The following is a 144,179-nucleotide window of genomic DNA, read 5'->3' on the forward strand; positions in this document are numbered from 1 at the left end:
TATGTTACCTTTGGATCAACCTGCATAAACAACATACATGTGAGATTAAGTGAAATTCTACATACTTTGGGATTTTTGATATTAACCAGAAAATACTGACCTGGTTTATCCTGCAAATAATTTCAAAGCTCTTTTAGTGAGGAAGAGGGTAGTTGTCTATAATATGATGCTAACTTTTGGATGCTATTGGTAAAATTTAGACCAAGACTAAGCACTGAAACATCTAACTTCTGTAGCCTAACTTCTGATTTAAAAATCATGAGGAAAATGATGCTTAAATGAGCATGGATTCAAGGACAAAAGGAATGTTGGAAGACAATCTGTTCAGAATTTGGTAAACATATATGTTTATATGTACTGTCTCTAAAACAGACTGAAATAATTTGTAAATTCTCAATAATTCATTGCAAATGGGTTTCTATGTAAATTGTTACTTAAATTGAGCAAACTCAAAGTGGCCACATGATGGTGCCAAGTCACAGCTGTAAAAAATTGGTACCATGTATAAACAACAGAAATGGGTGCAGGAATTAATCTGTCCAGTCCATTACCTGTTACCCCTTCTTCAAAAGTAGCAGCTGCAGTTCAGAAAGCCCAAAGAACTGTTGGAGAGATGCATATTTCAGTGACTATTTTTGCTATCTTAGTTTCCTGGCCAGCCATAGATTGTTTTTATAATATGCATAAACACAAGTGATTCTCCTTGTGTTGATTGTTGGGTTTGTATGATAATAATATACACTAAAGTTGAATTAGAATAGCTTTAGGAAACCAGATGAAGAAGAAATGGCAGTAAAGTAGCAGAGCGTCACTGCTGAGACTCCTATTAAAAAAACTCCCAAAAAACCCTCTCTCACTCAGTCCCTCTCAAAGTGTACTTCCTGCCACTCCCTCCCTTCAAACTAAGCTTTGACAGTGTAGTAGTCTTCTGAAATAAATCTCTTCCTTATTATCATTTCATCACTTTCAGGACTTATCCATCCTGCATTTTGTTATTGCACCTACTTCTGTATGTGGAAAATGTAAAGAAGGGGTTGGATTTTTTCTACCACTGCTCTACACAGTGGTGGTGAGGGGGTTTTTTCCATTATACAAAAAGGAATTAGTGTCAGCCTTCACACAGATGTACCCGTTGCCACTTGTGAGATGCTGTTGACAGGTACCCTTGAAGTCAAGATCCAAATATTTTTGACCAGTTATACTTTTATTCCCTGGAGAGCTGAATGTGAATCAGTGCCTGCACTGGGCCTGGCTTTCTTGCCTAAAAGATGAGTTTTCGCTCTTGAACTGCAAAAACACCTAATAAAATAAATCTTATCTTGTGCTGACAGTTGCTGTTACGAGAATGTGAGGAAAAAAAGTGTGAAAGTTGCTGCTGTCTTGCATGTCCCATCACCGGGTAAGTGCAGGCCACGACGCTTCACGTGATCGTAGCAGTTGGACGTTTTTGAGTATACATCTGACCAGAAAAGTGAGAAGTACTGGTAGACTGCAATAGAAGGAAAGCAGTCTGTGCATAAGGACTTACAAAATTGTTCCAAACAAAATAGGTAATTTTCCATCAGCTACTTCTATTGACTGCTGAGGTCTATACTGGTAACAAAAGGTACTGGATTTTACCCATGTTTCATAAGAAAACCACAACATTATTAATTAAAAGTGAGACCCTGTATGTGAAAGAAAAAAAAGTTCACTGTTAATTCCAAAGTATTTTCATATCCATATCACTTTTACCAGCTGTGATGTACCTGCAGATGCACACACATTCTATTGAATGATCTTTATGTAAGATGGAAACTGTCATTCCAAAACATTTAAAAAAACCCCAACAAATATTTTTTTCCCTCACCTGTGGGCAGTTTTGGAATATGTATTCTTAAGAGTATAAACTCTTAAGTTTACTTTGGAAGCCTTTTCTATTTAGAACAAAATAATATTGTTTTAATTGGATTTTGTCATCTCGCAAATGGGAAAATGAAATTTTCAGTAGGTAAATAATAAGTTCACTGAGGAACAGAATTCTTATGTTGGAAGGACAATTATATTACAACTGTTTAGAAATTCTTTTATTAACCTGTCATCCTGTATTTGCAGTAGAGCTTAGGAGAACAGGAATAACATGACTCTTCTTTTATACAAGAACATTTCTTTTTAATTGCACTGAAGGTGACCATCCCACCAAATGCAGCCTTAATTAATCATAGCTGTCATTTAACAAAGATATGTTGAAGGATACAGGAGCATTGTAGCTACAGTAGCAATGAAGGAATAATCTACTGTCTGGATTACTTTTAGAAAAACACACTTAAATCATAAAAATGGTTATTCTTTTTAAAGGCAGATTTTTTTTTCTGGGTCTATCTAGATCTGTTCTAGGTGTAGAAACTGGTTAGACTAAAGGAAGTACAGTGTCACTGAATTACACAGACTGTTGGAACAAGCCTATGTAAAATTCAGTTAGGAATTAACTAGAATTTGGCTATGAGTGGCATGCCTGGTGGCATTCAAACCAAGAAAAGTTGGGAAAGTACTGGAACATGAAAATGGCTAATGAGCCATACTTTCATTGCTAGATTAATTTCCAGTCAAGCTTAGCAGGATTCTGTTTATAGACAAATGCTTGTTTATCCACGTGTTTCTCAGCTACTGCGACTGTGAGAAGGAACACAGCATTTACAGCTCCACTTTAAAAATCTGCTAACTTCTCTTCTGCTAGCAGTTCCTGAAGGTTTCAGAAAGAATAGCAATAGAAAATATTTTCTGCTAATTCCTGATGTAATCTGCCTCTTGTATTATTCATACTGCTATAGGAAAACCTATGTCTTGCTGTTCACAGAATCATGGAATGGTGGGTGTTGGAAGGGACCTCTAGAGATCATCCAGCTCATCACCTTGCTAAAGTGCTAAGTTCCCCTTGATAAGAGTGCACAGGAACACATCCAGATGGGTTTGGAAACCTCTAGAGAAGGAGACTCCACACTTTCTCTAGGCAGCCTGTGCCAGGGCGCTCTCATGTTTTCTCATGAGTTTCTCATGTTCAAGTGGAACCTCCTGTGTTCTAGGAGACCATCCTGCCTCCTTACTGAGGTGCCAGCTCTGCACTCAGGAGACCTCTCTTCTGGATGCCACAGTGGTTTATGCTAAATCCTGAAAATTCTCACATATCTGTGCTGTTAGGCATGAAAAAGTCTAGTTGCCTACGAGATCTGGATTCAGTTTCCATCCCTCATAATTTCCTATGTTATGGGAGCACTGGTTGTCCCTAGGTAGGGATAGGAGATGATCTCCACTGCTGCTTGTGCCTGACTGATTGCTGTGACCTTGGTGCACCTCAGCATTTGTAGCAAGATGATGCCACCTCACAGTGTCCTGCTTTCCATCAAATCTGCTTTTGGGACAAGAAGGGAGCATATGAAATTCAGGTTTGATTGTGCCTTCTTGTCCTCTGTGACGATGCTAAGATGTTGTGTACATATTTTTTATTTGCAGCCAGAAACACATTTTCTTCACAAAATACGGTTTGTCGGTCACAGTGGTTTCGTGCAATGGGGTCCTGGGTGAAACTGACCATAGACTGGCACGAGAACTTCAGATCAGATTTACAGAGATAGAGTGATTTTGTAGCACTGGTGGGCTTGATTTTGAGCACAAAGAAGTCTGTGCTTTTTTCTTATTGGTTATTGACATAGTGTCAGATGCAGACTTAAATAAAAGCACTAACACTTACGCATAGTTAGGAAAATCTGTATTTTTCATGGATGTAGCTTAAGCTTTTTGACACTGTGCCATCAGACTGATGAAATGTCAGCTCCAAATAATTTATACCCATTTATAAATTAAAGCTGCTTAGGTGCTCTGTTTGCAGTTCTACACCCAATTGAAAACAGCAATGATACCCTAGTAAAAGCAGAACTAAACTAATATTGTAATAGCCTATACTACCCATTGACATTTATAAGGTGATTATTTTTCACCTTTAGGTGAACCCGTGCTTCTATTGGATTCATTAAATTTTGTAATATATTTGTTGCCCTTTTCTCCCAGATGTCAAGTGGTTTTTGCTTTTAGGAGTCTGAAATATAACAGCTTCACTGGAAACTAATCCCATGCACAGGTCAGACAATCTGTTGCTGCAGAATAGGTTTAATACAATAAATAAAAAGTAGCTAGAATACATTATTAGTATTTTTAGTCAAGCTTGAGGTGATTATAGTGTTTTTTAAGAGGTCTGTCCTCTGAGACATAAGTTCTGCTTCACCAGCTGATAATTTCACTGCTATTTCTCTTTTATGTTATCTGTCTTGTGACCAGGCAAAACCATCCAGCTTGTCTAGACCACAGTTGTTGCACATCAAGGGATTTCATAACTTGCCTCTAACTCAAGCTGTAATGTTTTGTATCTCTATTATAGAAAGAAAAGACATAACACAGCAGCTGGTTAGACACTTATTTTAAAAGCAACATTTTTTAATCCATTTCATTCTTCTTGGAGATGAACGAACAGAGAGCTTTGTAAAATACCTGTGGTGTTTGGAGACACAGAGAAACTCTTCCAGAGACTTAAGAGAATAAATGGTCCATAATCAGATATTTGCTATCGTATTTAAATAGCAGAGTCAGTGAAGCCTTATAGTGAGTTACCTAAAGATTTGAGTTCCCGTGACTGCAATTGATACTGCAGATTTCAAATGCCATATTTTAAGGGCAAATAATTAAGAGAAAAAAATTAATCAACTTTTCTCATCTAGAAAACTCTTTGACAACCAGTTGAGAGTCAAGTTCTATTGCACTGTTGAAATAAATAACCAAGAAAACAGTCTTTGTCTCACAGAGCTTATAGGAGGAAAAGATTTAGTTTTTTGATTGTTACATTTATTTGTAATGGTAACATGATACTTTTAATGCCCATGCAGTTGAGCCAAAGGGCAGACTGATTAATACCAGAATAGGATAAAGAAAAAAAATGAACCTGAAACTGCCCTTCTAACCTTAATTTAGAAAATTAATCATTACTCAGGTTACTTTAGATACCCAGCTATTTTTCATGTTATAAAAGAGTGTCAAAGGGCTTCATTTAAAGATTTAGTTCATCCAAAATGATGAAATTCGCATTGAGTAGAATGAAATTCCTTCACTGGTGATGTTGAGGTTGGAATGCAGGACCTAGGTTACAGGAAGACAGTGCATTATTGTATATTCCCAAAGTTTCTTTAGGCTTTTAATTTACTTGTTCAATACTTTGCGTTTTGGCAGTTCAGCAAGGTCAACTCAATAAGCAAATACATTGTTAATTGCTGTATTGCTGCATGGGATCCTTGCTGTACAAGTATAACTGAAAACTACCTATCCACAGTCTTCAAAGAGATTAAGAATAGCTTGCATTTGTTTAAGCTCCAATTTGCATTCTCTTCATATTTTACATAGACAGGGATTTCACAACACACCACATTTCATATCCTTGCATCCATCTCTTTAAAAGCAAAAAACTCATCACTTTTTTAGTGTCTTTGCCAATCCCTGAAGTTTAAGACCTTTCTACAATATCTACCCTACATGAAAATAGCCATATTCAGACAACAGGCCGATCTTATCCCATCCACATGGACCAACAGCAAACACTGAAGAAAGAAATAGAGAATAATACAGGAAGCATGCAATGATACTTTTCTTCCAAGTATGGTATGTCTTCCAAGCTGCTGGCAATCTGTGGCACAGGAATTTTCTGACTCAGACAGTAGCAGATCAGAGTGTTTCAAAGAAAGAGGCATTTTTTCCCATTAATTCATCCAATAGCTTTTAAAAACTATTTTTATTTTGGCTTCCAAAAATTTTGTGCAAATATTTACACTGTGCAAATAAATACTTCTGTTTTAAGCCTGCTGACTGATGAGTTCATTAACTATGTCCTAGATCTTGTATTATCTGAAAAGGGAAATTTTAGCTGGGAAATAAGTAGGGAAATTATTACTTCCCATACTATCTCTGTAATGACTCCTCATAACGAAACTCTAAATGTTCATCATTCATCTCTGTGTTGAGGTGAGTTGCATTTAGAGCACAATTTAGGCTCAAATGTTGTCATCTACAAAGGTGTTTTTTGTAATAATCACAGCTGTGAACACTGGTAAATTGCATCAGATCCTGCTACAAGGACACTGACTTAGATAAGGAAAGTAGATGTGTGTTGAAATTAGCCTCTAGTAGAGCCTGAGAGATTCAGCCCTTGTAGATGTAGCCTGTTTGTCTCCAGTAAAGATAAGCAATAGAAAATGTCATTAGTCTTAAAGTGACAGCTTTTTAAAATACAGAATCCATACTTTGGTATAGAATAAGGCTTGCAGTGTGATTGGTCAACGAGTCTGATCCCCCCAGAGAAATGAGGAAGATAACTTTCATTTAGAGGTTGAAGATTTCCAAAGCAGAGCAGAATGGAAAGAGTGTTACAGCTAAGGCAAGTGACCACTGGTGTGAGTGGAGAGGTTACCATACTGAGACAAAGAACCTGGCAAAGAACAAATGCCCTGGGATCCAGTGGAAACTTGGGGTTTGAGAACTCATAAGTTAAAGGATCAAAATCTGCAGACACTTCAGTGGCAGGAAAGCTCCAGGTTCTTGTGGCTCCTAACATTCCTCTGGCATAGCTGAACATGTTTCCAATAAGCCTCATCTATTAAAAGACGGACTGTCTTTATCTTAGGTGCTGACTACTTGACTGACTGTTGGACAGATGTTGATAACAATAACTGTGTGCATCCTTTCAATGTTTTGGTTTTCAGTGTCTCTAGAGAGAAGTTCCATTTCAAAGTGCAAAAATTAGTACTTGAGGGGAATGAATCACAGAATCTTAAGGGACCTTGAAAGATCATCCAGTCCAACCCCCCTGCCAGAGCAGGGCCACCTAGAGTTGGTCACACAGGAACTCATCCAGGTGGGTTTTGAATGTCTCCAGAGAAGGAGACTCCACAACCCATCTGGGCAGCCTGTTCCAGTGCTCCCTAAACCTCACAGTGAAAAAAATATTTGTATTTCTTTGGAACCTCTTATATCCCAGCTTATACCCACTGTTCCTCATCCTATCATTGGACATTATTGAGAACAGCCTGACTTTATCCTCCTTACACCTACCCTTTATGTATTTGTAAGCATTAATGAGATCACCCCTCAGTCTCCTCCTAGTTAAGGAGCCCCAGCTCCCTCAACCTTTCATCATAAGGGAGATGCTCCACTACTTTAATCACCTCTGTGGCCCTGCACTGAACTCTCTCAAGCAGAGTGATGCAGTGGAAATCTGATTATTTAGAAATAAGCAGATTGACTTTATAGAAGACAAGAATTTCCTCTTAACCATGCCTCACTAGGCATCTTTTAAATGTAGGAAATTGTAGGAAAAACCCACAAGTTGTTGAACAGTACTGATCAACATTGATCATTGAAGTTAAAGGTCATGGAGAACAGTGACATCGGTGAATTCCTAAGAAAGCAAAGCATAGTTTTCTTGTTTGTAAAACACATTGTTTCAAATACACTAGTATATTAACATGAGGAATATGGGAAATATTCCCATAAATAATCAATGCTAATTAAATCATATGCATATATGTATACATATTTTTCTGTATCTAAATCTTAGATATCTGCTATCTGGATTTAGGTATTTTAGACATCTAATTTAGATTACAAAGCTGCTTAGATTTAGATGAAAGAGCTGCTTTGTAACCATAGGTACTGCCTACTGTGTGGCCATTACCTCCTCTTGCAGTCAAGCTTGACCTTACCCAAGGGACTTCAATCCTGATTGGGGACAGACTACTGATGTCTCTGCCAGCCAAGAGATGTCACTTATGCACACAACAAAACAAGCCAGATTTAGGATGCAGCCATCTCTTAGGTTCCTGCAATGTCCCAAGATAATGCACTTTAGGGTGATGCATTTCAAAGAGGGAGAAAAATTTGCATCCATGACATTTCTTGAAGCTTTTTGTGGCCCAGTATGATTGACACCATTCAAATGAAATGAAGAGAGATTGAGGCAATATTAGTCACTGTAAATCTCATAAATAATTTCATCTATGTCAATGTAGATCTGAAATCTACTGTCCTCAACTCATCATCAGTCTGACAGACTAGAGGTTTCATTGTAACAGAGTAATTTACCTTCAGGTCTCAAATGACAGAGGCAAGGCACCGGTTCCACAATAAAAATTTTGTCACAGAAGGCTGCTGAAACTGAGGTTTCTGAAACATTGTGTTAGTAATTTCTCTGCAACACATTTCTTAGAGATAAAATATGTAATGTTGCAGTGCAGAGCAGTTGGCATTTCCTCAGAAAGGGCTATGCAACTGTTCACTGCTCTGCCTTTCAGCCAGCTTGTGCTGAAGCTGATACCATCCTCATGGACAGGCACTATAGGTATACATAGCAAATGGGCCATGGGACATCTAAAGGGCTGACAACTGTCATAAGGAAGATCTGCAATGTCAGGTTTATGCAGCTCTGGCTGTTGATACAAGTGTCATTTGCAATATTTCTATAACTTGCATAATTCAGCAGCTGAGTGAGACTCAGATCTCCTGCGGGAATCTGAATGTCTGATCTCCAAGAATCATCATGAAAAGTTTCTAGTCAAAGTGGCATGATTTGAGTGAATGGTGAGGCAAGATTAGAAGGTACATATGTTTCATAAATGTTTTCATTGGTGTGAATGTGGATTTGGAATCTTTATTTTCCTCACTCCCATCATTAGTCTGACAGACTGCATTAAAACACATGGATTCTGAAGGGCATGACAGTGAAGTGGTGCTGCTGTGTCCCAGAAGCAGAATAAAAAATGGGCACAGTTTTGGGTGTGTTTGCATCAGAATCACCGTGGAAAGCAATCAGTGACTTGTGGACTGCATCTTAGGAATGCCGAGACTCCATCCTGACATTTGGCAAAGCTCTCCGAACGTGCTACCTGAAATATAGCTGCTTTTGTGACAGGACTCTCAGGATGCCCAGTTGGCTGCTGGGGCCACAGATATCTGTGACATAATTGCAGTGGCTGCTGGGAAAGCAGATCAAGACCTCAATGGTATGACGGGGATTTACTTTCAGGTTGTATCCTGTCTGTTCTAATAGCTGGGACATTTACAGTTACTGCATTAGAAAAAACAACTGCATCAAACTAGAAGTACCCACAGTTCTCAGACTTAAAGTGAGATTGTTTTCATATTTTGTTTATTAGTGGCTCTTTGTATCTAGAAATCTGATTGCTCAATGATAAATCATCACTGTTTTGCCCTTGCCTGGTGTGTCTGAATCATGACTCTAAAGGAGAAGCTCACAAATCACAAAAGCCACTATCCCACTGTGTAACACTCCCCAAGGGATCTACAAGCCCCAGCAAGAATCTAGAAGCCTTAAGGGCTAAGAAAGTGTGAGAGGGAGTCTCCTTATGGATATACAGCAGGGGTACCACTCTCCTGAACTCTGCATAAGCCTTGAGCAGTTACCATGTGCCTTAAGAACCCCAGGTTTTTATCCTTTGATTTTAAGGCAGGTGCAGTACTTCAATTGGGATCCACAGAAAAGGCTCACTGCTCCTTGAACACAAGCTCTCCAGTACTTTCCTACAACCTCCTCCCTTTCTGTTAAGGTACGTGCAAACTATCAAAGCAACTTTTGAGTACAAAAGTCCATGTTTGGTAAGTTATTTTTCATTCACGTATCTATTGAAATTAACCCAGAATCTAATCTACTACACCAGCAATGTAAGACGTGATGAGAGTAGTGATTAAGCATAGATTTCCTCCTCAGCTTTTATCTCAGAGCCTTGTATTAAATTCTGCTGTAGGGTATATTATAATACCATTATTTCTTTGTGATTATTCAAAATTCCATGGTATCTGTAACTTCTTTTGAGACAATGGATCCCTGTCATGTCTCAAAATTAAGGCCCTTCTAAGAGCTAACCTCTCCCTCATATCGAACCCAAGGGTGTTGGCTTTCTAGCAGAAAAGCATTCATGTCTTTCTTTTGAAGTATTTCCATATTTTGGTTAACAGATGTTTTCACTGATTATTTTGTCACTGTCACATTCATTGCATTCAGGACACGGTAATACCAAGAAACCAAGTAAGTGGGTAAATTCCATCAGGAAGTTTGACACTGGACTTAGAGAATACTATGGCTCATAAAGCTCTGCTACTCTAAAAGCTTTATCAGTTGCTGAAATAACTTCAAAGTAATTTTCTGTTCCAAATTAGAGTGTATCTTTGCAGCAAGATCAAGCAATTTAATTTACAACCATAGTTATTATTTGTGGGTTATCATTCATGTATTATGAGCAGTTTGCTGCAAACTACATTTGTAGTTGATAGGTGCATTAACATACATAATTTAAATCAATACATTTTAAAAACTTGAACATCTGTAATTGCCTACTTAACAATCACTGTGACGCCTCTAAAATGAAGTCAAAAGCACAGCGATTGTCCCACAGGCTGTTTGTATTACATTTATTTGCAATAGCAATAACATCACATTTTGTTTAAAAATGCTTGAAACATAGAATGAAATCATCAACAGAAGGAAGGAAAGAAAGGAGAAATGTTTTATGCAGGTTGCTTAAGGGTAAGGGAGATAGATCCAAATGAAAAAAGTTGCCTAGAGAGTTTTGGAATTTAGTGAAATGTGTCTTTACATACGCACAGACCTCACAGACTGTAGTGGTGGATCATGCATAAAATCATCATGGACTTACTAGCATTTGTTTTCCATTTGCCTGTAAAGTTTTAATCATCATCTGAATTAAAGTCCTTATATGTTTTCAACCCCTAACTGCAGTGACTGCCCAGCAATCTTACAAGGAGCTGCTGGAATGTCTCTTACTGTATTTAATGCCTAAACTCCATGGAAACAGCTGCCTTAAATAAACTTTCTATAGAACAATGCAGTCATCCTGATGATTGAATCCATTTTCCATGATCGCCATCCGGTTGTGAGCCTGTGAAAGTTACTGTGTTAGAGCAACACTGCTGTGCTGCTGCAATGACATACACCAGAGGCCTAAGTTCTGCACCTATGGAAAATATGTACAAGATACTTACAAATAAGTTTAAAAAAGTATAAAGTTCTACCAGTCTCTCATCCTCTAGTTCTATCTGAATGCCGGGGACAAAACAAGGAGCAAGGCACTGATTGATCAGGACCTAGCTAGCAACAGGACAAGGGGTAATGGGATGAAGCTGGAACACAAAAAGTTCCACTTAAACATAAAAAACCTATTTCACTGTTCAGGTGAGGGAGCCCTGGCACAGGCTGCCCAGAGGGGTTGTGGAATCTCCTTCCTTGGAGGTCTTCAAGACCCGCCTGGACATGTTCCTATGCGACCTGATCTAGGTGAACCTGCTTCTGCAGGGGGATTGGACTAGGTGATCTCTGAAGGTCCCTTCCAACCCTACCATTCTGTGATTCTGTGATTTTGTGACCTATTATTGTTAGTGACCTTCAAAGGACACAAGCTCTGAGAGGAGCTGGATTCTGGCAGGATTCTGCTTTTCTAATTCCTCAACATATCGTCATGGGCTGGTATCTATTATTCTCTGGACAACAGTTGTCTGTTGAAATTCATAGTTTTGCCTCATTTTTTGGCTTCCTCCCACCTTTCACTCCCTCAGCCACTTCCTCACACCAGCATGTGTCTCACTATCCTGTCTATCAGGCTGGCCCCAAACCTGGCAGTTGTCTTTCCACGCGTCCTCTAAAAATCTTCATAACTATTCTCTCTAAATGGTGCCAACAACCCTCTAAGACATGGTCTGTCCTCTGCTTCCATACAGCAACAGTGACAATAATCTATACTATTGTTGTTTTGGCTCTTGATTATTTCAGTGCCCATTACTTTGACCTCGATAGAAATAAATGGATGAATAAATTGTCTGAAAAGAGACAGAAACCTTCCTGAGAATCTGGATGTTGCCACATTTGTGATGTAAATACTTTTTGATAATATGAAAAGGGAGACACTAGTAAGAGCTGCAAAACACTCTGTAATACAACACCCTTTAATCCAGTAAGAGGGTGGTGGATGCTCACATCTGGTGAAGAAAAAACCCCATTTTTACTTTGAAAGAGAGTCTGTTCCTTAAAAAGTGCAACCTCTGGCAGAGTCAGTGCATTATATCAAAGGACGAGAAGGGGGCAGGGGCTGGGTTATAATGTTGCATTAGATAGTGTGGTATCTGAGCAGGATGTAAATGGGATGGGTAAAGCGGTGCAGAATGTGCTGATTTGGGCTGGGATAGAGTTCATTTTCTTCATAGTAGCTGGTATGGGACTATGGTTTGGATTTTAGACATAAACAATGTTGATACCACAGGGATGTTTCAGTTATTGCTGAGCAGTGCTTATACTGAGTTACAGCCTTTTCTGCTCCTCCTCTCACCAGTCAGTGGGCTGGGGAGCACAGCAAACTGAGAAGAGACACAACTGGGACAACTGACCCCAACTGACCCAAGGGATATCCCACACTATATAGATCACACTCAGAATGTAAAGCTAGGGGAAGAAGGAGGTGATGTTTGGAGTTTGTTTTCCCAAGTATGCATTGTACATAATGGAGCCCTGCTATGCTGGAGATGTCTGAGGCAGGTTTTGCTTTGCTTGCATGCGTGGCTTTTGCTTTACCTGTTGTCATCTCAACTCATGAGTTTTCTCACTTTTCCAATGGTCTCCCTGTCCCAGCTTAGGGGGAGTGATTGAATGGCTGTGTGGGGCTAAGTTGCCAGCTGGGGTTAAACCCCAACAAATGTGCTGGCACAAGAAGGAAGCAGGCAGATTGAAGCAGAAACTGGAAGCTTTTTAGCTGTGCAAAGCACACAAGATGTTTCATTTCTCTGAATTTTAACAGATGTGCTTTGCAATGAATTAGGAACCAGAGTCAAAGCCAGTCCTACAAAATGTTAGGTGAAAAAAGAGTCCCACATTAATCCTGCCTGGGATATAGTCTCTGCTGACCTTTTAAGACTCTTAAGTACCTTTTTGCTTTGTCCTGAAATTACAGGTATCTAACTTTTAGTCACAAACTCAGAAACACCCAGCACTGGAGCAAGAGCTATGTCCCACCTCAGATCTGTGATGATTTAGCTGCACTTCATGCTTGCAATGATGAGGCTTTGGAACACTGAATAAAGCTTGAAAATTACTTTTATTTGAAGTTCACAGAATACTTCTGTTCATTTTCTCCTAAATAATGCCTAATAGCACTGAGTGAACTGCTGCTTTACTGCAGGAAAGCTCCTGCTGTGATACTTCAAGTCCAAATAGCACTAGTAAGTATGCAAAAGACTGTCAGTTGCCAGCTCTGTTTTACAGCCGCAGAAGCTACATACATTATGGATATCACAGAGATATCATCAGGATTAAAGGCTAGTTCTAGAAAAGAGTGCAGGTAAAACAGTCCTAACAGCTGTGAATTTGCCTGTGTTTACATAATTTCCACTTTTAAAAATGCTAATAAAAGATCAAAAGCATTGGGATAACTTTAAAAAGGTAATAAAGTGCCACAATCCAATGGTTTGTCAGATCTTACTTGCAGATCTTACTGACCTTTTTCCACTCAATATGTATAGAAATACCCACTGGAGTTACATTACCTGGTTGAGCATCCTTGGATACCCATTAATTCTGTCTGCACATCTGTGCTGCTGGAAAGGATGGGAGGCTTTTCAGGGCAGTGCTCTTTCTGAGGAGGGGATGATATGTTCCATATTAAATAGAATTCAATTCCCTTGCTATCCTTTCTTCTGTATCCCTGGAGGATTTTGAGGAATGAGAGACAGTCACAGGCTGTAATGGTTTTGTGTGGAGCCATTTCTGGTAAAGGGGAAGGGGCTGTAAAGGTGGCTCCTGTAAGAAGTTGATCAAAACTCTCCCCAGCTCTGAGCGAGACCTATTTCTGGGGCTGAGCCGATTAGGCATCTCCGTGATTGCTTTTTAAGAAGAAGAAGACAGATGAAGAGAATTCTTCCTCTTCCTTCTTGCTTTCTTCCTTCTTTTCCAGCTGGTGGTGGTGCAAGGAGTAGGGAGAGAAGCAACTATGTGGACCTCAAAATCAGTGAGGGAAGAGAGGAGGAGGTGTGCTGGAGCAGAGACTCCCCTGCATTCTACAGAGAGGACTGGTGAAGCTGAGATTTGTTTGCACTTTGTAAAAGACCCTGTGCCAGGGACAGTGACTATGCCCAGAGAAGGCCATGTCCCATGAGAGAGACCTCATATGGGAGCAGGGGAAGAATGCCAGGAGTCATCCTCATCTGAAGAGACAGAAGCGGCAAAGCCCATCTGTGAGAGACTGACACATCCCCCACTCCCTGCCCCCCTGAGCCGTTGAGAGGGAAGGAGGTAGAGATATCGGGAGCAGTGAGCTGGGCCCGGGAAGAAAGGAGGGATGGGGGAGGGAGATCTTAAAGTGCTGGTTGCAATTTTCTCATCATCCTACTCTCTTTTTCCTTTTTGTTCTGTTCTATTTCTTGTAGGTAGCAGAATAAACTTTCCTACTTTCCTCTCTAAGTCGAGTACTGGAGTCTGTTTTGCCCAGAACCATAATTGGCAGCGAGCCCTCCCTGCCCTTGTCTTAATCCACAACAACCTTGCTTTTCACTCCCATTTCACTGGGGCCTAAGCCATCCTAAAGAGGGTGGGAGTGGATGAGGGGCATCGAGTGAGAGACTGTTTTGGTGCTTTGTTGCTGGTTGGGCAAAACCATGACACAGGCATTTTCATTTAATTTTCCTTGAGTGGGTTTACTTGGGCAATCACTTCAGCTTTCTGTCTGTGAGAGAGGGGAAAAGCTGTAATTGAAGAGAAAATGCATAGTCTTTACATGATGCTAAGAGAGGTCAAATAAAGCTGATATGTGCTGATGGACTTAAATATTCCAGTAAAAACAAAAGGAGGAAGTTCAATGAGGAGGAACGTGAAACTTCAGAGGAAAACCTGAGTCCTAAAGAACTTAAAATAAAAAGTGCCCCATGAGTATGTGCTTGGATACGATTCATGTCTTTTGATATAAAGTGTAAAGAAAATCTACTCAACCATTCTTCATAACAAAGAGTTTGTACTTGCATGTCCCAGCTCTTAAGGTTCCTGGAACAATGAACTGTAGGTATGAAGTGCAGAGAAAGCCGGGGTTTTGGGAAAAGCCCATGCAGTGGTGTGTGTATCCTTGTGGGTGGAGGGCAGTTACTCAGGCTCAGCTATTGCAAACGTGTGAGAGATGGAGTCTATACCCAGTAAGTGCCTGGAAAAGGAAGAAGGGACAAAGAGAGACAGCTCAGAGGGAGCTGAAGAGCAGTGCTTCCCTGCACACACGTGGCAGTGTCAGGAGGGAGAGTTCGGCAAAGAAAGGGATATCATTTATTCAATGCATTAGGCTTGGCTTATCTTGGTACTCCTATGACCTGCTTTTATCTTCAAAACTGCTAAATAATGATTTATCCCTCATTTGCTCTGTCAGCAAACCTATCCTAAGCTTCTTGGGCCAGCAACAGTTCAATCCTCAAAGAACACACAGGGAAAGAGCCACGTGCAGGAAAACTCCCCTTGGATGGATGTCTGCTTCCTCCCAGCCTCTGTGGCTTGAGCAGTTGCAGGTGGAGAGAGGCTATTTCAAGGTCTGCTACAACAGTGCCTGTATTTCATATATGTGGCTTGTTTCATTTTTATTCTCAGACAGGCAGATCTTTGTACTTCATTTTTTCTGATGACAGCTGCTCTTTGATTGCACTTTCCTACCTAATAAACTGTGATTGAGAACTTTTCATCTCCAAAAATTGTGCCAGTGGCATGAATAACCGTAATAATGGAGAGCAATTAGTTGTGCAGGCTGAGGATTGACCTGCTGGAGAGCAGCTTTGTAGAGAGGGAACTGACAGTACTAGTTGATAGCAAACTAACCACGAGCCATCAGTGTGCCCATGTGGCCAAGGCGGCCAATGGCATCCTGGGATGCATCAAGAAGAGTGTGGCCAGCAGGTCGAGGGAGGTTCTGCTCCCCCTCTACTTTTCCCTGGTGAGACCTCATCTGGAGTCCTGTGTCCAGTTCTGGGCTCCTCAACTACAGAGAAACAGGGAACTTCTAGAGAGAGTCCAGGGCCACCAAGATGATCAGGGGACTGGAGTATTTCTCCTGTGAGGAAAGGCTGTGGGACCCAGGGCTGTTAGCCTAGAAAAGAGAAGACTGAGGGAGGACCTTATCAACACTTATAAGTGCCTAAAGGGTGGATGTCAAGACGATGAGGTGACACTTTTTTCTGTACTGATCAGTAACAAGACAAGGGGTAATGGACATAAGCTGGAACATAAAAAGTTCCACTTAAACACAAGGAAAAACCTCTTTACTGCTCAGGTGAGGGAGCCCTGGCACAGGTTGCCCAGGGAGGGTGTGGAGTCTCCTTCTCCGGAGGCTTTCAAATCTGCCTGCACATATTCCTGTGTGACCTGATCAAGGGGAACGTGCTTTAGCAGGGGGCTTGCACTGGATGATGACTAGAGGTTCTTTCCAACCCCTACTATTCTATGATTCTGTGGTTCAATGAAACCAACACACCAAAATGACTGAAGTAATTAAGGGCCATTGTGATTCCTGCTGGCAGAGGAGCCCTGCTCTGGGAGCAGATGGGTGCCAGCTCCTGCTGTGCTTCTTGCAGTAACTTTGGTTGGATTATTGCCATCTCTGTTTCAGCAAGTGTTGAGTGCCACTCTGAAGCAGTGGCTGACAACAGAGCCTGCATAACAAGTTTATAATTCAATATTTAGGACAACTAGGTTTCATCTAATGACCTTGGGACTGAAAAAAAATTGTGACAAATTGTAGAGGGGCAGGGAAAGCACTTTCTTTCAGTATGGGTAAGCACAAAATGTGGGCAAGTGAAAGCAGGCAGGAATTTCAAAAGCTTTGCAGTGAGTTTTGTGCCATTTTAAAAGTGTCTCCAATGCTTAGATACCATGAGAGGTGTGTAGACCTGTCAAAGTACCAATAGTCATCTATTTTCTACTGGACTTGTAAAACTCACTCCCTCTGGTTTCTCTTCTTGTGTCACTCTCAAAGCTTTAATGAAACTTACTTTTGGACCTAACATGCTGCTGTTTCATGTCTTGGCTGCACCTATCTCATGGTTATAGGTGTCTGGCATTTGAAACAAGGAGTTTACAACTGTAGGCTTGCTAAAAGAAGGAATTACAGTGATCGTGGTGTCCGCTGTTATCAGCTCAACACCAGTGACTGCAGTCACTTGGCCTAAAGCTTGGTGAGGGGATACCACATAACTCTCCCCCTCCTGCAAACCCAAGCAGTGCTAAAATATTTAAAATCAGTATTGACTCATGGTATCACTTAGAAGGACTGACTTTGGAGATCTCTCCCTTACCCACATCATCACTGTACCAGCCCTTTGTACTTGTATATCAAGGTGTGTGTACAGGACTTTCCTCTGACCATCATAACCAGAGGGGAGAGATTGTATGCCAAGGTGAACCCAAACCAAGAGATTAATGCCTGTTATATGGTCTGTGTCTGAAGATAGTACTATAAGGGGAAAAAAAGCATCCACAGGTGGTAATAAATAAATGGTAATATTCTAAAACATACGTTACTGATATTTTCATAAGTAAAAAATTACTGTTCACTTTTAATATCCACTTTTGGAGGATGGTGATACCACAGGAGAAATAAAAACCAAGGAAGCTCAACATGAGCTATTAAGGATGAAATCATCATAGAGACAGGGAAGTTAAGCTCCATTTGCTTTGGCTGTCAATTCTGTGTACAGTTTGCACACAACACATAGATGCATATACACAACGACGTTCACTGTCCACATGCCAAGCACAAATGCCATTTCAGGTGTGAGCTTTTTTGTTTATGTGGTTGGCAACAATTACTGATTGTTCGGATTGGAAAAACAGTTAACTCCTGAATGACTGCACAGCACCATTAGATTGTTACAAGCAATGCCTGACTAGGATTGGTCTGTGCAGCCCTTCAATCACTTTTAAGAAGTGAAATGCATTAGGGTGCACAAAAATTGGTCTTCCTCAGAGATCTCAGAGGCAAGTTGGCTCTCTTTGACACTAATTCAGGTAAAGATTTAACAAACCTTTGGTAAACTTAAACTTTGTCTGCTAAGAGTGGATTTAAGCATTCACTTGGAAGCACATACACGCAGTGCATGGCTGAGTCATTGCTTTTTCTCCCCAGTTTAAGAACCAAACCTTTTTCAAGTGGCTTTGGTCCCTTTCTTTGCTGAAGAGAGTATAGCTGCTTTTCTACATTAGTGACCAGTCACATCCATCTTGCATGTAAAGTAGAAATCTCTACAAGGTCCAGCCTCCAGTTCCAGCTGCCTTTTCCTTCCTCGAGGTATCTGACCTGTGTCAGAGAGGAGCCTGAGTGTGAACCAGCATATACTTTACAGGGACAGTAAGGAGACCAAAATCTGGATGCAAAACTGGTTGTGTTGCAGCATGGCAGAATCAGATCAGTTAACTACATGTAACTTTGACCATGCTAGTCATCTGATAAGCTTCCTCTCATTGTGTTATTGTTGGTAGCCATGAGGGCGGTTTGTATGGACTGTTCCAAGGAGAAAGAATCCTGCTCATCTCTCAGAGGTGGGTCACACTCAGGGTTAAAACCATACAAAAATATAGCCTAAGCATATACATCTTTTCAAATAAGTATGAGAAGTCATAAATGCTGAACATATGGACAGTGCTTGTATCATAGAATCATAGAATGGTAGGGGTTGGAAGGGAGCTTTAGAGACCACCCAGTCCAATCCCCTTGCTAAAGCAGGTCCACTTAGATCAGGTCACACAGGAAAACATCCAGATGGGTTTTGAAGACCTCCACAGAAGGAGACTCCACACCCTCCCTGGGCAGCCTAGGTCAGTGCTCTGTCCCCCTCACAGTATTCACATTACGTCCCCAGTTGCAAGCAGAAAAGCAAATTTCAGCTTCTGTAATTGGTTTTTTACTGATTTCTGGACTGTCCCAAAGGTGTAGAGATGAGTCAGGCGGTTTAAGCTATTTCATTTCACTTTGCAGTTAAGTTAAGCAAAAAGCAAGTGCTCAGCAGCTCTGTGGAGCTGGCGCAGTATCAAACAGTAGTAGCTCAGTTTCTCATGATTACAGGACTCCCCAGAGGAAAATGCAGTCAGGGCAAGCAGAGAAATATGAAACAGTTGGATATGCAAATTCAGTAGCCTTTCCTCTTACTGATTAAATTCCTTTTCTCATTGGTACAGCAAAGGCATGTGAAGGCTAGCTTAAATTTTGTTGTGTCATATTCTGTCTTTTTTGGGCTCTTCAGTTTTTGGTTAAGAACAAGGTGACCTCATAACTCATATGTGTCCTGCAAGTTATTTCTTTATAACTTCTTTAGCATTCTTACATAATTCCAAAGGACAGTAACCACTTTTAAAATAAAAAGTCCTTTATATACTCTTCTGTTGTGTCTGGCTGTTTTCATAATACCTTTATCAAGGTTTCTTGCATCTATTGCTGTTAACCAGCATCAGCAGCAATACTTCCCTATTAACTTGGCTCTGTTTCTACACCTCCTACTTTGTCCTGCCATTGACATATCTACTGGAGTCCTGGATGGTTATTTTTATCCATTAAACTTCTGTTTACATTTTTCTCTTAACATTTTTTCTTGATTTCATATATTTCTTTTTAGTGATTTCCATCATTGAGACACTATTTTGCCAAGCTGACCTTTGAAGAATTATTGTATTTAATTATAAAAATAGCAGCTCATGCCTCATAAACCATGTCTGTACCTTAAAGTTAGAATGATTAAGGTTTACATCACTGCATGCAGGCATATCAATTTAGGCCAGAAGTCAAGAGCTCAAACAACATTATGGTTACAATGGGTATAAACCATAGAGGTCTTAAATGTGAAAATGAGTCAGCAAAATATTCCTGAGAATGTTGGAAGCAAGATACAATGTTTTTCTGCCTTCTGAGCACCTCACAGCATCTTCAGGAGTCTCAAAGTAAGGACTAATCTTTACAAATATTCCCTTTTATATACCATGCTGGGGAGGACTGTAGAAGAAAAGCTGTAGGTACTTACTGGATCTGTCAGCAATTACTGACTGGCTAAATGCAGCTGAAGGGAATATATGTTTTCTGATGCCAGATCCTTACAAATGTTTAAGAAAGTCAGAAAGTCAGTGAGGTGAATGTCATGGTATTTCTCTAGTCTCAAAAGCTATTTGATTAAGCTGAACACTTGGGAAATCATACTTGATTCCAAGCTCTGGGAGATCTGGACTTGATAGGAAAGGAAAATGCTAGTTGAAATCCTGAAAAAGACTGCCAGGTAAAGAATTCAAGGCCAGCAGTATACCTCATGTCAGGCTGCAGGTTTTGCATTGAGGATGAATCAAACAAATTTATATCTGATAAAGAAAACTACCTTTGTCTCACACATGAATAATCAATTCAGATGGATAAGGAGGGTAGATGTGTGATGGTGGTAGCTGTGCTGCATTGTAGTACTGTTTTAGTGGATGTATCTCTGCTGTACGAAGGGGTGGATGAGACCCAGGTTTGGTCTTTTGGCAAGGGTGATCCCACAGTGGAGAGCTATGGGTACTTGGAAGAGAGGGCAGAAGAGAGAAGTATATCAACCTGCATGGAGCTGCTGAGTAATTTTAATGAGCATGTTAGGGGTCAGTAAGGGAGTTAAGGAAGATCTCCAGGGCTCTTTAGCATCTCCTGACTTTCTGATGTTATTGCAAAGGCAGACACTGTTTACAAAAGTTGGCAACATTCAAAGCAAGAACAGCTTACAGGCCCAGTCCTCCCTATCTCAAGCACTGAATATATTTCACAGCTGTCATGTCTGGTAAGATGAGCTTTTACAGACTTCAGAGAGTCAGATTATTCAGTTAAAGCAAGGTTGTGTTCTCACAGCTGAAAGCGATTGAGTTATTGCAGACAGTTTGCAACTAAACATCCTCCATTCTGGAAGGTGTTCAACCCAGAGATGAGTGGAAATCCTTGGTTCTGCTAAAGCTAGTGAAAAATTCCCATCCAGTTCAATGGAGGTAAGATTTCACTTTGAGGTTTCAGAGATAACCTGTCACAATTTAGAAAGTGTTACTCAAGGGGTCATTTTCTGCTTTACGACACGCCCATTGCTGTCCCAGTTGATAGCTGAGAAACCAAGAGATGAGCCAGTCCTTTCAGGTTAGGAAAAGCAACCTGCCCTTCCTGATGTTTTTATCAGCTCCAATTGGAGTAATTAGATTAGAATAAATGTTATAGGAGGTGCAGCATAGGCAGCCTTTTCATCCCTGTATGTTGCTTAAAGAAACAGCAAGCTGATTTCTTCATCACTCATCATCTGTTTAGACATTGATACTGTTAAAGAGTGAAAGCTAGAAACCTTCTCTAGAAGATTTACAGTGACTTATGTGCTTTTCAAACTACTGAGTGGGCTGAATTCTGTTTTGAGAGTCCCTGACATAAATTACAATTAATTATGGAAAGGAGGAGTGGGAAAGGCCTGCTGTTTCATTGACTCATTTTGCATGTGTAAGACCAGCACATCTTTAGCAGGTCTGTGTCTAAGAATGCACACGTAGTGTGTAATCTCAGACATAAATCTCAATGTACATTTCCATGTTGGAGAGTCTTTCATCTCTTGGTGATCTGCTCTACGATTTATCAAACCTTGCAGCACATCTGCTTTCCTGACCCAGACTCTTCTGAATGCAAATGAAGTTGACTCCATCTTGTTTTACTACATTGGTGGGAATGGAAAAACATGGATTATCTTAGTCTGTAACAACTCCTGCATGTATGTGAAGTTTGTTATCATATTTCTTTGATACTTCTATTCCAGAGTGAATAAAGATAATTCTTCCAACTTTTTCTAAGAGGCTGATGGTTTTTAAAGTTTTTGTTATTTCTCTCACTCATCTAAAACATTATGTGAAATGTCCAGAGCAAGACACTATACTGCAGCAAAAAACTGTCCATTAAATAAAGCTGCATAAAGGGAATGAAAATGTACTTGCAAGAATGACTAAAAGAATCGTGTTTCAAAATGCCATTAATTATCCCTATCACAATTCTCACTAAGAGCAAAGCAAATCTGTCATGGACTGTCCCAATGCCATTAACACAGCACCACTTAACACATTATTATTATTTAAAAGACAATTCATAAACTAATTATCCTATTTTTTCTCTGTCTTCTTACTTCTCCCAACCAGCAAGAAACTTCCATGGCATCAGTTTGTCTGGTGTTATTTGGCTCCTTTTGAGGAAAAAGAATCAGTCTTTCAGTTGTGCTGGCTTTTTTTTTTTTTATGCTATTTGATCCTGATTTATTTTCTGCCCTGAATACTGAGAGGATTTCTCAAATATCACAGCCCTGCAAAGACAGATTGAAAGGCATTGTGTCTGCATTTTAATACCTGAATGTCTTCTGTACTAGCTATATTGGACAGCAAAGAAGGGTTGCACGTACCAGCCTGGTACTGGTATAACAGAGCTTTGAAGAAAATGAAATGCCCATATTCTCCCAAACTTTAATTGCTGTTGAAGGTAAAGGCAGAATTTCTCCAGTTATTAGAATTTGTACTGAAACAAGAGGTATATCCTTCCCTTTCTGGGGTAGCACTTACTCTCTGCAGCTGCCTGAAAAATAAAAGACATACAGCTTGAGATTGCTTATAGCATGAAGGAAATTTTCATCTTCCTCTAAGTAAAGAAACTGCTGTAGGACTAAGACTGTGAAATATGCAAAAGGCTTACGTGCAGTGGGACAGAAGCCCTCTCCAGCCGTGGAACTGGCCAAAGTTACGAAATAGGAAGTGCTTGGTTTAAAGGGTGCGAGACACTGTGCTGGCTTGCAACAGGAATTATGCATCATCCCCTTCCCACAGGCCTGCAGTGTGTGTCCATGGCTGAACACACAGTCCCTGGCCACAGTGGAAAGAAGCTATCTGTGTAAAAGAGGAAATGGAATATTTGCTACTAGAGGAACAGTCGTTTCTCACTCAGCTGGTTGTCCTTAATGACACTGGAGTGTGCTGTTAGGATGGATGCAGCTACATTCCTGAAAAAGGAGCACTGTCTAAAAAAAAAAGTCAGTGCTTAACTTGTGATAGCCATCCCAAGTAATTATCACCTCAATAAATGAAAGGGAAACAACATTTTAAGCTTCTGAGGGAAATGAGGATAACTCTACCCCCGGAAAAGATTTGTTTAATGCTTTCTCATTCCAAAACACAACTAATCTTGTTGAGATCACATTCAGACTTACTCAGATCAGACTCTCTGCTCCTCTTCCTCTCTCATATTTACACCATTTACACCATTAGTTAAATGTATGTCCAGTCCTGGTCTGAAGCCCAGTCTCCTTTACCATTTACACCATTAGCGTGCAAATGTACTCAACTTCAGATTTGGTCTGAGAGCCAGGGCATTCACAAAGGTATTTCTGCATGTGTTGTTTGTCAGGTTGGACTTGGGCTTTTGCACTCAGAGCTGGGAGGAAATGCCCACTGCTGAGTTTACCCCAAGCACAGAGAGTGACCCTGAGCATGGAGCACAGCAACCCCAGCCCAGGAACTGTGTCAGTGGGAGCAGAAGCACAGGCTGTCAGTGACTGGAGACAGAGCCAGCTGAAATCAACTCTACTCTCAACAGTAATGCAGATGCGACCTGTGCTTTCTCTGGTAGGCAAAATACACAAATATTTCTTTCTCTTTGCTTTCTATCATCAGCCATATTGGAAGCTGTCATGTACTCAGATGAGTGTGATTTTTTTGTGTCAACTCTTTCAATAAGAACATGACAGAAAGAAGAGCACAATACAGATATTACTATTTAATATTGCTTGAAACAATAGTAAAGACCACTCAATGGAGCATTTCTTCACAGCGTAATCTGATGATGATCAATGTGAAATGCAAACATAATCTCTACATGAGCACGAGACAGCAAACACATGGAAGATTTTTGGAGCAGAGAAGCCAGTGGGTGAGTTGATGGTGCTAACCAGCTGAGCTCTAGCTCTGAAGAGAAATACTCAAAACTAAATGAAGGAAGCAAAAAGACAAAACATTGCCTCAGCTCATGGCTACAGAGCTGTGTACTCTGGAAGACTGCATGGGAAGTGTAGCATTTCTTCAAGTGCTCTGGGAGATATATGATGTGTTTGCTACATCCAAGAGCAAGCTGTCAAGTATAACAAATAGAGAACAGTCATTAAGAAGGCACTGACTAGTTTAGTTTAAATTACAGAATAGTCAAGCAATGGCAGTGAGACAGAATATATTCCTATAAAACATGAAGCTATCTCTGACTATGAAAGAGCTGTTCCTTTTATATGTCATTGTCAGAAAAGTATACTAACTGCTGTAAGGCCCTCATAAAACTCTACTCAGTTTTTGAGTGCTTTATTTATGGGATAAGCAGTGTGATGACATTTTAAATGCTTTCTGTTTGAATGGCAATAATGATCTAATGATTATTTAAGTGATTTTCTCAAAGAGTCCTGTATTTAGGAAACTGAAATATATGAAAAGCATTGCCATGTAAATGTCAATGAAAGTAATTGAGCAGTGAGAAATTTAAGATGACAGAATTTGTTCCCTTTTCCCACCTTCTATTGAGATTTTTAAAAGTGAACAGAATTAAAATGTCCTGGGAAATATTATGGGATGAAAACATGACCTGAATTAAGACAGAGTTTCCATCTCTTCTATTGCAATCACCATATAGTGTTTCTATAAAAATTCAGAATGAAGTATAAATGGACTGTACACTGGACTGCCTACATGCAGTGTAATGGCAAACAGTCACTTCAAAGTATAAACTCCTATCTCCATTATAGCAGAAAATAGTTTATCCAGACACTAATAGCCTGGAAAATATTGAATGCTTCAGAATAAAAAGGCTGCTAAGCATGTTGTTCAGTGACTCTATTAATTTCTTTTAATGGAAGATTTTCAGCACACATGAGGCAATGCGGTTCAGCAATCATTTAGTAAGGTTTATCAGAAGAGGTCCTTCAGTCTTCATGCCACAACAAATAGTAATGAAGTACTGAAGTACTGGTTTAGATTCAGATTATCCTGGAGGACAGAAGTTGCAAGTCAGCCAGTCTCTTGAGTTTTCTTACAGAAAGTTCAGGGTTCCGTGATTCTATAACTTATTTTTAAAAAGCAGTCGAATTAATTAGGATAAATTCAGACCAAAACAATGACAAGGCAGAACTCTCTGGAACTAGAACAAAATTCCTAACCATCTTTCCAGGATATTTTTTTTTAAAGTTCATTGTGGGTATCACTGAGAAATTCTTTCTTTTTTTGTATATTTATGTTAATGCCAAAGTCATGGTGTTGATGTATCTGTATGCTGGTTCATTTTTATGTATGGCATATTCTCTAAATGAATTCATTCCCTCATTAATTTTCTGTACAGCAGCATATATTTCACTTGATGTTTTTTCCTCCTGCTGAGACAGATATCTCTGAAGACGCATTTATCACTGATTACTGCAGAAAACATCCTTGAATTGTGAGCTGTGTACTGTTTCCCTTTCTTTTGATGTCTTGACCTGATCTGTTTTCTATGTAAAAGCCATTTCCAAGACAAAAAACTCCTATGTGGCCCTTCATTTAATTAAAAGCTGTTGGGTTCCATTATTTTTCGACTATTAAAGATGCTGCATTATTTTATTAATATTTCTGTTGACACCATGCTGCAACATTTTAGTTTTATCTTGAAGAAACTATAACTCAAGAGGTTTTACTACTTGTTTAAATGGATATTTTACTAAACAAAAAGGAGTTAAGGAACCACCTGTTGCACTTAGGGTGTGTTTTTCTTTTGTTAAAGGGAGCGTGTGTGTATAAGTCGTGACTATACAGTAACATATATTTACACATAAATACAAGTAGAACAGTGTTCTGCATCAGAAGATTTAAAGTCTGGTATTTCTGTAGCTATTTATAGAAATTATATTTGAGATATTGATACTTTGCTTCCATGCACAGAAATTTTCAAGGCCTTAATGGATAACTTTATCCCATTGTGACAGGGTATGTGCTACAATATCCTCGCTAAAAGTGTCCTAATTTGAGACATGAGTTGGATGTTCTGGGGAAAAGAGGTGGCAGGGTTTGGAGTGGTGCAGGTTGGAATCCACAGCAGTGTAGACACAGAGGATGTATTGCAAGTTTAACATGTCATCAGAACTTTTTCGTGATTTAGTACACAGTTGCTGTCTTCTCTACAGGATCTTGTCATTAGTGGTACCTATTTATCTGGATGAGAGGTTTTTTTGTGCAGGATCCCACTCATCCACTGGTGTCTGAAAACATACTTACCCACTAGTGTCTGGTAACATACTCACGTCTCTCCAAAGTCATTGTATAAGGCTCCTTGCAAAATAGCTTGATCAACAAAGTTACTGAGAAACCAAAAACTCTTACCCAGAGACATGATGTACCTGGTAGTGACCAAATTCAGTTTTTCTGTTCAAGTTATTATGAAAATCAGATATTTTTATAGTTAAAAAATGACCAATGAACCAAACTCCCAAACAACACAGTGAAACAGTCATATTGAAAGCTGACCACTGTCTAGAGGGCCTCAGAGTCAGCCATAGGTAAAAGATCTTCTGAAAGAAGATCCCTATTAGAGGTTGTAATGAAAAGTATTCCCATGGCCAGTATCTTGCAGTTACAGACACTGTGTCTTGCTCCATACATCTAGTACAGGACTATTTTGGGCAAAATCGACAAAGTGGAGAAAAAATGTTTTGTCAGTCCTCTGGTCTACAGTCAGTTGTGGCCCGTTGGATAGCAGCTTTGGGAGATATCTCTCTCCTCTTGGACCTGCCATGTCTCAATCTCCAATTGCACATAGGCAGAGATTGACCTCTCAGTCCTTAACAAGATACCATGAGAAAAATTTTTCTCAGAACATTCATTAATGGAAAACCTTTAGGAATATGTAAAACTTCAGAAAGGACCTGGTGCAACTATTCAGGGCCAGTGAGAAGTTCTACATGTTCCAGAAAAATAAAAAAGTAATTATTGATTCCCTCATCTTCTTCTTGCTCTATACCCTAGACATGACTCTGGGCAACCCACTCCTCACTAGTGAAATGTTTAGCTTCTGCCCTTGGTGCAAGTGTCATTCACCCTACATTTCATTGGAATTGCCAAACAAACTATACAGCCAAGAACAAAAGGTCTTATTTCTGTCTGATTTTCTGTGAGCATATTTTATTCAATAGTTTCAAAACTTGACATACTTTATAAACATTAGCTGGATTTGTGGCCTGTGACTTCATGCCCCTCTTCCAGGAATTAGCTCTTTGAAGTGACTTCCCAGAGCATATTACAAATAAAATATGTCAGTTCCATTGCAAACTTACTGACACTACTCTGTCTTTTCAGATAACATGAGCCAGACTGCTAGAATGTAAACTAGTCTCTTAAGCATGTGCTAGGTCAGTACAGTGACTAGATATCCTTGATGTTTTCTTATGCTTTGGAGACTCCAAAGTAAAAATTTTCTAGGTAGGGAAGGAAATGTATCAAGCTACTACCCACTCTAAACCCCTACGACTTGTTCTATCCAACTGAAGTTCTCGTTGCTCAAGGACATGATGATCCTGGGTGTAAAAGTACCTGGTAAAATTGGAGAATGGAAAGATGTCTAACACATATTGAACACAGAATTTCTCTGAAGATCTATAATGCCCCATGTAGGAAAACAGAAAGAAGACAGTCCTATAGTTGCAGTCTTCCTGTCATGTCCCTGACCAACTACAGAAGGAGCTGTGACCATGCAACACTGGGAACCTATTTTGTACAGCACTGATTTGACTTTAATTGAACAATTATTTAGACAATTCAGTCACATACATAAGTGCTATCACTCTCTGACCTAAATACTAACACCAGATCATAAAATATGGCAGCCCTTTACCGCTCCTAGTGAAGATAGGTGGCTAGACTGAAATGGAAAGGGAGATTCACAAAATAGGAGCCAAAGTGCTGCTTATTGATGAGCAGTCTTTCCAGGAGAAGGGGCTTGGGGTCTGGCAACCACTAGTCACCTATGTATGGGCTTTAGTACAAAAAACATGAGCAGCAATGGGAGCCAGGACTGGAGCTCAGTAAGATATCAATCTCCATTTTCCTTTCTCTATTAAACTTTATGCCTTACCAAAGCAAATGAGAAAATTCCTCTCCAGAGGAGGAAAAAAGAAGTTTCTCTCTCTAGATGGCTATTTGAAAGCAGCTTTTCAGAAGGTGACTCACATCCCAGTGTCCAGTTTAGGTTAATGACTAAGGGAACATTGACCTATCTTCATTATTGCAACCTAAAGAACTAAATTAACAATCTGAGTTCTTGGATTGAAAGTTACTGTGGCATATCTTGGCAATATCTTTTACTTCTCTAAGTGCCTGTGGTTTTCGTGTGTTTAATCTGCCATTGTAGAAATAATTGTAGAATACTCTAATCAAAAGAAGTAATGAAAAGACAAAACCAAAATACACATCAATAGAATGGTGTTGAAACATGTTTCTAGAACTGAATAGCTGAGTAATGTGGCAAGCTGAATAAGGTCATTTGAATCTTGTGACTTTGCAGGGTAAACCCACTTTGTAAAGAGAGAATAAATATCAGTAAATGTTTGAGAGTTTGCCTTGGTAGAAGATGCATTTTGCACCTCAAGACACTTGCACAGAAGTTAGAAAAATGAAAACCACTTATTTTTATCTCAAATGCCACAATCCCCAACATTGTTTAACATGGATCTGTTACTTGAATAGGTGCCCTTTGTGTTGCTCTTATTGATAATCTCATTGTTCCCAAAAAATGTTACATTTTGTTCTTTAATGATGAGTCATTCAATTTATTAACAAAAGCAGCAAGTTGGTTACTAGTTTGTTTCCTTCCTGATGAGCAGAATGATTTATGCAGTTTCGTTACAATAGACAATAAGTAGAAATAGAGACTGGTTTCTGTGAATTGCTCCTATGGGTATAAGTTTCTTATCTCTTTCACTGCTCTAAGAATGCATGAACTGCTTGTTAGCATACGAACCACAAGGCATTTAATACTGAGTATAACTATATTACATTAAACTATACTGGTTATAGTCCATTCTGTAGAAACAAAGTCAAAGACATACAAAACCTTTAGTGTTGGTAAGAGCTGACAGCCTCATAGAGGGCATAAAAAAGACCAGAACTGACTAAAGAAGCATTTCACATACATATAAACCTTTACCAACAATATATCCAACAATGTTAAATAACTCATTAAACAAAATTTGGAGGAAATTAACTTCAGATAGTCTTTGTATAGTGTTCCTTATGTTATTACTGATGTATATGTAGGTCAGTGCTATTTCAATATAGGATACTAAAAGGCTCATCTTGCCTAAAGACATCTATCTCTGTGGATGTCCAAAATCTCAAACATAAAAGCTTCTAGATGAACAGACAAATGAAATCAATTTAATTCAGCAGTGTAATGATATGGATTGTATTTCTTACCAAGATTAAATAAACAGCCACTTAAATGTCTGCTGAAATGACTTGTTTTTTTACATGTACATTCAGCATTGTGTTAGCAATATATCACTTATCCTTCGATAGCAAAGTAGCTCTTGCATTTGTTGTTTGACCATGATAGTAAGACACTGTCACAGTTATTAATGAAAAGCTCTTGATGTCATTCTGCAATTCTCTCCAATTCTTCTTTCATTTTAGTTTGATAAAGGTGACATTTTCAAAGGCCTAAAACCTTGAGGTGTGTAAACTATGCAAGTGGCTAGTTGTATGTTTAAACTGTGCACTAGCACATGTAAAAAGGTATATTACAACTATGAGCTGATTTCTCTGTCTGCTTGAAAAAATCCCAGCTTGAGTGACACGTATGCTAAATATTTGTGCCCAAAGAACACTTCAGCCTGTTATTCAGTGTTACTTTTAGTACCAAACCCTGAGCACAAAGAATTGGAAAATAGAATCAATGGAATCAATAATATTTTAAGTGATATATATTTATCAGGACCAGGAAGCAGCACACTAATATTTAACCTCATGGAGTGTTGAGTGCTCTCTCTTCACTCTGTTGAGCTATGCAGTTCTTACAAAACAAAATTTCAGGTTCTTATTAGTTAAAGACTGTTGTAAGAAACTAGACCTCTGCAATCTGGGATCTGATCCAAAATCTATTTAAATCTCTTGAAAAACAGGTGATGACTGGCCATACTGTATCTCAGGCACATGCTTCATGTGTATGGGATTCTTAATCAAATATAAATGTATTGCCAGGGAAGCAGGGACATGAGTTGTTTGATTAGTCAAGGTCTATGAAAAAAATGACATTATCCTGTCAGCACATGATGGTAATTATCTTATGCTGCTTAGTTTCTTAGACACTTTCTCATAACTTGCATTAATTTAATACTGATTCACTGAATACACTAAACCAGGGATATTATGCCTTTAAATTAGCTTAAATAGCTTTGTAGCAACCTGGCAGCAACTCAGATGGCATTACATAGATCTTTATCATCAGTTATCCCTGGTGTCCTTACTGATATGTTTTACTGGGACTTTTATTTCTGAGGTGCATTATTTTACATATGAGTTACTGAATTTGAGATTAAGAAACTATATATTTTGCTTGTTTTCTCTGGGCAGCTAATGAAATAATTCCAAAAAAATAATTACATTTTTTCTTCCTTTGATGTTTGATCTCACAGTAATCTTATTAATGCTGAGATATGAAATTATCACAAAAATCCAAGCTCTGTTTTAAACTCATTGAGCAAATGTTGGGACTGTACATGAAGCAATTTAATTACCTGCTCTACAAAAGGCACACAACAAACACAACTGCAGATAGCAAGGCACTGCACAAATACAGGCTTTGTTTAAAAACTGTCAGAACAGGCAGGCTTGGATTTATCTGAATGGATTTATTCACTTTGACAATTTATGCCTTGACTTAGTTCACTGAAGTCCTCAGCACATGAGACATTTCATAGGTTTCTTTTGGAGTAACCACATGCTATTATTCATAGATAAACATCTGAGAATACATTCACAACACATTGCATTTTGATGGAAATCTTCATCAGACAAACCCATGCACAGGAACTCTTGCTATGTGCATAATACATGATTAATGGGCAACAGAGAACGGGCCTTGGGCACTGCAAGTGGTTCTTAATGAAGAAAACTATAAATCATTTATATTAAGAGGGAAATTTATTATCTGGCATTGTTAAAGAATAATCCTTACTAAATCCAGACAAAGAGGGCTGTGGCAGGGAGCGGCCCCATGCCAGGGGTTTTGCTGCTGCCATGTCCCTGGACTGTGGGGAAGGCTCCAGGCTTTCCCTGTCCTAGGGAGGTGTCTGATGCCCAGGGCTGCAGCTGCCCCTGTGTTCCCACATCTTTTCTGGCTGTGGGTGGGATGAACCCTGCCGGCCAGGCCCTTTCTGCACAGGTGCCCCCATGGCCCTCAACCCCCCTCCATAGGGAGCTGCCAGGCTGCTGGACCCCAACACTCTGCCTAGAGACCAGGCCTGCAATGGCAGTTGGGAAGAAACAAAGTTTTCCAGTGCTATTTTTTGAATGTAAAGATTTTATTGAAGAACTAGCAGCAGAGGAATTCCAGATAGTCACACTTTATTTAAGACATCACTATAGAATTCAGATTTGTTTCATAAATGACTCACCTGATCTAGGTGAACCTGCTTCTGCAGGGGGGTTGGCCTACATGATCTCTAAAGGTCCCTTCCAACCCTACCATTCTATGATTCTATGATCTACAGCTAAACCCCACAGAAATGAAAGAGGTACCTCAGAGAGTCATGTGACTAAAAAATAACGACTACCAGTTAAAAGTTGCACAGAGGGTTTTCAACACAATGGCAAAGGCAGTATAAAGTCATTTAGCGTGGGGAAAATACCAACTGTGCTCATCGGTAGCAGCAAATCATTTATGTTCAAGATGAACCTGGATGACAAAACACATCCATGGTAATAGTGTGGTATGGAGTTAGGTCCTTCAGGGACTGCAATGAAGCTACACTTCCTCTGAGAAATCCTGATCTGAGAGCCACGCTTCTTATCCCAGGAAATACTCGAGAGAAAAATAAGCAGCTGTCTCCTTAAAATGTGAGCTTTGAAAGAAATATTTATTACAAAAGGGCAGAAGAAGAACTAGAATGTTTTGTGTCAGAGAATTGAAAATCACGTTCAGTGTACAGTACTGAAATATTCACTTGTTAAAACTTGTAGGTGCAATGGCATGATGCAACAAACAGCAACAAATGACTGAAGTGTCTCCAAATAAAATTCTATAAACTGTTATGCCACCTATATAAAAAAGTGAAATTAAAGTCTGAATTCCTCCACTTTAATGCCCCTGCAGAAAAATCACCTTTCCATCATTGCAAGTTTGTTTTCACAAGGTCTGAAATGATTGTAATTGTACATACATAGCAATTATGAGAAAGCCAAAGTCAGATTAGCTATAGGAAGTATGTGTTGGAATGACCATCCAAGCAGTATTAAACAGTGGAAAATACAAAGAGCAAGTAATAACCTATTAAATGGAAGAAAGGACAAAGACAGAAAAATAATGGAAAAAATACTGTTTGCATTATTAAACCAGGCTTTGGGAGGATTTGGCAAGGTAGATCCTGGCTAGTCATAAAAACAGTGATTAAAGAGGTATCTCCTCACTCACATTGGTGCTGGCTCTTGCCACTGAGTGTTTCCAAAGGTAGCTGTTGCTCAAGACACATCAGGAGTTGGCAGAAAGGGGAAGCAGTCACAGACACACATATACCACATTTTTCAGGTATATCATATCATCTCATTCAGTTAAGCTGACTTTTAGAAGCCTTGTTTTAGGCTCTAGGATATTCCTGGAGATAAGACATAGCCTTATCACCTGTTATTAATAATTACATATTTGTAAAGAGAAAAATAACAGCATTTCTGTTACGTTTCTATTGCCTAACAACCATTAAATTTGTATCTCTCTATAAAAAATCCTTCATTAGATTGTTTTTATTCACCTAATTTTATTAACACAAATCTCTCGAGATTATTTGCCTGTTCATATTTTCCCATTTTTTTAAACTGTTCTGATAATCCATGAGAAACTAACAAGAATGACTTGCTTTTAATGGAAATTCCTCTCATCATCATCTCTCAACAATTTTTCACCATGACCATTAGTGAAAAGCACACAAGATCAATATTGGAGAATTAAAGTTTCTTTTAAAAAATTCATTTAGATAACACTGTTTCTGATGAAGGAAAATGCATTCTGTTACAAGCTCTCCAAATACTGCCATACCAAAAATCCGTAGCTGTAGCTGTTTTAAGTTATTAGTTTGCTCTTTTCTTCTAATTTTTTTTCCCGAGGAATCAAATTATTCCGATTAAGGGCTGCATTTTGCTTTACCATAACTGCAGCATTTCCTAAGATGGGGCAAATATGTATGAAAAAAGAGGTGAGAGGCTCCTTAGGAAATGGATGTGAAAAGAAATGGATATTAAATGCAGCTTTTTATGTTCTGTTTTCCATTGATTATAAACTACTTTTCAATTAACTCAAAAGGCTCCTGCTATGCCATATAAAGAGAGACTAAATATTGCACAAATGCATATTCTGCTCATAGAAGGATTCAGATAGAAGGATTTTGGTTCAATATTTCATGTAAATCCATACTAGTTCTGTGCTGTAAATCTTTCAAGGAAGGGCAGACTGAAAGGAAAAAATTGAATATGCTATGGATTGGAGTCACAAATTTCTAATGTATTCTCTTCCAAGTTTCATTTTACTTTAAGTTAGTTTTATTCTGGAAACTAATGAAGATAAAACTCCTATCTGTATGTATACATGGCTACAGCCACACACACATGAACTATAGTCACTCAGAGAGATGCCTTTAGAAATGTTTTTGAAAATGCTGGCTTGCTGCTCAGTGATAGTAAAAAAGAATATTAAATAAGAATCTTGAATTAAGATCCTTTAATATATATTTCTTCACAATTAAACTAATCACTAAGTCATTGCAGAAATCAATGGTGCACCCACTTCTTTATCACTGTGCAAAACTGATACCTGTCGGAAAAGGGATACAGCAAAGCTAAAGACAATACAAAAAGAAGAATATGATCAGAGGGACAGAGCATATATCGTTTCAGACAGATTAAATAACTGCTGTGGCTTAACCCCAACAGGTAGTTCAGGCCCACACAATTGTTCACTCAGTTTTCCCTAGTGGGCAACAGGAGAGAAATAAAAGTGAATAAACTCATGGGCTGAGATAAGACATTTTAATAGATAAAGCCAAAGCCACGCACACAAGCAAAGCCAAACAAGGAATTCATTCACCATTTCCCACTGGCAGGCAGGTGTTCAAGGATCTCCAGGAAAGCTGGGCTTTATCATGGTTACAGGGGAAAACAAATACCATCACTCTAAACACCCTCCACTTCCTTCTTCTTCCTCCAGCTTTATATGCTGAGTGTGATGGTCTGGAATATTCCTTGGGTCAGTTGGGGTCAGCTGTCTCGTCTGGGTCCTCTCACAGCTTCTTGTGCTGGTGGATTGGGATTAGGAACAGAAAAGGTCTTGACTCTGTAAGCACTGCTCAGCAATAGGTAAAACATCCCTGTGTTATCTACACTGCTTTGATCACAAATCCAGAACAGCATCCTATGGGCTGCTATGAGGAAAAATCAGGAAAAATGAGGAAAAAATTTCAGCCAATATGCTGGTATTCCTGGTTTAGAAGAGTGATAACTGCAGAGAAGTACTCTAGAGTCGACTCATGAATAGGGCAACAAGATAAGACTTGAGACATCTAATTAAATTATTAGGTTACAGTGTTAAATTTTATGTTTTCAGACAGTGCATGGTGACACTGTAGTAATAAGACTTTGAGGATGCTGTGGTAGTCGTAAGATATAATTGTGTTCAGTTCATGGAAGACAAATGTAACAGCAAGTTTTAGAGCAGTGTCCTGGTTTAGGCCCATCAGGGAACAAAAGACCACGATTAGCCTCAAGTACCAAAGACCTGAGGATTGCCAAAGGGCAGGGAGAGCTTAATTGCCTCTTAAGGTTCAGGACAAAACAGACCAGGCTACTTGGCTTGGGGAAGAAATAAGAAAAGAATTTAAGGCAACACTCACTAAAGCACAACCATAAAACCCCAAAACATAACACAACACAGAGTGGTACAATGATGAAGAATCCAAGAAGTCCTTTAAGATCACCTTCTCCCCACTCCTTCCCTCTTCCCAGGCTCAGAGGTGTTTTTACCTCCTTCCCCCCCTGAACGGCCCAGGGGGGCAGGGAGTGAGGGTTTCAGTCAGTCTATTCCTGATAGCTTCTGCTGTTTGTCCCTCCTCAGGGCAGGTGAGCTCTGCATCAGTCCTCCCTGCAAGTCCATGGGGTACCTCACACACGACAGCCCTGCACTGGCTGCTCTGACGTGCATTTATCCCAAAGGCTGCAGCTCCTCTCTGCCTCTCGTGTGGGGCTGCTCTGTGGCCTGCAGGCTCCAGTACGGCCTGCATCATGGCTGCCTCCCTGCACAGTCTCTCACCCATCTGGGTGCACTCACAAGGAACTACTGGTGGCTTTCAGTCCTGTCATGGCCCTGCATGGGCTGCAGGGGTACAGCTGCATTCTCAACACAGCTTGCAGAGGGGTCTCTGGTCTGTTGCTCCTCCTTCCTTCTCTGACTGTGGGGTCCGCGTGGTCACATCCAACTTGTATTAGTTTTACACCTCCTACCAGCACTTCAAATTCCTGTCCCTAAATAGTGATGGCAGAGGCACCAGAGTGGCCCAGATGGGCCGGAGGTGGGTCTGAACCCAGGATTTGGGGGAGAGTCCAAAAACTCCTTACTGGGTCTTCACTGCAACCCGCTCCCCTGTTACCAAGCAAAAACAGCTCCTTGCTAAATCATGACAAGCAGTAAGCAGAGAATCCAGACTACTATAAGCTGCAAACTGACTGAACACACAAAGAATCATGTTTTTCTCCTCATCGCTTTTTCTCCTGCATCCACCATAAATTCCCACCAGAGAGATAGAAACCATCTGGGCTTATCTCAATTGATTTATTATAGTATTTATGTTCTTATTCTCCAAGAAGTTATTTACAGGTAAACACAAAACAAGACTGAGGAGGTGAAAATCATCATGCCTAGCATGAGCTGGTATGGCTGCAGGCACCTCTAAACATCACAGTCCAGGACATTAGGAAGTCCAGTTTAGATTGCACATAAATAACATCTTCATGAAAGACTAAAAATGCATCTGTAAAGATGAAGCTCTTTGGAGATGTGAATTAAACAGTGTCACCTTGGCAAGCAAATATTTAGAAGAGTGGAAAAAAACCTCAACATTATTCACACATTTTTATAAGCAGTAAATGCAGTTTATGGGTGGATGTTATCATAACTTATGCTCACAAGCACTGTGCTGTTTTCTGCAGTTGCTGGGACAAAACATTTCTGCAAGAATATAAAGATAATGGCACAGTTAAATTTAGTTGACTATTTTAATCTTAAAATTCAGCCTCTAAACACACGTAATTGATAGGATACGAATGCGTCACGGAAACTTGCTTTTTATGAAGAAAATTACTAATGTTCAGTTCTGGCTTTTCTCATTACTTTTTATATCACTAGTTTCCTTCCAGTATGCAGTTTAGTGATCATTGATCTACAACAGTTATTGTCATTTAAATGTATTTCAGATTCCGGGTACCATGGCTCCTGCCATTTCAAAATGCTTATGAGTTTCCAAGCTATTCTAATTCAATTTCTGTTCTTTATAAGCAGGTCGTTATTTACCAAGTCTTTAACGATGAACTCCTGCTTTCCTCAGCCTGGAATGCATCTCTTTCACAGACAGCTTGCCAAGTTCTCTGGACTGTGCTTCCAGTCCAGCACAACTAGGAAGGTCAACTACCACCAACCAAAAAGAGGCATGAGACCACAAAGCAAAGGAGGTTCTCAGAGATGCTGGAAGGGTAGTTTGATGAGTTCAGACACTAGTTGATGTTTTTCTGTCCTACCATTTCTCCTACTTTGCTTCACAAGGCTTCACTGTCACAGAGAACTGTGCTAGGGGCATACTTTTAGCTATATTTGCAGTTTGACTTTGCTTCTATTGGAGGCAGGTAGAGCTCTGTATATTTCCCAGTTGAAGGAAGTAGAAAAGTAGGACAAGATGACATTCAAATATTTTTCAATTAACTTAGTAACCTGAACTTTTAAAAAATGATGATGCCTGTTCCCAAGCTGCACTCAGACAGCAAATTATTTGAGTGTGGCTGCGTGTCATGACAACCTCATGAAACTATCAGAAGGGCTGGTGGATAAACTGAGAGGATTTTGGTTAGAAATGAGCCAGCCATAGCCAGTGGGAATAGTCATGATGTTTTCATAGGATCCTGAAAAGCTTCAAACTAGACAGAAATAGGGGAATACATGGAAGCTGTTGCCATCTCATTCATTCACAGCGTTTTTGAGATCTCTCTCTTTTAAGTTATATAACATGTGGAATGTTATTTGTGACTCTTGACAACATGAAATATCTGGTGTGCAGCTCATGGAGTCGGAGGCAACACCATTTCAAGTCTTCCAGCAAAATACTCCCATTGCCATAGCTGCATGGGAACTGGTAAACCAACTCTGTCCTCATTTACAACAGTAAATGTTTCAGGGACATCTTCACTGGTTTCTATAAATAAGAATTTGGAGATAAATACTTAAAAAATGGCCCCTTTCTGGACAGAAAAGGAATAGTAATGTATTTCTAGTCATTTAAAGCTACTAGCAAGTAGACATGCATATTTATGAGAAACAGATTTCAGTAACTGCATATAAATTGATTCAATTAATTCATCATCACAGGAGTCAGCCCATAATCAGAGTGTCACTCGCCATTAAAGGTGTCAACTATAAATTCATATCACTAACTGGCACACAAAAGCATAAGTCCTCTAGCAAAAAGTCTGTAATCCAAAGCACCACGTCTGGAGAACAGCAGGTGTAGTAACCATATATGGAAGTAACAGACATCAGGCAGCCAGTTACAAGAGTAGTGTGACTTGAACGGGATGCAAAGCTTTAAAACACTTTTTTTTTTTCTTTTAAGGAAAAAGTAACTTAAAGAATGGAATAACTACAGAATGGGAGGAAACCAAATATGACTTTGCCACAGCTAATTGTGCTGGAAAATTCAGTATCATTGTTTGCTAACAGCTGATCTCTTAGGCAAAGGGAGTGCTATATGTACTTGAATTAGTGCAAAATATTTGGCACATGACTGTCTAAAAATGTCAGTTATGCAGAGAAGATGAGGATTAGTATAAGTAACATAGAAAAAAAGCTGAAATGGCAGACAATCCTATTTAGGGTGGAGGGAGATATCAGAGGAATTCCTCTGTCTTGAGACTAATCTTATTTAACAGTAATCATGAATTAAATTAATAAGATATTTGTCCAGAAATGCAGGAATTTATTAATAAAACTTGATGATGACACAAGAAAAATCATCCTTATGGAGGGATTTGTTGTGTAAAGAATATATAGTTACGTGGCATTTGAGGATCAAAATGTTAGAAACAGGATTAAACAAGGTGAGATAGAAGCCCACTGAGCAAAGGGCTGTTACTATAAACTTTGGCTATGAACCAAGGTGCCACTGCTGGAGGTTCTTTGGCTTGGCTAGGCAAAGGGAAAGCTACCATCAACCAGAGCAGCGACAGCTTCTTTCTGAGAGGAGGACTGGACCGTAGATCCACAAATCTTTTCTAACTACGTTCCTACCTTTCTATGAGAACAAATGAGGGAATGAAAGACTGGTGTGCTAGTCACACCATTGACTATCAACTGCCATTGCTAGTCTGAGGAAGACCTTCCTGTCCCAGAAGGTGTTTGGTAAATATTTGCTGTAGAAATAAGATGTAATTTGAGAAATTGCAGGTTTCGAAGTGGGATGCTTTATACTGTTGTAGTAACCTGTGCTTGGGAAAGATTAATTTGAACTTTAAAAGGTGCTAAAAGAGAAGGATTGGACTATGTGTCAGACAGGATTTGCTATGCATCTGCCTAGACATTTTCATTCTGAGTCATAAAACAGAAAACGTCTGTGGGGATTTTAAACACAAAATCAAGCTTTAGTGGAAAATAATCTAGATCAATTAACATTTGAAAAAACAAGTAAGATAGAATGGGAAGCAAAACAAACCTAATACAGAGAGGATTCTGGAGTGACTGCAATCTGGATTGTAGGAAACATTGCAATGGTATGACCTTGTTTTCCAAAACTCTGATTAATGTGGGATTTGAGAAATTCTATCATGCTGATACTCTGATAGCAGGTAAGGAGGGAACAATAGTAAGAATTTTCATCTCTCAAGAAAATCATATTATACAGACTATCTGTCTCCTCCAGAATGATTTCACAAGAATAGCCCAGGGCAGTCTACAAAGATCTACAAACTTGCACATAATTCTCAAAAAGGAGAAAATTGGCAGACAAATAGTTGATTTGAACTTATTGTCATCCAGAAAAGGAGTAGATGGAATCAATGACAGCTTCTATGCTTCATCTTAGCACACTTTACATGAAACTCTGCAACATGTCAATTAAAAACTTTCTAAAATGTCTATTCTTTGTTTCTGTGTTCTCTCTTCCTTATTGGTGTCAAGATTGTCTGTCTACTTGTAAATTTGAGGCTTGTCTCCATGCATATTTTTATCAATATTTCCTAAATCCATCCCAAAACAGTACTGTTAATCCTTTTTGAACGAAAACTTTGGCAAGGAGGAGACTACTTCAAAGTACAAGCTGTGACTCAGGTCAAGTCTAAGGAGAGCTGAATTCACAGCTAAATAGCAGGGTTGGGATTCAGAAGGTCTGGACTGTATCCTGGACTGCCACACACTTCCTGCATGAATTAAGCATATCTGAAATACTCAGTTTTCCTCCTAGAAAAAAATGTGATTCATTCTATCAAGCTAATAAAATGACAGAATTTATTAGCTGAGATTTTCCAAGCACTTTGACACAGTCAAAGTATAGAGATGCAAAGGATTAAGATTAATTATATTTTGTCACTGTTCATTACAGGGTGTCTACACCTAGAACTTCTGTTTCTTGCTAATTATTCATGCACTGCAGTCTTTAAACATAAAATATTGGCATAATGTTATCTTTCACTTGATAAAATTAATTTTCTTCTATTTCTCTCTTCATCTTTCATTCCTCAGTCCCTTCTTTTCAAGCAATTAGAATTTCCCTACATTCACACTTCACCAATTAGTTTTGCTCTAAGAAAATTAAAATTGTAGCTCCTCTGAAAGGCCACAGGTAGGGTCTTATACTATTATTACACATGGGCAAAGTGCGACAAGTCTTTCCTTCTGGTTTAAGTAGCCTCTGATCCCCTTTCCCCATCCTCACTCCTTTGCCGACACCAACCTTCAGCATGATAAATTAACCATTTGCTTGTCAGCGTGGCGAAAAAGTGCTGGGAACTGCTCTAAGCTTAAAATAACCATATTTTGTAGGGTGATTTTCTTTTTTGGGATAGATATGCACAGAGGCAGAATCATGCCTTTGCCAAAGCATCAGAGAGAGATAATTGTTTCAGTTGGAAGAGACCTTTAAAATCACCAAGTCCAACCACCAACCTTACAGTGCCAAGTCCACCACTAAACCATGTCCATCAACACCTCAGCTACACATCTTTTAAATATCTCCAGGGATGGTGACTCCACTAGTCAGCCCATTCCAGTGTTTAACAACCCTCTCAGTGAAGAAGTTCTTCCTAATCTCCAATCTAAACATCCCCTGGTGCAACTTGGGCTCATTTCCTCTTGTCCTATTACTTATTACTAGGGAGAAGAGACTGACCCCCACCACACTACAACCTTCTTTCAGGTAGTTGCAGAGAGTGATCATGTCTCCCCTCAGCCTCCACCAGACTAAACAACCTCAGTTCCTTCAGCCACGTGTCATAAGACTTGTTTTCCAGACCCTTCACCAGCATCATTGCCCATCTCTGGACATGTTCCAGCACCTCAGTGTCCTTCTGGTAGTGAGGGGCCCAAAACTGAACACAGGACACGAGGTGAAGGTCAGATTGACTAGCAGCATATCTCATGCCTGTGCTAAAATATTTCCTTGCCTGCTAGATCAGTGACTTAAGATTGCTCTGCACCAGCTGTTGTTGCTCATTTCCAGGGGAGAGACAGACACCAAACCCTTAGCTCTCAGCTCCATTTCAATGAAACTAATCTAACAAATAATATGAATTGACAACCCCTGCAGTATCATAAACAAAACACTTTGATTGCTTAATTAGCTGCCTGATCACATTCTTGCTCCTTTCTAACAAAACCACTTCAATTGCTTTTTACAGCTCCATATAGAAGTAAGCTGTGCTTCCTTACACAAGATCACGCAGAGCTGGCAATACACAGGGTATGATGCATTATTTAAATTCTGGATACCACCCTCAGAAACAAATACCATGAGCTGAAACCCACAAATACTGCCAATATACTCATCATTTATTTATGAATGGAATAGGGTATGAATGGAATGACGTCCTAAATACTATGTATTAGGGAAAAGGATAGTAGTCAAATTAAGTAGCTTTGCTCCGATCTCACCACCTGTGATATCATCTTTAGATCTTTTTACAGCCTCATAGGGAGAAAACAGCTTTGAAACTGGCAAAAAAATGTGCTTTGAAACTTATTCATGTGATGCTGCAAAAGGCTTTACTAGAGCCTTTTCAAAAGGACATGACAGATGAAAATATGTGAATAAAAGTACAAAATGGGAATGTTAAGGAGAAAACTCTCCTTGTTAGAAAAAGAAGCATCATATGGTGTCCACTTGCAACAGCAGGAAACAAAGAAGCAAAGTTTCATAACAGACAAATAGGCACAACAAGGCTTTGTAGCTTGTGTGAGAACATGAAAATTCTGGCTGTTGAGTCCTGTCCTTACACAGAGAGACAAGCAAGGGAAGGCAGGAAGAAATTACCACTTTGCATCATCTTAAACCTTCATCTTAACATCACAGAGTTAATTCCACTTTTGTTGAAATTACTGTGAAAACAACCAAGGAAAGTTTTTGTTATTAATTTTATCTGTTCTTGGGTTTTTGAAACAGCAGAGTCTGAGAAATTTGATGTGTGATGATGTTTTCCATTCCTCTGGGAGTGGCAATCAGGAAAAAAAAGGCTTTGGTACACCACAGTGTTTTCATAGCTGTGAGCAGCTTGAAAATTGTGATTATAAGGGCTGGGGAAGAAGGAACTGTCATCAGCACTGGTTTGTAGGAGTGCAGAATGGAGAAACACAGAGTAATGCTTGAGCCCAGAGATTAGAAGCCAGGGAGGAAATGTTTGGAAACTTTAGACTACTGGAGGTATTGTACTACACAGCATGGAAACATTGCATTTACTTTGAAAATGCACTGATCAGCTCATCAACCACAGTTGAAAAGAAAGTTACCCCTTAGGGAGGAAAGTCTATGGTGAAGTGACAGTGGAAAAAAAACCCAAACAACTCCTGGGGGAGGTTTATGGAATAGCTAAAACAAAACACAGGCAGCTGAGTGTTGCATGTGTCTGGGTATAGATCATGAATGCTTTGGGTTAGAAAGAAACCACAGAGACAAAATGATACTTTCAAATGTCTAAATTGATAAATTATTGTCTTAATCCAAGAAACAGGATGTTATGGTCTTCATAGGCAAAATGAAATGATTCTTTAAAGATGCTGTGTGTTTGAAAGAAATGGTAGTTTTCTTCATGTTTTTGTTGTTGAGCAATAAGGTCAACTTAAGTGCTTTTTAAAGCAGGCCATATGGTTTGGGATCTTATCTGAATAACAGAAGCTAGAATCTGCAGGAATGATCATATGGTCCAATGCATCACCTGGCTAAGACATAGTTATCCTCTACAGCACCATTTTTTGTATTACTCAGATTATTTAATTTTCAAATTGCTTGTGATGAATACAGCTCTGTATGACAAAACGTCCCTTAGCAGTCAGGATCCATTACTAATTATATTGTTATAAACTTGCTTACTGATTCCCTCATTATTTGCAGAGTATTTTTTCATATCCTACAGAGACAGGCAGCCAAAGCCCAAGGCACTAATTAGGAGCAGGTGAAGACTGTAAGAAGGAAACCATGGATAAGCAGTGGCTGAGAGCCGCTGCTAAATAAAGCCTTTCTGAACAGAGAATTTCACAGCTTAACAGGATTATCTTGAGAGGTGCCCTCAATTACAAAAGCACCAGCTCTAAAACACCGAAGGGCTTCCACATAAAGCACAGCTCTTCATTTTGGATTCTTTTGTCTTCCAAATCAAATGTTCCTGTTTCATTGACTATTCTGACTATATTCTGTAGGATATTACTAGAAAAATATTTATTTTTTCCTATGTGAAAAATCTGTAACTAGTTTGACACAGCATTATGTTTATGAAATGGTTTGATACAAGAGTTCAGCCTAAATTGCACGTCAAGTAGCTCACAATATATCCCAGCCTATGTTGGGATATAGGGTTATATGCCACAATATATCCCAGCCTATAAAGGGATATATGGAAAGATGAGGGTATTAAAACCCTCAAGTCAATTATAAATAATGAAACTTAATGAAAGCATTTTATTTTATTCAGTTGGATGTATAGTGTCTGGTTGTTTGGAACTTTGTATTAACTCCATAGCATCATGCTGTCCAAGGAACTCCCATTGCAAACTGGAATGACTATACTGCCACAGTCACTGCAGTAAGAGCCATCCCCTGAACCCCACTGCCAACATTGTGTTGCAAGGAGGTTACACACAGACTCTGCCTTTGCACAGCAGCTTGTGGTGGAGATTGCTGCCTTTCCTGAACAGAAGCATTTCGCCAAGCGCTTGTTTTCCCCTGTCATCTGTGTAAATCTTCTTTTAGACTGTCATTGTCACCTAAGAACCAACCTCCACATGGATACAAGAAACAGAGCTTCTTGAGTGCAGGCTTCCTTGCTTCTTCCCCTCCCCAATACATTGAGTTGTACTTTTATTCTGGAGATATCAATTTATCTGGCTACAGGTGTCTGTCAGCATTGATAGTGTTAAAATTGTCCAGATTTTTCTTTAAGGGATCCACTTTTTGCCTTTGACAGGACTCAGACTTGCTATTAAAACCTGGAGGTGCTGTTGCCAGCAATGATGAGAATCAGTCAGTTGCCAGTGCCCCAGCTCACCTGCACCCTGGCTCTCCTGCATGTCAGGCTCTTCAGCTCTAAAACATCTCACCTGCTTGTGGGAAAGGACTCTGAAGTGCCTTCCAGTCATGCAAACGAGTGCAAATAGGTTCAGACCAAAGTGCAGAACATACAGGCACACACGGTGGGAGAGAATGAGAGCTCATGTCACTCAGAGGATCAGAAGACTCCTCCTGGTGACACAGCTCTCTGATAACTATAAATACAGAGAGAAGGGACAGACTACTTGTCCTGTAAGCGATAGTAAAATGGCACTCTGTGCTTCGTCCCTGCTGGGTGCTGCTGCCAGGGGAAGCACACTGTCCTTGTTGCTCCTACCTCCTCCTCCATGGGCTCATCTCCTCTGCTGGCCTCACCAGCAATGCTCCACTGCCAGTCTGCCCCACTGTGTCTCATCCCTGTGCCCATTCTCATGGCAGGATCAACCTCAGCCTTTGTTTTCCATGTGCTACAATGCCATTTGAATTACATGGCTGAGGAACTCTGAGCTGCCAAGGCAGGAGGGCCATTTTCTGTTTTGAAAATACAGTATTTTTCAGTGCATCTCATAAATACACAAATCACATAAATAAAAGAAGTTCTGTGCAAAACCTTTAAAAGTTTTATTCTCTGGTTCTTCTTCAGTCCCTTATGGTGTTATTAACTACTATTATCTCTAATAGCATAAAGATGTAAACATTTATTTGTTCACAGCTTTATATATAACATATCTCAGGGAAGGCCGTTAGGTACGTGACACTAAAAACCGCAAAGAATAAAAGAGCAAAACCAGAAACAGCATATAGTGAATTACAGTATGAAATCTATTTACACACATAAATCTATACAACACCTTAGTCTGTACATTGTGTAAAAAATAATCACATTCATTTACATCATCTTTAATTGTTACCATACTTGACAGAGAAAAATCGATAAAGGCAACAAAAAGGAATTTCTAAATCATACTCACACTAATGCACCAGGAAAAAAAAGCTGCAGGTTATCATCAACTTCTTACAGTGCTTTGGGAAATAAAGGTGGTTGGGACATTGCAGCCACTGGTTTGGCTAACAGTGGAAACTGTACTTAGATTTAACTACACACTGTTATCATTGGGCAGTGGTTATGTGGAGTGGTTAAACTGCACCTCAGAAGGCTCCTTTGAAATGTTATCCTGGTGTACTCTCGTAACATACACGTTGGAACATATTATTATCATTTTAATATTGGGGTTTTTTTTGGTGAACAGAATAGCACCGCATACTAACTTCTGCTATTTGATTATGTCAGGGTAGTGCTGACAGCACTCAGGTTATATAGGCACTCATGGTAATGTGAAGGTACTTTTGTCAGGAAGTTTTTTCCTCCATGCCTACACACGGACAACCATTGTTCAGACAAAAACCTTTATATATATGGCAGCTTTCTCTGCAGCCATTTCTTCCTTTTTATCAGACATATTTAATGCTTGATTTTTCACTAGGGATATCTGAAAAACATCTGTATAAAGTGAATTTGGACTTTATTCAAAATTGCTTTGCTGAAAGGGACAAATTCACAGTCAACAGATGTCTTTTAGAACTCACAAAAACAGAAGACAAATAACTCAAATGACTGATTTTGGTCCTTATGCATTGAGTGTGAGATGTGCACTTGGCAATGCCCTATTTCATAAAGCCATCCCAGACAGATTCTCTTGTTTGTTGACGCTCTTTCCCCTTCATCATGTTAAAGGCAGAAGGAAGCCTGTCTGGGGTGCATCAGGACATGAAGCAGATGCTACAGAGTGGCGCGGGCTGCTTCCAACTTGACTGCAGACAGCTTATTGTAAAGCTTTTTTTACACCAGTTAAGTTATTGCTGCTACAGGACAGGTCCAACATATGCTTAAACTGGGTAGCTGCTCAGCTGCCTACCTGCAGCACCCATGGCCATACTGTGCAGGTGCAATCTGTTGGGCTCCCATGCACCCCAGCACAGAGTGCATTGAGTTCTTACTGAAATACATGTAAAATTCTTACAGTTTCATGAAAGCCAACATAGCTTTCAACAACTAAAAGAGTGACCTCCATATTCCTAGGTTTATTTTGCAAAGCACATTAATGCACCTGACCAGACACCAAGACACCTTTTAAAAAGGCACTGGTTCATATGGCAAAAAGCATGCCAGTAACAATCTTGTTGCCTGTCACTAGCCAGCTCCTGGTCAGTTCAAAGGACTTTGGAAAGTCAAAGATTTCAAAGGTATGACTAGGTGAGCTGCAATGGGGAGTGAGAAATATAGACAATGGTGTGTGCACTCCTGAAGGGACAGTGAAAAACTTTCTTTGCTTCTCTTGGCCGAATCTATTATGAATGGAATGGGGCACAGGACAACCAGCAAGAATATTTGAGAAAATGCCTCACTCTCAGAATTTGAAATAGTTGACATATTTAGTTTCTTAGAGAAGAAATCAAGACATGATTTAAAGAGATATTTCCCAGAGATTTCACGTGAAGAAAATTTCTGGTAAAGCATTTGTTTTAGCACATGACTCCTCTACAAAGGACAAAAAGCCAGACACTTAACCCAAAACAAGGAACAATTGTTAAAAGCTGACACCAGGAAATTGATGGACACAAGGCTATTTGCTTTATCCTGGAAGGCAGTCAAATACAGAGACACCCTATGAAATGGTCCCAGGGATCCTTCATTGCCTGAACTTTGGCATCATCCTGCACATTCTTGGAGGGTAATTTTGTCTAACCTGTTACTTGACTTAAAAAGGAGTATTTGGGTAATATTAGCCAGATAACTGAATGGTCTCTTCTGGGGATATTTGTCTTACCTTATTTTAGATGTAGAGTGAGAAACCTAAGTACTAGCCCACTACTGTGGGCTCATTTTATAGTAAGTACAAAGAAAAAGTTGTTTCAGCTTACCTACCTTAGATGCCCAGTGAAACGTGGGAAGAATCTCCTTCAACTAGTGCATATTTCTCTATGATGACTATGGAAGGCACTTAGAAAGAATCTTCGTCTGAGAGACAAACCTCCAGCTTTTAGATTATGAAACCAAGGCAGATGAATTTCACCTGAGTTTATGGGGCACCTAGTTGAAAATCACTCTGCAGAGAAAAAGTCAACATTCACTATATATTTACTTTCTGATCGTGGTTAGCAACTGGTGAGTAATCTGTCACTGTGTCCCTCGGCCATCAGCAGCAGGCAATGCTGGTAAAAGTCCCACAGACTGAATGGTGCTGCCTGGGCAACTCCAAGGAAAGCGAAGTATAACTATCTGCAGTGCCAGAAAGAATTGTTATTACCATTCTCATTAAGTAACTTTACATGGTGTGCTACTGGCTTTTCAGTGGGGATAAAAAAATCCCCCAGGTTTCCTGCTTTAAAGACCTTATGACTCAGTTTGAATCCTGATGCAACCCAAGGGAAGAAGGCAGTAAAGGAATAAAGCGAGGAGCACCATGTGACAGGGCAGTGCTGGGAAAGTGTACGCTTGTCTTCCTACCTCTACCTCCTCCTCTGATGCTCTATGGCCGAGTGAGAACTAAGTTTATGGATGACAGAAGGCCAAAGGATGTTTTCTTGCACTATCCTTTTGACTCTGAGAGTCAACACAGCACAGAGCAGGAACATTTATCTTCACAGTCCTGTGCAAAATGCAATGAAAAACAAAGTGATGAGAAGCTATAGTTTCTGGGACTTGTAAAGATGCAAAAGATGAACCATGTACTAGATTTCTCAAACTGTTTTGCAGCTTTTACATACATTTTAATATGATGTGTACGTCTGCATGGAAAAGCAACTGAAAGTCAAACGGGTGATGATGGGTTGATGGTGTAACTTTGCACAAACTTAACTGGAAATCAGAATTTTCTGGGAGTAAAAAAAAATGAGCACTGGGCCCTGTGGGCCTTCTCTGACATGAAAATGCTTGCACAAAGCATTAGGAAGTGAAATCATATCACAGAAAATGTATTTTCTTTATTTAGATTCTAAGATTTTTAATGAGCGATCAGGTTCTACAAAGTTCTGCACTTTTCACTGGTTTGAAAGAAAACTATGTGCAGCACCTCTCACCTTTGTATGCCATTATTCACATGCCCATATAGTGCTTTACAATCTTAATGATATCATCTATGTTGCCCCACTGGTGTGACTTCCTTGTTTCACATGGCATTACTACAAAAGGCAGAACCAAGTCAAAAAGCATCTGCTCCCTGTTAAAGGAAACTGCTGTCTTGTTGCAAATAAAAATGTGTTTTGGTATTTAAGCTTTTCTGTTTCATAATTCAGAAATCATTAACATGCAGACTTTCTCCATGCTCACCTAATTAGAACAAAGATGGTTTTCTCTAGGATAGAATCAATTATAAACTCATGTAAGTGGTGGAACTGATCACTCAAATCTGTTTCTCTAGCATCACTGTGTGTGTGTGTCTACTCACTCAAAGAAACTCTTTTAAACATAAGGATGAGTACGCTTGAATGCCTGTCAAGTGTGTCTTTCTACTGAAGAAATTTGTGGGAAAAAGTATATCTTGAACGTCACATCTCAGAGAGCTGAGCAGTCCCAATGCCACTTCAAAGAAGCCTGAAGTGCACAGATGTGTTTAATTCAGATACAAGAGAAGCCCCCAAAGTCCCAATGTGTCTTCATATATTTGCAGTAAAGAGTTTGTAGATAAGGTTGTTCAGAGATGCATAAAAAGTCCTGAAGTTTAGCAGTGATTTCCGACTCTAAAGCCTTTAGGAATACATTTAGTTTAAATACATGTGTAGGAGACCCTGTAGGACTGTCATTGCTTGCTTCATTTCAGAAACTCCTAATTGTTTTACTAAGTGACAGCAGAAACTTACAAGCCAAATTTGGCAAAGTAACAATTCACCAAGTGATTATCATTAAACTCAAATGATACCTAATACATAAAAGTTGGTGTCATGTAACATTCACAGAGTTACCGGCTCTGCTGTACTCATGTGAACCATGGGGTCTTTTCTATCTTTGGTCTGATATAACTTCATATCACTCCAGGGTAACCTCATTAAAGAAATTGTGTAGGACTGATAAATATCTAAATTAAATCAGACCAAAAGGTGTGTGGACACTTTAACAGCTGCCAAGAATATTCCCAGAACTGGTAATATTTCGTGAATGTACATATGTGCCTGACAAGACATGCCCTTGCTGCTGTTCTTCTCTTTACCTGGCAGGATTATGGACTTTGGATTCTTCTAGCTCCACACAATCTGTTATCTGAAATGTAAGGGTAATTACTTTCATGGATCTGAGGTACTCATGCAAATACATACTATTCCCACGTGCTATTTAGAGAGGGCATAGTTAAACGTGACATGGAAAGTCAAGATCATCAGGTTTATTTCTTTTAAAGAGTGTAAATGTTCTGTGTGTATTTATAAGAATCTATCTATGTGTTCTATGTCTTTTTTTTTCCAGAGGGGGAAAAAAACATAAGGGGTTTGGTGTTGTTGAGAACTTCCATTTATGCCTTTTATGGTAATTTTTAGAGATTCTGTAATTTTTTTTGCTGGAGTTGTGGTCAAGACTAAATTTTAAATCATCTTGATGGATACAGAATTAAGCTAAAAGAATTTACATTGTTCCTTAAATGAGAGTCGAAACTTAATTGCAAAATTCCTTGCAATATTTAGCTGCCAAGGATGTAGTTCTAGAAACAGATATCAATTAAAATATTATTTTAAAATTATATTTTCAATGGGTAACATGCTATCCAAGGCTGTTCATCCTGTTTATCCTATGCCAGACTGCTCTAGCAATGAAAGGCCACTTTAGAAAATTGTTTAATAAAAGATCGACACAGCTGTCTTTGATTTTAAACAGAACAACTGATGACTGTAATAGCACTATTGGACAATGCCCATGTTTTAATCAAAACTATTACAATAGCCTTTGCTGTATGGACTGCAAAGGTAGCCCTGCCTTCTGCACCTAAATCCAAAACCAGGCACTTTTGAAAGGAATAACAGGATTGGAATCAAACTCTGTAGAAAGCAGTCTGTGAAATTTATGCAATTAACTGAGAACTACTACCATTTTTCCCCCCTGCATCAATAACGTTAATGATTTCCTGGACTAGCACACTAAATCCCCAGTGCAGTTAATTATAGTCTTATATTTCTTTATTTTTACTTTGCTTTCCATAATTAGGAAAGAATTTCCTAATCCTTAAGGAAATAAAGCTCTCCTTAAGTATAAATAAAATGTAAGAAATTTTCTTGCTTCCCATCTTAACCTTTTCAATGTGTACTAAAGTGGTCTGCATTGAGCAGGATATCATATATCTATCTTGTAGATATGTTGGAGGGTAAAGGGACCATTATAGTAAATGAGTTTTTGAATAGTTGTGGCTGGTAAATGGCAAGAGAACATCATAATTAGTATGAACATCATTTAAAAAACCAGAAAGCATCCATCAGGCAGGTGTGTCTATTATTAACTGGTTGGCTGCACAAACCAATTTCTCAAATACCAACATGTAGAAAAGCGACGCACCAAACTGTACATTTTATAAAATATAACATCAAGCTGCATAATGAATGATATAACCCACAGTTTTTCATGTTTTGGGGGATCTAGCTGATTTATATCATGGTGGTCTCTGTCTGCATAAATGACTGAGCCCTTGAATTCCGGTGGAGCTGAGAAACACTTTCTGATCCATTTCGAGAAATTGAGGAGCTGTGGAGTCTGTAATCTCTGCCCGCTGTCTGCTTCCAGCACAAACTCCGCCATTTCCTTTTCAGCTCCCCTTGCACCTGTGTTCAAAGAAAATGCACAGGATGAGCTGGAAATGTTATTTATGTGAGGAACTTTTCAGCGTTTATTGGCTGTCAAATGGAAAACACTAGGAATACTATCATACAATGGTTTGGACTGGTAGGGAATTTTAAAGATCATTTAGTTCTGAGCCCCCTGCCATGGGCAGGGACACCTTCCACTAGCCCAGGCTGCTCAAAGCCCCATCCACTCTGGCGCTGAACACTTCTAGGGATGAGGCATCCACAGCCTCTCTGGGCAACCTAATCCAGGGCCTCACCACCCTCACAGTAAAGAGGTTCTTCCTACTATCTAGTCTAAATCTACCTTCTTTGATTTTAAAACTCTTACACCTTTTCCTCTCACTACAGACCCTACTAAAAAGGGTCCTTCCTTATAATTCCCCTTTTCATAGTGAAAGGCCGCAACAAGGTCTACCCAAAGCTTTCTCCAGGCAGAACGATCCTAAATTCCATATCCTCTCTTCATAGGAGAGATGTTCCAGCCTTCTGATAATTTTTGTGACCCTCCTTTGGACTCACTTTACCAGGTCCATGTCATACTTGTACTAAGGACAATGATGTCTCTTGACCTGCCACCCACACTTCTTTTGATGCTAGGTATGGTTTGCCTCGTCAGCAGCAAGTACACATTGCCAGCTCCAATTTTTCATCCCCAACCTCTTCTCTGAAGGGCTGCTCATGATCCATTTATTTCTCAGTCTGTACTGATATTTGGGACTGCTCTGATCCAGGTGCAGGACCTCACACTTGGTTTTGTTGAACTTCCTGAGGTTGGCATGGGCCCATTCCCAGGTCTGCCAAGGTCCCTCTGGATGGTATCTCTTCCCTCTATAGTATCAAATCAAAGATGACAAAACTAAGGTGAAGACTGTCTACACTGTCAGTGAGGAGATGCCCCAAGGTCACTTTCAAAATCAGTTTTTTATCACTTGTGCTGCAACTTCAGGTTTTGGTATCTAGCTATTAATCACATGTCCTTCAAGCACAGACTCAAATGATTAGCCCCAAATCAGGTATCTCATGAACATCAAAGACCAGAATATCACTCAGGAGCCCTGAATGTCAATTCCCTGTGCAAGTGGATGTCTTCTTCAGACAGATTCCTCCTGTCAGACACTGCATCCTGTTTAATGCATATTCTACCTTAAAAAGTGGCTGACATCAAAAGGAATTCCTTGCATCTTTCTCAGTTGAGATTAGGAAAGCTGCTCTTTGCTGAGCACTTCTGAAAATCTGCTGCAGTTCTAGGGGTTAGATTCTGTCAGAAGATTAACATTAAATACAAATTTTGGATAAATTTCCAAGATTGTTGCACCTCACTTGCACAGTCCACATTGCCTGTAACAGAACTAGAATTAGATCACATTAAATCACAGAAGACACAATTACTAACACCTTGGTTTGCAAGGAATTGGATTTCAAACACCTCTTAACTCTGCACCCAAATACACTAACTTCTCCTGTTGCACAGAAACTGCCACATATATATTCTATACACAGGAATGCAAACATCTTCTAAACCAACTTCATGTATCAGAGTGGCATTATACGGGCACTCATACATTTACTGAAAACAATATTTAACATCCTCGGCAGGAAAGATGAGACTTACTTCACTGTTCAAAAAACAATACAGGACTGCAACAATCAGCCCCTGGAAAGAGATAACGGTCCTTAGTTAGTAGGCTGTACCAACTAAGGTCAATAAAACTTCTGTTAAGTAAAAACTTTACAATTTACCTGAAAAGATCCCAAACACAACTCGAAGATTATTTTATAATTATTGGAACTGCGGTCAGGAAATAGAGCAAACACTGTGTAGTGAACTCCAAACAATGGAATAAGCAACAATGTGGATTTTGCAAGTCTCCTGGGTAAATAAAAGAGAAAAAGCTGGAGTTTAATGATAAGCTCTTGTTTTACTAAGATAAGAACCTGACGCAATGTCATTTTACGCAAACTTTGATTGACTTCAGATTTATAAACAGTCTTAGTAAGGGTCATTTATTGCAAACTGTTTGCCTTTCACGCTTGCTAAGAGATTAGCCACACAGTAACCTCCTAAATTAACATCTGCAGTTCCCTGTTAAGAGTTGATCTTGCTGACCTTACACTCTTCCAAAAGCTGTTAAAAAGGCTGCACTGCCTCTCTAAAGTGAAAGACCCTTTTTCAGTTGCCCTCTAGACAACAGCAGGGTGTAGGACTTGCCCTCAGCTGTGTCACTTTGACATTCATGCCGTTCCCAGCCTGGTTTCACAGCAGGGTTTTTGGGGGTGAGGTTTTACTGCATTATTCCACAGGATCACACTGGACAGAGTCGCAAGCTGCCATCAGTTCTTTCAAGATAGTTTTTTTATCTGGCATTAGGGTTCAGAGTGGAAAGGAATAATGCCTTCCTGCAAAGTCACACTGACAGATCCTGTTGTAGGGAAGATAAAATCTCTCTTTTGCATCAGAGACCCTGACACTTTTGGAAATTGATTGATGCTAATTTATTTTAAATGTGCAACTCTATGGCCAGTTTGTACACTGCACATGCACAACATGCAAACAATACCCAAGAAATGTAATCCAGAATAATCCCAGCTGTGAGATTTTCATGAGCAGTTTCAGATTCACACTCAAATACTAAAATCTCATAACTATAGTGACAGTATTAAACAAAAACACACAATCATCTATTTTTTAATGTCAATGTCATAGCACATTTTACCACAGGACACCACTGAAGGAAGAACTTTAAATTGTTACGCAGAGCATCTCTGACAAACTGCCTGTGAAACCACTGAAATGACAAATTGTTAATTATCCCTTATCTGTCACATATTTCACTCTAGTAACATTAGTTTTATATACTATACAGGGCCAGTAATGCATGATTATGGATGTCTGGTATCAGATAAACCTCAAGAAGTTGTAATGTTGAGCTCCATAATTCATCACTGTCTGGTTTCAACAATGAAAGGATGCTGTTGAGAATTCACCTATTTTAACAGAAAAGTCAAGGTACTTCAAGCAGCTTTACTTTTTCTGTGTCAGTCTTCATGGCCTTCCTTTGTTCAAAATGTTCATAATGCAACTGCTTATGTGGAAATAATCAGTTCTGACAGCAAAGTTTCTCAAGAATAGTAAAACCCTCACATTTAAAGGTGATACCAGTAAGGAGCACAAACAGAATTTGTTTAGCAGAATAAATTCATTTTCAACTGGAGGAGACAAAGATAACAGCAAATTTCCTGGTCTCCCAAATGAAATGGAAAAATTACTTTATTTGAACTTTACTCACTGCTAGAGTAAAATGACCATCAAAAAAATGGAACCTGGTATAAGCAAGTGGGATAGTGGAAGAAAAATGGTGACTTGCATGAGTAGTATTCCTTTTAGACTCATATTTCCCTTTTGCTACATTTTTGTTTTAATAATTTTTGTTTAGTTGATGTCACTTTCTCTATACTGCACTCACATTTTAGTGGAGGAAAGGGACAGATAAAATAGCTGTATTCTTCTCTGTATTTTAGAAAATGCATCTGCATTTTGTAAATTGAACCTTCCAGGCCTTTAATTTGCTCTGTAGATGCAGCATTTCTTGAGGAGGTTAATCTACTGTTCCCATGGTTATCAGCTAAATCCTAAATTAATCATGCAATTAAATGCTAAAAGCAAAGAATTCACAGGGCTGAATAACAAAAGGCAAGGTTGCTATTAATGACCATTTTATACTATGAAGTGCCACAATAACCTGTAGAAGATGACAGGAAGGGAATGCCTAATTTTAATAAAATTCACACATATGACATAGAAACAAAGAAAAGTTCCCATCACAAGAGGCAAACTTGAGGGGATTTCCTGCCCATAGGTCAGTCATTGTGCTAAATAATAATGCATAACTGCATAATTTCATGTAGGCTGATTTGCTTCTCCCACATTTAGATAATTCAAACAGCAAACACAAAACAGGACCCTTGGAGCTCTATGAAGCAAAGCCTTGTATCAATCCTGTTGTGCCGCCTTTTTCATGGTGCATCAGAATTCTTGTTTTGTATGCAATGTGTCACGTTGCTTACAAGACAAACAAGGTCCTAGGGCTCCTGGCTTTAAAGATATACTTTGCTTTAACACACCATGTTTCATCTGATGTTAGGACAGGAATTCAGTATATTTTAAAGGAAGAAAAGGTGTTATCCAGGAGCTTAATTTCAAAGGCCACTTGTATGGAGTTTTCAGTGTTCATGTTAGATTTTGTCATTGAAATATCATATGAACATCCTCAAGTGTCCAACTCAGTGTTTATAAAATAACACCTACTACAACAGACTCTTGATTCTTGGTTACAGTATCCAGCACCTATTACAGTAAACAACAATAACTGATATGGCCGTATAACAAAGAATAATTTTAGTGATGTACTGAAATTCCTAATATTTCTTGATTCTGAAGCTGTGGAACAACAGATGTTAGGATTTGATGTTCAAACCAAAGCACACAAAAAGAAACCCTCAACAGAAATGAAGTTGATCTGTCAGAAACATTTGTTTCCCCTTGAAAAATAAAGATGTTCTTTTAAATCAACATAAAACCTTATGTTTCATTCTTACTTTTGGGGAACAACATAACTCCTTTCCAGCCCTTAAAATATATGTCAGTATTACAACTAATATATTTTAGAAACAAAGATGGTTTTTAAAATGTTTTTAAGGAGGCTGAAGCAAAGTGTTTTGATCTTGAAATTTTTGTTATGTCAAAATGAAACATTTATACAGTAAAAGAAAGATGTTACTCTCCTTATAGCAGCATATTCATTCATAGACTAAACTCAAATTCAAGAATAGCTTCTTGATCTTTATGAAATTGCATATTTTAAATTTAATTCAGAGTTTAACAAAAAAAATGTTTATCTCTGTTCCATCATAATGATAAGATCTTTTTTAAACCACATCTAAATGTACTTCTGAATTAAATGTAATTATAGTATCATGGCAGTTGTTGGTAGTTAGTTTCAGCAAAAGCAATCTTACAGAGATTACATTGCTCTGTATATAACATTTAAAAATACAACTCACTTGTACTGTGACTGGTCATTTCCTCCAACATCTGGAGATCTTAACTTCTGCAGTAAAATTCTTATAATACTAATGAAAAGTATAAAATTCACCTGCAAAGTAAACAAATATAAGGGTGACTTCTGTGATTTCTGACTTCTCTACTCAATATGCAGCACAAAGAAATGCTTATCAAGTTAGATAAATCAGCTCAGCAGCGGGTGTTGGGTACACCCTGCCAGAACACATCAAACTCTACACCACCAAACCTCTGGTCTGCTTTCTGCCTCACTAGGTTTGTTATAACCAGCATACCTTGGCGTGGCCACTGGTTTTAATCTGGCTGGCAAAAGCCTTTGAAGCCCTAGTTGTCAGAAATGCCTTCCTTCCAAAACCTCAGCTGAAGATCGTTTCCTAGCAGGATGAGACACTGGATGTGATTCTATGCAATCAAACGCTGTCCTAAAGTGTCATGTGGATTCACCATGGGAAGTCTCAAGGAAAATATGAGTCCCATACACAACTCTGACTCTCTTGCCTTAACTTTAAATATATTCTGTCTGAATTAGGAGAAGAGAAGATTATTGCACAGGTCTGTCCATTCTAGAACAGAAAAGGCCTTTCACAATTATTTGTCTTGGGTATCGCAGACAGTATCACGAAAAACCTGAATCTTTGCAGTCTAATTCTCGAGATAGAACAGCAGTATTATTTTCCTTCTCAGAAAGGCACTTGCATAAAATGAGTTATGATCAGATCCTGAACAACCTAGAAAATTAAAGTATAGAACTCAGGAGATCCTAAGTCTGACTCCTGATATTTCTTCACCCTTTGACATCTTGCGTTTGCCAAGCCTTCTGAGGCTGGATTGCTTGGTGTGGTCTAGAAAATCAGACACTGAATATACCATACCTGTATTGAGGGATATGCTTGCAATTGACACCTTCACAGCAACAATGCGAGCTGAAAACTACAGCTACAGCTACATAAACAGCTGCATTAACTCCAGACTTTAGAAAAAAACTTCTGTAGAGAAAAACTTCTGTCCCTGTGAAAATGAGTGTTGTATTGCTTATTGTAATAACAAACCCCATCTCAAATGGCAAAACCACAAGGTCGAGTATGCAACCAGACAGTGTCTGCCTTGATGTATTGCTGAAACTCTTCTTTTTCCAGTGTTAACAATTTGGCTGTAAGCTTTTCAAGTTCAACGAATTTCTGTGTCTTTCTTGACATACTCAGCCCTATTTGTGACGTTAACAAATAAACCAGGATCATAGCAACTGCATGCCCCTCTGTATTTAGTATTTTGTTTGAAATGACAGGTGAAGTGACGGGAAGTGAAAGGGATTAAATAAAAAAAAAAAAGGAAAATGGTATCTAATATTTTTGAAAACAAAAGAGTAAAACCAAAATGTTAGAAAATTGAGGATTTTACTGAACTGAGTATACCTTTTTCAGGCAGATGATGACTTAGAAGTTTTCCTTGATGCAAGTCTCCTACAAAAGTCTCCTAACAGGCAAAAGCCTGTTATTGCTGATTTTATCTACCACAGCAGAATGTATAAACCAAGGGACATAGATTTCATTTGCCATAGGCACTGGAGCCAGTATTAGTAGGCAAGGAGAGGGCTTCCATTTCATTTTATATTTGTCAACCACAAAATAGAAGAGGGAGAAATCTGTATTCCGTGTTTGCAAAGGCAAATAGGTAGAATTGGTTCTTGTTCTTCACAGGCATCCCTAGTATCTACTGTAACAGAATGTCAACCATTTGATTTCTGAAACATCAAATCATCTGTAAAACTACACTCAGGTGACTCACGTTCTTTACTGATATTTATGTATTACTTTCAAGTTTGTTTTCACACATAAAACTTTCTATCTGTAAGCATGATCATGGACTAATGAAAAACAAACATTCTTGTTTGGAGTTTGTAACAGTCCTTAGCTCTATTAAACTTAAGATCCCAAAAGTGACAACTGCCACTGACATCCTACAGTGGAGCAAATTAATTTATCTAAAATTATTACTGAACTGATCATTTGTTAAAGTCTTTTAAAGTCTATATCTAATTTAGAATAGTATATTTCAATAAAACACAAAGCAAGTAGTGCCTTTGAATTTTACTTTTAGTATTTAGTTTTTCAGTCCCATAAAACCATTTGAAAGTCATGCTTTTAAATAAAATAGAATCTATATATCATTCAATGAACATGTAAGAACAGGAAAATAAGAAAATGTCAATGCAGAGAAACTGCAAGAGCTTAAAGACAAATGATGCCTCTTTAGTGGATACCTTTTTGTACTGGTTGACTTCTTTTGACAATAAGATTTTGAGTCTAAATACATTGCCTAAACATGGTTCATCTGAACTATCTCCACGTTGCTTCTTTTTCTTGCAACATGAGATCACAAGATAAAGATTTCTTATCTACTTCGATGTGGCACACGCACTGTTTCCATCCAAACACCACTCCTTCCCAAACAAGAGCAGTTTATGCAACTGGAAGTATAGAGAATGCATTTGTGGAGGTATTTGCTCAATGGAGAACATGGATAACGATACATGAACTGTTTTGAATAGTCAAGTCCACTTAAAACTAGGAGACAGCAGATTCTGAACATATGCATCCAGCAAGCCAAAACCAAGGTCTTGTGCAAAATGTTTCCATATGCCTTGCAATTCCTTTGTATCAAATTCATAACAGAACCATTTAAAATTAAATAAATAAATCAATAAAAACAACTATTCCTTTGCTTCAGTGATTCTGATCCCCGTTTTATGATATGCCAGACTTTTGTTGACTGACCAGTACTCCATTTTCTTAACTCACAATTAATTTCCCAGTCTTTGCTAAGATCCAGCTGCAGTTCAAGTCAGCCAACAAGCACTTGGTTAAATTCCATTTCCAGGTCTAGGACTTCTTTGAAGAAGCACTGCTTTCCTGGCACATGAAGGCTCAGCTATCTATCAGATAGATGTTTAAACTGAACATCCACACAACAGTCTTTCATCTTTCTGTAAACACCAGGTGGTTTGCTTTGCTTTGATCTTTCGGCACAAATTTTCTTCACTCTGGTCCATCCCTCATTGTCCAGCTTCTTTGAGGTATATACATTCTCCTCCTACTGTATTTTGTTGCATGCTCATTTCCTCATATTATAAAAAAATCTTTTCTGTGAGTCCTTATGTCATTTCACACATATGCCTACTCTGCTTTCTCTTTAAACAGTGTAGAACTCACCCTGATGAAGATGATATGAAGTTCTCCGCAAATTATTTTCAGCAGGCACAGATGGAAAAGCAAGCCCAAGTGCAACATGGACTCCTGAAGTCTTGTGTAACTTAATAATGCTCTAATTTTTCTGACCAAAATGTTAACAATAAAGCAAGGGTATTAATTTGCACTGTAACTATTTTCAGAAATGGACATATGACCATAGTATATTATGCCCAAAGTTAATTACAGAATCTTCACAGCCAACAAGAATTTTATTGTGCTACTCCGGTAATTCTAATGAGTCCCACACAGGAAAATCCCCTTGAAACATTTTCAAACGTTATTCTTTTGCAAATACTTCATGTTCAATACATCTTTTGGTAGGCTACCAATTAAAGAAACATACACATTGCCATAGTTTTTTGGCTGCAATAGTATCAGATTCTCAATTTGAAGGGCAATCTATTGATGGAAAATCAAATCTGCAATTCATTGAAAAGTATAATTAGATTTTTGCTTCCCCCAGGCTCATAAACGGGAGAGATGTTAAAGAAAGAACAACATACAAATAAAAGCAACTGCTCATTTAATAGGAGGCTGATAAATATTGAATACAGCAAATTTTAATGGCCTTGGAATCTGTTTAACATTTCTCCTACACCACAATTTCTTCTCATTAAAACAGAATTCTTGCCTATCTGTAACTAGCAGTGAAGAATAATGGCTATATGCAGTGCACAATGCAGAAGCGATGTATAATTCATGCTTCAAAGTTTACTTACTATAATAGAAATTAAAATTGGTATTCGTATAACCCACCAGGGACCACCATGCTCATTTGTATCCCAGCAACTACAACAAAAAAGAGGGAGAATGATGGTGACATTAATATCATCTGGCAAGCAGGACATATGAGGAGATGTATTTCTTACATACAAGTCAAAGCACACTAAAATAATGTCTGTTCTAGCCCAGAATTTGGCATTCAATCTTTTTTGCTTTTATTTCCCTGGTTTTAATATGCATATTCAAATAATTCAAAACATCAAACACACTAGGCTGTACCATTAGACATCACAGAGGATATTGCCCTTTAGGGAAACTAAGCTCTGTTTTATTGTGTGTAAGGACACTTTTCCAATAAGCACTTAACACCAGCCTCTGCGTAACAGGAAGATCTAAAGCAACTGCCAGACACAACTGAAATGGCATAATTCCTTGTGGGATGTTGACGTCACAGATGACTGGAACTGGTTTAGGAAAATAAGAGACTGAAATTGAAGTTTTGTCTGGAAAACTGAAAATTGTGTTTTCACTGTGGGTTCAGCAGTTTTATTCCAAATACTCTGAGAATAAATGCTCTCTAAGATTAATCTTAAGCAAGAGCAATACTGTTCCAAGTTCTTCTGTGATCATAGCAACAAAGGAAAAAGGAGAGCCTTCAGTTCACATGTTAGATGTCATGCAACGAAAACTTAGAAACTATGTAGGACATTATTTTTCAGTTTAATTACAGTATCAATTAAAAAATATTAGTCAGGATGAAAAGAAACAGTGTGAAAACTGACTCAATAGTTTTAAATGCTCTGCCATTCCTTGGAACCAGCAGGAGCAGCAAGTTTGATCTCCCTACAACATTCTGATCTCAGTTCCTCTCCCCAGGCCCAGCTCTAATTAGTCATAGTTTCATCTGACTACATGCATCACATTGCTTTACTTCTGGGAATGTAATTAAGATACTAGATGATCTCTAAAGGTCCCTTCCAACCCCTACCATTCTATGATATTCCCAAAGTTATCAAGATTTCAAACTTTTGAGTTGACAACAAGCAAATGAGAATTCAGAGCACCTTACTGCACTGTATTGCAGCACTGAACCCAAGGACCCTCACTGTTAAGTTTGGGTTTTTTTCACTTCCAAAGCAGAGAGCAGATAGATGGGTCTCAAGGTGTAATGTTGGTCATAAACGAAGTCTGTCCTCTCCTGCCCTTAGAGTTTTTCAAATAAACAGCAATCAAATAAACAGCATGCTCAAGAGCTCCTGAACACCTGGCCCCTCTATTGCCATATCTGACATTTCATTTGGAGATTTTAAACTTTCTCTCCACCCCACACACTTACCCAGTGTCCTCTAAAATGATCCGTGTTACTGTCCATGTAATAATGAATATAGTAGGAATTCCTGAAAAATCCCAAAGACGTTTAGAGGATGATCACAAAAATCTAAGTTTACACACACACAAAATAAGTTCACCTTGCTACTAACCAATTATTCCCCAAATATACAGCACACAGTAAACAAGTTTAGTGAATGGAGAGATTCATCTGATAAGCTACATGACGTAAGCAATGTATTACAAGGAAAGATTGCAGGGAAGTGGGTTTATTTCTTATAAAAATGCAGCCTTAACGACTGATGCACAAAGAACATCCCTGCCTTAGTTTCCTTCAAAGTGTCAGAGTGACCTACAGGGAGACAGACAGAAGTTATGCATTCCCAATGCACTTCCAAGGACTACAATATAAATCTGAAGTGTAAATAATTTCATAAGGAACCATTCTCACACACTGGTTTATTCCTGTTTCCCAGCACTACCAAAATGTTTTATGACCACCTATTACTGGAAGTTTTAAAGTGCTCCATATAAATATCATTGTCCTTGCTGGAAATTAAAGGAATACATATATTTAAAACCTGATGGACAATATTACTGGGTTGTTCAAAAAGGGAAATAGCCTAGCCTTGCCTATGGCTATGCAGCTAAACCATTTTTCTTACAAATTAGGCTAGTCTGAATCATATGTTTTGTGGTGGCAGTCCTTGAACCATCCTATATCCTGAACAAGAAACAGCATGACTACCTTGGTATCTAACACTGAACCCGACTGATACCTACATATATACAGAAAAAAGAATATTATAAGTTCTTACCCCATCCAATCAGTAGGTAGACTGTGAAGTGTCTGTTGGGGGAGAATATTAGCACAAGGAGGATGTGGAGGTAAAGTCCTTCAACTAAGAGCCAGTAAAAGTTTGCCATAACACCATACTGAAAAAACACCAAAATAGCCTTGCAGCCCACCTGAAATATGAGTATAGGGATGAAACTTGTTTCAGGAAAGATGCTGTATTATTCTGTTATTAATATATTGTATAGGTCTAAGCACTCCCTGTAACACTAGCAATCCAGGTCCAGGTGACTTTTTATTTTTTTTGTAAAGGTAATTGTATCGATAAAAAGGAAATTAATTATAAATACATTATTTAGATACTCTCATAGAAAATTTGCTCAGAAATCTTGAAAACTTCATAGCGTAAATATTGTAAAAGGTGGTGGTTAACAACAAATGCATACAGTTGCAACAATTAATGAATGGCTAGTAGATTAACTGATCACCTACTAGGTGGCTAATCAATACAGTAAAACTCTAGCTGGCTTCCCAACATAGTGAAAATTAACAAATTGCTTTATGAATTTTTCAAGCCTGAAAGCAAAACTGATTAAAAACAAAACTTTACATGATGAATACTGTAAGTACACTTAGAAGGAAAAGATGCTTTAGTATTCCTTAATTAACAAAACACATAAGCATGTGGCATAAAATGAAGTGCCAATGTACTTATAGTCTGTGTACTGCTCTTCAGAATTAATTTGCTGATGTCTGTGCTGCTGATGTTCCACAGTGCTGGCTGCTGTTGTTTTGGTACTTCCCAGCAGGAATCTGGGATGTGAGAACTGAACACAAAAATGTTTCTGCTGAGACTGAGATGAGAAATGGGATGATATGGTGAATATGAAAGACTAAACAAAATGGACTAAATGAAACTTCTAGTTTCTGCCTGCTTTACTCTCCCACTTTAAATACCCTTTATACTCCCACTGTTTCTGTTATAATTCCAAGTGCACCAAATACCTAAGTAGGTAATTGACTCATCTAGTCAATTGATTCCTCTGTTTAAACAAAAAAAAAAAACCCAGGTGTTTATTATGAAGACCCCAGTAAACAGTTGCTAAGTCAGAAATCTCTCTCAGAGATAATTCACCTCAGTGGATTCCAAGTAACATAAATGCCTATACTTATGCCTGTATAGTTGCCTATATAGACAACTAAAACAGAGCCCATAAGGCTAATTTTAGCTGCCTACATGGAAGGTTTGTTGTGAAAACTAGCCACCTACTAGCCAAGTATCTCCTTTTACAGCTCATGGAGAGAGACAGGTGTGTTCAGAGAAAGTCTTAAAGCAGAGGATATAAATTGCCCAATGAGAAAGACAGAAGCCCAGAGAAACAGCTTAGTTCAGTCATCTCATTTGGTAACACTGATTTTACCGCTGGACTTTGTATCCACTGAAGGGATATGCACTGCAGACCAGTAACAGGCCAGAAAAATTAACATGAAGAAAATGTAACACTTGAAAACCCAAGCTGAAATTTCATTTATGCTTTTGACTACTTGCAACCAGGTTAGCAAAGTCCCAAATTTTTTTAATCTCTCTTAAATTCCAATACTCTACTGTATTATCTTCTCAATTTACTTACTGGAACCCTGCATCAAAATATGTTCACTTTCTCCTGAAGCTAATCCTGCATCAGGTGTTTTTTTGATGTAGAATAGAGAAGCTATCTGTCACTAAGAGCCAAAATTATGACTTTGTGTTATTCAGATCCAGGACCTAGTTACATTGCTCTTTGAACTATGTGCTTTTAGACACCTGTGCGTGCAGCAGGACTGTGGAACATCACACACATGACAAAATAGTGAACCCCAGATGCTGTAACATAAGAAAGGTAACCTCCAGCCAAAGCAAAATAGCCTTGCCAAGCTGGTGTCAGGTCATTCCATGTACAATGCAACAGAAATAACTCCATAGTCCACAAAACCAGATATATTGAAATAGGAAATCATGAGGCATTGCAGCCAAGAATAACTGGAAAATAAACTGCAGAAATCACATAGTATTTTGAGAGCTGATTGACTAATTTTGCAAAGGCCTAAGAATTTTTGATTATCCCTGGCAGTGTGCCTATTAACTACTTTGCTTACTTAAGGTCCACTAATTCAGAGATCATTTGTCGTCATTAGAAATATCCCAGATTACAAATTCATACATACAGCCTGGTAGTTATTTCTAAACACTTTATTATTTGGGGCAATATAGCTTCATCAAAATAAAAATATCTTATTTTCTTTTTTTTTCTCACAAGTTTAAACTGTAGTAACTTAAATTCAGAAGGTGTTCAGCAATATTTGTAGGGTTCCTCTGCAGCACTTTTGACTGAAGCAACGGAGGCAGAGAATGGGGAATATCATATAGTGGTCAGTGTTTTCACAGCAAGGGTTGAGATTTTTTTAACCTCTGTGTATGAAAATGCAGTAAATGTATTAGCATGGCAAGAATGCAGATGACAACACTTCTGTCAAGCCAGAAAGTACAGAGGAGTTAATAAATACAACTTCTGCAAATATTTAATTCCCCACATCATTTCTCTCCCTCAAATTCCCGGACCCCAATAAAGCTCCTGGAATATTTCCCAGTTGATGGCACATCTGTTTGTCTTAAATTCTCCCAGCTCATCAATGCAATGGCCATATTTAGCTAGTCATTATATTCTCTGAAGGATTGTCTACAGTGACAGCTTGGTATTTCTAAATTATAAAAAAGATCAGAGAAGAAAATTTAACTACACAACAGTATTATACTAGGTAACAAATGAGCTTTATTACCCATGAGGTTTGATCCTCTGGACAGTGAGCTGTGTTGGTGCTGGAATAAAGAATATCATCCTTGACTAAAACAGAGATTGCTCTTAGAATGAAAGAGAGGAACAGGTTCAGATGGATGTAGTTCCGAGTACAGTGAAGTTTTCTAAGAAGAGATTTAAAAACAGGCATTTAAATTTTGAGACAGAAAGCTTTTGAATAGATTTCTATTAATGTCTGGTCATTTCTCAGAAATATGAACCTTGAGGAAGTGCCTATGCTTTCTTCCTCTGCCATATTGCTAGTGCTGCCTTGCTGTTTTCCTTTATCATCATCATCATTATAGGCTTTCTAAAATATACAAATAGTATCTCTTACTCTTTTTCAGTATCATAGACAAAAAAAAATCCAGTGGTATTTCTCAGACACTTTAATATAAGCTGAAAATAAACATAGATTATTATATCCTTCTGCCTTTGCACTCATCCCAGTGTTTTTCTTTCTGGTTTAATTTTGTATCTCACTCCTTCATTTTAATATGTAATAGGTTTTCATGCTGTGACATGACTGGATGCAGGAACGACTAAAAACATTCAAAACATCAGATCACCTATCCTTTCTATTCAGTGAGATGCAAAACATCTGTTCTTTAGTCTAGTAGCCATGTGAAAGCCTGATAAAGACATGACAAATATTGCAAGCAAGTGGATGAGTGCTCTGGAGAAGCAAGTTCTAAGTTAAGGCTTTTGGCTTAATAAACATTCCCTTAAGGATCTCCCTATTTAACAGATTTTTTTTTTTTTGATAGCAAATTCCCAGAAATCAATTCCTAAGAGGTCTTTTTGGTCAAAACCAGCACCTTGAACTGCACCTGGATATACGCCAAAAGCCAGGGCATTTTCGCAAGCGTGAGCAATGAAAGAATGAAGTTGTAATAGGTTTTTATGGTGGTGTGCAGTAGCAGCTTCCAAGTAGTCTTCATATTTTGATTCTTACTAAAGAAAACTAAATAATCCACTCTGAAACTTCAAAAGCATGGATAGTTACAGTGAGTGTAGTGAACTAAATAACAGATCAATCTTGCATGAGTTTGGAAAAGGACATAATTCTACGCTGAACTATACACATCTGTCAAAAATGCCATGATTTCTGGGGCTACACGTGTCCTTTGCTGTAACAGGTTCTGAGAAAAACTGAAATACTGCAATTACATTGGACTGCATTGTATGATTCTATGGAATTCAGAGATACATGTAAGCTGCAAATGGCATGAAAATAATTTTCTTGAGTAACTAATCTAGGTGATTAGTTCTTCATCTCATTCAGTAGCTGAACGATAAATGCTGGAGATATACAAAGCTGTCAAACCAACAATTTCGACGTAGTGAGCAAGAAAGTATTTTTATTTGTGATACATATGATGATTTAGAGTAACAAAGAAATGCTGTTCTCTAAGAATGAAACAAAAGCTATTGTATTGATTCCTCTGATATGATTACTTCATGATACAAAACTGCCATTTGAGGAACTTGAGACACTTGATGCATACACAAGCACACTTTCTAGAGATGATGAAGATTTTCTCTTTGGTAAGAAATGCATATTGGAGAAACTGACATTTTTTTGGAAGGTTTTGTTATATAGGAATAACCCTAAAGGAGGTATAGTAAGTTCTACAATGTTGGTGTTACGTAGAAACATGCTGCTCTGTAATTTCTTCTCACTCTGAGTTGGAACAAATCAACCTTTTAAAAAAAATCTGAAATATACTGTTCATTTTCAATTTAGAAGGGTAAAGCAACTTCTTTTGACTAAATAAAAATTATTAGCTTTGCTATTTATAAATTAAGTTTGCAGAAGTAAGAATGTGGCTGACAAATTGGCAGCCTTCAACAGGAAAATACTGTGTGGGAGAATTACCAATTAGCTTGAATTATAATATATATATAATATTATATACATTATATCCATATATATATACACAGAGTATTGTGGGAGGAGTGGCAATGTAGTGACTTGAAAAATGCAATCAGCTTAGTCTAGCAAGGTATTTACAGATAATCATGTTTTATGTCTTTGTTTTGAGATTAAAAGATTAGCCAGATGTAAAATCCTTTCCTTTTACAATGCTTCTAAATGTGTCCCTTACAGACAGTAAAAATGTGAATCCATATAATATTTCTGTAAAGATTAAAATCGAGTTCATATCTTTGTAAGAAATGCAAAACAGAATATTGCAATTGCATGTAACTTTCAAAAACATCTCTCCTTTTCCCATCCACAGGTCTGCCTTTCATGTGCTTAGAGCTGATACTGTGAACAACTGCAAAGCCCTGAAGCTGCATCTGCTCTGCCAGACAGTACCTAACAATGTATAACGATGTCCACTACCTTGTCATGAACACATTACCTGCAATTAAATTAAACTCTGCATTATTCCATGTAAAAATCCAGCAGGGTTCAATTTTAATAATCTCTTGTGTTACTAATATCCACAGTTCAAATTTTAACCTTGCTGGATGAAGTCAGGGTTTTTGATAATTCTACTGCATTAGTTACTTCTGATTTTTAACTCACTACTTAATTACAGAATTTCATTTACATTTACATAGTTTCACCTAGAAGAGTCTTCTTTGCTTCCATTTTTAAACACAACAAGGTGAAAATTTGCTGGTTACACTCAAAGGTGAATGTGTTTCAGAGGTGAGTGACTGATCTTTATAAACAATACATTGACGTTCCCTGTAAAGAATCCTGGGACCTTTGAGGACAAAGTAGGAATAGTTCATCAGATGAATGAGGCTCTGACAAACAACATGATATCCTCTACATATTATATGTACTTCTTTTCTACCAAATTTGAGAGATGCATTTTCTTGTTTTTCCTGGTGCAGAGTAGAATGGAAAAGTTGTGTGACGCCTACAGTGGTGGAGAGACTGAGAAATGCTATGATACTAATAATACTATTTTGCAATTTCTTTTGCTTTCAGTCTCAGGTAACTTCCAGAAACTAGGCAGAAACAACAGAACTTCCTAACACTGCCTAACAAACCCTGCACACTCAGCACTACCTGTCAGCACAATTATCCATACCTTTACAGCCCCAACTTGGTGAAATTAATGATTGCCTTCAATTATAGAAACTCTGAAGACCACTCAGAAGATTCTGTAAAATACAGCTGCTCTCTTGTCCAGTGTTAAGAACAACGTCCTACCAATCTTCAAGAGCAATTCAAGATGCTGATTTTAATAATCAAGTAGAAAATGATTTATACAATCCATTCCTAATGGGCTGTAACGTTTGAAAATTTTCTAAAATGCTTTGAAATGTTTTAATATGACTAGTGCCAGCAAAAATCAAGGGAGCATTACATTATTGTCAGCTGCTTAACTGATAAAAGTGTAAACTTGATGAATTGTCTAAATATCTGAGTAGATAATAGTTAAAACTATCTTATCATTATTCATATTTACTCATGAAAAATACTTACCTGAAAAGGCAAAGAATTATACTTCCTGTTGTAAGAGCAATGAGAGATAGGCTGTGTCCAAGAGTATAAATTGCCTTCACCCTTACATAGAAGTTGACCTGCACAGAAAAATACATATTGAGGAACCACTTACTGATATGTAAAATTTATTGTGAAATAATATTATTTCTGATTGAATGGCTCGGAAGGCCAAAAAAATAGCACTATTTTAAGTGTGTGCTCTACAGTACAAGATGAGAATGCAATATCTTTATTCCAACATATTTTCCAATGCAACATCTCAAAGCCACTTGACCTTGGTGGAAAATTCAGCTTTAGGAACTTAAAACTTAAGACACACAAATTGGTACAATTTCAGACGATTATTACACGTCAGTGAGGTCCAAGAAAATATAAGATTCCCTAACATCCATAAACACAATCAAATTGGGAAGAAAGACCCACAGTTTGAAAGAATGGATTATCTCTGAAAGAGAGAATCTCTTGCAATCATTTTGCTCTAGTGTACTTTGTAATGCATTTATCCAGGAATTCCATTTTAAAGATGTTTAAGTCTCATTAATTTCCTAATCTAAATGTTCAAATACTTCATTAAATGGTAACCCAAACAACTCTTTCTCTTTTTAGTGAAGTTATTTGCTAAAACTTGGAAAGCAAACTTTTCAACAGACAAAAAGCAGACTAAAGTGCAGAGTCCACTGATTAACTGCAGTTATCCTTACAGAATTCAATAAATCCTATTCTGAATTACATCAAGAAAAATAATTCTAAAGATTCTCAGAATTAAGCTGCTTCTTCATTTTTTGCCCTTAATAAATTTATTACTGATATTATTTTCTACTCAACCTAAAAAAAAATTAAAATTGTAAAGCTTTTACTATGTTATGAAGATGAAGTTTATTATAGAAATTTAGAATGTTCTATGTATAACAGACAAAATTTCAATACTTAGTGCACATTGTAACATCACTGACCTTCTCATACAGTGTTTGTGAAAACTAGCAAGGAAGCAATACTTTAAAATAAACCAAGATAGCAAAAAGAAAAGCGAATCACTTTATACATTTATTTTTATAGCATTTCAGAGGCCAAGAGGTCATTTTAACCATCCTGATTCATGACAAAATCTACTGGATATTGACATACAAAATATTATACAGATATATAAAATACTAAATGAAATGTGAAATGAAATGAAGGACCTTGCAACTGCACTATCCTAGATATGGTTATAGAGGAAAAATAAGGGAAACATAGCTGCCACAGATGTAAGTGTATTCACAGCAACTGTCATGCTTGTTAGGAGCTAAAAGTGGTTTAAGAGTTGTCACAGGAAACAGAAATATCTCTTTAAAATTAAAGTAATAAACTGTGATGGCCTTTTTGACAACAGCCCTGACATTTTCATGTTTTGTTTACTTTACATAATATTAATTTACTGCAGAGATAAAGCAGGAAAATATGCACTTAGTTTCCAGTGACATTAGAACAGCTTGAGAGTTGGGCAAAGAAGAGCCTCGTGAGGTTCAAAAAGGACAAGTGCAGAATCCTGCCTCTGGGAAGGACCAACCCCATGCACCAGTACAGGCTGGGGACTGAGCTGCTGCAGAGAGAGACCTGGGAGTCCTGATTGATAATAAGCTAACCAAGAGCCAGCAATGTGCCCTCATGGCCAATAAGGCCAATGGCATCCTGGGATGCATCAAGAAGAGTGTGGCCAGCAGGTCAAGGGAGGTTCTTCTCCCCCTGTACTCTGCCCTGGTGAGGCCTCATCTGGAGTCCTGTGTCCAGTTCTGGGCTCCTCAGCTCAAGAGGGACAGAGAACTTCTGGAAAGAGTCCAGTGCAGAGCCACCAAGATGATCAGGGGACTGGAGCATTTTTCTTATGAGGAAAGGCTGTGGGATCTGGGACTATTCAGTCTGGAGGAGACTGAGATCTCATAAATATTTACAAGTGTATAAATGGTGGATGTCAGGAGGTTGGGACATCCCTTTTTTCTGTTGTATCTAGTGACAGGACAAGGGGTATAGGATGAAGCTGGAACACAACAAGTTCCACTTAAGGAAAAACTATTTCACTGTTCAAGTGAGGGAGCCCTGGCACAGGCTGCCCAGGGAGGCTGTGAAGACTCCTTCTCTGGAAGTTCTCAAACCCACCTGGATGTGTTCCTGTGTGACTTGATCTAGATGACCTGCTTCTGCATGGGGGTTGGACTAGATGATCTCCAGCCCCTAGCATAGATTCTATGATTCTATGACGGTAAGAAAATTTTTGTGTTAAAAACCTGAACAAATATTGCTTTTCTTTTTTCTTTTTAATTGGTAACTCTAACTAAAATGGAACAATTTAAAGTATTAAGTTACTGCTCTCTATAAAGTCTGCTGTAAACTTGCAGAGTCCCACTGCATTCCTGGAGACTTGCTGTGGGCATAAATTACAGGCTGTATTTCACCAGTGTAGGTATATTCACTGCAAATGCAAACATCTAAGGCAAGGTAGGTCTCTTTATGAGGCCTTCTAGGAAGCACTTCTTGTACCCACAAAAGCAGTCAACATGGACTTCACTGGATAGAATTCTACAGACAATGAAAAGGCCACTCAGTGACTAATTGAACTGTAGCTACCCAGAGTGTACACATGCCTGCAGTTGGATGCTTCAAAAACATCCTGGTTTTCCACATAAATTCTAAAGGACAGAGGGAGAACTTTACATCACTCTTCTTATCCTGGGAACTACCGAGTAGCTTAATAAATCTTGACATGTAAAGCATCACTGGCCTCTTGTAATTTATATTTGTTAACAGCCTTCAAAAGCAAAGCACTTAAACCACGATTTCTGATGTAAACTGTGCTGTGGCCCTTCACAGTGTCAAGCAGAAATTACTTCTTCCCTCCTCTTCAGGTTTCTCATTGTGCTGAAAAGTCTTAAAGCAGCTGTAAGGCTCCTTTCTGATGCTGAGTAACTATGAGTTCATTATAAGATCTGCTCCAAAGACAGTCTAAGGTTTGCCTAAGGAGCAGAAATAACTCTGAGACAAGAAGTGTGTGAGATTGACACATGCCAACTCACGCATTAGCTGTTAAACAGATGACTAAATAGATCCAAATGGACGCTTTTCTGTAAGTAACATGATCTCTATACTTCAGACCTAAGATTATTCCCTCTGGCCAGACATTATATTTTGCATCTCTGACAACTATAAAAAGTAATTTCAACTTGCATGTTTCCTTTCAACAATAGCTGTTCTTGCACATGTTTGACATCTAAGAGAACTCACTACTTAAGTCCTTGGCTTCTACCTGACACTGAATATAATAGTTTCTCAAAAATGAGTCATAATATCCATTACTATTGGTTCACTGAAAGTTTCCCTATTTGCTGCAGGGAGTGGATTTCACAGACTGTACTATGGGTATATGTCCTTATCATTTGAAGTGACTAATCTGGGCTGCACAGCATAGGAACATGCAAACATACTAAGCATTTTACTATAATTTACAAGAATTCAGTTATGCTGTATCATCAACTTTACTTTTAATATCTTAAATCACAGTCAGAAGTGTGCATTCTGCTCATCAGTTTTACCTCGACTCATTAATATTAATTATCTCCTTTCAAATACATAAAGAAAAACTAAATATAGAATGGCAGACATCACCTTTGGACAAATAAGTCCACTGACAAAATGAACTGTATCTATTTGCCTAAATGTAGTCTTCTAGTACTACCTGAGATGCCCTGAGGTATCTAAGACAAAAGCATGGGGGATATGACAAAGGACTTCTTTGCTGGAATGGCAGTGGTGAGTCAAATGGCGCTAGATACCTATGTTGGCAATTCCACCAAGGCCTGTTTCCACATGTCCTGATTTAGGCCCATCAGGGAACAAAAGATCATGATTAGCCTCAAGTTGGTACTTGAGGATTGCCAAAGGGCAAGGAGAGCTTAAATGCCGCTTTAAGGTCCAGGACCAAACAGACCAGGCCACTCGGCTTGGGGAAAAAAACCAGAAAATAATTTCATGCAACATCAACAAAAACATAACCTTAAAACCCCAAAACATAACCAAAATAAAACAACATAGAGTAGTACAATGATGAAGAGTCCGGCCAGCCCTTTAAGGACACCTTCTTGCCACACATCCCCTCTTCCTGGGCTCAGAGTCCTGATCCCGGTGTTTTTACCTCCTCCCCGCTGAACGGCTCAGGGGGGCAGGGAGTGAGGGTTTCAGTCAGTCTATTCCCAATGGCTTCTGCAGTTTGTCCCTCCTCAGGGCAGGTGGGCTCCGCACCAGTCCTCCCTGCAAGTCCATGGGGTACCTCACACACGACAGCCCTGCACCGGCTGCTCCAATGTGCATTTATCCCAAAGGCTGCAGCTCCTCTCTGCCTCTCGTGTGGGGCTGCTCTGCGGTGCGCAGGCTCCAGCACGGCCTGCGCCATGGCCGCCTCCTCACACAGTCCCTCGCCCGTCCGGGTGCACTCACACGGAGCTGCTGGTGGCTCTCAGTCCTGCCATGGCCCTGCATGGGCTGCAGGGGTACAGCTGCATTCTCAACACGGCTTGCAGAGGGGTTGCTGGTCTATTGCTTCTCCTTCCTTCCTCCTTCTCTGGCTGAAGGGTCCGCGTGGTCACCTCCATCTTATATCACTCATACACCTCCTGCCAGCACTTCAAATTCCCGTCCCTAAATAGTGATGGCAGAGACGCCAGATTGGCCCAGCCAGGCCGGGGGTGGGTGTGGACCCAGGAGCCGGGGGGAGAGTCCACAAACTCTTTACCGGGTCTTCACTGCAACCCGCTCCCCCTGTTACCAAGCAGAAGCTGCTCCTTGCTAAACCATGACACCACACATTAGTGATTGGATACCTACATCTCAGGTAAATATCTAACTTTAGGAATCTTTATTTCCAATTCCAGAAAAGTTTGCTACTTACAAAACAGTCACACTTGTGGTATCATACAGGATCTCTCATCCATGTATTTTATCTGTATGATGTTAATAATCCTTTAAAAAGCCCAAGCACACCAGATCTAGAGAGGGTTTGTATATTCTCCTTAATTTTTGTCTTGCCTTGGAAGTTTTTGTTTAGGAAATACATAAATTGGTGCCAAGTATATAAAATTTCTATGTTTAGTCTGAATTGCCTTTGCTTGCTTTTTCCATATTTTTGCCTGTTTCATTTCAGAATGAATTACACTGCTCCTACACTCTTCCTCCCCTCATTCCTGTCCTAGACACAGCATCTGTTATCCTTTCATAAATTAAGAACACGGAATCAAGCGATTTACAGACACTCTGGATCTGTGGTCACTATGGGCTTGCACCAAGATGTTTATAGGAACAATTCTGGACCAGAAGTCATTACTGGCAAATTGCAGTCAGACCAATGGTCTCCTGGGAAAGACTTGATTCTGCTTATATATTCTGCATTGCTTCATGTCAAGAACAATTTAAACTCAATGTATCTTTTACTTTCCTTTTTCTTTGAATCCATTACACTTGTTAAAAGCATTGACATTTATCTGGTTTATGCATTTCTATTGAGTATGCTTTTCATTTTTTGTGGAATAATTTTTTTGGAGATCTCTATAAAGTTTTTTTCAAGATACGCAATTTTTCCTTCCTGTAAATGTTTTCCATGCCCAGGAATGCAGAGTTCTTGTTTATTTTCTCAAAGGAAGTCAAAGCAAAGTGTAGAACAGCACAGTAAAGAAAGAGATGCACTAATAGCCACTGAATATTGCAAGGATGAGTCCATTTGAGATAAGTATCAAGATTCTCTTGAATGAATAGAAGTAGCAAAGGACTACTTATAATTTAGAAGGACAGTGAAGTAAAAATACATACATTTTCTTCATTATACACAAACAGAACCTGGATAGACTAGTGCAGATGCAGATGACAGATGTCTAAAGTTAGACAACGTGACTGTCTCAGGAGTTCCTCCAGTGATTTAGTCAGCTTTCTATCACTATATTCTTTTAAGACCTTTCAAGTAACTACTGGTGACTAGGTGAAATGAATACAGTAGGACTCATTCAGTTTAATACACATATAACAGTGTGATATAATCTTTCTAAAAGGTAGACAACTCAACACAATTAGTCATTAGCCCCTGAGGGGGGTGTGTGTGTGTCAATGAAGATAAGAGATTTTCAACACTACAATTCATGTGCTTCACTGCGCTTGTAGCAAATCAAAGAAATTGGGATGACACAATTTCCATCCATACTTCGAAGACTTGATCTCCTTCCACTGTAGAGAAGGCACACATTGTCTGGATTAAATGCACATGAGAATATTTGACAATTTAGTTAGATGAAATTTATTTGAGCTGTAATTCTAGTCACACAAAAGTATGTATTTTTTGCTAATTGTTCAAAAATCTCAGTTTTGTGATGTGTCTGTACATTAGCAGCAATCATACTATTACCGGTAACTGCACACAGTCCTAATGATGCCAGTGTGTAACATAATGAGAATGTATCTGTCATGGATGCACTTCACACCCCTTAACTAAACTCGCTGTAGTGTGGTACAAGCTACAAAGGAGGTGAAGTCCTGAGCTGTAGCTAGCCAAGAACTCCTCTTGGAAACCCACAAAGGAGTAGAGTACAATGAGCACCAACATAGAGGAAGTTGTGGGTACAGCAGTCTTGTGCATACCTCTCCTATTGGATGGAATTTGAGTATTAACAAACCACTCCATCTCATTAATGTGACAGCCTAAGTGAGTCTTCTCTGAGCTGTCCCTGTGAGATAGTGTGGCTGAATGGTGGTTATCTTCTCGTAAGCAACCTTGCAGTTGCTCTTTGAAACAACAAGATCTTTTACTGATGACAGATCATGGGATGACCCCAACTTGAGTTCTCCTTGGATGGCAATGGAAGTCGTACAACAATGGACAACAATGTTGTACAGTCATACAACAGGCAACTCTCCCCTTGAGCAGGAATACTTCTAGATGTTGAGATATTAGTTGTTTATCTCAAGTAAGTTTTAAGCAGAAAGAATTAATTATAATGTTGTGTAATTCAGTATGCTGTTTGCTTAGCTTCACTTACTTAGCATGAGTAGCTGGATTTGCTGAAGCCTTAGGCCACAAGCTGCAAAATTTCACCTGGACTTACTGAACGTGTACCTACTTCAGCAAAACACAGCCTTCAGAGCCAGCCCAAACCAGGAGATAAGGAGGCTACAACCATCAACAGCAGCTGCAACTGGACAAGATAACAGCCTACCTGGAGACAGAAAAAGGATCCAGTGAGGAACAAGAGGATCCTGGACCCAAATACTACTGTTGGACCAAACTGTCACATGAGGAGTATGTGAATAGTTTGTAAGGGTAGAATTGCGCAGGGATTTCTTTGTTCAGATTCCTTTTCCTCCCCCCTCTAGTCCCTTCCCAGAGGCACCCAGCTCAAGCTGATTCTGCTGCAGCACTATTAAGTAATAAATTTTATGTACTTTGATGCCTGAGATTCTGCTTTGGGAAACCCAGGGCTCAAAATTCCGAGTGAACTAAGACTGGACAGACAGGCAGAGAGATCCCTTATTGCATCCCATACTCGCTAAGTGAATTGGGAATAAGCATGCTGAAACTTTGAAATCTTAGCTAAATGGATATAAAGGACTGAGACTCCAGATACAATCTTTCAGATATAAACACTTCACTAATTCTGAGACTAAGTCTGGATCCAGCCACAACTAGACTTCTCCCTTACAAAGGAGTTTAGGAAGCAAGGAAGTACATTCTGAAACTCATAACTCGGTGAGTGAGTCTCCCTTAACCTGTTGCATTTCTGAGTAAATCATTCTAAATTGATCCTAACTCAATTTTCCTTTATATATTTCCTCCATGTAGTAAGTAATAGAGTAAATCTTGTCATTGAACTACATTAAGTCACTTTTGCTAATATTTTCATCATGTTTAAGTGATCAAAAAACTGGGCAAGATTCTAAATCAGGATCTGCAACAGTATCTCCCAAGAAAAATGGCAGGAAAATGAGAGAGGAGGCATTTTGGAAGGGAAATCTACTAAAAGATCAAGTGTCAGATGCTACTAATTAGGCTATGCTTGGAATACTGTTTTCCCACAGAAAATTCTGGATTTTCATCTTGTGTTGCATCATTCTCACAACAGATATAGTCTTTAATATCTATATACAGTTGTGTATACACTCTGATGATGCATACTTTATAATTCAGTTAGAAATTAAGATAATCCAAGTAAACATCATTTAAATAAAATGTTCATCAATTCAGCTTACTTAAAAAAACACATAGTTAAACTGATTGAGTAGCCAGAATTTCAGCCTTAGTCTTTTTAATTTCTTTCTACTGTTGTAATTTACATTCATGTAAGATAAGGCTCTGGTCAAAAAGAACTGTCGTTCTCACTGTAACTAAAATGAGTACAGAGCATGTTGAGAGCACAGTTCTAGCTCTAGCTGCTGTGAACTGCAGATGTTATTTTTGTTCAAAATATCCTTTGCTTATCTCTTAAAGGATATCTTGTAGAAGATAGTGCAACAGAATGATTTTATAGTATGTCAAAGAAAACCAAGATGTCTATTTAAAATTCTTTGTTTCTTAATAGTACAACTATGTTGCATTTGTTTGAGAAAACGTTTTGATAAAAGTGTTAAGAATTAAAAACTCTTCTCTAACATATTTTTTACCTTACAAGCAATGTCTTAGAGGCATCCTTCCTCTTAATAATGCACCATATAAGTTAGGGTTTTTTTGACTTGTGCTCTTTATTTCCTGTTATGTGATTCTAAACTCAAATAGGTAATGGGAAAGACAACAGTATCATTATGAATAAAACACTATCTGCTGTGTTTATTGCTTAAAGTTCTTGACTGACCTATCTGTAATAACATCTCCACAATTTCCTGGAGAGTTTATATCTAGTTCATAACCTCTTGGTGTTTACAGTTAAGTGGACAAATTGTTCCTTTTGGGTTTGCTCTTGATTGGCCTGGCTAGGCTGTGATCTGCCATCATGCTGCCAAGTTAAACAAATTCAGAGGTTGTCAGTTTGCAAAGGCATCAAAAAATGGAATAACATGAAGAAAAAAAGATTTTATTTTTTAAAAAAAGTTTGTAAACATTCAAAGAGAAGGAAAGCAACTTAAATAAAATTGCAGGAAATCTCAGAATTCAACATAACATGATTTCTGAGAATATTTTATGTGTAAGGAGTGAATTTCCAAAGTTAGTAGTAAAAGCATCTGCTAAAGTGAATGGTGAATGGTCCACAAATCCCCTGAAGAAAATAAATGATTCCCACTAGAGACATCTTTTACTACAGTTCTCTCAAGCTTCAGGTATTATCAACTTGCAACTGAGATGATCTCAGCCTGTAGAAAGCATCTAATGGCAAATTCTACAGCGTTGGCAGGAAATACAGGGGTCATATTTACATTCTCCCAAGAGTCATGCCCTCTATACATAAGCCATGTGTCACCTCTTGAAGCAGATGGAACTATACTGCAGCTATGTTCATAGTTTTTGAAGGAATCATAAAACCCTATTATTCAAATTGGTATCTGGACTTCAGTCTAATAGCTCCAACTGTGGATGTAGTTGCATAAATTGCACTAAACTTCATAAACTTAGCAAGGCTGTTGCCATCAATGAACAAGTTTGTGTGGCAGGTGTTGATAATACAGAGTTTAAAATACTACTTTAAATAATTCAGTCATTTGATTTCAGATTTTTTTTTCAGAATTTTTAAATGAAGGAAAAAACAGGTGAAATTCTGCATTAACATTCAGTTGTCGAGCCACACTGATATCTCTAATTTAGTCTTTTAAGACTATGAAGTCCTAGCTTGATGTTAACTGTCAAACAGGCTGCATGTAAAATAACTCCCATCACTTCTACGCACTAAGGAGAACAGAAGATGTTGCATTCCTGAAGAAAAAAAAATACATTATTTAAAATAATGTTTCTGGCATTCTGTCCACACTCATGACCCCTACAACAAACAGTCTAACTAAAATCAAAACAAGATTTCAGTCTACTTTTAGTCCAGCACAACAGCTGTCAGTGTCAGCAGGACTGAATCTATCGCTGGCCATCCATTTGCCAAACAGATGAACAAGAAATATGGAGGTATAACTCAGGATTGAAGCTAATTGGCCAAGGGTATTTTGATATTACCTTAACACTGATCACAGTCATTTTGTTCAAATTAAGTATAAACAAATAAATAAATAATTGCACAATTGAAGTTTTTCAGTCATGACACAGACTTTTAATTATTCTCTACTCTACACTTGAAATTGTGGCTAATGAACATATTTCCTTTTTTCAGGCCATTTTACTGGTCTAGTAGTATAATGGTCAGAAATCTTAAATGTTTCAGAATTTTCTACTGATCAAAATTAACTTTGCTTCTCAAATTACTCAAAGGTAAGCAAACACTACTATATTTTGAATCCATTACCTCAAAAATTACGATTGTTTAAATTCAGGTGTTACGATTTTAAAAAACAAGCAAAAGTTTTAGATTATCATGAATCACTTTATCAGACTCAGCATCAGAGGATGCAATCATACTGATATTTAAATTTCCTGTATGAATGTAAATAAAACTGTCTAGAAGAGACCATCTCTGCAGAGAGGGATCTGGGAGTCCTGACTGGTAGTAAACTAACCATGAGCCAGCAATGTGCCCTCCTGGCCAAGAAAGCCAATGGCATCTTGAGATGCATCAAGAAGAGTGTGGCCAGCAAGTTGAGGGAGGTTCTTCTCCCCCTCTACTCTGCCCTGGTGAGGCCTCATCTGAGTCCTGTGTCCAGTTCTGGCCTCCTCAGCTGAAGGACAGGGAACTTCTGGAGAGAGTCCAGTGCAGGGCCACCAAGATAATCAGGGGACTGGAATATCTTCCTTATGAGGAAAAGTTGCAGAATCTCGGGCTGTTCAGCCTGGAGGAGACTGAGGGGGGACCTCATTAATACTTAAATGTATTTAAAAAGTGAATGTCAAGAGGATGGGGCAACATTTTTTCTGTTGTATCCAGTGACAGGACAAGGGGTAATGGATAAAAGCTGGTACACAAAAAAGTTCCACTTAAGGAAAAGTTTCTTTATTGTGAGTGTGATGGAGCCCGGGCACAGACTGCCCAGGGAAGGTGTTGGGTCTCCTTCTCTGGAGGTACTAAAAACTCGCCTGGACATGTTCCTGAGTAACCTGATCTAGGCAGACCTGCTTTGGCAGAAGGGGTTGGACCAGATGATATCTAAAGTTCCCTTCCAACCCCTACCATTCTGTGATTTGCCTGTAAGTCCTCTGTAACTCCTAGTGACTCAACAAAGAAAATGCTGAATGGTTTTCTGAAATGATGTTTTTATTAAATATCCACATGACCTCCATAAAGACAAAGAATGAAACTCTGCATCTTGTTGAGGTAGTTGAAACTAGGAAATTACTTTAGATTAACATTAACTTAGTTAAATATTAAATATTTGTCACTACTCTGTATTTAACATAGTAGAATTTAGAAATAAACTCCTTATATTGTATTTCTGCAAAAGAAACAGTCAAAGTAATACCAAAACTGATAGCATATAAAAATCAATGTCTTATGTAAGACAGGCACAACTTATTTCTTATCTACTCTTCTCTCTGAACCATAATTAATCAATTCTCAATTAAATGATACCTTCAATCCCTAAGCTTAATAAAAATGTGAAAGATTGGCAGAAATATAATGAGTGCAAAGAAGGTATGGATTGACAGAATGTAAAACTAAATTATATTTTGAAAATATATTAATACATAATAAATATCAAAACTCTTTTGTATTTCATAACTATATTCAAAGCATAAACTGATTCAAGTCATGCATGTGAAATTGAAATGCCATTATGAAATTGAAATGCCATTAAATTTTCTGCAAGTCTAACAAAAATAGTGTATTTGTGACATTATTAAGAACAGCTGGCCTCTGCAAAATATTCATATGATTATCTGAACAATACCAATTCCTAAACTGTAATTCAACAATTTACTTTTAAAGTTTGGAGGAAAATATTCAAATTACAACCACTAAACTAAATTCAATAGGTGGTCATGTACAGCAACAATCAGTGACTTATCATTTTTCACAACAATTTAATGGGAACTGCTTTCTAGACTATAAAGATGTTTCCTCTTTTGTGTGGTTACATAACATTAAGAAGTTTTAAAAGGATATGAAAAAACACATAAAAATTAAATTGGATTAGTCCAAATTTGTGTAATTAGTGTTCTTTTTCATTACACTTTTTTGTCAAATCTATTCTTATGCACACTTGTGTTTTGTTTCCATGAAACAGACACCTTTTTCTGCTAATGTTTCCTCTAAAGCTAGTTTCATGCTATCTTTACTAAGTCCTGGAGACAGAAGTCTTCTGTTTATTTACAGAATAGACATAGCACAGAAGCTTCCTTGGCAAAGTTAACAATTACCCAGTGGATATTTAAACCTCAGCATTGGTTTGGAAGGACCTCTAGGGGTGAGAGGGTAATTCAGTGCTGGAGGACAAAATGCTCTGAAGAAAACTGACTTAGTTCTTTGTCCAAAGGAGTTTTGCTATTTAGCAGAAGTCAGCCTTAACATAAAAGAAAATCCCACACCTCTTTATTAATTTAACCAGAAATATAACTGATCATTGCTAAATATTTATGACCATTATCACCTCAACTGGATTTTCCTTTTGTTTATTCTGTGGGATAGTATATTCCTGTAAGACTATATGTAAAACAGTCTAGTAGTCACGTGGTCTTACATTTTCATAATACGTTGTCAGAGTAGATTCCATAATATACAAATGTTCATACTAGAAGAACAGAAAACCTTAAACTGTATGAACAATGATAATGTAAAATCAGAACTGGGCTGAACAAATTAGTTCAGTGCTTTAGAAACGCTGAAGTGAACAAACGCAAATAGAAGTGGAATGAAGAACCTACTTGTTCTTTCCTTTTGTAAAATTAACTTCAAGAACACAGTAGCCATTTCTAAAATGTTATAGTAGCTACTTTTAAGAGAATAAATATAAACACAGGTAAAGAGATGGATTACATGTTGTGGACAATTTACTTAATTCTTATCAGGCACTTCTACACATTTTTAAAGGGTTTCAAGAAAAATATAATTTACTAAAAATATATGTAATAAAGCCAATATTCCTCATGTTATTTAATAATCTTTATGTAAGTAATTAATGATATCCCTTTTCTGACATGTTTCTCCTTCAGTTCACCTTTAAGCCTAAACATCACTCAATGAGACTAACATTGCCTTAGGTAAATCTCAATAGTAGGAGCATCATTAATTTTAATTATGTTTCTAAAAATATCTTATTAAAAAATCTCAAACCACAGTGGGAGAGTTGACAACTTTATAAATGCCTAAGCCTCCATATTTTTCCTGTGTAAATGTGTATATCCATGCAATGTGTATATCAATGTGTATATCAATGCATATGTATATCCATGACTGTGAACATTCTCACTGCATACCAGTATTCTGCAGTAGTTTTGGACAGTCTGCAACTAAGAAATTTTATTCCCACTCTGCTCTACAAGCTCTATCAGTTTATATTCAGGTCTAATCCTTCTCACTTAAGCCAACAGAAGAGGATTTTGTATCTATTTTATGGAATACTGGTCTCTTGATCACAACTTGTGGAAAAAGTAATGAAAAATGCAGAATTCCATGTACATAAATATGACTTATAGGCACATAGAAAAAGCACTGGTAAGTGGCTGCCCTGCATTACATTTTGTTGAGGGAGAAGGATTCAATCTACACTTAGTACAAACAATCCATTAGTCCAGTGCAGTGATCCACTTCACAGACAGTAGTAATGCCTCTCTTTTCTAAAGATAGCTACAGACATTCAAGATAGTGTTTGTGTCAGTCCTGGCCTTGCTGCCTTGACTCCACTTGGCTTGGGCACTGTATCTGCATTGCATGCCCAGGATGTTATCTCTGACAGCAGTGTAAGAGTGAATGCTTCAGGAAACTGGCCAAAAAGGGCAATACTTCTTCTGCAGATGATGCTTCTACTACTGCACAAGCTGCAACAGTATCATCATGTTTAACAGCACTGAGGATCTTTCTGTACATGAATTTGTCTTTGTATGGCCCTATGCATTCAAATCACATAGCGTATAAAGTGCATATATTGGGGGTTTTGAGTGATCTAATAAATCTCAAGACAATTCCAACTAAAATTTGACAAAGTTGTATTAACTAATCTAGTAATTTAAATATTCCCCAAGTGTATTGCTGTATATTAATAATGTCAACACAGAGTCTAACACTCTCTGAACAGCTAGGACACATCTCTAGCTTCTTCAGTCTAGAGAGAAGACGTCAAATACATCAAGGAAAGGTTGCAGTGAGGCTTTGGTAGGCTTAATGCACCTTGATGTGTGTTTCTAGCATGCACAAATCAAGCTATTCATATTGTCATTGTGCTGCCATTAGGCCAATATAAATAAAAAGGAAAAAGAACCCAAACAGACACTTCTTTAAATTACTAAGTTTAGATGAACCTAAAACTTGATCTTGAAGGCTGGCAGTAACAAGTGTACCTGTAGGAAAGAGACTGCAAGCATACAATACAGGTTAAGTTCTACAATTTGAGGTGATAACAAGATATAGTTTATTCAGATACCATCACACTTCTCAAATTGGTCCCCTGTAAATATGGGCAGGAGCACTAAAAATACTAAGGGAAGATCTAATATAAAACAAAACATTCAACTTAAGGGTGCTTTATAAGGAACTTGTTAATTTCAAAATGCTAAGCAAATAATTTCTTTTTATAGGACCTTCTAATATATCATTTGACATAAATAAAAATTAAACATTTTAACTCTGAGCAAAATGAATGCCAACTGTGGAAGCAGACAAATTTTCTCAGTAGAGAAAATAACAGATGACAAGTTTATGATGTTTTTAAATAAGCTTTCTCATTTCAGTGCATTTTCATCATAAAAAGTTGGTACCTATTAGTAAATTGCTCACCAATCTCTCCCATTCAAATCTTCTCTAGAATATTCAAAATAGATGTATATTTAGAGAGATATATACATCTGTGTGTAGGCATATATAAACATAAAATATGCACAGAAATAAGTCCCCTTTGAAGTAATTATACAAGTCCACATCCTAAAGGACAGTAAAATAACTCCAGGAATAAATACTTAATTGGATCTATAACGGAAACTCACTCAGCAATGAAGATGTAGACACCAAATTGCCAACAAAATCAGTTTCTACCTACTCCTTTAATACTGTTTCCAGAGAAAGCACATAGAAGAAAACTCACCATAAGTATTTTGCCGTTACCCTAAAATATTATATTCTTGGTTGCTGTAACTTTGAGGGCAACTTCATAAATCATTTGCAGAGTATACCACTGCATGACATTCTTGTGTCCAAAATATTTTGTATTCAAATACTTAATATTTTGTTTTAGCTCTTTTTATTGAAATTCTACATCAACTAAAAAGGAACTGTATTGATTTATGTTAAGTAAAGATTTTTGGATTTGAGGTGCTACCGTTAAGCACTATGATCCATATTCAAGAAAGCAACTTCAAGAAAGCTGATGCAGAACGTCAAATGCCTCCTAAAGCCTCAGAACTGCATGATACTTGCATATTTTTATATTATCTCCCATGAAGAGATAGATTTAAACACATGTTTTCCTGCTTCCCTTTTCAGATTTTATTTTGGTAGTTTTTGTACTTTAACTAAAAAAAGAAAAATTGCATAATAACAGCTTTTCTTCTGACAAGACAGTCCTGTCATATTCACTTTTTGACTTGTCAGATTTAAGGTTAGAAAAGTCTTACTGTCTTCTCCCACTGAAATAACCAGTTTATGATCTTCAGGCAAAGAATATTCCCTGCACAATGACACCGATGCTTGAGAAAAACAGGAAAATCAGTTCTTGCATCTCCCCTTTCCCTCCCTGCAACTTGCTATGCCCTTATTTCATATCCTACACGTTGGGTATCTATGATGCTCTACCCATTGTACTTTTGCTAATAATTTTTTTCAATACCTGCTTTCCACATCTCTCTTCTGATTTTTATCATCACTGGTTTTATCATTTGCTCTTTTCCAGGCTTTTGCAAATGTTGCTACAACTTCCTATCTCCAGTTTCTCTAAGTTCATTCCTGCAAGCACAGTCAATGTAGATTTCAATCTCTTCCTTCAAATTACTAATGAATATGTCAAACAACAACTGTTTTTCTTTACTCTAGTTTATCTGCTAACTATTTCTCACTACTTGAAAGGCTATCTTTTGTTAATTTGAGTTTTAAAGTATTGATCCTTTTTCACTCCACATGGCAATGTCTGGGTTGAATGGCAGTGTTTTAAAATGTCTGGTTTAGCAGTAATGCAAGTGTGTTCCCAAGTGTCAGATGGTACCAATGGTTTGGGATATGTCTTCAGAAAAGTTGGGAAAACAACATATTCTATTTTCTTTATTTTCTATTTTCAACTACAGTAATAGCTGGGCTTTTAAATACAGAAAAAGATGGCAGGAACTGCATGTCTTAGCTAGAATGCCAGCACATCTCTGATAGAGCTATTCCATACACATTAAAATCCAGAAAAACCCAACCAGACAAGTATCTTCATTTATGAGAGGACTTCATCTGTTCATGAGAATGAGAGTTTTACTGACACTATGAGTCTACAAAAAATAAAATCTTTATCTGTTAGCCTCAGCAGGAAAACAGATAGAAATAGGCAAAACGTGAAAGAAAAAGCACTTCCCTCAACATAAAGAATGAGAAATATTATCTGCAAGGTGAAAAAATTCATTTTTCCATTTATAGCATATTTAAGACACTTGGATAAGTTTTTGACCTACTTCTAAATTTAAAATCCAGTATAAATCTGCAATAATTCCAATGACTGAAATTCATTCTAATTTACTTATAACTTATACCAACAATCAAGTGGTGCATCTATCAACAGATTATTACAGTATTATGATTTGTTATAATAGAAACTTTTAGAAATGACACAATGCAAAATATACTGTGCACAAGCCAAGAAACATGCAATATTAGAAATACAGATGAATTACTACTGCAATCACCAACTATCTATAGTCTCGAGTTTCAAAGAGTTACTGAATTCTACATTTCTGATTTTATCTTATATAACATTTGCAATTCGAGCATATAGCAATCAATGCTACCAAAAAATCACTACCAATTTTGCTTAATTCAACAGAATCAAATGGGAATTATTTAGAAGTAGTATATGACTGGTAGTTGTATTGAACACCAGCATCTAAATTAATATAAAAAGTGTTTTTCCTACCTTATAATCATCTTCATAGTCATTATACCCACAAGTACTCAAGATGTCAGGAAAAATATCTGACCATCCATTACTCGTACAATTTTTGCTAATATTTCCTGTAAAGCAAAATGTAAGTGTTTAAACCAGAAAGATTCTAAAGTCTTCTCATCAATGAATCTTTAAACAATCTAACTTGGCCATTCTCTGTTAACATGCTGTTTCCTAGCACTCCTATTAACCCAGCTATTTTCTTCCATGTGTTATTCATTCATATTACTTTGGCTTTTGCTCCTGTTCTGAGTGGCCATTGCACTAGAGAAAACCAAAAGTAATTCCAAGCTGTAATTTCAGGCTTCTGCTTTGGTATAACAGCTACATCTGTTACATCTGCAAAAGCCTGAGTGAGTTTTCTGTTTTATCTAAAGTATTTTGGAGGGAGTTTCTCAGCTTCCTCTTTAACGGGGAAAATTTGTAAGCAAAGAAAACTTATTTGAGAGTTGTTCTAGTCTCCTGTTTAAGCTTTTCTGAGAAAGTAATACCAAATGATCTAATGAGGGGTTATGAAAGCTATTAGATATTACAGTGACAAATTCTTGCTACAGCAAATGTTGGTAGAGGTAGTATTGCACTTTAAAAGCCAAGTTATTTGATAGGTTGAAGGTGCATGCTGAATCTCACTCTTCAAACTAATCATTGAATTAATTTAGGGAACATATAGGAAGTGTGCAAGTATGGCTGGAAAGGCATTTTGAACATCCACTAAATTCAGAAAGTATTTTTAAGTTGGAACTTTTCCTCTAGGAAAAGAAGAAATAGCCTCAAGTTGTGCCAGGGAAGGTTTAGATTGGATATTAGGAAGAACATCTTTAGTGAAAGGGTTGTTAAACACTGGAACAGACTGCCCAGGGAGGTGGTGGAATCACCATCCTCAGAAATATTTAACAGAGATGTAAATGAGGTGCTAAGGGACATGGTTTAGTGGTGGGTTTGGCAGTGTGAGGTCAGTGGTCTGACTTGATCTTAAAGGTCTTTCCCAACAGAAATGATTCTGTGATTCTATGATTCTGTAAGTTGTTTTTTTTCTTAGATGTAGACGATATGAGGGCAACCCCTGATTCTACTCCTTAATCTAATGTTCATACCACATGGAACAGCTTCCATAAGAGAAAACTGAATAGTCTGATGTGAGAATAAAGATTAATCATTAAAATTATTATAACTTACTCTTACAATGTTAAATCATAAGCAACTTCCTCTCACTTTTCTTACAGTAATTTTTATATCCATGATACTTGAAATCTATAAGAAAATGCTGCTTTGGTTTTGAGTAGTCTTTAACTAACTTTCACCACACAAGAACAAACGTTGGTGTCACAGATCAATTTTGGCCAAGATTAACCAACTATGTTTATATACAATCAAAACTAAAGCTTTTGTGACTTTTATGTTGCTGATCAGTTGCTAGAATACACTGGTTGCTGGTTACACTCTGAAGAGTTTTCACTTTAAAAGTATATCAAGATTCTCTCACTAGGCAGAGCAGAGGAATGTGTTAACAGAACCACAAATTATGTCAAAGCCAGTTTTGCAAGAAAAAGACTCTATGCACTCAAGATGCTTAAGTATTTTCTACTATAAATAATGTAAGACTTTCTAACTTAAAGCCAATGTTCTATGGAAGACATTGTTTACTTCTGTACAATTACTTCATACAGTTAAACATTTCAGATGGCAATCTCATTTAAAAACTATAACTTGACACATACATTTGAAAAAAAAAATTAATAGAAGAACTTTCTGATACTTATATACTTATATCATCATGTACAATATAGAAAAAATATTATACAATGTGATTGCTTTTACAGTAAAGTTACTCATACTCAATAGAGAACTAATTATGTTATACACTTAAACTATAACCTTGACCATCACAGAAGAAACTAAAACCCAGTTCTCCTAGTGCTGTAGAGATGTGAAGATGACTACTTTTTTTCACTTCACAATTTAAATTAGTAAGTCCTTTGAAGAACTAATGGAATTTAAAAGCCTACTTGTCATTTGGAATACTTTCATAAACAGTTAAGTAGTCTAGATCATCTTGTAGCACAATTTTAATTCCTCTTAAACCCTAACACATATATCTCACAAATCTGGCTAAGATAAGTTAGATATCATGTTTAAAGATATTTTTACAATTTCCTGCCACAAGAATCAAGTGAATTTGAAATGTTCTGCATATGAATGAAATATACATTCCTGAGCATAAAGAAATTATAAAGATATGCTGAGATATTTAGTTAGGTCTTAATTGAATCAACCATACAAGGTAATTTGGTGTTTTCCTTCTCTGGAATTATAAAAAGACCTAAAAAATCCTCTTAATTGAATAGGTACGTCTGAAAAACTACCCTGTTAGTCCCATAGGTAGTTATGACAAAAGCTCTATACAGGAAAATTATAGCAAACTATAAAAATGAAGTGATCTTTCAGTCTTGATGACATCATGTCCAAGTGAGATAGAGTTGTAATGCATTGTGAAGTTTTCAGACTTAAATATTTTTTGTAGTTGTTTTGTAGGAAAATGAAAATGTTATTGTAATATCAGACACTAACAGTTGTTAAATACCAAACGTCCCAATTCCAGAGAGAGCACGCATGCTCTAACCTTTGGCAAACAGAAGCAGTGTGATTTAATTCAGATATTGAATTTTTGATTTTTACTAGTTTTCTCTCTCTCATAACAACACCTTAGTATCTTTGTTGAGTCATTTGAATATTTTTATAGATTTCACAAGATAACAGTGATGACTACACATACTTTTCCTTTTACAAACTGTTTAGATTACCCATGATAAACCAATCAAGATTCACCAGCTTCAGGAATTAAAACCTTTGCTCATCTGTAGACTGTTTTAGTTACTATTTTTTTTTATTGGAATGAGACATAATAACAGTTCTGAGAAAAAAAGGTATTTTAGTCATATGCTAAGTTGGCCTCTGGGTTAAAAATAATATTGCTAAAAAGCTCTCCACAAAGACCTCAAAGCAGTTTTGCGTGTTTCACTGGCTCTTCATGACAAAAGTTTTCTTATCTGAACAATGAGGATCAGACTTTTCCTGTTATATTTTGAGATAAATACATGTAATGCTATGTGTGCATCATCTATTTTTAAAACTGCACTAACAAGCTACAGTCAAAACTAAATCACAGTACGATGTATTGAGAAGATGGTGCAAAAGATGGTAGAACAGTTACATGTTTCAGCAGTCTGATGCACTGATGATTTCTTTGCAAGTTTCACTAAAAAGCAGAAGAAAAGGCTTCATAATAACTATCTTTAAGTAAAAATAGTTAAATTGCAATAGTGATAATTTTAAGGTATTACATTGAAATGTTAGTTCATTATTCTCATAAAGGCAAGGCAAAGGTCCCCTCCTAAGCACAGGAGGAACAATCTGCACATGACCTGCTGACAACTGTTAAAGATTTAATTTAGGTTCAAGTGCCTTAATAATTAAGACAAATAGGTCAAAAAAAGCAAGCAATGTCTTCAGTCTTGGTGAATGTCACTATATCAGAACATATCACAGAATCATTGAATGGTAGGGGTTGGAAGGGACCTTTAAAGATCATCTAGTCCAACCCCCCTGCAGAAGCAGGTCAACCTAGATCAGGTCGCATAGGAACACGTCAGGCGGGTCTTGAATATCTCCAAGGAAGGAGATTCCACAACCTCCCTGGGCAGCCTGTTCCACTGCTCCATCATCCTTACAGGAAAATAGTTTTTTTCTCATATTTAAATGGAACTTTCTGTGTTCTAGCTTTATCCCATTACCCCTTGTCCTGTTGCTAGCTCAAAGAACATTATATGGACCACATGGATAATTATATTTAGTCTTTTCATAATGTGTCATGAATGGTTCTGTTAAGAATCTATCACTTTAACTTTTTTAAAAAATAAAATCCTTAAACTGTAAATAAACCATTATGTTACAAAATACTAAAGACAGCAAAAATACACCTTCAAGTGAAATACCTGGTTTGCCAGAAAAAAGGCTAAATACTTTTGGACTCATGAATGGTTCTGTTAAGAATCTATCACTTTAACTTTTTTAAAAAATAAAATCCTTAAACTGTAAATAAACCATTATGTACTAAAGACAGCAAAAATACACCTTAAAGTGAAATACCTGGTTTGCCAGAAAAAAGGCTAAATACTTTTGGACAAGGGACAGTGACAGTCTCTCCAATCTTTGCAGGACGCCAACAGGTGATGTTATCCCAAACTCCAACACATCCTGAAACCAAACAACAGTAATAGTCTTGAAAGCTCAGACTGGACTCAGCATCATAAATATGATAGGAGCACATCATGACTGGAGAATTTTTAGAACAATGTGCATGGACTTAAAAAAACATCCCTTTTAAACTTAATATCTATGAACTGAGATTTGAACAAAGAATGCTTCTTTATATTGATTTCAGAAAATGGGTCTGTAAGATTTTATAGATATGTTTTACAGTAGTACTACTAACAACTTGTTAGTAATAGATAGTAACCACTTGTTATGGCTTTGCCCATGCTGTTGTCTAAATGTGTCTCAAAAGAAATACCTTGGGAATGAGCATAAGTCTTATGGCTTGCTATGGGCACTTGGATCAACCATGCTCTATTTGTTTAAATGTGTCTACTTGTAATGCATACTTCCTAAGCTAAGTGAAGAGTTATGAAGGTTTCTGAATAGAAACCTTGTGAAGAACTCATATTATTTCAGTTTGAGTTATCTCAAAAAACAAAAAAATAATGTGCAAAATTCTGAGCATTTATGTCTTCAAATAAGGCAATCAACAATTTTCTATTTAAATTTGTAACTAATGCTAGAAAGAAGCAAAACATTTATCCTACCAGTATTATCACCATAAGATCATCAAAAAGTATATGGGACAGTTTGTTCCTTTCAGTACAGAATAAGAAACTTGGATTAGGAACTGCTCACATCCATGTAGAATACTAATCTTCATAATATTTACAGTATTAGCAATTCACTGTTCATTTACTCCGTGCTAGTGAGGTCATACCCAAAAGCAAATCACCTGGCTCAGATATAGCTACAAAAGGAATATTTTAAAGTTCTAAATTAATATTAAAATGTATTAGTGCAATTAAACTTGGACAGTTTGTGTTGACCTAAAGTGTCTATCATCCTACTTTCAAAGTTTAAGTTATTTTCAAAGTACACGTAAATTAGGAAGCCCAAGAGTGTGTTACAGTTGGACTTGTCCCTGGGGATATGCCCAGGCATGAAGGAAAGCCAGTGGCTTAGCATTCCCATGGGCCTTGCTTTCCTTCGGAGGAGATCTAAGTGTGAATCTGCATTTGGTCACCAATTCCTTATACAGTTTCCTAGCGAAATGCTATTCTCTAGAAGAGTCCCTTAATCATGGGGATTGGGTCTTTCTTTGCTCCTCTTAGGATTATACAGATCTAAATGTAGCATCTGTTCTATATTCAGACAGAAAATGCCAAAAATAAGGGATTACTAATGGGAACACTTCACAAAGTTTATCTATGTGGGTAGATAACATGTAATGCCTTATCCTCCACAGCTTTGCGTGCTGTATTAACCTCCAAAGAGGTATGTAACAAACGTATTGACCGTTCATTACTTCAAACACTCAGTCACACTCACTTGAATGCCTTTTCCAGTCAAGTATCAAAAACCTCCAAAACAACCTCTGTGGAAAACCTGCACACACATAACTTCCTCCATGAATTTTTCTATGCATCTAATTAGGATTTCCCCTCTTGCAGGTTGTTTCCACTGCTTGCTGTTGTTTCTTGAGCTTGGTTATTTTTCTGTTCATATCCGAGAAGAGTCTGGCTGCATCATTTCTATAAGCCCATTAGGTAGATTAAGACTGCAGTCAGATCACTCTTCTCCAAGCTAAACAGACCTAGCTTTCAGTTAGTTGTCATATGCTCCATATTCCAGTGCCACCTCAATGCCCTCTGCTGAGCTGATTAACGGCTTTCCTGGATGCAGTACTCCACTGAGTCCCAAGTAGAGACAGACAATTGCTTTTCTTAATCTACCAGTTTGCTAATGTAGCACAGCATATGGGTAAATCTCATCTCTATAAGGGTGCACTGCTGTTGAAATGAATGTATTTCCAAAGTAAATGCCTAAAATGGGTCAGAAGAATTTAATCTCCCAAAAAAAGCTTATTTCTTCCCAAGAATGCCTGAAATTGTTAATCCAGCTGCAAAATCTAGACTCTATGTATGTATATTAACTCCAATAAATCCCATCCTTATCTGCTTAATATTTCATGACTAACCTCAGCTTATCAAGTTCTCCCGTTACTCAAAGAAGACTCTTTTAGTTGCTCTAGTAACTCTGACTCCTTCTTTTAGTGTTACCTTAGGATAAGAGATACTTACTCAGGACTAAGAACTGAGAGAGACAATCTTTTTAGCTGTATTCCACAGTTGGCTGAGTTCTTGTTCCTACTGACTTTTTCACTCTTCTCTGGTTTCTGATCCTCACCTCTTGAATGACTGTTTTTAGCGACTGACTCAGGAATGTAATACTCTTTGAACTCATGATGATCATATAGAGTTTGTCTTTTCTAGTGTATCTGCCCCTACAGCTAGTTCACACATTTATTTAAGAATCAACTTATGAGTTTCATCTATATTCCATTTTACCTGTCTACCCTGTACTCCTTTCTAGCACTTGTGGCTTTTCTTTTAGCATTAGTAACAGCATCTCTGAGATGATGTCGACTGGGTCATTTGCATACAATTTAAGAGATTTATGTCTGAGCAATTACTCTTCATACTCTTTGAAGTCAATGGAAATTAAATACGCTTTAGTGCTTCATGAGTTGCAGCACTTGACTAAAATCAAGTCCGACTCTCTATGATGCAACACCAGTGCTTCCGCAAAGTAAAAGAATGTTTATCTCAGTCAGTTCAGGTCATGCTTCCTTCCCAATGGGTTTTAAGCCAGAAACAACATCAACAACATGACATACAAGTAATCAGAAAGACAAAGAAACTATTTTCTCCATCTGCCAGCACTCAGAACTATGGTGATGAAATGAAACTCTTTTGACTTTGATGAATGCACTGCCTGAGCCAGCATAAACAAGCCCTTGAGTACATAAGAATAATTAGCATCTTGTGTGACTTCAGACCTTTTCAGTTCATCCCCATTTGCACTAACAAGTAAGAGTTGAGATAAGCCATGAAAGTGTTCATGCACACCTATAAAAGCTGATGACTCTCAAAAATTTTCCCTTTTTTTCAATATGCTTTCTATAAGATGGTGGATTTGCTACAGCAATCTGCAAACAGTTCAGAGGCCTTTATAAAGTTTTGCTACACTGCTATATGGACTGAGCTAAGCTTTGCTAAAAAGGCACATGAACAATGTGAACTTCTGAGCTCCATTACAGAATCACAGAATCTTAAGTGTTGGAAGGGACCTCGAAAGATCATCTAGTCCAATCCCCCTGCCTAGAGTACGTCATACAGGAACTTGACCATTAGTAGGTTAAAAAAAAATAACACAAAAGAAAACAACCTCCCTCAAAAAACCAAAAAAAAACCCCCAACAAAACTCCTATCCAAGCTTCAATTATGTGAAATACTATACAGAAAAACTAAGGTCCAAACTCTATTCCCACCAATATTTATCAACACAATTTGTATCAGATCTTGAAGTCAGCTTGTAGGAAAGAAATCAGTATGCATTCAAAACATTGCAAGTCATTAATGTTTTCTGGAGAAGGCATTTTTTGCTTCAGTTTTTTCTCAGTATTTTAGGGCTTTCCAGGCTTCTACAGCAATAGTTTAGAATGATACTTTTTGAGACTCTCTAAATCAAATAGATGGAATAACACAAAAAGATCTATTTCCTACATCTAGACTACATTCAAATTCATCAACAACCACGACAGTGAAACTTGAGTGTCTGTCACCAGAATTCCAAAGAGAACATTAAGTCTTAATTTATGTGTATTTACAGGCTTATCTATTATGGTACAGGAGACCTGAGAAAACTGCTGAAATGTCCTGGAAGCATTTATGGCCACTGAATAACTGCAGTATGTTTCTGAAAACTGGCCTAGGGTTGAGTGCTGAAATCATGGTGTTATCAGTGTGCTGCTAGAGGCTGCTAGAAGTACAACTGTTAAACAGTGTGTACTTTTCTGGGCTTTCAAATCATACCTCTCCTCATTTCCCCCTCCTCCTATTACTACATATTTTTTACAATTTTACAGTCATGTATCTTTTTATTCTCTTAAAAAAACATGCCTTTATGCAGAGGTGGAATGCAATTAACAGGTCTGTTCTTACCACACTTGCATCAATTTGTCTCTTCCATCCCAACAACAAATCTGTATTGTACAGCATGAGCTTAGCTGTGCACAAATGAAACTAACAATTAATTACCCACTGATCTTGGAAATTTAAGATGGGGCACAACTGGAGACATTGCTGAGTTTCATAGGTCTTCAAGTACGTATTGCTCATTAAAATCACAGAATCAGTATCATTGGAAAAGACCTTTAAGATCAAGTCCAACCACTAACGTCGCACTCCCAAGCCCATCACTAAACTTCACCTACGCATCTTTTGAATATCTCTAGGGATGATGACTCCATCCTCTCCCTGGGCAGCCCGTTTCAATGCTTAATAACCCTCTCAGTGAAAAACCTCTTCCTAATGTCCAAACTAAACCTCACATGGCACAACTTGAACCCATTTCCTCATATTCGAACACAACTTCCTCATGTTCTAAAAACCACAAGGAACTAAAGTGGGGGTGGGGGGGGGGAAGGTTCTTAATTTCTATTTCTTTGATGTCTAGAGGAACAGTCTCTCTTTCCAATCTCTTAATTTCCATCATTTATTTCTCTGGTCTGCCATTTACGGCACATCCAAGGAAACAATGAACCTTCGCAGGAAATCTTTGCTCAATAACTTTCTCAAAAGTGTGGCCACAGAGTCACTCTTCTGCTGCTCTTCTCTCCTATTCCTCCAGATGACACTGCACATGCTACTCCTAGTTTCAATGAGATCACTTACCTGAATATTTGGTCTTTCATGCTTGTGATGCATTTGTGGTTACTTGATAATGAAAGGAAATGTAACATTATAAACTACTTTTTTTTTCTCTTTTTTTTTTCTCTTCATCTTACATAAGTATTGTTACCACATCCATCAGGCTGCTATCTAAGATCCAATCTTTGAGCCCAAGTTTGCTTGCTTCTTCATCTATAAAACACGTGTAACACCGGTTTTGTGCTGGGAAATTTTGTTTGTATCTACATTTTATCCACGCAGTAACCACTAGGTGGCACTTCGCATTTGGACTTTAAAAACTGGCCCATTCAAGGAGAGGTTTAGCAATTTTTAAACTCTCTAGGCATGCATGATACGTGAAACAAAGAGAGCGCTCGGAAAACCAGCCAGAAAGTTGACAGCTAGTCTAGGGTTTATTTTTCGAACAGAGGAACGTTTTTGATTTTTGTACTTGACAAAGCAGAAGCAAGCTCACCTCTTATGGGCAATGTTTTCTAGACTGTAGAGCTGAACACTGCAGCATGTAATTTAGGGTACATGAGAAGTTATGAACATATACGGGATGAAATTCTTTCTGCATTTTCACACAAATAAAAGGAGAAAGAAATAAAAGGAGGCACTAGTGAAATAGAGAGCTAGTAAACTGGGAGCAAGGCAAACACAGAACAGAACTGTTTAAAGTGGTAATAGGAATAACACTTGTAAAAATACTGTTGCTTCAAGCTACCTCATGGAAGTTACTTGACCTCTACTTTTGTCAGGTCCCCAAATGCACTAATAGGCCTTAATGGCCCTGATAAGCCTCACACCTCTGCCCAGAGTCCCATTTAAGGTCAGGTCTGGGCCTTCAGTGATGCTGTGTGCACCAGACTTCAGCTTCATCACTGCAGTGCCTGTGTGTGCGCCTTGATCCAGCATTCCAGCTCCACTTGGCCACCCCAGGGCTCTGTCAGGCCCTCATTCCCTGTACCAGGTCAACTCCTGGCCTCCAACCTGTAGGCTAATTTCTTAAGCTGTCCCTATCCCAGCAAGATGCCTGGGTGTCCAGGTCTGGGGCTGCCCATGGCTGTGCTATGCCTGCCTTGGTGGGATAGGCACTGCTTGACAGGGCCTACCTGCCCAGGGGTTCTCAAACCACCTCAGCAAGGAGCTGCCAGCCTGCAGTTGTGTGAAAATGAGCACACTGGCTGCCAGATGGTCAGGAAGCTGCTCCAATGCACCCATGTTGAGCTAATGCACCCTTGTGAAATTGTGGAGTGTATGCAAACTCTGATTATTTACAAATACTGAGGAAATGAAAATGTAAACTTTTTCAATTACTGGTTAAATGAAAAAATACTCATACACAGTAAGCAGAATTTCCAAAGTCTACAGTATACATCAGATTTAAAACTAATAGTTTCTCTCACATTCACTTAAAATATTTGCAGTTTATAGTTTTCAAAAGTCAGCCCTATTACCAGGAATGGCAAAAATACTGAGACATCTAGGGGACTACGGGTTTTTCACTAAATGAAACATTTCAGAAGAAATGCCTGATTTCCTTTTTGAAGAACATATTCCCACTAGAGAACCAAAAAATCTATAAGCTAATTTTATATTTTAATGTAATGTATGTATTTTTAGGGTTCTATAAAGAAGCTGCCAGCTAAAAACTGTGAAAAAAAAATAATCTGAAGAAGAAAACATATCTCCATCCAAATTTTCCACCAAGTAAATACTACTTTCCAGTTACTCAAATGTTCTTTGGAGACATGAGCACTTATTTTTGTAAGACTGGATAGCACTCTAATCTTAACATAAAATGCAAAGACATTGATGGGTTTACAGTCAAAACTGTAAGAAATACCTTCATCTTCATGTTGTCCCAACTTAGACATGCTGTACATTCTTAAAAAAAAAAAAAACCATTAAATATCAATCACCCATTCATATAAAGCCCACTACAAAACACCAAGTCTCTGTGAAGTATTAGGACTACATATTTCTATTAGCTTGGATCATATCTAACCCATGTGCTACATTGTATTAGCTGGAGCTTTTTTAGTGTTTTGATATCCAAGATTGAATCCTTATGATATTTGAACTTTGGATGTCACGGAGAGTAGACTGCCATGGCCACAGCTATCTTTATCAGGACTCGAATGCAAAACTATGTGGGGCAGTATTTCGTTCAGAATCTTCTGAAAAAACACAATTAATTGTCTTATGGCTGTGCACTTTCCTTTTTTCAGGGCTCCAAATGCTATTTATTAATGTCCACTGCTTAATTTCTATTTACATCTTGGAGGGGTAGAAATTTCACACCTTCAAAATTGTATAACGTATCTGTGGCCACACATTGCTTCTCTTCTTTCCAAAAGAGTTTGTAATTGGCACTCTTAGTAACCTTTATCATGTGAGATTTTTTAACAAGGCTGATCAGGACATTTTCTTGGTCTTTAGTGTTTATTTCCCGTTGGTTATTTTTCAGTAGGCAGTTCCTCGCATTCAAGGTTCTTTCTTACCTGTCACCAAGACTCCTTAAAAGACGAGTGTCATCAAACCCAGCAATCCAAGCCAGCTCTGCCTCTCTTCTGCCCTCAAATGATTAAGTATAGCTTCCACAAAGCCTAGACGTTATCAACACCATAAGGATGATCAGTTTTATGTGGTACCATTAACAATGATAATTAATGGAAGCCAAAACAAACATTCAAAGCAGCCCCTTCAGCTCTTCCCATTAAAAAAAATATGTGTGAAAAGGTAGCAACATGGTTGTGCTGCCGCTAGAAAAGCAGCACAACAGAGATTCAAGAAAGCTAAAGTTGTCCTAGCAAGAGCTACTGATGCAGCATGAAGGGAATTTCCATGATCCCACCATCCCATTTATTTCTGCCTATAATGTTTCCTTAGATAACTCTAAGGAACACTGCAGTTTGAACTACTAACTCATTTTATAGAGAAAATAGAATCATAGAATGGTAGGAGTTGGAAGGGACCTTTAGAGATCATCTAGTCCAACCTCCCTGCAGAAGCAGGTTCACCTAGATCAGGTCACATAGGAACATGTCCAGGTAGGTCTTCAAGATTTCCAAGGAGGGAGCCTCCACAACCCCTCTGGGCAGCCTGTGCCAGGGCTCCCTCACTTGAACAGTGAAATAGTTTTTTCTTATGTTTAAGTGGAACTTTTTGTGTTCCAGCTTCATCCCTTACCCCTTGTCCTGTTGCTAGCTACTATAGAAAAAAGGGATGTGCTAACCTCTTGACACCCACCCTTTAGATATTTGTAAATGTTAATAAGATCTCCCCTCAGTCTCCTCTTTTCCAGACTAAACAGTCCCAGTTCCCGCAGCCTTTCCTCATATGAAAGATGTTCCAGTGCCCTGATCATCTTGGTGGCCCTGCGCTGGACTCTCTCCAGGAGTTCTCTGTCCCTCTTGAGCTGAGGAGCCCAGAACTGGACACAAGACTCCAGATGAGGCCTCACCAGGGCAGCCAATCAAAAACTGGTGGAAAACAATGATGAGATAGAGAGGATTAAGAAAGGAGGAGTCTTGAGGAGATTCCTTTTCACACAGAAAAAGAAAAGTTTCATCTGCCTTTGTGTAACTCTCCTTTTTACCGATGTGAAGGAGAGAGCAATCATGAGGTTGGCTTAGATTTATTCACAGTCAGTTCTTTTGCACGATACAGAGATATATGTGTGTGCATGCATGTGTGGGTTTGGAATGCAAAATAGGCACCTTTCTTAAAGGAGAAATAACCTTAACAGCAGAGATTAGTTGGATAAATTAACTTTAGAATGACTTACCATGGGTTCAACATTTGAGAACACTCATCAGTGAGAATATCAACAGTGAGACTATTCATCTCACTGTTCTGAAGAACTTTCAGAAAAACATGCTCTGATTTATCTCAGGAGCTCAGTGCTGGAATCACAGTGAAATTCTGCTGTCAGTGTAATCCAGGAGATTGGATTATAAAGCAACATTGGTCTCTCTTGCTTTAAATTTATGAAAAAGTAAGAGTATCATTTGGGTAGTCCTGCCTGTTTTAATTTCCCATTACTAGCTGCATTATGAAGCCTCTATTTGAGAGGCTTAAAATTCTTTCCAAAGCCATTTCTCTTTCCATCTACAAACCTTCCTCCAAGTTAAGATGTCATATTTATAATTAAAAATGTTGTCTAGCATACAGATCTCACAAAAACACATTTTGGAAAGCAAGAGTAGAAAAGACTCATTTAACTCTACTAAGCCCAAAGTTAATAAAAAGCCCTTAGACTTCCTATTTCATGATGAAATCTTGTTAGAGCTTTTTGTTGCAGAACCCTGCTATAAAGCCTAATAACTGAGTTTTAGTATTTTTGACTATATAATTCCACTTTTCCTTTAAAAATTAACAGAAATTACTCAATTAGTTTTTAAATAAAAATTCTAAATACTGATCAAAGACAGAAATTTACATTGGGTCAATTTTTGTGTATTTTCAATCACTTTTATTGGCAGCTTTCTATTTTTTGTAAGAAGACAAGCCATGGGTAGTAGGTAAAAAAAAAATCAATTAGTGATGGACCTCAAAATCCATAGCTACCATGAGCTATTTAGAATGCAACTCAGCTGCACTTCAAAAATGAGTACACAAAACTAATCCTCTCCTAGGCTTCCAGATAAGGAACCACAGGTGTCAAATTATAAGAGGAAAGGAGAAAACAAATGCAGACAGAAGCTAATGCAGTCTACATAAAATAAACAACTAGATTTGCTAGAGAGCGCTACTGAAATGAAAGCACTCACACAGATCTTTGGTGAGTGACTTTCTTCCCTAAATGGAGTGTAATACTCTCCACTAAAGGAAGAACATGTGCTAATGCCTGAAAATCCCCCAAAGAGTGCAAAGCAGGTCTGGATATCTAATTGTTTGACACTGGCAAATGAGTAGAATTTAGACAAATTGGGTCGTGATGTTTTAATATATCCTTGGCACTGCTCGAAGAATACTTACACAGCATTTATACATGTTTCCTTGCAAAACACACTACTGCTATATCAAACCATGAAGTAAGTCCTTTGTAGACTTCAGTCAGTGATTTTAGGGGCATTATAAAAATTACTCAGAAATTCTTCAGCATGTGTTACATGACAAACATAACATCATTTTATCATGAATTAAAAAAGCACCATCATTACCATTAAATCTTTCCTTTATGTCTCTCTCACTGGCAACTATGAAGTAATAGGTAAGGTATTCAATAGCTGCTACCTAAGTCAAAAGAGAAACTGCTTGCTTCATAAAATTTGGATCCTCCAAAGGAGGTAAGCATGCCAGATAAAATCTGGATCATGTTGCATAGTGGTGTGAAGGCTTCTCAGGTGCCCAAGAAGTTAATGAAAAAATTCCCACTGATTTTGATTTTGGAGGCCCAAGCTTCTGGTGGAAAATCTCAGTGAATCATCATTTCCAAACTGTAGACAGCATCTTCACTAGATTTCATTATAGCTTTTGTAAGGCAGGTAGCATGGACTAGAGTTAGAAAAGTGTGACACAGGCCATATAACCATCTTTCCCATTCAGGAAAAAGTGAAATAGGATTTGTGTATTTATTGTAATTGATTATGTTTCAAATGTACTGCAAGTTTCAGGTGTAGAGCTAGGACCTGGACGAGTTCCAGCTTGCCAATTTTCATTAGTAAGTCTTCTTATCAACAGTCAGAGTATTACTGTGACAATCTGCAAGTCTCTGTTTAAAATACTCCTTGCATCTTTATACATGATTTATAAGGACACATAGAGAACGGGTATTTTGGAAGTGCAAATGCATATATTTAATATCAGGTCTTCTGAACAGGTTCTTAGTAAAGGTAACTATAATGTGAAGCATAGGATAAATTCTCCTGTAACATTAAATGTACAGTTTTTAAGGGTTCATTACCACAGGCACTTTGTTCCAGTCTCCTACGAAATGGAATACTCCCTTAGTTTCAGCCAGACATTCGATTAAATGTATAAATCCTTCCACTGCTGTTCTATCACTACCTGCAGGACTGAATCAACGCCATCAGACACACCGTCTCCTTCCAAGATATGAAGTTCGTCCATAGCAGTTTGCCTTCAGGACACATCCCTCCTTCAGGAAAAAAAGGCTGTGAAGAAAATATTGACAAAAAACTTTCTTCCCCTAGGCAACCCAAAATAAAACTGATGTGCATCACAAGGATACCCTTGGAAAAGCCCAGCATCTGTATCACAAAAGTAAATCTTGAAGAAAGCTTGACTTTCAAAGCTGTATAATATCTAATAGTGAATTTATAATTCAAGATTTAATTCATTAAGCTGGGCTAGTAATTATTTCTCCATCTGGCTTCACACTAGTACTATTTAGGTAACAGCTGTCTCTGTTTACCACTCATATAAATAAAAAAATCTAAATATAGATGAACTATTCCAGGAAGATTTTGCTTGGAGAGATTTTGCATATAAATTATTCACTATTATTATAATTTTTCTAATTATTGATATAGATAAATAAAAAGAAAAAGTACAGTAAGATACAAACTGCTGATCATCCTTTTAATTATTTTGTTGTATCCAAATTGATATTAAATTATGGAACACACATTTTAATCAAGAAGAGGGGTGGAGAAATCATCATAAGTTGGGAAGTCATGTTTATATTCAAAAGGCACTGCAGATTGCAGGTCCCTGAGGTACCATAATCATCTTCAGAACACATTCAAAACAGAGTGACTATGAAAAAAACAAACACACTACGTATCACCTAGTTCAGCCAAAAGAAAACAACTGCACTGCAAGAGCTGTAGTATTGCAAAGAGCCCAGTTATTCTGAGATGATACATACCTGGACTACTATATCAAAGGCAAGACACCGATGAAACTCAGGGCTTTGTAGAATTAACTTGAAATTAAATACTTCCAGTCACTTAAAGATCATTACAACAGAAATTTAATGACCAGTTTTAGATGTGACATTACTTTAAAAATCAAAATTGTATTTTGAATGGAAAAATGTTCAGTTGCCTTTAGACCTGAAAATTTTATCCCTTTTATCTAAGCTTCCCTGAAAGCCCAGACTTCCTTTCAGTATTTCACATGTTCCCAGAGGAGTGCTGTGCAGAAAATATATGCAAATAAAACACTCCAAGAAGTACTTTTACCTTTTCACCAGTAAGAGTGCAGAAACTGCTTTCTGCTCACAAGTTCTGGCATATGGTTTACAAAAGGTAACTAATCACAAAATATTGATACTTTTGTCACCTAAAAAAAACCCCAAAAACGGAAAGAAACCACACTTCCAACTTTCCCAAAAAGCCAAAAACCCTTAACCAAGTTTTGCCATAGCTACTTTAATGTTACAGGTTTGCTGTCTGGATTTATCAGTCACCTTTGCATTTTGCACTGTGAACAAATGGCTTTATCAGCAGCTTCAACTTACAAGAAAAATGGTATTTCTTCATAATCTTATGTTCTACTCACGTGAAAATATATTAAAGAAATCCATAACATCTAAATAAAAAAGCCACACTACATCTCCTCTTCCTTCCTTCTTCTGTTAAATTATAATTGGCCACATTCATATCTATATATTTGTCAGAGAGAAAATAAAACCAATAAAGTAAAAGACAGAAGTTGATTTTTTGAGTGAAACACTACTGTGCAGTTTTTCCTCTGCATGACTCTATGATACTATGGGTGTGAATCTGATCCTCTGTCTGGGAAACACCAAGCTCATTCCTGACACTAGAACTTCACTTTCAACCACAGCTAGCAAGCAATACTTGGATTTATGGCTTCCAGCTTTTCCTCAGACTTGTTCTTTCTGATGGTCCTGTCATCACCAGCCCACAGTTTCTTTGCCAGTCAGAAAATACGAGTTGCAAGAGCTTAAACGTGAGAATGCATTTGTTGCATCTAGTGTCCCACCCACTGCATGCCTAGAGCCTGGCACACCTCTGCCAATATCCTTGCTGCAGCTGTACTTTTAACACAAAATCTGTGTAAACTCTAAAACACATTAAATTATAAGCACGGTACAAATACAGCAACAGCAACCACAACAACAAAGAAGGTATCAGGAGGAATTCTTGAATACTCCAGTTGTCTCTACATTACAGCTTATCTTTTCTCACCTTTGTAGTCCACTGGCTTTGCATTCTTTAGAAGTTCCATGCACCTTGTTTCCTCCTTGTGAATCTCCAGCTGAAATCTGCATTCTGGATGGACGCCATTCACCTGTGCCAAATTAACAAATAGGCCTGGGTCTTGAAACACAAATTAAAATGCTTTAGAAGGATGCAACTGCCAATAACAAAAGCCACAACTTCAATTGGCACTGGTTCTGCCCAAGTATGTGCTAAAGCATTTTATAGACACAGTCATTGCCCACTTTAGTTTCTCATACACTGACTTTTCAAAACAAAAATGCTAAAATAGTCTACTAGAGTGTTCACTGTCTCCTTCCTGTAGGACTTCAAGGCTAATTGTCATTTACAAGAAAGCATTTCACTTTCTAGTGCATTCACCAATATTGTTTCATGAGACTTTTCCTCCAGAAAAACTGAATTAAACTGAAGCAAGAAAGGAAACACATTTGCTTTGTTTGCTTTTGTAGCACATTAGGAAGCTGAAAGTTTAATACGAATCACAGATTATGAAAAATGATCAAACTACATTTTCTTTGATGAGATAAATTTTGTTCTGTCTTCTACAATTTATATTTAATCTCCTGAAGGCCCCAGAGCATGATTATTTGATTCAGGCAAGCACTACACATGAAGAAAACCTGTGTTTTTAAAAACTGAAGCACTATTGCCCTGCCCTCAGTTCTTTGGTTTTCACAAAGAATTACTGACATCCACAGGAAGAGACAAGGATATAGCAATACTGGGGCAAGAAACAAAATGCTGGGAAGGTGGAACATAAGTTACTTAGATTCACGATTGCAGACAGAGTCTGATAGAGAAACATGTAGCATTCACAGGAGACTACATGAGAGAAATGACTGCAGTAGATGACAAATGGGAAAGCAAGAAATGTCCCTGGAGTGAAAGGACAGTAAGATTAGCTCAAATGAAATAAAATCGTAACAAAATAGACTGTGAATAGGCAGTGCTTCATCCATCCTCACACTTGTAGTTACCAAGAAAAGGGTGATCTCTCTGCAAGTTTCTCTCTCTTCTTTACCTTTTTTTTTTTAGGAGTCATTTAATAATAGATTCTGGTAATAATCTCTGATTCATGAGACGGTATTTTTTAAAAAATCAATTAAGCTGTGATTGTGGACCCAGAACCTAAGACCCAGAATTAGGACTGAGAACCTGGGTATTCTGCAGTCTCCTTGTGGGGAAGCCACTTGTGCAGCTTTTAAGAATACAGTGTAATAGCCATCAACATAACAGCAGGAGCTGTTATATGAAAACTCATGAAAATTTGTGTCTTCTTCGAATGTGTCATTTCCCTATTTGCAACATCAGAACTTTACTTCCTTTTGCCATCTTTTCTCTATACTATTGAAATTACATGTTTTCTGGATAGATTTTTTTTCTTTTTAAAGTGAATTTGTAAAGCTCATTATCATAAATAAGTATTTCTAGCACTTATAATTCAAAGTTCAACATTATACTGAAAATCTGTATATTGTTATGTATTATCTACTTTACAGACAGGTCCCATGCAAAATAAAGTCCCATATATACACAATGTTTTTAACTCTGTTTTCCTTTCATGTAATGGATTTTGATTTCATTGTTTCCCAATTGCAAACATTTGATTACTGAGAGTGGATCTCCTACTCATCAAAAAGTATTATAATTACTAGGTCTTGGAAAGGTAGGTGCCAGTAAATAGAAATGTTCACTAAATGAGGGATAAATTGAAGCAGCTCTTGCTATTAAGAAACTTGGAGAATAAGTGACTTCTCCCTCTCCTGTTTCCAAAAGAGCTGCAAGTTTCCCACTATCAGTGATCTAACAGTAGAGGTTACTTTGAGAACATGAATTTGTTAGTACCCAAAGGTAACACATTACTTTGCAAACCTGGGATGCATTCCAAACTGCAACATACTTTGTTCTAACATATGCACCTGTTTCAGTCAGATGTACCAAGCTGAAGAGATTTCAGGTTCAAAACTATATGGCACTAACCACATTCACATCAAGAACCTCAACATGGATTTTGAGGCCACTCATCATCTTTCAGGGCTCATCCATCTTTCCCTCTGCTTTACCGAGGGTAGGTTATTGTTTGTAAACACTGAATAGAGAACCTTTACAATACGTAACACAGTGCGCACGGTTGGAAATCCAGCTGGGGAGTGTATTTTTAGCAGCTTAATAATCTTTAATGCATCCAGAACATCACTTTGACTGGAAAAACATTCCTTCTCAGAAGCAGCTTATGTTCACTTTCAGCATGGTTTCCTGATTTTTGGTGGAAATCATCATCTATATTAAATTTACAGTAATAAAAACGTGACAGGTTTAGAGGGCAGATTTCCTGTTTTTCGTAAATCATGTTTCTAACAACGTTACAGGCTTTCACAAACAACTGAAGAAACGCTTAACAGTATAAAGATGTCAAAAGCAGCCGCCCAAATTTGAAGACTGTAATATCCCAAGTGCTTTGTATGCTTTTATCCAGTTGTAGGTATTAAAGAGAAATTGCTCATACAGGGCTTTGTCCCCCATTATGATTGCCAGCTGTTTTCCAGACCGTACCAGGGCAGTATACCGTGAGACCTCTTCGGAAACTGGTGGTGGGTACGGGATGCCGGGGCAAAGACCGGGGAGTAAGCAGGCTGGCAGCGAAAGGCCCTGCTCCTGCCGCCCTCAGCGCCTCTCGGCCGGTGATGGGCCTGGCGGCGTTGCCCCACCGGGGCGGAGCCGTCGGTGCCCCTGAGGAGCGCCCACCGGTGCGAGGCGGCAGCCCCCGCCGACTGCGCCTCCGCGGCCCGGCCCGGCGCTCCTCGTGCTGCCGGGGAGCCCGTCCCCGGAGCGCCCGCGGGCAGACCCGCTATGGGGCCCGGCGGGGCTGCGCGCCCTCTCGTCTGTGAGATCCCCGCCCGGGACACCGCGTAAACGCCAGCGGCGGAAGCCACTTGTCGCCCGAGGCGAGTGCGGCGCGCCGAAGTGTCCGCACCTGCTGCGGTCACCGCTGAGCCCTCCGCTCCAGACAACCGAGAAAGGTGCCAGAGAACCGCCAGCCCGGGGGGCTCTGCACAGGCACCCCAGGAACAGGGGTCACCCCGTCCGCTGTCTGGAGAGGCGAGTTCTACCCGAGTCCCGGCAGCGAGCGCGTGGTGACTTACCCGCCCCAGGCTCCAGCAGAGGGAGAGCAGGAGGATCGGCAGGTTCCTCATGCCAGCCAAGTGCCGGGTCCGGCGGGCTGCGCTGCCCCGCGCCGCGCCGCGGGCCCCTTCCCAAGGCGGCGAACAGGAGCTGGGTCCCACTGCGGCACCATAGGGCCCAGGGGCCGCCGCCGCGCTGAGGGTCGCCGAGACGAGCCCCGTGCCCCGCGGGCGGCCGCTGCCCCGCGGCTCTAGGCGGCTCGGCACTTGTCCCGGCTGCTTCCTGCCCGCCGCTGCGGCAGCCGGCAGCTCCTGCCCCGACACAGTCCCTGCCTGCCGCTGCCTCTCTGCGCTCAGCTCCTCCTCTAGACCCTAGCTCCCTTCCCTCCTGCTTCTCCTCAGCCCCTCTCCTCTGCTTCCTTTTCTCCTCCTCCCTCTCGCAGCCGCGGCTGCCTCCCCCTCCCCGCCCCCCTCCTCCGCGCCATAAGAGGTGCGAGTCGTTCCCCTTCAGCCGGGACGGCCCCCGTCCATCCCGGAGACCCGCAGGTGCTGACCGGACATCCCGGCTTATGGACCGCATTTTCTCCCCTCTGTCCGCCTCGGCGTGCCGGAGAAACCCCCTTTTCTCAGGCACACGCATCTAGAGGGTCTCGGTTGCCCATCCATGCATCATACCGGTGCCAGCGCTCGGATGCCTTTTGCCCATTAAAACCATTAAGATAATAGAGCACCGTTTCTCTAAGCCCCATGAAAACCCACATGAAGATCTGGGGCAAATTAAGTGATCCCTGGCAGGGTCAGTCTTATCACTGGGCAGGTCAGCAACTATATTACAAAATCTTTCTTCACCTCAGAATGTTGGTTTTTTTTTTTAAAGTTTCAGCTGACGACCAGCAGTTTAAGGCAACTATATTATTGCTTGGCATTTTACACCTGGCATGGATCTTGAGTTTGCCACACAAGGCGTGTAATATACAATTAAGCAACATTCATGTTAGAACATGCCTTTTGTTGTAGCAAAAGTTTATATGCTTGTTTTTAACTGAGAATGAGAATAAATTAGAATTGTCTTTACACTGTGCTGTTATTTAAGTATGAAATGTTAAAATGGACTGAGCAAGCAACACAAGACTCACCTAAATAACTCTGTGCCATAAGCAAAACCAAGGACAATTGTAGGAGAAAGCTGAAGATAATTTCTGTATTTTTAATATATTTAATAAGATTTTGTTAATGTATTGAGAAGAAAGCCCTAATTATAACCCCTGTAGTATCATTAAAAAGAAATACTATAAACTGTAACAAGCAGTGTTATAGTCTGCATGCTGAGGGCAGAGGGAAACATTAATGTAGAAGGAAAAGCTTCTGGTAGAGTGGTATACTATCAAGTAATGAAAATATTTTCATTGCAGCATGAAACAGCACCCATTTGGATTGACTTTGTTCTGTTTGTGATGGCTGGACTGAAATGCCAAATTGTACCAACTCTGAAACAGACAGGTTGGAGGAAAACCTGGTTATGCTACTAGCTCTGAGATTCCCAGCTACACTGTCAAGTTAAACCTCTTGGAAGTGGAGAATTGCATGGTGCAACCCCCATAATCCCTGAGACTAGTGCCCAAGGTTCCTCTCCTGGTTATTGACACATGCAATCTGGGAGTGCTCCTCACAACTTCTTAAGAGATATAGTTCTTTCCAAAGTAACAACCTCAAAAACTATGTCTCTAATCTTGTATTTCACAAGAATCAATTGTCTTATTATTGCAAAGCTTTGGAAAATCCTGACTTCTCTCTCTCTCTCTTTACAAGTTAGTTCTTATATTTTGTGATGTCTGCTAAGAAAGCAGTCCCTCTCACAAGTGAAATTTGTACCTGTCAAGGCTCTTCAGGTACTTCAGCAGTAAACCTAACAGCAATCTCTGAATAGAGGAGCTGTCAGGCAGTGTGTCCACCAGCTGGTCTGCCCCAGCAGCTGAGGACACAAGAGTTGCAAGACCCCAAAACCCAGTGTTTGATTCTTCGAGCAAACGATTAATTTGGCTGTTGAAGCTGAGCAGCCTGGGAACCAATTAACAAATTAGTGTTAACATTCAGTGTAGAAACAGTCTTGGGAAATGTCATCATTATTCCTTCTGTGGAATGGCAGAAACTAGCTATCTTAGGTTGTAGGCAGTCCACATATATCAGAACTGGCAAAGAAGTTTTGAAACTTAATGTCTCTTCCATCACAAGATTGTCCAGAGTCAGATTTTAGTGTTTTGCTTTCCATGAATCATCACTTTTAGGCAAAAAGAAAAATGATGTTATTTTTCAACCATTTCATTGATATGAAAGAGACACCAGATGAAAGGGATTAATAAAATATTTTTGTTTAGATATAGCTAAGGTTTTTTTTTGTTTTCCTGAAAAGAATACAAATTATTGATGGTTGAAGCCCAGAAAACATGATTCAATTTCTTTTTGCTTAAACATAGCATAGTTCAGTACATGGTTACAACAGATGAAGAGGGGAACAAAAGAACAAGAATGAAGCTAAACCAACTGTTGATATTTCTTAATGACACTGATATTTCTATGCAGCAGAGAACAGATAGGGTTATGAAGGAACCAAGGAGTCATATAAATTTAGATAATCAGTGTAGATTTGATGTCATTTCCAAGAATGGAAATTCAAAGGAAAGAACAAAGAGATTTCACAGAGGTGTCCATGAGGCACAGAAGAACTGCACAGACATGAAGGAAAAAGACAGAGGTGAAATACCAAGAGAAATTCACCCCCTCTTCAGAATAGAGATGGCAGAAAAACAAATGCAATTTGATTGAAGTATATATTATGTTGAATCAGCAGAACCTGTGTGTACAGAAAGTGCAGTAAAAATGGAAACAGAAAGTTCAGCAGCAGGTAATAGACATAGCAGCAAGCAGTGTCAAGGTACTGCAAGCTCTCTGCTCGCATAGCATGTGCAGGAGCCAAAAGGTGGTTTACTCCAATTCCAGCCATTGGAACAGTCAAGGAAAGGTGCATTCCAGTAGAGTGATAAGTAACAAGTACCTTCTCTTTGTCTGTCTATCTCTTCAGAGTCCTCTAATGCAGTGTTGGCAGTAAGTAGCTGAAACGGTTTTGGTCAAGCCCATGGAGAAAAAGCTAACAGCTTTCCATATTGAAGCAATGAAATAAATCTCCTTTGAATTAAATCCTTATTTAAATTGTTTGTGGAGTTCAGGATGTTTTGATGATTTGTCTTTTATCCACAAATCATGTCATGTATAAAGACTAAAAAAAAATCCATTGCTTTCATTGTTTAAGGAGATTTTGTTTTGATGAATCATCTAACAGTGTTTACATAATGCATAACATACAGTTGCCAGAAATACCTGAACTGCGTGAAAAACTTGAAAGTGTTTTTCTGAAATCCTGTGTACTAGCCATTTTGGACAACATGCCTCTTTGAAGGGTGGCTCTCTCTTGAGCTGCTCAAGCTGTTTCACATCTTCTGAGTTCTGCTTTTGAAACCACAGAGATTTTTTGCTTTCACTTTATGCAGAATGCTGTGCTAAGTCTCGTTGCAAAATGGATGTTCATCCTATGTCTTCACTCTTAATGAAGAGGCTAGATCTTCATTGGACAGAAATTCCTAAATCTCCCAACAGCACATCCTGCATTTTGTTAGGCACTTTTTTTTTCCTGCAGTCCAGGTGCTTATGGAAAGATTTCATCAGACATTGAAACAGACATTAAAAACGATTTCACAGAAAAAGGAATTGTGACTTTAATGCATGTACTGTTTGGACCTTTTATGTTGGAGATTAAAGTTCCCAAAAATTGTAATATTGGTAACTATTAACATAGATGATCTTGGTAAGCCTTTTTCAATGGTCAGATGGAAGCACAGCAAAGAAGGTGCCAGGCCTTAGCAGGGCAAATTATATGTGTCCTGCTCATGACAATGGGAATTCAGACCTTGGACAAGCTCCAGATAATGTATAGCTACAACATCATCCTTTGAGATGCAGCACAGGGTTCCTTCTGTCTAACGGTTAACCCTCCTGCACCAGACGTAGTAGCCACAATAAGCGAAGGTGAAATGCAGATTCTCTGAATAAACAAAAAAACCTCATAAATGTAATTTTATCTGCAGCTCCAGCAGGTGTTCAAAAAGTTCTTCTAGTTATTTCAAAGTTTCATTGTCATTAGTGATCATCTTATGTCTACATTATCCCTTGAACCTTATGCTTGTTTCATAGACAAAGACAATGTCATGCAAAGGGAGCATTTTCTGAAGAAAGGCTGCCCTTAAGTGTCACCTCAGCTTTTTCATTCTTATCCATTTCAGCATTTCCAACAGTGCCCTGCTGTCTCTGGGCGTGAAGAGTAGCTTCATGCTGTAGGTGAGACCATATCTTCTAGTGATGATGCTCAAACTGCACCACAGACTGCTTTTTTTTTGCTGTGGCCTGTGAAACGGCAGTTTACCATCATCAGCATACCAAATGTATACAAACAGCACATATTCCTAACCAACAGCATAGGGGTATGAAGAACTCTTCAGAGTGGTCTTTCTGTAATGTGCAAGTAGTTCAGCTACTCAAAAATACATTTCTGCAGATTAGAAATACAAAGAAATTATTCTTTTCTTTTTGGTATGGTAAGCTCAACACTTTTCAGTGATGTGTTTAAGGAGATGCCTGTAACTGAAGTCCTCAGTGAGGGAATGGCACAGGGACATTGTTCACCAAAGGCACAGGCATAGTCTGTAGTACTTACAGTAAGGTATGTAATTTTGACCTCTCTCCTTCAGATTTCTAAGAACAACAGGTCTTTTCTAATTTCAAAAGAGTGAGAGAAGTCCCTTCAGAATAATGAACCTTTCAAATTTCTAGGCTGGGATATTCAGTTTTTCAAATTTCCATTATAGGCAGGTCCTTTCATTAATATGTATTGAACACATTAAAATAATAGATTATTATTCTGTTACATTCACATGCATAGGTGAAGTAGAACCTTATCTTCTAAATTTATAAATTGAATATAGTCTAAATAATTTGAGTATCTGGCATGATGGAAAATACTTGTCAAATATCATTTTATCTTTGATTTGCTACAAAACTCTAGGTTTGACCAGTGATCTTTTACTGAACCTGAGGAAATAAAATCTTTTTATTCTGAAAATTTGAAGTATTTTTTATTCTGATACAATGAGAGGAAAATTTTCCCCATTAGTTTTAGGATTTTTGTAATGGTTAGTTATTATGATGATAATTTAGGGGGTTTTTTTGTACAAATGTAAGGAAGGATAGGCTGCCACAAAATCTAGAAGTAAAAATAAAAAACTACTGAAAAAATGAACTGATAAGAGTGTCAGCCAAGGCTTTAGAATTGCAGAGGAGAGTAAGTGCAGAAGAGAAGACAACTGAAAACAGAATAAAATACAATTAGTGTTTCTCAAGAGGACTCGGTACCAGTTTAAACCAATACTTTACTAAGAAAAAGTAAAATGTCCTTCTACACAGTGAGGATAGATTTAGTCTACACAGTTGGCAACAAAGCATTTGATAGAAATTGCTACTTAAAATTGATATGATGGAGCTTAATGAAAAGTGTATTTGCCCAAAATGTGGTTAAATGAACCCAAGAGATAATGTTTATTTGTGAATAGAAGGGTAAAAGGAAAGAGTAATGACATTCCTCAGAGATCAGTCTTGAGTCCTATTTTATTTTTAGCAATTATTTTTGTTTTGAACCATGCTGAATTTTCTAGTGATTCAAGGTGTTGTCAATAGTAAGCAGTACCTGGATATCGCACAGGAGTGGATCAACTACAGTAGAAGAAAGCTGGAAATTTAATAAAGCAAAATGGAAAGGTCATATGCTAAAGAACAACAGTTAAATCTCTCTGCTGTAAACTAAAGGGTAATAACAGAAGTCCTGCGTGTACAATTCAGCATGTGACAAATATGAGTATTAATGTGACATGGCTGTGAAAATTGAATGTGGTTTTAGGGCATGTTGGAGAGATACTTGCTGTAGAGTTAGAAAAGTAATGTGTCTTGGTAACGCATAAAGGAATGGCCAGATCTTATCTGAAGTGTTGCATATAAATTTAGCAATCCGCAGTCAAAAAAGATGAATTCATCCGGTGTAGAACAAATAAATGAAGACCTGAGGATTTCAGAGCACGTTTGGTTCAACAGCCTGCTAAAATATAAACTGAGGTGAAATATGTCTACCAGGAAAGGAACTATGTAGGCTAAAGGAAATTTGGCAGAAAAAATGGTGACTGAATCTAGGTGAGAATAGATACATAGATTGAAACACAGGTAGCTGTTCTGGACAAATATTTTAACAGTGTGGGCTAAAAAGGGAATTCTTTTTGAGTTAGAACTTGATAAACCAGTGAAAAGGATTTTATACTGTGGCTCTGTGCATAAACAGTAGACCAGGCTTTTCTAGAGGTCTTTCCCAAACCTTTATCCTACTTAGTGGTAAGTAGTCCCTCTCCAGACTTTTCCATTGAAATCACTTTTCTACAGAAAATTGTTTGATGGGTTTTTTTAAATCTTTTTGCACAGAAAAAGTAGGATTTTTATACAAAGCACACACCTTTGTGGAAAATTTCTATTTTTTATGGAAAATAGGACTATTTTTGGCTGAAATACAAATATTTAGCTTTTGGATAAATTTTTCCATTTGGGGCTTTTCAAAACAACCATTAATTTTGCTAGAGTTGAAAAAAAGAGGCTCTACCAGGCTCTACTTTCTGAAGACTTTTTGTTCAGTCAAACATCTTCCTGGTACAAAGCAGATTTTAGGCCAATTTACGAAAGTTGGAGCTGGATCTTCATTTTTTGGTAATCTGGAAGTATGTGTATCAGGAATGTGGCCTTGGGCTTTTCTCCAGAAACAGGGGAAAATGAAACATTAAGACTTTTACTAAAGGATGACTAGAAAAGAGATAAAGGCCCAGGCCACTCCTAGTCTAAAGGGAGAGGGGGACAAGTTGCATTAATATAGTCAAAAGATTAAGTGCTACTTTTGCACAATTTTAAATCTTGGAGTACAATCAAGTAAATATATAGTGAAATTTTAGTGAAAGTTACAGCTTGTTTTGATTATTAAGTTTTTGTATCTTTAGGGTGGAATATTGTTTACATCATGGTTGAGATTTTTTTTGACACTTCAGGAAGAAGACTGAAGTTTGGCATATACTTTAGAAATTCAGATCATCATTGTGTCCAAAACTTTGAGTAACCATCAGCCTAATGGGATATACAGAAAGCAAGAATTTTAGAAAGGAGATGAGATTTTTTTATGTAGTTATCAGTATGTGGCTTGATTTCTGTTGCTTAGCTCAACTCTATCCAGGAGATGTGAAATGAGAAACTTCATCTGTAGTGTAGTCAAGCTTCTGAACTCTCTGAAATTGCTATCTCCATTAAGAGAAAAATTCAACCACATAAGGTAGTAAGTGAAGCCTAATTGTCAAGTGTAATGTGAGTCTGAATGATGCTCTAATGACAAATGGATGGTTGAAGTTTGTATGAAGAATTTTCCCACATAACAAGAGAATAAAGGAAATGCATGTTGCCAAAACAAGCCCCTGTAATCCACAGGAATGTTCCGTAGACAAAAAAAAAGTACCACACACTTCAGGTGCCCAAGTTAAAACGAAAAGGTCTGAAAACAAGGAAAGGGCAAGGCAGTTGTGACACAGGCTGCTGGTGTTAGTGGATGAAGATAGGCATTTAGGTGTGCAGGAACCTGTCTGCAAAATGAAACATTAGGAGCAGATGTATGCTCTGTCCTTCTCTAGAGATGATGTTGTTGATACTTCCTGTTTGACTGAGGTGAGCTACCTGGTTTGAAAGTTGCTGGAAACTGATGAGTAGAAAATGACAGCCAGATTCATGTCTGCATAATGTCTCAGCTTCAAGAGGGCAGATGGAGGATATCTTTGAGCAGAGAGCCTGGCGGATTGAGTTGTATGATTGAACCATCTCAGGCTTATGTGACCCTGAAAACCCACATCCTACTTCATGAGAGAGTGTATTTATTGCTCTGCTATTACACAAAAGATGGGTGTTAACAACTATGGCTTTGAACAGGTGTAATAAAATGCTTGTAGGTCCTAGGTACTTAGATTTTTATGGGAAAACGTATTTTTGTTGGCCAGATCTTGTCCCATATTTCCTGAGTCATTCTTTAACAGTGCTAACTACGCCTTAAGAATCTACCTCTGAAGTCTTTTACTCTGATTCTAGAGAGGTGTTGAGTGTCCTTGGGTTTGTGCAGCTAGAGTAGATATTGAGGAAGATCAGACTGGAATCATTGAATGTTCAAGAGAAACTGAATATAGCCATGTTAGTTTTAATCCTGTGCTTGTGACCCATTTCTGTTAAATTTGAGATCAATGACAACAATCTTCTTGGCTTCAGCTGGGAACACAATCAAGCACTTAACCGTGAAACCATGTAAATTCTGCTGAAACCTAAAATTTCTATAAATCACACTGCTCTTTTTGAAGTGAGCACATAGCTGACTGGGCTAATGATCATCAGAGAAATGATGGCACTGCCTTCTCCTTTTCTAAATATCTTATAGCAGCTATAGTGTGAGGTACCTCATATACTAAGGAATGATATGCACTAATTGTTATAGCAATTAGCTAACCAAGTCTGAACTCAAATGGCAGTTCAACTTTTTCCAAGAGATGTAATTTCCCTGCTTTAATATATACTATTTTCAAAGGAATTGTGCAGAATGATTAGTGAGAGGCAAATGTCAAAATACCAGACAGAAACTGACTCATCAGTGATAGAAATTAATATTAAGGTCAAGCCATGGAAATACAATGGTGCTCAGTCATTATTGTCTTGCACTTTATGTAGTGATTTACAGTGGAGCAAAATGACTGAAGTGGATTTAATGTCCCGTTTTTCCACATTTGATGGTACTTTACATATTCCTTCCACAGTAGTTCGTGATGACAAAGGGCACAAAGCAGTTAAAGACTGGAACTCAAAACAAAGGAACAAGCTCAGAACATCCTAGAAGATGATTGTGAGCAAATGTATGTGAAGATTTTAAGGTTTACTTTTTTTTGTTTCCCCCCAGACTGGATTGAAATGTTGAAGTTCTGTCCAAATAGACCGTAGCAAGAGCACACACTGTGCATGTTTTCCCTTTCTAGTCATTCCACTTTCCCCCTCCTGTTTCTTAATGCATTTATATATGCCAATTGGTAACAAACCTTTAATGTTGATGTTGTTTATTTGAAGAACAACTTTCATCACAGAGCTTTGATTGCATGGACTGCTCTATAGTAAATGTGCTCCAAATTACTTTGTGCTTGAATTAACAGCATCTACTCACTAGGAGTATCTCAGTCCATAGAGGCACAGGAAGACATGAAAGCTTGTAAGATCAAATGCTAACATCAGCTTTTGTGCAATACTAGACTTACCTGATAATGCTGCTCATTTACTACTTCTCTGTTACTGGAACAGCCCCTAGCTCACACTTCCTCTAAGTCTTTGCTGTTTTTCTGTCCTTTAACTGCTAGTAATTGCCTCCTGCTGCTCAGTTGTGTTTTGGTTGTTGCATGATAATGAATTACAGCCCTCATTCAAAGTGTCTTCTGCTCATGTTCCCACTGTTTATTGTTTTTTCATTTGGCCTTTCTGTGCTGCTGTCTCTTGGCTTTGTACTGGGTAAACGCTAGATAGCGTATGGTGGTAATTTCACTCTTTTTTGTTTTTCCTCAACAGATTCTTAATGTCAGTTGCCAACTCCCACTTGTCAAGCCATGATGCTAGCTTATCTCGAGAGTGCAATGTTTGGTCAATATTTGGATTTCAAAATAGATACTGGCTATGATTTTGACTGCAGTAGCCTCAGCAACTTTATTACTGCTTCATTTTGGATATATTGCTCACAGAAGTCACTTAACTGAATTTGAAACTATGAACCTTTCTGTTATTTCTGAAAAGAATTATGTGTTTCTGAAAATGAGTGGTATGTTTTTGTCTTTTCTTTTACCTACTCTGATATACAAAGGACTTGCTATTCTGCCAAGGACTGAGTGTATTGATTATGTTAATGTTAATAGGAGGAAAGATGCAGACATGATGCTGCAGAAAGGATATGTAGGGGAAGAAGCAAATTCAAGGAAGTTGCACAAAGCTGAAGAAATAGACGGTTTCTCATTAAATAATAAAATGAAATAAGTGTTCATGAATGATAAAATGTGGGAAGATCTGTAGGATGATACTCAGTTGTCACTTTCTATGCAGCATGGTGCCCTAGAGCCTTTTTGTTAAATAATGTGTTGTCTCCACCTAGGCCTAGATAGTGGTGTAATTTTCCACTGTGATAGTAGATAGATAGACAAGAATGCCATTCCTTCGATTTTTAGAAAGAAGAATTATTTGTAGAGAAGAAAGCTCAATAAAGTCAAAGCATAAAGCTCTGACAAGCAGCAATGGGGCTATTCAAAAATTCTGTATAGAAATTCAGGACAAGTGCATCATGTTTTAGAGAGACAAAAGGAGATCCATCATGGCTGAGCAGGAGGGAAGGAGAGGCTCTTAGAGGACAGAAAGAACTTTTCAAAAGCTGAAAATGTGCCCAGATGAAAAAAACCCAAAGCAGAAAAGTCATATAACTCCACATATTACATATGAAAATGTAGAATACGACAGGTGACGAGCTTCCAAATGTCATCAGTACTAATAGTAAGGTCTTCCTCAAATGCATGAGAAGCTACAAGTCTGCTGGAACGTCAGTACAGCCAAAAGAGGTTCAAAGTACAACAACTTTAAAAAAGACAAGCCATAGAAGAAATCAAAATGGATTCTCTGCACCAGTGATCACAGTGAAGGAGTCTAGAGAGCTCACTTCAGCAGAACTTTGCCTATAAGCCATGTTTCAGGAAAATTTGTCTTTAGTCAAGATTTCGGTAGCTGTTACAGAACAAACAGACTGAAAAAACCATAAGTGTCAGGCGTGACAATATTCCCAAAGGATCCTAGAGGAATGACCAAGTGTAAAACCTGAACTGCTAGCAACAGTGAGCAATTTCTCACATCTTTGGTGTGGAAGATTGGCAGTGAGTTAACATGGTACAAATTTTTTGGTGGTATTCCAGGGGACGTGGTTGGCATGAAAATGAATAATGAAAGATTGCTGGTCTCTCTCTCAATACAAAGACTTATTAGGACTTGAAATTAAACTACCAAGCTACCTTTTTTACACAATGCACAGACAAGGCATAGGCCTTTCCAGAGGATGTGGGCTTCCTGGAAATTTATGCAGGATAGATATTGAACAGATTAAGGGAAGAAAATCTCACACAGGGTTAAATACAAAGATATACCGCTGGCTTAGGAGACACTTTAAATGCAAATCACTGGGTTCTGGGAGAATACTTACAAAAGTCCAACTGTCTTTATCCTATTTTTACACTCTACATGTTTGCTGTTTGGTGCTGTCAGAGACAGGGTATTAGATTAGTATGGAAGTCCTCATGGTATCAGATTTTATGTTCCAGCAGCTTCAATAAGCAAATGTATCTTTGTCGGTTCTTCTGCATATACTTAACAGGAAGAGAGCAAATTCCTTCACCAGAATCATCTTCAGTAACCTTCAGCTGCACAGGATCGGGGATTAGAAGCAATTCCCTGGGAGGTGAACAAATCAGACAAATAATCCCTGTTTATTTAATTCCTCTACAGCTCTACCCAAAATGAGTAAGAAGAAAGAAAAAGACAACAGGAGAAGGGCAGATAACATCAAAACTCTGCCTTTTAGTTTATTTTTTTCATATTAGTTTTAATTTGCTCTTTGGATTTTAATATACTTTATGGAAGTGTATACACATTAGTAAATACCTTGTTTACTAGTTTAAAGTGCACATTTATTTCTTGTTGACAGTCAAGATGATTAATATTTATTTATGAGAACGCATCTGTAATTTTAAATTTACTTAAGTACTTTTTGATATCTACTTAATTGTAAGAAAATGGAAAACTGAAGTCATACCAACCTCAAAAGTATTATTAAAGGAGAGAAATGACAAATAGCAATATGTATTAGCCAAGTCTATGATATACTGTGTTCCCAAACTAGTGAGCACAGAAAGATCCATTTAGATTGATATTTTAGTTGGCAAATAAATGGATTATTACAAAATTTATTCATAAATCCATAAATTAATCAAGTACAACATACCTCATGGAGTCTAGGAGTCCCCTCATACTTGGAGTTTAAAATAATATTCATGACAAGAGCTCCAAAGACTTGCAATGTTATCAATAATGACACACAGTATTTCACTTCTCCCAAAACAAAATTTGCATTAGCAATCTGTTATTGTCTGCAGCATGGCTTGCCTGTGTCAGAGGTAGAACTGAAAGATCTTCCAAGATGCTCTTTATTAGCTCTTGGCAGCATGAATGGGATATTCTTGTGGCATATTGTGTTCTCCTAAGCCAAAAAATGCAAGGAATGCCCATTTTACACAACCCTTTGCATAGGCTGAACATTACAAAATGATGGAATAAAAAGTAGACAGAATGTAAGGAAAAAAAGGACAATATACTTCTCCAAGGGAAAACCAATTTACTGTTTTGCAAAGAGGCATGAGGAAGAAAAGAAGGATAGCCTGAGGTATAATGATGCCAACGAAAATGCACAGGAGAAATAGGTTTCCTCCCAACTCAAGTGTAGAGCACACAAAGGAGTAATGTCTTTTGCAGATGCTGTTATAATTAAAAGCCTCTGACTTGAGAAGATGAGTGTGTATATATATATATATATATATATATATATATGTACCCATAAAGATTGTCTCCTGAGGGGTAGCTATCCTCACACAAATGCCATTAGTGATTTGGGATGGTCTGTGAACGTCATCCTTCAGAAGTTACTTGTTATTGTTGTTACCAATAAGTGGGAAGTAACGGATTTAAGCAACACTGATTAGTTATTTGGGAACATGTAATTTTTTACAGTGATTGGTAAGTAACTTGTTAGAACCATATTGGTATGGGAACATGGGGTACTTCTTGACAGACTTTAATGTCGCTCACAAATTTGAGCTGGTAAAGCTACTGCAGCAAAGTAGATATGGGATGTCTTAGAAGAAATGCTGTGCACACAGAAAGGACTATTTATTTCCTTGAATCTCACTGGGCATAAATGGACATGGGGACAATGTTACTGACTTTGATTGTATGATTTCTAAAGACTATCCAGATCTCTCTTACAATTATTTTTCTTTGGTAAATGAAGAAAAATCTGAGAGAAGCTAAGTTTAAAAAATATTGGCTAAAGAATGGCTAGAAGGAAAATTTTAAATTGAAACAGTCCTATAAGACCCAACACTTGTTACTAATGGACAAAAGAAAAGTGTATTTCAGAAAATTCTGGAGTCAATCCTAGTACTTGCAGAATGCCCTAATGAGAAGAGTTGCCAGCTCCTTTTCATTTTCCTGGAAGACTGATTTCTAAAAGCATGTGAAAATGTGTGTCTAGACTTTGGCTATAATTTAAGGATCCCATCCTAAAAACGTGCTGTTAGGTGAAGACTAAGGAGCCTTAACACTACAAGGCTGGATCAGGTCCCAGGACAAATGCTCAAACTGTGAACTCCAAATATTTATAGTTATAAAATGTATTTCAGTAACAAGTTGTATATTATTTAGTGAAGTTTTCTCTGGAATTACCCAGAAACAGAAATATAAATTAGTTTCCTGCAAGGTCAGTATTGCTAAGATGAATACATATCCTTGTTTATTATTTCTGTTCCAAACTGCTTCATTCCTCTATAATAACTTTCTCTGAAAGATAAATCTAATTTCCAAATCCTTCCTACTGAATTATAAACAAATCAAACAAACAGCTATAAACCAGTTCCATCCACAAACAGAAGACAGAATTTATCTCCCAGATTTTAAAACCTATAATTGGGTGTCAGGTCAAAGAAAATTAAATACATTCCTGAATGCTAGCACAGATCTTTGTTTCCAATTCTTCATTCCAGATAAAGTGAAATAGCCCAGATTCTGTATTTGAAGGCTTCGGTACTGATCCATGATTATAGAACCAAATATTAGCCAATGGATGGTTTTCATGCCTTTCTACCTGATTTTCAGTCATCTGTTTCAAGTAAAGTTATGACAGACTGAGTATTGCAAAATTTTCATTTCAGCAATTTGCTCTATGATAAAGGCAATCCTTTCAATCATTTTATTTGTCTAAAAATAAGTCTAACTATAAAGTGACACAGTTCAGGTTCTCTTTTGTGCTTCTACGTGCAATATGTCGCATAGGAAAGTTTAAGAAGTGCTTCCACATTGCTAGTGAATACGCTGAGCACTCTGTAGGGGGTGCCTGCCAAAGTAGAAGACAGCAGTCCCAGGAGAATTTGGTTTTTACTTTTATCTCTGTTCCTTTAGCTGTTTGAATTACTTCTTGATCTCTCCCCAGTCTATATACCTATATGTAGACTTCTGCCATACCGAAAGTTTTAATCAAGTCACCCTTATTTCTTGGTACTGCCAATGAAAGTTCTATTACATGAAGTAAAAGCTTTCATACCACTTAGAGAACTCTGTAAAGCTCTTTCTTTTTCTAGTTGCTTCCACTTGTCCTGAGTCAAACCTTGCCACATCAATTCTCTTTGGCTCCAGTTACAAATATCTCTCTGGTGGTCTCTCACACACTTGAGCATTGCTTTTTCCTATCCCTATCCATTAATCAGTAGTTTTATGAAGTAATAAAAGTCTCTCATTACTGCCTATGAAGTGAATGTTGAGAATCATCCCATTTCAGAAGAACTACAACAGCCAATACTATGAATGGGGATAGCCAAAACCAACCTCTAGACAACATTGAAGAGAGATTTGTAACTTAAGGCTTCTCTGTCGCTTCAGTATATGGACTGGAGCTCAGGGTCTCAAGCAGGCATTTCATCATTTGGACCTCCCTTGGCCAGAATCCACTGAGAGGAAAAAAATATCATTTTGCCCCAGAGCCTTGCAATTAGGAGTATCCAATCAGCATGATGGGGAACCGGGTTCTTTACCAAATGAGGCTTAAACCCATCTCTCGGAAGAGGTTTGGTCTATGATGGAGCACTTGTTATTTCTCATGCTGAAGTTGTGTCTCTGTGCACGGCATTCATAAGACAGACCAAACAAGCAATGAAGCTGAAGTTTCTTGGAGCTATGATGTAGCTTTCCTAAGCAGTTTCTAAAATGAGGTTGTAATATCTCTCATGTTCTGCCTTTTATTTCATTACTTCATTATATATGCATCACATGTATGTGAATGATCTTGGTATTTAAGATATCCACCACTTCCCACCACAAAATGCAAGAATATATGAAAACAAGCTGTATATAAATGACTAGATGAAAACGACAGTAAAAACCTTATTGAAATAGTGTCAACATAATTTTGATTTCAGCTATTTCAGGTTCACATCATCTGACTAAATATAGTGACAAAAATGGATTTCACGTTTCAAATTCTAAAGTACTAACCTGAATTTTTCATTTTAGACCCATATTTGTGTACATATTTCCTTATAATCTTTTTCATTTGCTGAACATGGAGAAAAACATCTGTTCAATTATACCCTGTAAAATATGTGTCAGCAGAGGTCTCAGCCTTTAAGTAAAAAAACCTCTTGTCTCTCATGAATTCACATATTAAGATTTAAGATGAGGGGTTTTATGGGAGATGCTTGGCTTCAAATTTGAAGGACTGTCTTAAATGTGGTCTGCAAAAAAATCTTATCTCATTTCCGAAGTCTGTGAGTCCTTTGTGATCACACTGCTGATACTTATCTGCTGTCTGCCATTTATAAAATGTAGGGATTTGGGTAGAAGATTGTTTGAGGGTTTTACTTGTAGGGATTTTTTTTACCCTCTATAACTTAAAAAACCTCATAAATATCGACTCTTATCTTGTTTTGTTGAATCATGATTTTGAGAAAAGAAAGGTTTTTGTTGTAATCTGTTAGTATCTTTTTTCAAATGTCATGAATGCATCATATTTTTTAAAAGGGTTAGCTCAGCTGCTCAAGTTAAGTAATGAATAATAAAGAGGTATGAAAATCCAGAACATTTTTGTTAGCATGAGAGAAAATCCTTTCTGTTCTGAATAGCTGTAGTTTTACTGCCTTGGGATGTCACTTCTGATCTAGGATATGTCACTATTCTACTAATCTTTCCAGACAGACTTTACAGTCTGCTCATATGAGAATAAAAGGGATATAGCTCTTTTTTTTAAGTTGCAACCTCGTTAAACCAGGCATACTATAGAGAGATGAAACTGTATTTTACTGTTATCTTGCAAAGCAAATCCTACAGCTGAGGTTTTCTATAAGCCTCTGATGTAATTGATTCAATTGCTTAAAAACTTGCTACTGAAATCGGCAACAAAATTTTACTCTAGAGAAAAGTATAGGCTCCTAGAATTTAAAAATCTAAATAGATTGAACCACAAGAAAAATAATTGCAGGATCAATGGAAGCAAACAGATCTTTAAAGGATTTGTGTTGAGCTTTAAGTGAGGGAACTCACGGGGAACTCACATGGAAGAGTAATCTTGAGAGAGGAGTGCATTCATCAGTGCCTAATAAGGTAAAGTTCCCACTGATATTTTTCCCAGGGTTATAACTTTTCTAACATTTCTGTCTTCCATAAATTCTCTTCTTTGTAGCAAGGCATAAAGTACTATTGCATTCTTCTCCTATGTGAGGATTGATAGGCTGATGGAATTAATCCTTTTTGTTTCGACTATTTTCATTAAATTTCTGACAACTTAGTATCTATCTTTCCATAATAACTAAGGTGGTATGGATATGGGCAGGGGGGGTGTTGTATCTGAATACAAAAAACTCTGTTCTCAGCATACTGGAAAAATTGAGTTAATTGAAAATGTTTTTCTAAATATCTCCTTTTATAAGTGAGATAATTGATTTATACTTCTCTAAGAGTACATATCCTCAGCTTTAGCTTTATTTTAAGCATCTATCTTAGTTATATGATCCTAATGACAATGATAATGACTCTGTATAGATTTGTATAGATCTGTATAGACTTTCCTTTCAGAGCTCAGCTGATAGCTCAGGTAGGCCCATCCCCCTGGTTCTGTAGATGAGAGACTGAGACAAAAACAACAACAACAACAAACTACTCAAATAAGAATAAAAGGAAAAAAGCCATTGTGTGGAAAACAGAGGGTAAGTGCGAAACTATGGTCCCCCAAAGTCTGATTCAGCATTGAAGGGGTCAAAATCTCACATCTGCTGCCTTCTTGACTATGAGCTTCCCTGCTTCATCATGATGCTTTGCTTCTGCAAATGTCTCGTAGTAGCTCTGGCCTTAACAGAGTCAAGTAGCTTGTCCCAAAGGCCGTTCCATATTCACAAATTAGGCATATATTCGTCTGATGCCCCTTTATTTGGGAACCCAAAAATGAAATTGTAGATGTATCCATTATGTCTGCTCTTTTTAGAAAAAAAACAATCCACAGGCAGAAGAAATTTCCCCTTTTATTCAGCAGCTCTACATTTTCAAAAGATGGTCTCCAGTTCCAAAATGCTGCTTATGCATTTTGTCTGAACACTGCTGATGTGTTTATCTAACAGCTCTCCACTGTCATGCATGAGCAGTGCTCAGGACAGGGTCTGAAATGATTCCTTCCCCTGACTATAAGTCTGTTATGGCAGGGCCAGGTTTAGGGACTTTGTCTCTTACCCCACGAATCCCTTTTTATGCCAAGCAGTGAGGCTTCAGTAGGGGAACAAAGAATTGCAGGCCATACAATAGCTGATAGTTGCTAATTAATGCACTTCCAGAAATGCCAGAGACGTAGCAGAGGAAGGAACTAAATCTGAACCTCAGAGATAGCAACAGCAGTGAACATGATGACAGCTGTAAAAATCATTTGCATTGCACAAACAATTTTTAAAGAGTTTTGAATGTTGAGTGGTGGAACTAGACAGACTATTTCTCTTAATAGAGGCACCTCTCTGCAGTCCTGGACAAAGACCTAGCATGAGGCAGTGTCCAAAATATGCTCACTCTAGTCTGTTGGCTATTCCAGACAGACCCTTCTTCGTGTGTTGCCACTTATGATGGTGTATGTGCTTGCTTTGTGCATTAGAGAGATCTAGAACTTATCTTTGTGTTATTGACTCCTACTTTGGAGAACAAGAACCTAGGTGTTGCAAGGCTTGTCATCTGAGCCTTTTCTGCAACCAAGACCCAAACAGTGTGTCCAGAGTTATAAAATAAGTCTGTGCTGACAGAGGAAATTGAACATCTGTCCCCCAAATTCTCATTTTTTTCTCTTCCTTCCTCCTTTTTCTTTGTATCTTATTCAGAGGCAGAACTCCCTGGAACATCAGACATTGCTACAATGTTCAAGCAGAACTAGAACCCTTCTCCTTAGTCTGTGTTTCTTCTGTTGCTTTAATAGAGTATTTTTAATTGTTTTTAACTGAGGAAAAGAAAAACCTACCTATTATATCTGGGGGCTATATTTTTTACTGTGTTTCTGTTTTTCACATAATTTTGAATATAAATATTCACACGGAAAATATTTTGACTTTGTTATAATCATTCCAACCCCTACCATTCTATGATTCTATGATTATATCACCGTCCAGAAACTGGAATTACATTGCAATTGATGTTTCCATTTTTTTCTCTAATGATATACTATGTTTCTTTAGAGAAGAATGAAGACAAAAGTGCATCTTGAAAGATGTAATTCAAACAAGTAATCTGGCTTAAGGAAAAGAACAAAAGCAAAATGTACTTGAAATGCACTTCCCCAGTAATTCTGTGTTGGTTTTTCCAATTGGAATCATACCCTTACCCTCAAATTCCTTTGTCAGTGAAAAAAGTATTTGCTGACCAGTGCTAGTAAGCATCTACCAAATAGTTTCTTTAAGAAGGGGATAGATATCTTTAAATGAAAAAACAGATGTTGATTGGATCAGATTTTCTTAAAAAATAAATGTTGTAAGCGAAGTGAGACTTGGTGAAGGAATTGCACAGAGAATTGTACTCATCTGTACAAGAAGTCAGATTCTATCAGTAACAGTCCATTCTCTTTTTTTTTTAAACATAGGAATCTGATTTTTAGTTATCATTGTGGATATCAATATTCTTAAAGTACTCACAAAAAATACATGGGAAGAAGACAGAACAAGAGGAGCTAGTCTTCCATGTAATTAGTTAAATAAAACAACCAGATTTTCACAACTGCTGAGCTCTCACCAGCTCCTTCTATGTAAGGTGCATGTGACATGGAAGTCTTAAACGTTTAGGAAGCATTACTAGTGGTTTGCAAATGCTGCCAAATACTTGCAGAAAGATTCGGAAGAGCTCTAAAGGTGATAGCAAGTATCACCTAGAGACCTCCCGTGGTAGCCCTAGCCCTGGGCTCCATGCTGTTTGCCACTGTTCAAACATGTACTTTCAAGAACTGTGGGCAAAAAAAAAAATGAAGTGACTTCTCCAGCATTACACAACACTCTCTACGTGCATCTGTTAATAGTGAGGGTAGAGGCTGAGGCTGTGTTTTTGCAGCTCAGAAGTTGTAGTCTCTAGAACAGCTGTGCTGGACATAAGCTTTGTCTCCTGCCTATGTGCCTGTGGAGTACAGAGCACAGATCCAGGCTGGGGCTGTGCCTGCTGACCTACCCCACGTGTGGGCAGGAGGTGCTCCTGCTGTGCCTACCTGCCCAGGCACTGCAGAGCTAACAATACATATCATTATAAGCACAGATACAAGCTGCAAGGTCATTTCTCATCCCACTCTATACCACAGCATTGCAGTGTTATTTAATTCTTTCATCACTTTGCCCATTAACACTGTGCAACTGGTTTCAGTTATAGTTTTGAAACATTTTTCTAAAGGCACTTAATGTAGCCATGTGGATTAGCAGCCTAAATCCCTCTTCTTGTTTTACAAATTTTATTCCTTTTAAAACACAAACCAACAAACTTAAACTGTTACTTTGGTCTGTTCTGTAAGTCCTGGATCCAAGTTCTGCTGGATCTCTGTGCACAGTAAAAATCAGTCAGAGGAAGGAAGGAAGGAAGGAAGGAAGGAAGGAAGGAAGGAAGGAAGGAAGGAAGGAAGGGAGAAAAAGAAAGAGAAAGAAAGAAAGAAAGAAAGAAAGAAAGAAAGAAAGAAAGAAAGAAAGAAAGAAAGAAAGAAAGAAAGAAAGAAAGATTGATTTGTGACTAAAGCAGTGTTGATAACACACTGATGTTTCAGCACTAGCACAGGTGCCTTGCCAGTGCACAAGAAGCTGTACAGCCAGGATAGGTGACTCTAACTAACCCAAGGGATCAAGGGGTATACTATGCCATATGACATCTAGGTCAGCAATTAAAGCCAGGGGAAGGGAGGATGTTTAGAGTTATGGCAGTTGTCCTCCCAAGTACTTGTTAGGCATGATGAAGCCCTTCTTTCCTGGAGATGGCTGCACACCTATCTGCCCATGGGAAGTGGTGAATTAATTCCTTGGTTTGCCTTGCTTGAGTGTACAGCTTTTACTTTACGTATTAAACTGTCTGTTTCTCAAACCATGAGTTTTCTCACTTTTACCCTTCTGATCCTCTCTGTCATCCCACTAGAAGGGAGGGTGAGTAAGCAGCCTGTTGGGGTTAACCCACAGCAGAAAGAGGAGAGGAGAGGAGAGGAGAGGAGAGGAGAGGAGAGGAGAGGAGAGGAGAGGAGAGGAGAGGAGAGGAGAGGAGAGGAGAGGAGAGGAAGATCAAATGAAATGATGTACCAAAGCCACAAAGTCAGGCATTCAAAAGTTTCAACTGGAAGGCTTAAGGTTCCCTTTGACTTTCTGTTGGTCTTCTGGTGTGTGCTTTACAATTTAGTCTTGTATTACATGATAATATTTCTGCCCCAGTATCTGTGCCTCATTCAGTGCATGGATATATAATATTTCTCTTTATGTTTATTCAGTATGTGACCTTAGAGATCTTACTTAATTCATGCCATCCAAACTCTCCTCAGAACAGAGATTCATCAATTTTCTCTACGGCTGTTCTGATGTGCTCAGTTTCAGAGTATTTGGATACTTCACAACTGTAATGGATTAATTTTCACAGCACCCAGCTGAGGTGCTACATTATTATTAGCCCTTTGTAGGGACCTAGAGATGAAGGTCAAAAGCTAACTACCTAATTTTATGTTCCAAGCTGAAATGCCTGGAGCCAAATTGCTTAGGACTTCTTACAGTACTTTCTAGCAACCTACAAACTGCAATTTTAGGACATTTTAGGAAGAGTGCTTCAGATAGTGCCAAAGAAATCAACATAGGATGCCAGATGGATGCTCCCAGAAAGATGACTTTCTGTCATCCTGCAAGGGCTTTGCATCATTATGCCTCCACCTCCACACTGCATACCCTGTGCCTGCTGTGTGGCCTGTTGTGGCTGGTACAGCCTCCTGCCTTTGACAGGATCAATCAGGCTTTTGTAGTAGAAAGAGAGGGGAGAGATATTGATACTCAGCTTCTGTGATGCTAGTTATTTTAAGTATATTATCAAAAGCCTATCTGCTCCTAACAGTCTAGTAGTAGCAAGAGGGGGAAAAGTCTTTTCCATCATGGTCTCAGCAATTTTGAAGGACAGAATGGGGACAACTTCTGTGACATCCAAGGCCATGAGGACAGGCCAGCCAACATGACTCATGTACATCATCCTCTAGGAATTAGATATCACCTTCTTCGGGAAGCCTCCGTGCTTGACTGAAGCCATCAAAACACATCAGCACCTCACATGAACCCTTGGTGATAGCAGTCAGGAAACCTGTGGATTTTTATGTTAATAGGAGGAATATCAGGGAGGTAAACCATTATTACATTCACAGAGCAGAACACTTCTCATCTCCTAGATGAGGGGAGAGCAGTGGATGTCATCTACCTTGACTTCAGCAAGGCATTTGACAGTGTCTCCCACAATATCCTCATCAGAAAGCTCAAGCAGTGTGGCTTGGATGAGCAGACGGTGAGGTGGATCAAGAGCTGTCTGAATGACAGAGCCCAGAGGGTGATCAATGGCACAGAATCCAGTTGGAGGCCTCTGGCCAGTGGTTCTGGGGCCAGTCTTGTTCAACATTTTCATCACTGACCTGGATGAGGGGACAGAGTGTACCCTCAGCAAGTTCCCTGATGACACCAAACTGGGAGGACTGGCTGATTCCCCAGAAGGCTGTGCTGCCATTCAGTGGGATCTCGACTGGCTTGAGAGTTGGGCAGAGAGGAACCTCATGAGGTTCAACAAGAACAAGTGCAGGGCCCTGCATCTGGGAAGGAACAACCCCCTGCACCAGTACAGGCTGGGGATTGACCTGCTGGAGAGCTGCTCTGCAGAGAGAGACCTGGGAGTGCTGGTGGGGAGCAAACTAAACATGAGCCAGCAATGTGCCCTTGTGGCCAAGAAGGCCAATGGCATCCTGGGATGCATCAAGAAATGTGTAGCCAGTAGGTCGAGGGAAGTTTTCTTCCCCCTCTACTCTGCCCTGGTGTGGCCTCATCTGGAGTCCTGTGTCCAGTTCTGGGCTCCTCAGCTCAAGAGGGACAGAGAACTTCTGGAGAGAGTCCAGCAAAGACCACCAAGATGATCCGGTGACTGGAGCATCTTCCTTATGAGGAAAGACTGTGGGAACTGGGGCTGTTTAGTTTGGATAAGAGGAGAATGAAAGGGTATCTCATATATATTTACAAATATCTAAATGGTGAATTTCAGGAGGTTGGGGTATCCCTTTTTTCTGTTGTATCTAGTGACAGGACAAGGAGTAACTTAAAGAGCAGGAACACAACAAGTTCCATTTAAACATAAGTAAAACTATTTCACTGTTCAGGTGAGGAAGCCTTGGCACAGGGTGCCCAGGGACGGTGTGGAGTCTCCTTCTGTGGAGGTTTTCAAAACTCCCCTGGACATGTTCCTGTGTGACTTGATCTAGGTGGACCTGCTTCTGCAGGGTAATTGGACTAGATAATCTTGAAAGGTCCCTTCCAACCCCTACTATTCTATGATTCTATGATTCTAGGACTGTAGAAAAAGAAGCTCTCGTAACTATATTTAAATATGAAATGATGTTTTACTGCTACCTAGAAGACGCTTTCCTCTGTTACCTGAGGCAAGAAAACAGACAATCACCAAGCCCTAGCTCAAGTCTCCCTTTCAGCCTTCAGCTCAAAACAAAGGCTTATTTCCTCTCATTAAACAGAACTGGGTAGAAAAAGACAAGACAACCTGCTCTCAAATAGGAAAATACCAAATAAACTACAGCACACCCACACCTTCATTGTGCAGCATTCTTTTTACTGTTTGCATCCTAGCCAATGGGTAGTTGCAAACACACAAACTCTTGGTTGTCCTCTTACATGGCTCTAGTTTCAGAAGTGGCATAAGGAAGTTCCGTGAAGGACTGTTGGCCAAAATGTTTCTGTGATAAACAGAATGAAAGGTCCTTAAGCGATTTGTAGATGTTGTTGTCTCATCAGAATGTAGGTAGTGAAATGGAGAAGAAACCTGCATAAACTTTGTATGAAGAAGTTTCTCTCTGGTAAGGTCTTTCATGGTGAGCTTGAGAAGTCCCAAGACAGAGCTATCTGTGATAATACTTTTAAGAGGATCAAGCAAGAGAAATTTATGGGTAAAGAGTTAAAAGAGGGATGAGAGCAGACCCAAATGAAAGTAAAAAATCCTCACCCTCTTATTGGTCTTGGTAGCACTCTGCAATTACTATGGGTGTGTGGGCAAGGACTCCCAGACCAACATGGGAGTGCTTTTAAGCAAGCAAACCAGTTCATTTGCAGTATATCTGCACTTCTTCTTAAACAGTTAATAATTGGAGATGTGTATGAGACAGAAAGTGCTGGAATTATTCCTTAATGTTACAAAAAATATTGGGTGAGTTTTATCTACCTTCTATGTTTTCATGTTTCATTTGAAATTGTTTAGCTACAAAGCACTGGAAACTAAGTATCTTTTTAAGGAAGAATTAAATGAAACAAATAAAATTGTAGTGTAGATGTTAAGAGCTTTACAGTTAAGTGTAAATTTATTCCATAAATGATTAAACATGCTTCGTGCCTTTTGAAGACTGCAGTGCTGTACACAAATTGGATAGCAGTTCTAAATAGGAGCAAAAAAAGTTTCAGTATTGAATCTGGAAAGCTAACATCTCTAAAGCCTTCAAGAAAGCAGACAGCTTCCTGTTTCAAGGATAAACAGAGAACAGTACTATAGATTTATCACATATGATTATCTATAGATATAAAATATATGCTTTTCTAAGCTTGTAAAAGCTTGGAAATATGCAGAATTATTGAATTATTTTCAAATTCTGTATTTTCTTTAATAAGCCTAATTAATTAACATAATCTCCTCTCCCATTTTTTTAAATTGTAGTTAAATTCCATGGAACATTTCTGTAAGGGTTGATGTGCTAATTCCTGAGATTTACTTAGTAATTTTACTTTGAGGAAGTAAAAAACCCTTTTTAACCTATACAGAAGTCTACAAAATTATGTCTGACTTCAAACACATCTTTATGGAGGTGTCATATGCTTCAAACTTACCATGTTCAGTCAGGTTAATGTTATTCTGGTAATTCACTTTACCGTTTCCACCTCTATATTAACCTTGAATACATATGTATACTTGGTGATTGGCTTTGATTATTTGTTTTAAGCTGACAGAATATTTGTGAATATATATAGAAAAAAAAAATGTGTGCAGCATTGAGGCAGAACACAGATGCAGCAAAAAGGAAATGGTGCAGTATTTGTAAAGCACGGTGGAGCAGGACTTTCTCCAGCTCCAGATGCCAACCAGCAGGAGTTCAAACACTTTCTCTCACTACCTATCCCAGTCCTGAGACTTGAAGTGGACATGAAATCTGGGATGGAGGAGCAGGACGATGTGTACACAATGTCAGTGAGAAGTGGACTCTTTCACTGAAAATGAGCATCCTGGCTGCTCTTTATGTCCACATGGCAAACCAAGGCTTCAGACTTCATCATTGGCCCAGTAGTACCAAAAAAATAGAGTTCTAGTGGTGGACTCAAGTTTTGAGTGAACTGGTGATTTTTATAAAAGACTACAAATCATTTTAAAACTTTCAGAAGTTCAAGAATGGGACAAAATATTTGTACAGACATAGCCAACGTTGTTTTGGTTTCTTCCCTAAGTAAAGGTTTATATGAAGAAATCTGTTAGCTGGCCCTAAATTTTTTCTTGTACAACCTGTCTGAAATTAAAAAGAGGGGTGTAAGAAGAAGGTAAGTTGTCAAAAAGGGAATTAAGTAGATATCTTGAAGTAATATGCAAAGGTTTTCTTGCAAGACTCATTTTCACAACTTCAAGCTATAGAAAAAGATAAAACTGGTTTGCTGGATTGCTGACTGCTAGAGGTTACTGATTGCTGTTTGATTAGTTGCATAGTATCTCTTGACTGCCATTTTGTATAGACTAAAAAACATTTTCAGATGCTCTAAAATATTGATGTGGAATATATCAAGAAACTTTGGCAAAACCTCTGGGCTGCATTGTGGTGCTATAAAAGAAGTCCCTGCAGCTAAGCTTTACTGTCCTGTGTAAATTCACCGCTACAGGGTGTTTGTTTAACTACTTTTCCAGTCATCATCATGTTTCATCTGCAACGTCAAATCATGAAGAGTCCAACAACAGTCTGAAAACATCTTAGCTAAGAGAGAATTATGTTCATCTGTAGCATTGGATTGGATTTTATTTTTTCCACATGAGCCATCTATTAACTAGAAAATATTCTTTTGAATAACCCCAAACCACTTTTAATTGCAGATTGAATCAAGGGAAAAGTTGTTAATGAAAATTGTTACTCATTGCACACTTATTACTTACTATAAAAGGATATTAATGATTTCTATTTATTTTAGAGCTAATCCGATCAAAACAGTGAAAGATAAATAATCAGATTCATAAAATACTGGAAGAGGTTCTATTCTTTGATGCAAGAGTTAGGCTTTTACCCAAAGAATGCAGAACATACATAACATTTCCCTTTCTCCTTAGGAGAACTGTATCCACTGCTCCCACTTTCCAACCATCTTACTCACCTGTTGATAGTCTACCACTAACTATAAAACGCTGATTGTAGAAATGAGGTCACTAAAGCAAGACTGCAAACAGCCATCCTATAAAATCAATCATTGTCACAATCATTGTTACAGTATTGATGTTTTATGCTTCATACAGAGCAGGACAGGAACATGGTGGTGAATGTGAGAACCTTTTATGAAAAGCAAAGAAGTCAACCTTGGGGCTCTAGCCAAGTATGATGACCTACCTGTAGTTTTACAGAAGCCAATCTCACACTCATCTTTTCATTACATCATGGTTGAGGGCAACATCTTGTTGGTAGATAGATGAAAACGTTAAGCTTAAATTTGTTATATGAAAGAAAGAAAAAAAACCACAGCTTTTTTGATCTGCTTTTCTATGGATTGTTCAATTTCAACAGACTTACCAAAAATAAAAATATTCACAGTAAGTATTTATATCATTGCTGTCTTCACCAACATACAGGACCAGGGGAAGTGATCATAAAGCGAGCTGGTTTCAGGAATGAGCAATTGCTTTTAGTCCAGGATCACAAGGAACTGAGAGACAGTCACAAGGACAGCTGAGATTGCAGTGTAAATCATCTAAGGAAAGTAGGAGGAAAAGGTAAGAGTATGCTGTAACTTCTGGCCTGAGTATCTGGAGATTTAATCAAGATACTGCTCACCAGAGTCCTTATTCCTTTGTTAATAAAATAATTGCAAAAGGATTTTGTCAAATATATTAACATTAACAAATTGGCAGCATTTGCATTATAACAACTCCCACCAGAAAAAAAAAATCATCTTATGCTAACTGTATAATCAAATGTTTCTGTTCTGTAGAGCTAACAATCTAAATTCAGACACAATAAACAAATAAAATAAATGGAGACATTGTAAAAGAGGACAAGAGAGAAACTGCGATAAGAACACTTAGATGCATAGACCATGTGCATGCATAATTGCAGCTCTATTTATAAGCTAGAACTAAACATGAGATATTAATGAGGTTAGTAATCCCTTCTGGCCAACTGCCTAGCCATTAAAGGAAGGACAATTTGTCTGTAAGGAGAATATTCCTGCACCCTGCTGTGTTGCTGAGCATTTTGTAAATGCCAAGAGGTTTATACAGTTTCTTAATTCTGCTGGCCTTACCTTCTTGAGTCAGCTATGCAAGGAGAGAAATCATAACTCTTATGGCAACATATTCTCTTTCATCTACTTCAACACAGCAACTAAGGGAGTCCTTTCCTACAAGGGAAACACTTGACATTAGGATAGAAAGTAAACTCAAAACATAAAATAAGTTAAATAATGACTTCTTTTTACTGACAGGACTTTTTGTGATTTCTGCTTTAGTAGTAAAATATTATAATATGCAAATATATTACATGGTAATAAAGTTTCAGCTATAAAAACTTTGGATTAAGATCAGCTAGTTTCCTTTTTTCTTCTCTGCCTCATGAAGCCTAATTCTGGTTTAAAAGATTGTAGTTGAATCTTGTGGCATCATGATTTGCCATTAACATAATGCTCCATGCAATTTTCCACTTTTCATGAGCCCTCAGCCCCAGGCAGGGATGCTCAGTTGTCCTTAGACGTGTGATTCCACTCCCAGGGAGAAGAGAGGGGTGGGACTGCAGTGAGTAGTGATGATGGATATTATGAGGCCAGCATTCTCTCAGGAAACACACACGTGCCTGACTGAGTACTACCCTGACAGGTAATTTTGCTTTACGATTGCCATAGTTTCCTCTTTCTGTGTTGATGTTTGTCTTCTAGGAGGCAGAGCTCTCCTTCTCTTTTTCTTTGTATAAGCCATGATGTAAATACAGGGAGAAATTCGATTCTGGGGCCAGCCTTGTTCAACATCTTCATCAACAGCCTGGATGAAGGGACAGAGTGTACCCTCAGCAAGTTCCCTGATGACACCAAACTGGGAGGACTGGCTGATTCCCCAGAAGGCTGTGCTGCCATTCAGCGGGATCTCGACCGGCTTGAGAGTTGGGCAGAGAGGAACCTCATGAGGTTCAACTAGGGCAAGTGCAGAGTCCTGCATCTGGGAAGGAACAACCCCCTGCACCAGTACAGGCTGGGGATTGACCTGCTGGAGAGCAGCTCTGCAGAAAGAGACCTGGCAGTACTGGTGGGGAGCAAACTAACCATAAGCCAGCAATGTGTCCTTGTGGCCAAGAAGGCCAATGGCATCCTGGGATGCATCAAGAAGAGTGTGGCCAGCAGGTCAAGGGAGGTTCTTCTCCCTCTCTCCTCTGCCCTGGTGAGGCCTCATCTGGAGTCCTGTGTCCAGTTCTGGGCTCCTCAGCTGAAGAAAGACAGAGAACCTCTGGAGAGAGTCCAGTGAAGGCCACCAAGATGATCCGGTGACTGGAGCATCTTCCTTATGAGGAAAGGTTGTGGGAACTGAAGCTGTTTAGTCTACAGAAGAGGAGACTGAGGAGGGGTCTCATTAACATTTAAAAATATCTAAATGGTGAATTTCAGGAGGTTGGGACATCACTTTTTTCTATTGTATCTAGCAACAGGAAAAGGGGTAATGGGATGAAGCTGGAACACAACAAGTTCCATTGAAACATAAGTGAAAACTATTTCACTCTTCAGATGAGGGAGCCCTGGCAGAGGCTGCCCAGAGAGGTTGTGGAGTCTCTAGAGATCCCTTCCAACCCCTACCATTCTATGATTCTATGCACCTCGCTTCCAACCTTAAGGATTTAGGAAATCTTAAAAATTATTTCCTATCTTTGTTTTCACACTGCCCCAGGTCTCTTGGGAATAGAACAGGAATAGCTGAAATATTATGAGAAGGCCTTTTCTCAGGCTATTTACAGATTATCCAGAAGCTGAAAAACTAAAAAAACTAGTAAAAAACAGTTCTCACAAGACTGTCCAACCCAATTTAGCAGATAAAAGGGATTCAAATAGCTTTGAGAACTATTCAGATTTTGGGTAGTTCTCAGTCCTGACCTTTTTCAATAGTTTATGGTTTACTGATCACAATCTGCATTTAATATATTGCTTGGGTTGTCTGCATGGAAGCAAATTTTACTCTTCTTTTTGAACAGTCAATGACACATTGAACTTGGACTCCTGATTTTGACTTCATGCCTGAGGTATTGAGTGTTGAATATTCCCCTCAATGTAACAAAAGCCTTGCCCCAAAACAGGAGAAGTCTCCATGGAAAGTCTTAATACTGTGGTTCCATTCAACAAGTGAAACGTGTTTTTCAGGCCATAAGCAAAGCCACTTGTGAAAAAAGAGACAATTTTTAGGCTTCTGCATGGTGGCTGTTCAGACAGATGGCTGAGAGGCTGTCCAGAAGGTGAGAACAGTGCTCATTTTTATATGTCATGCCTTGCTTGAAAACTAAAAGGGAATCGGTACGGAGAGCATCCAATATGGACAAATGCTTTAACTTTGATGTTTTCCCTAACAAGAAATCTCTGATCAGATGCAACAAGAACAGATCTAACAGGGTTTCAAGACAGTTACAGTCCTGGAGATGCAACATGAATTCAGTGGCAGAACTCCCATTGGCTTTAGCTGGATCCAAGTTTCTCTCAGATAATTTTGTCAAGAAAGATCTTTTTCCCTAAGGAGTCTGTAAAGAACAAACATAACTTACATAAATTTGGAGCAGTGACATAATTCAAAGAAGAGTCCAAACCCTCCCAACAGCCAGACAATCAACTTCAAATCCCTGAATTTTATACGAAAATGAGCATCTTCTACTAAGTTTTGAGCAGGGGCTTTGCTGCCTACTCAATATTGTTGTGGTACCCTTGACTACATTAACTCTGGTAAGGAAGACCTTAACAAAGGCTGATTTATTGTATTGAGAAGCGGCCTGCATTGTAGTTGTACCCATCACTTTCAGTCATAAATCCACAGGTGATTAGGAAGAACTGAATGGTCTATTAACAGTATGGGAGTAGCCTGTAGCTTTACAACAGAAGGATAGAATGGGAATCAGCACTGAGGCTGTTAAATTTTGAGGTATTCAGAATGAATTACAAGATACTTGGTGAAGTGCAGTGCGTTATTTCCTGTAGCCAAAACTCAGAATGGAACAAAATCAGCTTTGAGGTTACAACACAGAACATGTATTTGCAGATAATACTGTAGTTACCAACTAGCTCAGCAAGAAAAACACAAGGAGGTTATCACTGTTTTTCTCAGCAGGAGATTTGGGGACCTGCTCTCCTCACACATCACATATACAGATAATGTTTCTTTTTTGTTTATGGGATAGTAATGATTTTCAGAGCTAAACTGATGCAATATCCTCAAAATATCCCTTTGTATAGCATGAATATCTTGAGCAAAAACTTATTAGACTCTATGATGATTAAGGGAGTGTGGCAGTGAAAGAAGGAGTAAATAGACTGTACAGGTTTAAGTCTGCACTTGCAAAGATCCTCCATTGCAGATACAGCTAAAAGACAGTGAATTTGTGCCTGGAAGGGAGAGATCGGTGGATTAAAAGGAAATTAATTGAGAATTAATGACAGATTCGCGTTACATTGTTTTTTAATTATTACTTTTCCTCCTCCTGAGTCATTAGATTTGTCCTGGAGAACCAGTTTATTTGGGAAATAGGCAGGAATTTCCAAAGGTGAGTGGGATTTAGGTGCAGTAGTGAGGAAGACAGGAAAAACAAGGAGCCACTGGCCATTTGGAGGTGGGCAGGGAATGTAAAGCCAGTATGGGTGATGACAATTAGCTGTGAAAAGATGTTAAAAAACCAAGGGGTTCAGGGAAAGCTTACATTGAAGGTGTATATGAGGAGACCAATATGTCCCATGCTTCACTCAAGGGGAGACTTAATTCTGTTTACTCTTACAGTAACCCAAGAGAAACCCTTGTCTGAAAGATAGAAATATCTGTCCTGTTCTGTTTATAGTACTTTCAGTCAAAAATAGCTGGGACAGGGGGCAGCCATGTAATGAAAGAAGTTTGCTTATGAAAATGTTATTTTCCTGTTTGCATATGATTTGTTTACACACCCACAAGCTCACATGTGCATAGCAACATCTTACAGACGAGTTTTTTTCCTGAAGAGGCTCAGTAGGGCAACCACTCATAATACTTTCTCACAGCTTTGCTTACTTAGCAGCGTTTGGAACAAAGAGCCCAGTTCAAAGTCCGCTGGAGTCAGTGGAAAGATGCCCATTGACTTAACTGAGATTTGGATCAGGTCCTGAGTCTTTCCCTATTTAGAAGCTGGAAAATAGGCTGCAATTTGTCAGCTGTATATGCTGGGCTAACTAGGTCTGAAACTAAGGGCTTGGAAAAGCCCCACATACCCAAGACTAGCTTGCAAATGAGTCTTTTTTGTGTCTGCTCACAGATCATTGAGTTCTTCAAAGTCGATCAAACAAATAATGTTTCTAGTTGTGGATTTTCTGTCCTTACAACTTTTGACAGCTCTCAGAGATGTTATCTGCAAGAGGTAACCATTCCCGTGGTCACTCCAAAAGATACAAACTCAGTCTGCTGCAACAACTAAGAGTAGTTTTGTTTTTTTTTTAAATTGGAGGAAGAATTAACATATTTTGAAAGAAAGAAAACTTTTTCCAATTCTCTTCTTTAAAACAGATATTTTTCAATCCTCCAATAGGCTTGAATAAAAAGAAATGTCTGTGGTTCAGTCTTGGCATTGGCACTTAAATTTCTTCTTAATGTAATTTTATCAAAGCAATTTTGCAAAAGTTTTTGCATAATGAGAAGTGCATTGACCATGCCGTTTCTGATCCCCTTCTTGAAAAAGAATTAATTCTCTAACTTTATACCTGCTTTTTTTTCAGGCTTATTCTCAATTTTTATTGGAATAGCAATCTAGACCACTAGAGTTTTCGTTTGTTTCTGATTGCAATATTAAAGTTACTGCTTGAGGCTCAGAATAAACTAGATCCTGTCTTTCATCCCTGAAGAGGTCTGTGTTATTTTGGGGCTTTTTAAGGTTGGTGAGAGTTTTTTCATTGATTTCAATGAAAATTTCATTGATTTCAGGCTCAGAAGGGCTGATGGGGGACAAAGGTAACTTTAAGTTGGATGTCAGCACTCTCTTACTTCTGTACCAGAAAATCAATTCCAATTGCAAGTCTATTGTTTTATGCAGTGATACATTACTAAAGTGGCATAATTATGTGGGTGGCATAAGATTTATGATATCTTTAATTACTCATTTATTTAAGTGTTTGGGAGTTGCTCTTAATGTGACAGATGTACACACTTGTGGAGACACCAGCTGAACTGTCTGGTTTTTTAAATAAGGTCATTTACTTTTAGAAAAAAAACCCAGATGTAGATAGTAATCTATTTTTTTTTCAGTTTAAATTTCATTCAGACTCAGAAGATACTTTGCTTCATTTTCTTGTCTCCATTATATTTTGATGACAACTTAATTATTTTAGAAAAATTAGTAGTCCCTCCACTTCCCTGTTAAACACGAGAAGAGTATTATGCACTAATTATAAGGAGTGAACTACAACTGACGTCAACAGAATTTGTGTGACTGAACATTTTATAAATGAAATCAGAATATTATACAACTTTTGGAAGACAGTCTAAGAAATAACTTTTTGAATGCCATGCTAAGGAGCATGCTAACACATTCATTTAATTCAAAAATCTTTGCACAGTGTTCTTGTCTACTGACTTTTGCATTGCCTGGAAAATGTAAATTAACTGATTTCCATGTTTGTTGTTTCCAAATAAAGTGATTCATATTTAAATACATTGGTTGTACTCTGATCAGAAATTCGTTTAAGCTGCACTGAAGTCTGAGATAATCAATGTGGAAGATCTCAGGACAGTAATCACATCTATAGTGACACCTATAGTCACTGTGAGCATACAACCAGCAAAAGGCAAATCTCCAGGTTCAGGATTTTAAAAAACAACTGAAGTCCAACATCTTCCTACTTGTTGTTGCACAAGAACTCATTTTAATAATTCATGATCCAAAAAAGAACACTCCAGCTTTCAGTCTTCAGCTGCATTTATGCTGTTTCTTTCTAGGTGTCATGGATATTCTTTTTTTTAATGACACTACATGAACATGGCCCTGCTGTGTGTTAGGAAAGTTCCTACAGAGAGGAGTGCAGGCTTGCAAGCAATCTGTGGCACCATGGAGAAAACAGTGGACTCAAACTTATTTCTCAGGATAAGAAATTACTTCAAGGGAAACAAAATTTCTCCCTTCATATATCTAATGTCATAATCCACCAATTAGCAGTGTTTGTTGCATACTGTAATGCTAGTACACAAATCAATCTGTGCAGATATTTGATACTAGACCTCTCCAAAGCCCCAATCTATAAGCTAAAACAAAGATCATCATTAACATCTGTTCAAAGCATAGACAGTAACTATCTAGAAACATAGCTAGTCTTCTTTACTCAAAGTCTTTAGAGCCATTACCACACTGTCATTCATGATTCTGTGGAATAATATGCTGGTAAGTGGCTGGCAGAAACCAAGAGAATGTCAACTGAGGATCAACTCTTGCTGGACTCACTCAAGAAAGTGGAGTATAAACCCCATTAATCTAATGTCATTTGTCATTTGCACAAATCACTGGTATGATTGACAAGATTAGAGTGGAAGTTTGTTTTAGCTGATTCCTATTACTATTCATTATATTTAAGGTAACATCAGGGGTCTTTGTTTTCCTAAGCTTTTTTAGGGGAAGGTTTTCTCTTTTTTTTCTCTTTTTTTTTTTTCTTTCAGCTGCTGATGTCCATTCTTCCTTTGTGCCTGAAGAGGACTTACTTTGCTAGGCTTTGAAGTTGCTTATGAATTTGATAGGACAATTTGCTCTGTAAAAATAAAATATACATTACTCAACAAAACCCCGAGATTTTCGGGTTTTTTCTTTTATTAAACTGTCATTGAAGACTACACTCTTACTCTGCAAATCTGTTAAAGACTGGAAACCAGAAATTGCCAGTGCATTCATGCTTCTGATAGGATGATTCATGTCTGCAGGTATGCAGAGTGATTTTGTGTGACTGAAAATTTAGAGCAATATACTTGTTATTGCACTTTCACGTCATAAATCAGAATGAGGGGAAAAAGAAATCATCTCACTGAAGACAGAGCTGAATATAGAGGGACTGAGATGTCTCAGTTGCAGCCTTAGCATAAGCAAATCATAGGAATCAGGAAATATGAATGGAAAAATTGTAATGCTTCTTGGGCAGAAGCAATCCTATTGAATATACGTCTTGAGAGAGCAGAGTATCAAAGCAGTGGGGTTTTTTTTTTCCTGAGTTTATAGGTGATTCCTGTTCCCTTCATTTAGCTGCCAATAACAAACAGCATATGCTGGGACAATATTCTTCTTTTAATATTTCCTCTCATCCCTTGATGAGCTTCATGCTCACAAAGGAAAGAGAGGAAAAATGCTATTTATACTTGCTTTCCTCTGTAAAAATATTGCTTTCTGGTAAGGAAAGAGAGAAGACTACTTAGCACAAAGACTTTTAAGTGACACTGAACAAAATTAGGACAGGAATAGTAGTATCAACAAGTAATTATTGAGGAAATACCTTAAGATCTGATGATACTTCCTCAGTCTTCTAGCAATAAAGTATTGATTAAAGACTGATTTAATGGCATGCAAAGTTCACCAGGGCTCCAGAAGAGTAACATAACATACAAGTTTAGGTGTTGATATAAATATCTTTAAACTATATCTTTTGATGTAAAATATATATCAATATATTATCAACTTGTACCTTTGAATAAATACACTTTCTTGGCAGACAGGGACAGACTACACAACATCATTGCTGTGGTTACAGAGTTTCTGTGCAGTCTGTAGCTCATCTTCCTTTTTTCATGAGTATATTGAAGATGTCAAGACACGGTTTGGAAGCAGAAATAGGTGTGTTCCATGAGACAAGATAATACAGGTGGGAAAAAAAGACAAGTTTAGGGAAAAGATTTTATGTTAGCAGAACAGGCAAGACATTCCAAGATGATTAAACTGTAACAAACAAGTCAAACATAAATGTGCTTAATTTAATCTTATAATTACCTTTTTTTCCCTTTTTCTGTTCACTACTGAAATATACCCAATGTGTTAAGCACATCACTTCAATACAGTTGATATTATATTGAACTCTTAAATGTTGTCCTCTACATGTTTCACAAGTGAATAGCAACTTGCAAGTTTTTTTTTCTAAAACGAAAGATTAGCATCCTGCTGACAGTCAGTCTTCATTTACCCTTTTGGCAACATACAGGCTTTAAATGCTTCCATAGATACCTGATATTTATAGGCACATTTATTATCCAGAGCATAATTTTATTTGTGCACAAATGTCCTGCATTGCAGAATGGATGATTTGGATTTTTTTGTCCTCCAATACTTCTCTGAATTTATTAATCTTAGATGAGATTCATTTCAATTAAAAGGAAAGTATTTGAGTGAAACTACTGGTCACCTTAGCAAGAAGTAATTCATCCCATCAGTCTGTAATGTCTGTTTCTCTTTAAAAGGGGCCCTTGTTCCATCACGGAGGTGGTGAGTACGTAGATGTCATGGCTACATTTCAAACAGTGATTAGTAAGTCAGATGAGCTCTAGACTTATTCCACAAAAATACTTCACATATTCTACATATTATTCTGCGATTTCAAAGTCTCATTTAGCTTCTGATTACAAAGATTGAACTTACCATTTTAACAAAAAAATCTTGGATCTGAGAATTCTGGTTTTGCCATAAAGATATTTTAATGTAAGGAAAAAAACCCAGTCACTTCCAGAGCAAATGAAAAGAATATGTTCATACACTGACTTTAATTTAGTTGCACAAAAATATAAGAGTATCTACAGTCCAGTCATTATCTAGATTTTGGTTCTGACATTAATTGTGCTTAATCTCCATTCACAGTGCTATCAGAGTAGTATTCCTCTGTTTTTAAATGTGAAAATGTCTATACAGAAATCTAGGTATTTTGGATAACATTATTTACATAGCAGTATTATCCCAAATGTGGAACATGGCAAGGAATAGATGTGCAAATTCCATCAGAATTCCATTCCAGACAATGGAAAAATGGAAAAAAATATCCTGTGTCATGTTTCTGGACTGCTATTTGACCAAAACAGGTTAAAAGAAAAGCAATAGGTTTTCTAATCACCCCAAAGTCTTCCTCAGTGACAATACTAATGTAAATCTGAGCAGTTCTAGAATGGCAAGACCACCGGACTCTATCTACACACAGATTGCAGTACTGAAATTGGTTGCTCGTGCACCAAACCATAGTTTTACTGCTACTTGTGCCTTGTGCAAGGAAGGAAGAAGTAGCCTGAATATGCCTGGGAATTGTTTCTGGACATTGTAATTACGTGGGAAATTCAATGACCAAAGCAAAACTCCAAACACTTTAAAAAAAAAACCCAAAAGTTTACATTTTGGCCTGTATTTTATGAGCATCAAGATTGTGAACATCTTGTGCTGCTACATTCCCCCTGGGCTACATTTTCCAATATATGAGTCTGTGCCCTGGGACTCACAAAATCTCTGACCAGGCAAGCAATGATATAACTGAGATCTTTGCTATTAAGAGAAGGACCACTACAATAGATTTCCATTACTTTTCAAGAGGTTGTTAAACTCTTGGCAATCATTACTTGAGAAGCAGTGTTGTAGGCAGTTCTCATTTTGCAGTTTTACAAATCCATTAATGCCTCATAGTAATGTTCAGCAATGTTCAAATCCCCGAACAACACAATTTTCAACAGTAAATGGATGAAGCAAGATCTTCTGTCACCAAGACTGCATTAACTAAAGAGATTATAATGTAGCTTGCCAAAAACCAGGAAAAATAAGCAAAGTGAATACCAAAACATTGATTGAATTTTGCTCTGAGTTACCTTAACTTAAAGCAAGCACGTACAGTTTTCTTGCAGTTACAGTGGGTAAACATCATTTGGGTGCTATGATTTGAGACCCATAACCAAAATTTTGTTTGAAGAAGGTTTACAAGAAGATCACAGATTTTGACACATTGATACAAATGCAAATAGTCAGAGTTCTGGGACACACAGCAAATAGAAAAATATTCTAAAGCTCTGACCTCTGCCAACTGTCCAGACTCTCAACAGAACTGTGGAAAGATAAGATATACAAGTGTATTTCTTCCTTTTAATACTATTCATAGCTCTCTTTGAAGGAAACACAAACACAGAGAACAAGAAAGGTTTCTACTGTCTTTCATCTTTCGACTCTTCAGAAACCAGGCAAACTTTCAATCTGCACCTGCCTATTACTAACTTTAACTTGTTTAGTGGCTTTTTTTGTGCCCATTTAACCAATTCATCATGACAAATGCTCCACATCAGCTCCAGAGATGGCACATCTGAAAATATTTACTTATCCTTTTCTTTTGTTACTATTTAGTCATTTCTATTATTTAAAAGTCATATTACAGAGAGGATGGGCTAGTCTCCTCACCAAAACATAGGACTGATATGAGAATATGCTTAAAGCTGATCTAGATACTTGTTATGATACTTATCTTGATATTGTTATGCCGATTTTTTTTGGTCCTGAATGTTTGTTGTTTCTTGGATTTGAGTACTACCCTAAACCACATCATATAATTACTAAGGT

General features: G+C 38.2%; 1 protein-coding gene across 3 annotated transcripts; it reads right to left on the reverse strand.

Annotated features, from left to right (window-relative positions):
- Positions 1-44,982: 44,982 nt before the first annotated feature.
- VIPR2 (vasoactive intestinal peptide receptor 2) lies at positions 44,983-106,809 on the reverse strand. 3 transcript variants are annotated; one of them, XM_061996302.1, is made up of 13 exons: positions 106,418-106,808; positions 103,242-103,344; positions 90,209-90,316; positions 86,033-86,130; positions 68,669-68,766; positions 65,201-65,342; positions 62,406-62,556; positions 61,595-61,655; positions 60,255-60,324; positions 56,269-56,360; positions 52,948-53,077; positions 52,820-52,861; positions 44,983-51,183 (listed from the first exon to the last, which is right to left on the reverse strand). In XM_061996302.1, exons 1-13 carry the CDS (start codon positions 106,466-106,468, stop codon positions 51,010-51,012), a joined length of 1,320 nt encoding a protein of 439 aa, XP_061852286.1. In that variant the 5' UTR covers positions 106,469-106,808; the 3' UTR covers positions 44,983-51,009. The 3 variants fall into 3 exon arrangements, with proteins under 3 accessions (XP_061852286.1, XP_061852288.1, XP_061852287.1); XM_061996304.1 differs by lacking the exon at positions 90,209-90,316 and having other exon boundaries at positions 106,418-106,809; XM_061996303.1 differs by lacking the exon at positions 52,820-52,861 and having other exon boundaries at positions 106,418-106,809.
- Between the last annotated feature and the right edge of the window lie 37,370 nt (positions 106,810-144,179).

The sequence above is a fragment of the Colius striatus genome, chromosome 5 (genome assembly GCF_028858725.1).
Source record: "Colius striatus isolate bColStr4 chromosome 5, bColStr4.1.hap1, whole genome shotgun sequence".
NCBI classification, from domain to species: Eukaryota; Metazoa; Chordata; class Aves; order Coliiformes; family Coliidae; genus Colius; species Colius striatus.

Excerpts from the sequence above, each read along its gene's own strand:
- VIPR2 (XM_061996302.1), bottom strand. The coding sequence starts at position 106,468 with ATGAGGAACCTGCCGATCCTCCTGCTCTCCCTCTGCTGGAGCCTGGGG. Across the intron at positions 65,343-68,668 it reads ATAATTCTTTGCCTTTTCAG|AAAACTTCACTGTACTCGGA; the intron begins GTAAGTATTTTT and ends ATCTCTTCTTAG. Across the intron at positions 56,361-60,254 it reads CAATTTTAATTTCTATTATA|GTGAATTTTATACTTTTCAT; the intron begins GTAAGTAAACTT and ends TTTACTTTGCAG.